The 132,784-nt window shown below is 41.1% G+C and overlaps 9 protein-coding genes across 19 annotated transcripts; 5 read left to right on the forward strand and 4 right to left on the reverse strand.

Moving 5' to 3' along the window:
- Positions 1-23,396: 23,396 nt before the first annotated feature.
- tbx21 (T-box transcription factor 21) lies at positions 23,397-46,697 on the forward strand. The gene is made up of 6 exons (XM_034217546.1): positions 23,397-24,234; positions 34,507-34,661; positions 39,777-39,898; positions 40,151-40,309; positions 40,921-40,982; positions 41,266-46,697. The coding sequence occupies exons 1-6, from the start codon at positions 23,687-23,689 to the stop codon at positions 42,095-42,097; spliced, it is 1,878 nt and encodes a 625-aa protein (XP_034073437.1). The 5' UTR covers positions 23,397-23,686; the 3' UTR covers positions 42,098-46,697.
- Positions 46,698-46,703: 6 nt separating this feature from the next.
- Positions 46,704-64,637, reverse strand: osbpl7 (oxysterol binding protein-like 7). The gene is made up of 22 exons (XM_034217545.1): positions 63,723-64,637; positions 60,694-60,835; positions 58,738-58,881; positions 58,591-58,644; positions 58,405-58,518; positions 58,180-58,320; positions 57,993-58,089; positions 57,278-57,396; positions 57,108-57,194; positions 55,940-56,090; positions 54,458-54,564; positions 54,187-54,355; positions 52,221-52,367; positions 52,003-52,139; positions 51,374-51,511; positions 50,469-50,532; positions 50,304-50,382; positions 49,490-49,634; positions 49,224-49,374; positions 48,890-49,016; positions 48,662-48,784; positions 46,704-48,168 (listed from the first exon to the last, which is right to left on the reverse strand). The coding sequence occupies exons 2-22, from the start codon at positions 60,811-60,813 to the stop codon at positions 48,060-48,062; spliced, it is 2,523 nt and encodes an 840-aa protein (XP_034073436.1). The 5' UTR covers positions 60,814-60,835; positions 63,723-64,637; the 3' UTR covers positions 46,704-48,059.
- Positions 64,638-64,863: 226 nt separating this feature from the next.
- Positions 64,864-68,551, reverse strand: mrpl10 (mitochondrial ribosomal protein L10). The gene is made up of 5 exons (XM_034217550.1): positions 68,468-68,551; positions 68,097-68,266; positions 67,456-67,620; positions 67,099-67,243; positions 64,864-65,447 (listed from the first exon to the last, which is right to left on the reverse strand). The coding sequence occupies exons 1-5, from the start codon at positions 68,505-68,507 to the stop codon at positions 65,221-65,223; spliced, it is 747 nt and encodes a 248-aa protein (XP_034073441.1). The 5' UTR covers positions 68,508-68,551; the 3' UTR covers positions 64,864-65,220.
- A 376-nt stretch (positions 68,552-68,927) lies between these two features.
- On the forward strand, positions 68,928-73,994 carry pnpo (pyridoxamine 5'-phosphate oxidase). Its single transcript, XM_034217549.1, has 7 exons — positions 68,928-69,167; positions 71,517-71,641; positions 71,726-71,825; positions 72,052-72,105; positions 72,199-72,327; positions 72,408-72,478; positions 72,753-73,994. Exons 1-7 carry the CDS (start codon positions 68,943-68,945, stop codon positions 72,916-72,918), a joined length of 870 nt encoding a protein of 289 aa, XP_034073440.1. The 5' UTR covers positions 68,928-68,942; the 3' UTR covers positions 72,919-73,994.
- A 521-nt stretch (positions 73,995-74,515) lies between these two features.
- prr15lb (proline rich 15 like b) lies at positions 74,516-83,969 on the reverse strand. The gene is made up of 2 exons (XM_034217551.1): positions 83,819-83,969; positions 74,516-75,338 (listed from the first exon to the last, which is right to left on the reverse strand). The coding sequence occupies exon 2, from the start codon at positions 75,308-75,310 to the stop codon at positions 74,975-74,977; it is 336 nt and encodes a 111-aa protein (XP_034073442.1). The 5' UTR covers positions 75,311-75,338; positions 83,819-83,969; the 3' UTR covers positions 74,516-74,974.
- cdk5rap3 (CDK5 regulatory subunit associated protein 3) lies at positions 83,960-93,899 on the forward strand. 2 transcript variants are annotated; one of them, XM_034217548.1, is made up of 14 exons: positions 83,960-84,039; positions 85,645-85,690; positions 85,991-86,122; positions 86,411-86,511; positions 86,661-86,709; positions 87,308-87,486; positions 87,555-87,691; positions 87,878-88,022; positions 90,971-91,078; positions 92,115-92,190; positions 92,275-92,363; positions 93,125-93,330; positions 93,415-93,586; positions 93,759-93,899. In XM_034217548.1, the coding sequence occupies exons 3-14, from the start codon at positions 86,080-86,082 to the stop codon at positions 93,822-93,824; spliced, it is 1,371 nt and encodes a 456-aa protein (XP_034073439.1). In that variant the 5' UTR covers positions 83,960-84,039; positions 85,645-85,690; positions 85,991-86,079; the 3' UTR covers positions 93,825-93,899. The 2 variants fall into 2 exon arrangements, with proteins under 2 accessions (XP_034073439.1, XP_034073438.1); XM_034217547.1 differs by lacking the exon at positions 83,960-84,039 and adding an exon at positions 85,171-85,362.
- Positions 93,900-94,779: 880 nt separating this feature from the next.
- Positions 94,780-103,267, forward strand: nfe2l1b (nuclear factor, erythroid 2-like 1b). 4 transcript variants are annotated; one of them, XM_034217558.1, is made up of 5 exons: positions 94,780-94,970; positions 95,946-96,769; positions 98,029-98,253; positions 99,504-99,662; positions 99,894-103,267. In XM_034217558.1, exons 2-5 carry the CDS (start codon positions 96,209-96,211, stop codon positions 101,247-101,249), a joined length of 2,301 nt encoding a protein of 766 aa, XP_034073449.1. In that variant the 5' UTR covers positions 94,780-94,970; positions 95,946-96,208; the 3' UTR covers positions 101,250-103,267. The 4 variants fall into 4 exon arrangements, with proteins under 4 accessions (XP_034073449.1, XP_034073448.1, XP_034073451.1 ...); XM_034217557.1 differs by having other exon boundaries at positions 94,786-94,974; XM_034217560.1 differs by lacking the exon at positions 94,780-94,970 and adding an exon at positions 95,325-95,397.
- Positions 103,268-103,343: 76 nt separating this feature from the next.
- Positions 103,344-109,095, reverse strand: cbx1b (chromobox homolog 1b (HP1 beta homolog Drosophila)). 4 transcript variants are annotated; one of them, XM_034217563.1, is made up of 6 exons: positions 108,997-109,095; positions 106,803-106,884; positions 106,418-106,577; positions 105,924-106,077; positions 104,418-104,512; positions 103,344-104,080 (listed from the first exon to the last, which is right to left on the reverse strand). In XM_034217563.1, the coding sequence occupies exons 2-6, from the start codon at positions 106,855-106,857 to the stop codon at positions 103,939-103,941; spliced, it is 606 nt and encodes a 201-aa protein (XP_034073454.1). In that variant the 5' UTR covers positions 106,858-106,884; positions 108,997-109,095; the 3' UTR covers positions 103,344-103,938. The 4 variants fall into 4 exon arrangements, with proteins under 4 accessions (XP_034073454.1, XP_034073455.1, XP_034073453.1 ...); XM_034217564.1 differs by lacking the exon at positions 108,997-109,095 and adding an exon at positions 108,748-108,935; XM_034217562.1 differs by lacking the exon at positions 108,997-109,095 and adding an exon at positions 108,756-108,905.
- A 945-nt stretch (positions 109,096-110,040) lies between these two features.
- snx11 (sorting nexin 11) lies at positions 110,041-121,668 on the forward strand. Of its 4 annotated transcripts, none has more exons than XM_034217568.1 (8): positions 110,041-110,222; positions 111,334-111,373; positions 111,658-111,744; positions 113,513-113,613; positions 115,513-115,608; positions 115,717-115,941; positions 117,049-118,276; positions 118,307-121,668. In XM_034217568.1, the coding sequence occupies exons 2-8, from the start codon at positions 111,350-111,352 to the stop codon at positions 119,195-119,197; spliced, it is 2,652 nt and encodes an 883-aa protein (XP_034073459.1). In that variant the 5' UTR covers positions 110,041-110,222; positions 111,334-111,349; the 3' UTR covers positions 119,198-121,668. The 4 variants fall into 4 exon arrangements, with proteins under 4 accessions (XP_034073459.1, XP_034073458.1, XP_034073456.1 ...); XM_034217567.1 differs by having other exon boundaries at positions 117,049-117,490; positions 117,521-121,668; XM_034217565.1 differs by having other exon boundaries at positions 117,049-121,668.
- Positions 121,669-132,784: the final 11,116 nt, after the last annotated feature.

The following is a 132,784-nucleotide window of genomic DNA, read 5'->3' on the forward strand; positions in this document are numbered from 1 at the left end:
ATTACAAAAGTGATCTTCCTTACACTGATAGTAAATACAGTGTTTTCTGATACACACTTAGTCTTTTGCATCAAGCAGTTAAATTCATCCATCAAAATATGCTCTGGCTTCTGTGAACAAACTTTAAAAAATGCTGGCGAGAAAACGAGGGGGGGGGGGGGTTGGTAGCGGAGGGCACGGTTGTCACTTTTGCTGGCGTCCACTTGTGTGATTCATGTTGACTGAAGCCCTGCGTTTGTCAGGGGAGGTGTCTGCAGTAAAAGTGCCACAGCCCTCCAGATTGACACTCATTAGTGAGGGGCTCCGAGGCAGAGGGGGCCCCGATGGGGCAAGAGGGCAGCAAGGAGGGCGAGAGGCCACATCCCACTAAAAATAAATGATTTATAATGATTGATACAGATAGCAGTAGACTGATAGGGCCAGATAAATTGGAGGGCTTAGGTGGTGGCTGTGGTGGCAGGCAAGACCTCTGGTTGGCAAGCTGTTATCAGATGAAACGCCGCTTAAAGCCAACGTGTCCAGCTAAACGTGTCTGATCTGAATCCCAACACGCACATATATACAGCACCTCAGAACCAGTACACCTCCCCCTCCTGCACTTGTTTGACCCCCTAGCAGTTTCCCTCTGCATCCTGTCAATCAAAGCCATGTACACAAATACACATATTCACATTGCACACAAATGCCAGCGCTCACCCAGGAGCAAGTGAACGAAACAGGGGCTCCAGCATCTTCTACACACACATACACACTTTGGTCTTAAACCTTGCTGCACTTTCCACGCCTTCACGTCCCCTACAGCGCAGCGTCCATCATCGCTGTGTTTGTGCATCGAGTCGGCGGCTCAGGTCATTCGTCGCACATGTTTCAAGCTGCCAATCATTCAATCAATCCCGGCTTCATTACAGTGATTGTAATATCAAGGCCCCCAGCATCAAGCTTGCAGGATGCTAAGGAGCAAAGGGGGCAGGATTATTTTAATACAGCGTTCACATCAGATCCCCTTCAAAAGTAATTTTCTGCTGCACCTTCTCGGGCGGTGTTTTTCTTCTGAGTAAGGATGCAAAAGTTTTTGGAGTGGATCTTTATTTGGGAGGCAGTAAAGTTGAATTAATATCTTAAAATAAACTTAGAATCTGACCAAAATGTTGAATTACCCACTAGCATCTCAACAACAACATCTCAATGTCCTTTATTACCTCTTGCAACTTTTGGTTTTTGGGTTTTATTTAGTATTCACACTCAATATTGATATTTTAAGGCACAATAGCCGCTTTCACACCAAGTACTTTGCCATACTTGGTGCCCAGCACTTAGTGCCCAGCACTTAGTGCCCCCATGGAACTAAGTACAGATCGCGTTCACACCGGAATAAGTTCCCTGAGGGAAGATTACGCAAATGAAGCATGAAATGAAGCCGCTGACGTCACTTCTTCTTCTTCTGCTTTGGGTTTACTGGCAGGCCGCAAACAACTTCACGGCGTATACTGCCACCCGAAGTCCCCGGCCGGAAGTCCCCGTTGTTGGGGGAGTCTTCTACTTCTACTGAAGCCTTACGAGTAAATCGCCAGAACGCCGACACCTCCTCATCACTCCACCGCTCGCATGTTATTTATTTTTTTGCCATAAAGTTAGTCTCTGCGCTGGGCTAATGCTAATAATGCTGATGCAAGGAAATAAAATGGCGGCTTCACAAAAACTTTTCAGAGTTTTACGGGGCGTGGTTTGCAATTCGCCCAGCCAATCAGAAATTGGAACTTTTTTCTCCCTAGGATAGTACCACCTCTCTAGCAGGCACTAAAAATGGGGATACAAGTAGGGATGGGTATCATTTGAAATGTATCGATTCCGATTCCGCTTCCGATTCCGATTCCGGTTCTGCTTATCGATTCCGGTTATTATCGATTCCCCGTTTCGATTCCAAAATTGTAAAAGAAAGAGGTCAAACGTTTAGATAACAAAATTATCTTTATTCTTTTAAGCTTTAACTGACATTTTTACAAATAAAAAATATACATGCAATACAAATGTATTGCACAATAGCTGTGCTTTATTTTAACTGAGCTATGCCTGTGGCAAGCTATTAACAGGCATTACACTGTGCCTTGTCTTTTTCTTTTTTAGTGTAGTGGAGCCTCACTTTAGAGCGTTTACCGCGATCCATCTTTGGTGTTATGAGGTGACTGAGCTCGTGAACTGTCTACGGGAGGAGCCTCGCGCAACTTACATGATGCCGTTTAAAACCGTCAACGGCCCGCTGACGACCGGCCGTTCTGTGATTCTCCAGAACACACAGATGGCCAGTCCGCCCTTACCCTGTATTCCACCAGGTCACCGCGGCGCAGACGGACCCGGTGGAATACAGGGTCTAACGCGTTTAGTAACCGTTAAGCAGAACCGAAATTGTGTATTTTGTATGGGTACACGGCATTTTCTTATCGGTTATCATCTGGAACCGAGTTTCGGTTCCCAACCCTATGTCATGTCTAGGAAACTAATAGTGAAAGTTTATTCTTTATGTTAGTTTTGTCATGTCCCTTTGCCCTGTGCTTTATGTTTATTCCCTTAATTAATCATCCCTCTCATTTCAGGCCTCCACGCTCCCCGCCCCCTTCTGTCTCCTGCGTCCTTGATTGTTTTCCCCGCCCTGATTGTTTCCACCTGTGTCCCCTTTACCTGTGTATATATTGTGGTAGCTTCCTCCTGTTCATTGTCAGTTCGTTGTCTTACTTTGACCCACGTTCCTGATTACCTCACGGACTTCCCACGGATCTACCTCATTGATCACTTGCTAGTTTTCCTCGAAAGAGTATATTTGTTTTCCTTGTTTTGATTACTGTGCTAAATTCCAGTAAAGTCTTTATTTTTTGAGAACACTATCTGAGTCGTGCAATTGAGTTCATGCCTCAGAGTCTCTCCTTGACAGTACGAACTGACCATTAAAATGAACTCAGCCGACTCAGACCAGCTAAAGAACGCCATCCGCTCTCAGGGCCAACGTCTTGGGCAACAAGAAGAGCAGATGGCCGCCATACAGCACGGAGTGCAGCACCTATCCAACAGCCACGGGGAACTACAATCATCGGTGACAACCCAGGTGAATCTGCTGGCAGCTGAGGTCCAGCGTGTGCTCACTCACCTGCAGGCTGCTTCTCCTCCCACGACTCCCCCGGTTCCGGCGGCGACCGGTTCCGATCCCAACCGGTCTACTGAGCCGCACAGTACTTCCATGCGTCTGGCTCCACCCGAAAAATACTCCGGAGACTCGGAGGGCTGCCGGACGTTCATTGTGCAGTGTGAGTTACACTATCACCACCAACCGGCTGCTTTTCCCACGGACAATTCCAAAGTGGCTTTCATGATCTCCCATCTCTCCGGCCGAGCAGCAGCGTGGGCTACGGCAGAGTGGTCCCGAGGCTCCCCCATCTGCGGGTCTCTGGAAAATTTCATAGACACTATGAGAAAGATCTTCAATCAAACCACGCCGGGCAGGGAAGCAGCTCGGGCTCTGATTAAGCTGAAACAACATCAGCTGAGTGTGGCTGACTACGCCATCGAGTTCCGGACTATGGCAGCCGATAGCGGCTGGAACTCCGCTGCATTGTTTGACGCTTTCGTCAGCGGTCTCTCGGATTCCCTACAAGACCAGCTGGCGCCTCTCGATCTGCCCGCTGACTTGGACTCTGTCATATCCATGGCAATACGGATAGACAATCGTTTGACGGAGAGGAGAAGGAATAAATCCAAGGATGCGGTTGATCCGCCTCCCCAGAGGAGACGCTCACCGCTGGATACTACTTCTTCTTGGAGGCCCCGTCACCCCTCACCTGCGTTCCGGACAACAGCGCCCCATGGCTCCGTGGAGGAGCCAATGCAGTTGGGCCGCGCCAAGCTTTCGATGGCAGAACGTCAGCGTCGATTAAAGGAGGGTCTGTGCTTCTACTGCGGGCAGCGCGGACATCCACAAGCGGCTTGTCCGGTAAAAGAGGAGGCTCACCAATAAAGAGGAGTACGTTGGTGAGCCGGATCTCTTCCTCTGACTTTCCTCCTCGCACCCTGACCCGCATCCAGGTAAAAATCAGAGACAATGTGGTTACTCATGGTGCACTCATTGACTCAGGGGCAGACGAAAGTCTGATGGATTGGGGTTTAGTTAAAAAATTGGACATAAAAACTAAACCTCTACCCCAGCCTCTTGAAGCGAGTGCTCTCGATGGGCGGCTGTTGTTTAAAGTGACTCACCAACAGAGCCTTTAGAAATAAGATGTGGTGATAACCATCACGAGACAATGTCATTTCACTTGTTTAATTCAGTCCAACATCCACTCATTTTGGGGTTTCCCTGGTTGAAACTTCATAACCCTCACATTGATTGGCAATCTGGGAGGGTGGAGGGGTGGGGAAAGAATTGCAGAGATCACTGTGTTAAGCAGGTAGCGGAGATTGACAGAAGAGGTAACACTGGGAGGGTTAGGCAGGGAACTATCCCAGAAATATATTTTCCTGATGTTCTTTCAGTCCCTTCCTGCTACCACGATTTAAGTGAAGTATTCAGTAAATCCAAGGCTCTGACTCTTCCGCCTCACCGCCCCTATGACTGTGCTATCGACCTGATTGCGGGGTCTACAATTCCTAAGGGTCGACTATATGCTATTTCAGGACCTGAGAAAGAGGCCATGAAGGACTATATGGATGCCTCCCTCAAAACAGGCCTTATTCGCCCTTCCTCATCACCAGCAGGAGCGGGGTTTTTTTTTGTTGGGAAAAGGATGGGTCTCTTAGGCCCTGTATTGACTACTCGCATCTCAATGACATTACGGTTAAAAACCGGTACCCCCTTCCTCTCATCTCGTCAGCCTTCGAGCAGCTTCAGGGAGCCAAGGTTTTCACCAAGTTAGACCTGCGTAACGCTTATCATTTAGTCAGGATCAGGGAGGGTGATGAATGGAAGACGGGTTTCAACACCCCTTCAGGCCACTATGAATACCGTGTAATGCCATTTGGATTATCAAACGCTCCTGCTGTGTTCCAGGCTATGATCAACGACGTGTTGAGGGAGTTTCTGAACCGTTTCGTTTTTGTATATCTGGTCGACATTCTGATCTACTCCCCTGACCTTGACACCCATAAACAACATGTCCGCCAGGTTCTACAAGAGCTGCTCAAGAATAGGTTGTTTGTTAAAGCAGAAAAATGCGAATTCCATGCAGAGACAGTCACTTTCTTGGGCTTCATCATTTCGCCAGGTCAGGTTAGGATGGACCCAAAGAAGGTTAGCGCAGTAGCTTGTTGGCCTACCCCTGACTCTCGTAAGAAAGTGCAGCAGTTTTTAGGCTTTGCACATTTTTACGGACGTTTTGTGCGGAGGTTCAGTGCTATTGCAGCCCCTCTTCATGTCCTCACGTCCCCTCAAGTGCCTTTTTTGTGGTCTCCTCAGGCTGAGGAGGCTTTTTCTCGGCTTAAAGGAATGTTCACCTCTGCTCCCATACTCACCTTGCCGGACACCACTCGTCAGTTTGTGGTAGAAGTGGATGCCTCCAACGAAGGGGTGGGAGCGGTCCTCTCCCAGCGACTACAGAAGGACAACAAACTTCACCCCCAGCGCTTTCCTGTCCAGGAAGCTCTCCCCAGCAGAGAGAAATTACGACGTGGGAAACCGTGAGTTGCTGGCCGTGAAGCTGGCACTGGAAGAGTGGAGGCATTGGTTGGAGGGAGCCGAGCATCCTTTCGTGGTTTGGACCGATCACAAAAACTTGGAATATATAAGAAAGGCCAAAAGACTGAACTCCCGCCAGGTTAGGTGGACCTTGTTTTTCAACCGTTTTGACTTTGTTCTTTCCTTCAGGCCGGGGTCTCAGAATGTCAAGCCTGACGCTCTGTCCCGTCTGTTTGACCCTGTGCCTGCAGTCAAGGAGCCGGAACCCATCATCCCATTAAACCGGGTGGTAGGAGCGCTGACTTGGTCAGTAGAGAAGGAGGTAATACGAGCCAATGCTGGAGCTCCTGCACCAAGGGGTTGCCCGCCTAACTGGCTTTTCGTTCAGGAGGCCGAGCGACCACAGGTGATCCACTGGGCTCACACTTCACTGCTCACCTGTCACCCTGGAGTCAAGAGAACTATGTTCATCATAAAACAACGTTTCTGGTGGACATCCATGGAGAAGGAGGTGAAGGAGTATGTGGAGGCGTGCCCTGTCTGCGCTCGAAACAAGACCTCTTCCAGGGCGCGAATAGGACTATTACAACCACTCCCTATTCCCAACAGACCCTGGTCAGAGATCTCCATGGACTTCGTCACTGGCCTGCCCCTCTCTAGAGGTAAAACCACAGTTCTTACGGTAGTGGACCGTTTTTCTAAAATGACACATTTCATTGCTTTGCCCAAGATGCCCTCAGCGAAGGAAACGGCTGAGGTCATGATGCATAATGTGTTTCGGCTTCATGGTTCCCCAAAGGATATTGTCCCCGGTTTGTGGGTCCTTTTCCCGTCACCAAGGTCATCAACCCGGTTTCAGTGAGACTACGGCTTCCCAGGTCCATGAAGGTACATCCCACCTTCCATGTAGGAAAACTAAAACCCTTGAAGGAGAGCGCTATGGTTCCCACCGCCAAACCCCCCCCGCCCCCCCGGATGATTGATGGAGGTCCGGTTTACACCGTCAAGAAGATATTGGCTAGTCGGAAAAGGGGTAGAGGGCGACAGCTACTGGTTGACTGGAAGGGTTATGGTCCTGAGGAGCGGATATGGATTCCTTCCCGCTTCGTCATAGACAAAAGCCTCATTGAGGATTTTGACCGCCTCAACTCAGAGGAGCCTGGGCCGTCAGGAGCCGTCCCTAGAAGGGGGGGTACTGTCATGTCTAGGAAACTAATAGTGAAAGTTTATTCTTTATGTTAGTTTTGTCATGTCCCTTTGCCCTGTGCTTTATGTTTATTCCCTTAATTAATCATCCCTCTCATTTCAGGCCTCCACGCTCCCCGCCCCCTTCTGTCTCCTGCGTCCTTGATTGTTTTCCCCGCCCTGATTGTTTCCACCTGTGTCCCCTTTACCTGTGTATATATTGTGGTAGCTTCCTCCTGTTCATTGTCAGTTCGTTGTCTTACTTTGACCCACGTTCCTGATTACCTCACGGACTTCCCACGGATCTACCTCATTGATCACTTGCTAGTTTTCCTCGAAAGAGTATATTTGTTTTCCTTGTTTTGATTACTGTGCTAAATTCCAGTAAAGTCTTTATTTTTTGAGAACACTATCTGAGTCGTGCAATTGAGTTCATGCCTCAGAGTCTCTCCTTGACACCCTAGGTACAAGTCAAGCCCCCAGGAAGTGCGCCGGACTCTGAGGAAAATATTCGTTGTGGCCAAACGGCGGTACTACACTTCCGTATGGGTTGCTGGGCCCGGAAACACTTTTTCCCAGACTTACATTTGGAAAGAGTGGTCTGTAAATCGTTGGATAACTTTTTTTAACTAAATAAACTACCCAGTATGAACATTTGTATAGCCCTTATTAAAAACATTCAGTCCTCAAGTTGTAAAATGTGCTAATAACGTTATTCTGAGAGTTATTTTCCTCGGCATTATGAACGCGCATCTGAGAGTGGGAGCTCGGGGCGGGGCTTAAGGGGCAACTTAACTGCGCATGCTCTATGAGCGCACATACGGGTACTTCTGCTCTGACAGCCTGGCATGACGGGTAATCTGTGACATTTCGCTCTCTCAAAAGTTGGGCCATTTTCTCCTCATGCGCCAATGAGCAGCTCTCATAGGAAAGAACGAGACCCCGCCTCCCACGCTGTATCCAGTTCTTATTATACATCCATGGCACAAGTTTTCTGAACTAAGTACTCTTTTTGGTGTGAACGCAAAATTCCAGGAACTATCGGAACTAAACGGTAAAAGTACAGGTAAAAGTACTCCGGTGTGAAAGTGCCTAATGAGTTTGATTTGTTGGTTGTGGTTTATAATGACTCCATCCTCTACCTGGCTCAATGAGGGTTATGGTGCTTGTCACTCTCGTTTATAAATTAGCTTTGTCCGCATGGCATATCGCCCTTTATTTGTTGTTTTGGTCAGCATTTTTGTAACTTCTTTTTGGAAGTGTGTTCACAATGTGGCACCTCGTCGTTACTTATTTATAGAGGTTGATGCCCAGCAATGTCCCGAAAAGGGCAAAGTGTAAAGAAGTAGAGAAAATCCGAGCAGATGGCACTTCAGATACAGACACCACCATGCACCTCTAGTGTGTCATAACTGTGGATTGAGAAGGATTCTTTTTAATGAGTCTATACAATGTTTTTTTGTTAGGAAAATCCTATGCATTGGCTGAGGACAACTGACGTTTGATTGAGCTTGAAATCAAGTTAAGTCAGCAGAAACAGCAATAAAGCTTTTCTTTCACTCAAGGGAATATGATGAAATTCAGCAAATATTTCCCTGCCAGTTCAACATCTCACATTTCTGCTGGTTTCATGTGAACACCCTCTGAATTCCATCAGTTAAGATACGGTAACTTTAGGGATAATAAAGCAATTTTTCAAATGTCAGAATGGGATTAAGAGGTCAGCAGACACTGCCATACAACAGAAACCTTGTTAGGTGCCTACATGTGCTGAACCTGAATGAGGGTCAATCAATTATTAAATGAACAGACCTTTCCTTCTGGATAGGTGATGCAGATCTGTGGAAATCATTGGCTGAACTGTGAGCACCTGACGCTTTGTCCTGCAGGAATTATGGCCTGATAAATAGGCATTAGAACAAGCGCCGATCCCGAATGGCAGCTGATGTACAGCTGACACTCTGGATAGACAAAGACAACAGAGCTTGTTCATAAAAGAAAACATCCTGTATTTCTCCATGCCCTACATAACTTTGTGAAGTTATCCAAGCATCATAAAATAGGCATACGGTCATACAAATAAAGTTGAATGTTAAGCAGTTCAATGACAGATGCTACAGGACACAGAGAGAATGAGGATATGATTAGATTGTAATGTAGGTGGATGTCCTTATTTCAAGATTTTTTGAGAGACTTATGTTCCTTTTTTAACTTGACAAAGTTAAATGACAAGATTGAGGGCACTCTCTTCAGTATGGTAAATATAAAACTATTGAAGGTTAGCTTAGCATAAACAGGAGGAAACAGCTCCTGGCTCTGTCCAAAGGTAACAATATTTACATAAATGAATACATAATTTATCAGCAAAGCACAGTTTATTTAATCTCTAAACAATGTGTAAAAATTATGAATTGCAGGTTTATGGATGCCAGATCATTTGTTAGCAAGCCAGGTTAGCCATGTTCTATTTCGTCCCTACTGACCGCCAGAGGCGGTGCTTTTAGCACTGGATATGTCCATCGCACGCATGCGCAGTTCGAGTACCTAATAACAACAAAGTCATCTGTGACCCACGTAACTACGACTACATAGGCCGGCGTCACTAGTGGATCGGTTCCTTTTCATCTTCTCGCTTCGCGAGAGTACCGCGGCTACATTCTTGTAGCCTACAGCGTTCAGGTTTGAACGTTTGATCTGAGGGATTTCTCTGCAAGCAGCTGGCCGCGTGCAGCTTCGCGACTGTCAGTCGGAGCTACGGGTCGTTAACGCGTCCTCCAGGAGCTGTGGCCGGCTGTGCGCTGTGCAGAGCCTCGACGGACAGGTTTGTGTCAACTTGTTGCTGGTGATGGCTGTGTCCCCGCACCCTCTCCCAGCCAAGTTGTCCTGATTGCCGTCTTATTTTTTGTTTGGCTTAGACTTTCTGGTGATGACAGTGTTCCCGCTTCCTCTCCCATAAAGTTGCCCTTATTATGCTTTTTTGAAAGTTCTGCTTGTGGCGTTATGCCCGAGCTATCATTAGCATTTGAGTCCCAGCTTTAGCTGCGTCTCTCGTTCAATTTAGTATGGAAAGCCCAGTGTGCCATATTTTGCCCGTTTTTTGTTTAGATGCAGAGAGCAAGGTAAGTACTGGCCATAGTTACTACTGTAACCACGGTCCTAGGCCATGTAAGCACTGGCCATGGTTACTACTGTGACCATGGCCTACGGTTTTATGCGGGCTGTTCTATTCCATAGTAGCTAATTATCTGGTCTTAACATTGTGTTTTGACTTGGTTGCTTGATTGTTAGCAGCAGCCGCTTGGCTAACACCTTGCATGTACTGTTAAGCTTCATTATTTAACTCAGCCGGTGAGGGCAGTGCTCTCGCTCCCGCTCCCGGTAACGTAGGGTTTTGATTGCAGTAGCGCTATATCGTGGTATTTACTGCTCCTAGTACTAGACTCTAGTCTACTACTACTGTACTAGGATGATATGCAGAGAACAATCTTCACTGTGTGTGCTGTGTGCTCTGCATGTGTGGCCATTAAAGAGGATTTCATCCTCCCAATATTATATTATCTAGGGTGCAGCCGTTGGCTGACACTTTTAGGCACCGGCCACAGTTACTACTGTAACTACAACACACTCTCACTCCATAATCGTCCAGGAGCGACGTTTGGTCAGGGTCCCGTGGCGTGCAGTTGTGACGCTCCTAGGCTCCTTCAGCTTCATAAAGGGACGCAAATAGCTTTCAACTGATTGCAATGTATTCCCATCTGCGGCGGGATTTGACGCTCATGGAAGCACGGCATTCGTTTGTGTCGGCTGCCCTTAAAGGCAATGTGAGCGCCCATTCCCATTGGATAACGGAGAATTGTACACCCGGAAGTAAGTATTCCCCTTACTGTCGATTGATTTTACAGTGATATCTGCACTACTCATCGCTCCCGCTCCCGGTAAATGTATTGTTTTGATTGTTAGCAGCAGCCGCTTGGCTAACATCTTGCATGTTTTGTTACAGCTTCTTTATTTAAACTCAGCTGGTGAAGGCAGTGCTCTCGCTCCCGCTCCCTGTAACGTATTGCTCTGATTGTTAGCAGCGGCCGCTTGGCTAACATCTGGCGTGTTCTGTTGAGCTTCGTTGTTTAACTCATCCAGTGAAGGCAGTGTTTTTCGCCCCCGCTCCTGGTAAACGTGCTGCTTGATTCTTAGCAGCAGCCGCCCGGCTAAACTGTCCTGTTAAACGTCTTTATTTAATCCAGCTAGGTGAAGGCAGTGCTCTCGCTCCCGCTCCCTCTGCCGGTAACGTGGGTGTAGTTACATCCCTCTTTGTTTTCGGCGAGTAGGAGCATTGCTCTACTCTTTCCGTTCAGCAGGTAGCTGGGGAAGGCTGTGTTCTCGCGCCCACTCCCGGCTACGCTGCATCCGGCTACCTATAGACTGGCTCATTCATGTAGCGCCTGTATGGCTTCTCTTGAGCCCGAGGAAGGCCATGACCGCTGCCCCCCTCTGCCTTTGCCTCGAGCATTTGAGGGAGGGTCTCACGCAAAGCGCCTGCATGAGCTGTAGATTCATGCCTCGGGCGCTCAGAGTGGCTAGAGTCGCAGAGGTGGCACCTCTCCTCGTCACAACTTCCTCCAGCTCAGTCTGACCGTTCCCGGCGACTTGATGGAGGGATGGCTATGGGTTCACCCCCCAGGTAGAGGGCTAGAAACAGGCTGTCCTCTAAGGTGGGTCGGTTAGCTGCCGTCATGGAGCAGACGAAGTCGCTCCTGTTGGCCCTTCAGCCAGGGGCCGGTGCGGGGGCTACTAGCTTGCCGCCTGGCCCTCCTTCGGTTGCCGCACCTCTACTTGAGGATGCCATGTCGCTAGCGGCTCCGGACAAACCTCTTCTATGAAGGGGGGGGCGGGGCCCCGCTCACCCCAGAGGAGGCTTCCCACTCCTCTGCTCAGAGCTCTCTGCAGGGCACGGAGGACGCCTTCATGGCAGCCATTATTCGTGCAGCCCTGGTACGCTTGCAGCTTCAGGTTTCGCAGGCCGACTCGGCTCAAGCTAGCGCCTTTTTCAGGCATAACCCTGCCCCTTTTCACTCCCACTGTTCCTCCTTCAGAGGAGTACCTGAGGGAGCTCCATGCAGGCTGGAGAGACACTAGGGCCCTCTCCCACTCTGCTGCCAGGCAGGATCCGGCGAGGGTGGGGCTGGTTGCCAGGTGCACTCGGCCTCAGTGCAGGGTCACAAACGAGCTGCTCTGTAGGGCCTACGACACAGCGGCACGCATCTGATACTGGCTTTCTCTACCTCTCTGCAGCAGGCGCCGGCTGAGCCTTCTTTGCTGGGCCTCAGTGATGCATCACTGTAAGCCTTTGCCCTAAGGTCTAGGGAATGGGGACGAGTTATGTCCTTATTGGTGCAGACTCGTCGCCAGGTCTGGCCTACGACGTCCCGAGACTCTCGGGGACGGTCGTCGGCTGCTTTCCCAGCAGCAGCTCAGTTACTGGACTGTCTGTACTTCCGACCCTTGGGTGGTTTTCACCTTAACCCAGGGGTACGAACCGCAGTTCCGGCCCCTAGCCTTCGGCCGGGCCAAAATGACAGTCGTCAGCGATCCGGCAGAGGCCCTAGCTCTGGCCCAAGAGTTGTCCGTCCTTCTGTCCAAGGACGCAATCGAGCCAGTAGACCCTCTGCTTAGCCCAGGGGGTTCTACTCGGCGTACTTTCTCGTGAGCAAGAAAGTCGGCGGATTTGGCCTGATCTTGGACCTCAGAGGAATCAACAGATTCCTGAAGGTGCTGCCACTCTATATGCTGACCACAGCACATGCACAGCCGTGGAATTGAGGGATGCCTACTTCCACGTGGGCCGGGCAACATGGTGCCTTAAATTCAGTTCCTTCGGCCCTTGGGCAGGCTGCCTCGGCCATTGGGCCCGCTGGCGTTGCGCCCCATGCAGATGTGGCTGAACAGCCTTCACTTGGACGCCAAGTGGCGCAGGGAAGTCAGGGTGTCACAGCGTTGCCTCCACTCTCGGTCACACTGGAGGGGCAGGGCCTATCTCCTGATGGGCGTGCCCATGGGCGCCATCCCATCCTGTGGGATGGGGTGGGGTGGGGTGCAGTACGGCAGGGCAGGACCGTTCAGGGTCAGTAGTCTGCCCAGGAGGGTGCACGCCATGCCAACGTGCTAGAGCTTCGGGCTGTGCAGCTTGCACTCACGCACTTTCTACCCCTACTGGGGGGCAAGAATGTGCGTGTTCCTTGGGACAGCAGGTACGCTGTTGCCCAGACAGCAGTCCCTTCTAGACAGTGGGCGTTCTCACTCCACTCTGAATTTATGTGGCTGCTATTCCTGCCCGACATATTCGGGTCGACGGTGCCACGGCGGGGTGCCACAGGTCGGTGTCCCTCTTCCTGAGAGAGGCTTTACGGCAGCATCCCCCTAGCACCCCGAGCACCCTGCCCCTGCTGCCGGATGCCCTATCAAGCATTTCTGCTTTCCATGACCTCAGGGAAACGAGTTGGAGAGCTACATGCCCTCTCCGTGAGCGATACATGCCTGAGGTGGAACTCCGATGGCTCGGGTGTTGCCCTCTGGCCGAACGTGGCGTTCCTGCCCAAGGTGCTTCCACTATCCCACTCCAATCGGCCTATCCAGCTGGCGCGCTTTAACGTCCCACAGGAGAACGGCACGCCTGAGTTGCTGTGCCCTGTGCGTGCCCTAGAGGCGTATATTGGTGCTACGGCCCATATACGACAGTCAGAGCAGCTCTTCATTTGCCATGGCGGCACGAGAAGGGGCTGTGCTCTCTCCAAGCAGCGGCTGTCCCACTGGGTTGTGGATACAATCTCACATGCCTGTGGGGCCAGTGGCCGCCCCCCACCATCAGGGGTGAGATGTCACTCTCCAAGGAGCATCTCAACGTCTTGGGCTGCCCTGAGAGGGGTGTCCCTGGAGACCATCTGCGCTGCGGCGTCGTGGGCATCGTCTGGCACATTCTCCAGGTTCTACCGGGTCAATGTCACCACTCCCCATCCTTTGGGCGTGGTCCTGTTGCCGAGCTCCGCTGCTTCCAGCTAGGTAAGCAAGTGTTTGGATTCGTCATGACATGGTTGGTATAGTCATCCAGTGCTAAAAGCATCGCCTCTGGCGGTCAGTAGGGACGAAATAGAACGATAGTTACGGCTGTAACTACGGTTCTATGAGTCCCGGATGACCGCCAGAGTTTCCGGTCACTCAGACTTCGTGTGTGCTCGCGAGAAGATTCTGGGAACCGATCCACTAGATCCACCGATCCGGCCTATATAGCCGTAGTCACGTGGGTCACAGGTGACTTTGTTGTTATTAGGTACTCGAACTGCGCATGCGTGCGATGGACATATCCAGTGCTAAAAGCACCACCTCTGGCGGTCATCCGGGACTCATAGAACCGTAGTTACAGCCGTAACTATCGTTTTCCTGTTTAAATTGCTAATTTCTACCTTGTATTTAACAAACTATATATAGTGTTAATATGTGACCTTTACAGTGCACGTAGGTCAGATTTTGTTACTTTTCTACAGGGCCAGGCTAGCTTTGTCCACGTCCTGTCATTATGCTAAGCTAAGCTAGCGACCTCCTTGCTGTAGCCTCCTTTTACTCTACAAACATAAAAGTTGCATCAATTGTCTCATCTTACACACTGCAAGAAAGCTTACACGTCCAATGTATGTCTCTTATTTATTCAATTTTTCATAAATTATTCCACATTCAAACTTCTTCAAAACGCATATTTGGTTGTGCAGAAAATCATGGAAACACTCAATCTCACCCTCATTCTCTCTCTTACTCACATGAAAACATAAGTCATAGCGTGGCAACATGCCAAGTACCTACTCTGGGCCATTGGCCAATAGAAACACAACCACACAACTACAACCACTCATTCACAATTTCAGTCATACAGAGAAAATGTCGAGGTGGGGAAACTCAAACGTTTAATAGTCAGTCTGCATGGGCTCACAGCAGAGTCCTGCATCGGGTCGGGTACCCGCGTGACCCGCAAAAGAAGTTATTCGCAGGTGGTATTTTTTCAAACATTTTTTTCCGGGTTCGGTTCTGGGTAAAACAAAGAAGATGCGGGTCGGGTCGTGGGTGTTGCATAATAAATATATTACAAATAATAATAATGTAATGGTTAAATCCTCAGACCTCTCCCCCGCGGGACCGCGCATAATCATAACCTCTGCACCGCATCAATCTGCTGCTGAGCGCGCCACATTCTAAATGGCTGAGGTGAAGGCGAAGCTCGGAGAATACAGCATTGAACATAACTCTTCCTCAAGAGCGAAATCCAACGTCTGGGAGGCTTTTGGTGTCATCCTAGATGGAGAAAATAACGAACATCCCACGCTTTTTGAGCCAAATACGCAACTGCGTGTGTTAATAATTGCATGTTTTCACTGCTAATAGGATGTTCGGGTCGATTTGCGGGTCTTGTGCCGACGGGTCGGGTCGGTTTGCGGAACTAATTGGCAATATGTGCGGGTAGCGGGGCGGGTTCGGTATTGCACGTCGCGGGAGTGGGTCTTGAAAATCAGACCCGTGCAAGACTCTGGCTCACATTGACTCCATAAGGCTCTCTATGCCCAACCTTCCATGAGCTTCTCATTTGGTGGTGATTAAATCCCCAACTAGCTGCAGCCGTGCAGCTGACCCTGACAGTAGCACTTAGTATAGCAGGGTCAGCTTGAACCTGACAAGGGTGATGATTTCTTAATGTAGTCGGAGGGCAAGTGGACGGCGGCTGAGGTGGGGTGTCTGTCTGCATATGAGGTGGGTGGGGTACAGGGTGTGTGTTGAGATGTATGGTGCCTGTAAGGCAATGTTTTGGGGGGAGATTGATGGGAGGTTGGTGATCTGCGTTCATGGAGCAGGCCAGAGGAATGTGGGGAAGTGCACAGCTGCCCTGTTTTGTCATAGTTGGGCACTGCTGTCTGTCCGAGAAACATAAAGCTGCCAGTGTTGTGTGGACCTCCCAAGGATCTGCAGGCCCCATATGCCCAACCCAGCATGAATGAACCTACATGAGCACCAGCAAGGTTGGGCTTGTAAGCAAAACCAACCATCAGTCAGATCCTAGTTTAAATTATTGTGGCTCGTGAATCTGTCAGTTCTACTAGCTGCTTGCAGTGCATTAAATGTAAACCATATGATCTATACTTTTCCTATGCACTTTCATTTGTTTGATTATGTGTAATAAAAATGTACAATATGTATTAGTTCCGCATAATGAGAGAAACAAGCTAAGATAACATTAGCACTATAGCTGAATAGTGCCACAATTCTAAGACAAAATTCCTTTATCCAGTGTTTTTACCAGTTTTCCCAACAGCCTCTCTTAATAATCTCAACAATTAGAAGCTGACAGTTAAGTAAACTCCAAACTCAGTGGGAATTTTTTTGTAATTTTGATTGAGATACCCCTATTGAAAACTTATTCTGTGCTTTTAGAGAACATTTTGTTTTTTTTATGATGAAGAGTACTTAGCCTTTGAATTCACAGATAATCTTATATGCTCATTGTTTACTTGGTTTAGGCTTGCAGACCAAAAAGGTTTTACAGAAAGTCTGTGGTATGAACTGTGGGTGTGAAGTTTATAAGACATGAATATTCACCAGACAGGGTGGGCTTTTTCAAACACTTTGATTATGATAAGTGTAGGATCCAGTGTTTGAAGCTTAATCTATTTAGGGCACGTTCCTCTTTGCTGCTCTACATTGTTGTCCCCAACATTATAAAAATGCGACACTAAATTACCCTCCAATAGCTAGGTCATCACTATACCTCATATCACTGTAGACTATATGTTGCATAATATATTTTGATTGAAGATACATTTGTAATTTAGGCTCAACAGATTACATTAGCACTAGTGCGGTAGAGGCCTCTTCTGAGCAGAGTTCAAAATGAGTAAGATTTCATGCAGGTGGTTTAAATTTAGCTAGATGGGTTTTCTTGAAAACCTAGAGATTAAATTAAATACCTGAAAGTCATTGTGAAAGTTTTGACACAGACAGCATTCAAACCCCAGTCTGTGATCACTCAAATTCTGAGTCAGACCTTATGCAGACCCAAGACATCATGAAAAAGGCTAAGAGATTTAGGAGGATGTTGACCGAAAAACACAAAAAGAGTTAAAAAGAGAGAAAATCTCTGCCTGGATTTTAGTGGTGGGCAAGTGCTAAATGAAATAAAAGAATCTTACACATTTCTTCAAACCAGGATTTCAATTTTACAAATGATAGGAGCTCAAAGTGAAGAGGACTATGTGTTGATGCTGAAAACTAATCTAATTAACGGAATTAAGCTGAGTCCGGTTTTGGGTGCGTAATATTTTCATGCTGAAAGGTCACATCTGACTGTGGAGTGTCGGAGCCAGAGAGCTGCTGCTTGTTGCCTTAAGCTTACACGCACTCTCTGCATGTTTATAGGGGTTAGCAAGGGTTCATAGGCCAACAAGAGAGTGCACACTGTCCCATTACTCTCCCACCACAACACTCCCCTCTCTTAAACAAGCTCTTGGAGAAAGTGGCAAATGTCTGGGGGAGTCACACCGCAACATGTGCCAATGGAGCTGTCTACGAACTCCCCTGGGAATCAGGGAGGTGGTGGGTTTTTCAGCTTTTTGTCACAAATATTCTCAAAAGTTCACATAAGAGGAAAAAGGCAACATAGCCTTACTTGAAGTTGTATTCAAATCTTACACAAGTGAATCCTGTTAGCCTGTTTTTCAGGAAGCTCGTTTAAGCAAAGAACACTTTCCGAAAACATGGCTTAATGTTCTTTATGTTGGATTGTCATCTGAGACCTGAGAGTACAGCTGCAGGTCTAGTGTTGCCCCACGATGGCTATGGGATGCCTGACAGGACAGAAACCCACCCAGCATTGATTACCAGCTAATTATAGGCTAAGGAAGTGGCAGCTTGTTTGTTTCTGGGTTGCTGAGAAATACATTTGCACTTGACCAAGAGTTCATGAGCAAATTGTGCGAATTCCGCTGAGCACTAAATGCTATCTTTTCTATCTCAATCTATCTGGATCTCACAAGATTTCTCCATTCTGTCTTTCCTCACTTAATTCCACCACCCTCTGTTTTCACAGTCTCTGTGGGTGGTGCCTCCTGAAGCCCTCTTTCACACCCGTGCAGAGATTTGAATAAACATATGCTGCGTTAATTATGAACCAGTGCCACAGACAGGAAGACGTTCATCAGGATCTTTGGAGAAGGCTGAGCTCCAGCTAAGTCAGCCTAATGAGAAACGTTTACATGGTGATTATTAGGGACAACCTCACTTCTGATACTCACAGCATCTAAACACCTGCTCCCGGCAATGCCGCGCAAACACACCCAAACTCAAGCCAGGCTTCATCAAATGTTTACCCTGATTTTAAAATAAACTTGTCAACACCTCAGCTTGGTGAAGCATAAGAACCTCATCTGGTTATGTAGCGTTTCAGGTTACAATGTCTTCTGAATCAGGTACCAATAAAGCTCTAACTGGTTACTGGTGCTCCTAAAATGGAGATACAGTGGAACAAAACAAGATTTCGAGAACAAAGGAGTCACAATTGGGCATTTTAGACAAAAAATAAGTATTTAAAAATGACTTCCTCTTATTAAATCTAAAACGGCAAACTATTACTCTTACTGTGTTTGAGTTGGTTTTTAGATTCAAAAGCCTCCAAAGAACAATAGGATTTGAAATACGAAAATATGGATTTAACACCATCAATATTTTCCTGCTCATCATAGATTACACTCTTTTTGATGATTTCAACTGCCTAATTACGTCGGATAAATAAATCAGTGTCCGGTAGTTCATCAAACTCAGAGATTCTTATGATTTAATGACTAGATAGTTATTTTCACTTGGAAGCAAGAGATAAATCTCCCATGCTACGTGAGGAAACGTCATATTTTGTAATTAGACTGCTTTCTCTGTGCACCAAACTGGAGTCCCAGTGAAACTAATTCCCTGGCTCAGCCTGTGCACCGGGTTTGATTTGTGAAGTCTGTCAGACATGCCATGCCCACCCACATCGGCATTATGTCCAGACGCGGATATTTGTGGCTGAGGTGGTCTTACACCTGAAAGGAATAGTTGACTTGAAACTTGAAGCAATGAGGATAACAGTAAAATAAAAAAACACATTATTAAGAAGTTAGGCTGAGTATTCAATCAAGCTGTTTTGGCTGGAATACAGTATACAGGAAATGTGTTTTACCAACAAGCATAAATATGCGTTTGACATAGTGAACATTGTGGTCATGAGTTAGAGAAACATGCAGCCTACTCAGGTTTCAAATGGGGGCCGGTGGTCTTTCCAGTGCAGATTCAGCTGGAACAAGCTGTAAACTAAGCGCTGTCAGCATCAAAACTATACCCACCTAAAGGGTTCAGTCGGAAGAACTCATCCAAAGACATCTGTGGGAGACGTGTACAAGACTCCCAAGAGAAACGTTGAAAATGTCAACAAAAATAAGCTACTAGCATGTCATTAAATGCAGCGTTCCCTTTCATCACATGCAGTTTTAAAAAAGTGAAAATTACAAAAACAGATTGGTTGTGTTTCGAAAAAAGATCATAGTTTGGGTTGGGTTTTAAATGATGTTTGTTACATAAATGAAGTTATGTAAGTTAAGTTGTCAATGTATATAACTCAACTGTTTGTGTTAGACTCTCTCTCGAGAGAAACTGCTTTTTCTGGGTGAAAGGAAGTAATATGACTTAATGAGCATTCAATATAAATGAAGCAGAAAATGACACATTAAAAGCAAAAACTGTGTAGTGGTTGTATGCAAAAACAAATTGGTGTGTTATTTAATGCCATTTGTTGATACCAGGCAGGATTGTCAGGAACAAAGAAGGAAGCTGGGAGATGTTATAGGACTTTATTAATGCCGTAAGAGGCCGGGATGACTGTCCTGCAACAGAACATGAACTTTGACTTGATAGAATGCTCTTAACTTCGGTTTTGATATACCTGAGCAACAGCTCCCTGAATCAAGTGTTATTGTTCGATCCCTGGCTTCTGAAAGTTACAAAAATGGTCTGAAACTCCAACATTGGAAAAGTGCTTGGGAAGAAGGTTCAGACGCTGTTTGACTGCCTTACAAGTTCTCCATCTCACGCAAACTGATGCCTTTAATGTGAGTGAGAAATCCAAACTGTCATTTATTACAGATATAAAAAACCTGTTATATATTTCTAACAACCAGATGATTTCAGGGTGTATTTCTCACAACCTGGTTATCATCGCCATGTCTTCCTTTTCACAAGATATCATCTGTTTTAATTGAGCGGTCAGGTGAAACCGTTAATGAAGACACGTTAAGACATCTGCGGATGCGCCCATCTATCATGTCTAAATCTGTCAGCTCAAGTCCACCACACTCACTTTTTACAAGATTATTTTACAGCCGTCAAGATTTTACTAGTGTCCAGTTGCCTATCATGTCTGCAAGTATGAGGGCGATTATAATTCACTTTTCAGAACTTCCTCTCACACAGAATGAGACACAGGCAGCGCCTATAAGGGGGTAAAAAGGGGAAAGCTTTCTGAGGCACATCTCCGACGGGGGATCATGGAGGCCAAACTTTTTTTACATTCACTATTTCGTATTTTTCTTTCATAATGATAACCGCCTCTATCTGAAAATTGTAGACCTATTTTTTGCAAGGAAAGATGCAGGCAGACGACCACATGATCTGAAAAATGTACTTATCTAAACTAGCATAGCCTATAGGCTAGCTAATGTTGGAATGAATGCCTTTGATATTCCAGAACTTGCACATGAATCGGGAAAACAAGACAGAAAGTAGAAAAAAAGAGAGCTTGAAAGGGTTTAAACCAGTTTACATGTATACAGGGTTAGTAGGAGATATAGCTGCGTGTATTGATATTTAAGGAGAACAGGGGAAGGCCATTCCACCTGACCTTTTCTGGAGCTCAGACATTTCTGCAGGCACATGTGCAAACTACAGTAGCAGATTCTGGATAAATCCAAATGTAATCTGTTAGTTGAAAAGGGTGGATTTACATCCACATTAAAAATGATTTATCCTGTTCTTCTGCTTTCACTCTGCGATTTTCCCATGCATGAGAACACGAGAGCCACCTGACGTGCTATTAACACTTCCAGAAGTAAATGAAAGCTGATTGTGCTTCACAAGGTGATAGCCCGGGGCTGTTTCCGGAAGCAGGAAGAGCTGAGCGGAGGAAATGGTGACTCCAGCTGGAGGTGGAGGGGGGAGGTGGTGATGGGGGGTGGGGTGGGGTGAACACGCCTGGCTGGCTGTGGCGGCGCTTGTGTCGCTCACACTGTTGCCCTCTCGCTACCAGTGTCAACACTGATGACTTCAGCGTGTGCCCTTATGAGCTCACCTTGCTACAGAGACACGGAGCGGTGACAGTGTGAGGGGGATAACTGTGTCATACCTGCACTGGAGGGGGGTTTCAACTATTAATGTGTGTGTCGCTGTTTATACCCCAGGGTTATCTCACCTGAGATTATGATTCTCTGTTCACACTGAGCCGATCAGCAACATAAAAAAAACGCTAAAAGCTCTTAAACATAGGCCTACAACATTTTCTGCCACTAGGGGTCTCTCAATCAAAATAATGTTGGAGACATCGTAAAGTAGCTCGGGACTTGGAAGTTCCTCTGCATTGAGAGCCGAATTACCTGCATTTGTATCCTCCACTCAAAAACAAACAGATGCAGTCATTTCAAGAATAAACATGTGAATAAAGCAGTTTCTCGTCAAAATCTGAATAGCTACTGCTAACCTTGGCTTAGCTTGTTTCTGAGAACTTAAGATCAGGCACCCGGAGAACAACATCTTCCATCATCTTAAAATGACCTAAAACGTTTTACAAAGGAATGTTACTTATTAAAACTGGATAAAAAAGGTAAATCTAGGGAAGCATATAGCGAACAACCAGAACCGTGACACATGCTCAAAGGGGATTCCACGCCATTAGCCTACAGACGAAGAAATGAAACAAAGGGTTACCTCAATTACAATTATGGATTTCTCTGGGTTTAAAGTATTTGGAGTAACCCAACCAAATACATGACATGTCTACTTGTTTTCATACAGATATGTAAATGATTATACCTTTAAAGAGCAGAGAATGCTGCTGTGTTACAAACCTTTCTGTTTCAAGATCAAATGATGTGTGATTGGTTACGTGCTTCAACAACCACGTTTGTGAACGTTAATAATGAACATTTGCCTGGGACTGAAACCTTCCCTGATGCTGCCACAACTGGCAACTTGTGACCAACAACACCAAGCATGTGAACATCATAAAGGCCAACACCAAGATCCATGTAAACATGTAAATACTGAGGGCCTGTGCTGCAGGGAGTGAGATCATTTTGAGTCATAGTATATTTCTGCCTGGAGATTCTTCTCATGTCTTTTATCTTAGAGGCTGAACTACTCACTAACTTCCCCTTCGGACATCATTATCATTCTAAGTTTTCTAGTGAGTTATCAACAACAAATAAAAGAAAGTGAGAAAAGTATAAAAACATATTTTTTATTAATTTCATGTTTTCATGACCTGAATTTGAGTTGTACTTTTTCTATGTATTAATTGGTGTGTATATAATTCATACAAATAAAAAAATGCTTCTCATAATATAACACTACGTGACGACTGTTATAGCCTAATAGGGTAAATTAAATCCATTTAATATTCACACAGCTTCATTACTCGTCATTATTAACAAAAATCACAGATTTTCATTATTCAAATAAAAAATGAGAATAACCGGTTGTGGATTAACCCGTCACCGGGGAGGAACGTGTGAAAAAAATGCGTTAAAAAAAAGAAAAAGCTCATATTATATCACGCGACAAAAAAAGGCAAAGATGTTTTGTTTCATTTTGTATTAAATGACCATATATCGCTTATGTGTTAACCGATAAGCTTACAGTGTCAAACCATGTTTTGTAGGAAGACCCATTAGGAAAAAACAAGTTATTTTTAAAAATATATTATTAATCATTCGTCTTATAATTACATTTAGCCTACAACACATAGAATCATCTGACGTGAAACGTATGAACCCAAAGCAAAATATGCATTTCATATTAAGTTAAGTTAAGTTAATGTTATGTCTTATACGAAATAATTTAATTAATTGGCCTAATGAATAATGTTTGGTTTTAATTCAATTCCTTGCAGGACACTTATCATGATAACGTTAATTATTAATGTAAAGAATGAAAATAGACAAAATTGTCCCCAAAATTGAGTTTGTTGGCACTCAATTGTTATATTACATCAGTTATTTTTTAGTATGTTATTTCCTGTTGTGTTTTTATTTTAAATAATATTATTCTTCAATGTTTAGAGCAACTTACACTTCGTTTTTACTAAGGGCAGTGTTTGTGATGTGTGTTGTGTGTGATCGGGGGAAGGCTCTTTCATATCTGGAGCCTATCACGTCCTCCCTCCACATCAGACACACCTCCACAATATGACCAATTACAAAATGTATATATCATAGGTTAGAAAACCTGAGCGTGTGTTTGAGTCACTAGTAGCGACTCCCCGCGTTAAAATAGACAATCAGCTGCACGGGTAATAAAAAAGTGTATAGATAAATATCTTAATGAGGCGGTGTGAGCTGATCACTTAAATGATATGCTTTGACCGAGTGAGACACTGCATTTAAAAAGTTGTGGCATGTCTGTGCGCTGCTGAGAATAACAGTCGTTTTGTGCTTTGTATTTATTGTGCATGCTCTTATTGAACTGGACGCAACAGCGGAGCCTTATGACATTACGCACAGACCGGGAGCGGGGCTGCTAATGGGCGGCATAGGTGGCAACCTTTACCTCAGCATGTTGAATGGGACTGAAACGCAAACTTTCGGAAAGAGCACGGACATCAGCAGTCACCTCCACCGCGGCGGCAAGGATCTAGCAGAGTTTAAAATGGGGATCCAGGACGCCAGGTTTTACTACCCAGACTCTGTTCAGAGCGGGCAGGACGCCCTGGCTCTGCCGTACCACTCGGAGCAGGCGGTGGGAGGGTACGGAGCGCAGCCGGGCAGGTTTTACGCACAGACCCTCGGTAGTTGCCCGTACGGCGGGGTGCGCTCGCCGCCAAGAAGCGGAGCCGTGCAGGGGTACATCTCCGTGGCGGGAGACGGGTTTTCTACAGCCGATAAAGACTTGTACTCTCCTTCCCCGGAGAACTACACGGCCAGCTTTCAGCACGGCTACCAGCGGCCGCCTCTTTACCCTTTACCTGGGCTACAGGTGTGCGGGAAGACCCAGGCTCTGCTCAATAACTACCCGTTATGGGCCAAGTTCCACAAGTTCCAAACCGAGATGATAATCACCAAACAGGGGAGGTAAGTGACAGACAACAATAATCACCTTTTTCCCCAAAATAACAAAATACTGCCCTCTCTTATCAGATTTGATGAAGGACATTTTAAAAACTACTTGGCTTTACACTTTCAAATTCAAATTCACTACACCACTACTCTTATCTTGTGGAAGAACACATACCACAACACTGCAACTTCCTATACAACTGAACTTGAAAACAGTTTGTTTCTGATAAATACATTACCCCTGCCATGCTGTCTGTGCTGAGTGGAGGTCAGGGTTCACTCATCATTTAGCTCCCGTTTACTTTGCAGGCATCCCCATCAGCCGTCAGGTGACGGATGTGTTGGCAGCTTTACGTTATTTATTTGATGGCAATCACCTCTGAACATGTTTAGCATAATAGATTTACGCTTTCCTTTTGCGCAAAATCTAAGTTAACATAAGAGCCGTAATGGAAAACGCTTACAGTAAATTATTATAAATGGATAGTCCTGTCAAAATAAAAATGCTTAGGCCTACTTAACATTTTATTTCAGTAAAATCCAATATACAATTAGCTATTATTCTTCTTTTCTTTCTTTTTTTGTTTGTTAATCGTCAAAAAAAAAGAGGCTGTGGTCAAAAGTTATTGAGCACATAGCAATTGCAAGCTGAGTTGCTGGAAAACCTTTTGACACATTTACTTGACCCCGAAAAAACCTGGGGAAATTAATCCAGAGGCAAATCAATAAATAGCCTATTACATGTGTTGCGTAAGTGGTGTATTTTAATTCCTCATTACTCCCGGGATGCAGTAGGCCTACTTTGCAATAATACCCGGTGATTTTTATATTAGGATCGACTTTATCGAAATCAGTGAGAATAAACTATGTCTGTTATGGCTTCTCGATGCTCATTTAAAAAGGAGATGTGATCAAGTGAGAAACCAACTTTCTGATTGTTAAACTTCAACGCGATATCTCGAGTAGGCGGATGTAGAGACGATGATACTGAAATTGAGATTTTAAAAAAACAAGCACCCGGGTCTGCGAGTATTCGGAGCCCTGAGCGGGCCTGTTCCGGGTCACTGAGCATTGAGATGCGGCCTGTCGATGAGCATTAATTCACTAATATGCGACACTTGTGTTTGACAGAAGGTTTCAGGCCATGGGTTTCTCATGATCAGAAAACAAGTGCGCTGTCACATCATAGGACACTGATATTTCCATTGGAACACACACGTATCGGCCTTTAATTAAATAATTGCTCCAAATAAATTGTGTATTTTAATTGTTGTTTTAACAGCTTTTTGTAATTGTTCTAGTTTAAAAATGATATGCAGGTTTTTTCTAAAAGCTATTATGTTACAGTGTTGCAAAATGTTCCCCTTTGAACTGCATGAGAGCTATTCTGAGTGCAGTTACATGGCGTTTTAGTTTTTAGGATGTAGTTTCTTAAAATATGATGAAGATACTTCATCCATCTTTTCTTTCAAAGGCTTGAATACATGCTGATAATGCCTTGTGTCTTTATTGCAACATGGAGTATACAAGAAATGACCATTAGCCTATTGTATTGTTGTGTGTGTGTGTGTGTGTGTGTGTGTGTGTGTGTGTGTGTGTGTGTGTGTGTGTGTGTGTGTGTGTGTGTGTGTGTGTGTGTGTGTGTGTGTGTGTGTGTGTGTTGTGTGTGTGTGTATGTGTGTTGGGTGTGTGTGTGTGTGTGGGTGTGTGTGTGAGATCATGCCAGTGTGCTCTCAAATACAATAATTAGAAAAAAATGACTATTTCTATCTTAAAAAGCTGCCCTTAAAGACACACATACGCATTATTACGCATACACAGTCACACACACACCTAAGCAAAAGTGTACCAACTCTCCGGCAAAAACAAAAGGATCGGGGAAATGGGTGCGGAGGTGTCATCCTTCCACCTTTGATAAAATGCTAATTGTCATATTGCGTAAAAACCACAAACCTCATGTTACGAAAATGTCTAAAATGTTCTCGCCCTTTTCTCTTCAATCCTTCGCTCAAATGCAGAACTGCAGGCATCCAAGCCCAAACATTTGTGGAGGCCTTTTGTTTCTTTTAACAAACAAAAAACTTCTGCACGATTTTGAAGTTCAGCAGTGCAAAAAACAAGAAGTTTTCAATATCAGAAGCGATATCCTCCTTACATTTTTATCCTGGGGTTCAGGCTCCTACAATAATTTTGCTGTGGTTTATAGAGAGGAGTCTGAAGGTCTGCAATGTTAATCAAAACACATGTATCTGTGGGAGAAAAGGTGAAAGAAGCTCCAGAGAGAAGTATAGAGATGGGTCAAACACCACTGAGCCTTTAGATGGCCACACTGAGAGAGTGAGGCCCCTTTGAAGTTCAGGAAGTCAAAGACTAGATTCTCTTTTTTTCAGCCTGCACTAGACGCTGGGTACATCGCCTGACAGATCTCTCAGAAGTTTTGCTCATGTACCACACATGGGCTTTGAAATCTAGAGACATTTTCATGGCCTGTAGCGAAGGGGGCCGAATTCATCTACATTTCTCATGAGCTAAATTCATATCACCACACTAGATGATGCCATTTCAGGCACTGCTGTTATAGACTCATGCACCAAGGCAGAGTTCATCGAGGCTGCATACGTCTAGAAGGGCATTTAGTTTGATGTAAACATGCACTTTTCTGTTGTCCACAGGACGAAGAAATAGACAGAAAAAAGCAGAAAGAGGTTTTTCAAATGCAAAATCATGGGATTTTCTGAAATAGTGAGAAAGTTAATCAAATGACTAAAACTGAAAAGAGAAAGTGAAGCTTTTTTCCTCGTTCATCTGTTTCACCCAAACTACACCTGGGGTATGCTTATAGTTTGGATGTGAGTCAAGAAGACCAACTTCTCCCAAACATGATTTACAAGAAGCACATTAATTTAAAGGGGTCCTATTGTGCTTTTTTGGGTTTTCCCACTCCTTTGTGTTCTTCCGTAACCTGGTGACATCACTCCCATGCTTCAATTGGGACATCTCTAATGGCGCTTTTCCACTGCAGCACGTAGCACGGTTTAAGCGGTGGCCCGTTTTTTTGTGTTGCTTTTCCACTAGGGGTAGTTCCGGCTCAGGGCTACCTTTTCACCTTTTTTCTGGCCCTCCAAAATCAAGGTTCTTACCGGACCAACAATCGGGCTGAATATGCTAAACTAGTGACGCAAACACTCTCAACTGCTGAATGCTCAGAGAGAATCGCTGGCAAGGGGGCTACAACTACAACAAAATGAACATATTTTACCGTGATTTAATTGTAATACACGTTTCATACTGATACCGGTCTGCAGACAAGACGGCAGGCGAAAAACCTTTTAAAAGTCGTGTTTTCTGAATGGAGATCGGATCGATCAGGCTAAGCTAACGTTGTATATGCTCCGTCCACACTCACAACAACGGCCTACAGACATAAATAAACCAGCGACTGTATTCGCCATGACACAGACAGTCTGTGGTTTGTACTTGTTGTCTAGTTTCTGAACAGATATGAAGAGCTGTGAGCTCTGAGTGCTAACAGCTAGCGGCGGATGTTTTGGTTTTGTGGTTCGCATTGAAGATGACGTCACGGCAGTTTTACGCAGCGTCGCTCCGCCCGCCGAACAGCTGATCGCCCCGCCTACACTGCGTTACTATAGTAACTACCCCAGTTACTAAACTGTAATGGAAACACAGCTTAAAGTGAGCCTGGCCTACCAAGGCCAAACTAAGCTGTGCTAAGCCGTGCTAGGTCCTGCAATGGAAAAGCGCCATAAGCTGTCACAACCGAGCCTGCCAGCTAACCAATCAGAGCAGACTGAAATCTCGCTAGTATACAAAAAATAAAGAGCTTTTTGAACATTGAAGCATGTAAACATGTCATAGTAAAGGCACAAACTACAAATATGAAACCTGTAAATAAGCATCATAGGGCCCCTTTAAAGGGGAATTTTAAGGATATAACAGTTGAGTGGTGATTAATTTCACAAGCGTAAAGCCACTAAGAATTATTGGCATATCATCAACGTCAAAAACTTCTGCAAAATGATTAAAAAGACAATAAGTCACGAGTCATGCTGGCAAAGTTCTGCATGATCATCTGTGTTGAAGGAAGGAGATAAGACCTACTAAGTTCTCTCTTTTGCAAAATCTTTCAGGGAAATAATGCAGAGGTAAACTTCAGACTAAGAGGATTCATGCTCATCTGCTCTCTCCGCTCCACTGAGTCCAAACTGTGACACAAATCAGTCTGATGTTTGGTAGTTTTTCAGAGAGGAAATAATCCTTTGATTTATTGTGCTCCCAAGAACAGTAGGGACTTTTTACAAGTATTGCTATGAGCACATTTTTCGCGAAAAAGCTGAATTGTAATTCTTTAAGTTTCTGCTTTTGGCCTATAACCACTTATTATTTATATTGTGGCAAGACACTTCACCCACAATTGCTCCTGTGGGGATGGCCCACAGTATTGAATGTTTGTAAGTTGCTTTGGATAAAAGCGTCTCATAAGTGACAAGTAATGTAATGTAATATACATGATTTAAATAAGAATGTTTTTTTTAAATAAATGGACTGATACTGTTTAGTTAGGTCCTACAAAGTAAAACTATAATTTAATAATCATTAAATAATCAAATATGCTGTATGTCAAATTTTGGAAATGATCACTTCAAATCACCAAGGAGGAGTGGGTCTCTTCTCTCTTTTATGTTCAATATGTAATGCAGTAATGTTTAACAAGAACAATCAGAAATCCTTATATTTCTTATCAAAAGTACTGCAAGGTACTATTAAAAGGAATATTTGGAAGTATTGTGGACTAACTCTTTCTGTATAAAAGCAGAAGTGGAACGATTTCAAGGTTTTAGCAGCATGACTTGTCACTTCCTGTTCAGCTGTTTATGTGTGCATAAGGAGCTTTTCGCAGAAACATCTAGTAGCAATCTATTCTAATAGCTAAATGACTTCTTCCTCTTATTGTGTAAATAACTCTTCTAATTATCAAGTGGTGAAACCCACCGCTGCTTGAGCCACAGGCCCTCAACTTGTTATTTTTCAGCGGGATCCTCAATATTTGTTTTCCAAAGAAGGTTATTTAAAACATGGGAGGCTGAGAGGACTGAAAATAAACTGCTAATTGTGAGTTAGAATTGTTTACTTTTGGTCAACAAAACAATATATTGATCTGACTAACAAGTATTGCGTGTGAATCAAAGACTAAAATCTTCTTCCTCTGTCTCACAGAGTTCTGTTTCTGTACCGAAACTATCATCACATCACAACACATAAATGAGCCACTGTTGCACTGGGTGACATATTTCTTCATTACCATGAACACGCACACCGTTTATTTTTGACTCAATCCCACTTACACCAACCTGCTTCCACAAATACTTACTGGATCAACAAATGTGGATTCATCCGCTGCTGAAAATAGTCCAAAAATAAATGTACTATTGTTTTAACATCTTATGCTAAGCTACAGTGCCAGCTGTTGGAGAGCCTTAAGACAAATTAACAAACATTTGTATTGTATTCCTATTTTATTATTATTTACAAATGATGTTGAGGCACCAGGGGGAAGTATTGAGAAAGAGACAAACACGTTGTTGGTTTGGGTCTTTCAATCAGATTTCTAGATAAGAGAAAGACAAAACACCAGCATCATCCTTAATGAAGCATGAACCATGAAATCAGCAGTATCAAATGACATCCTGAACAACAACATTTACATTTTACCAATGTTAGGCACTGAGTTCCTCTGCAATAGGTCAATAGAGAAGCAGGAGTGTCTGTCAGAGAGTGCTTGTGTCCGGCAGCAGCTGTAGACTGGCATGTTTTCGTCACAGATGATCAAGCGTACGCACGGTGACAAAAACTGGACCTGAACTCCTGTCTGGATGAATCAGGGTGCACTCATGTAGAAAAGTCCTCTCCCTGGTGAATATCTAGTTCCTCTTCTGCCGTGCATCCCCAGGACAAACCCTCCACCTCCCTCCCTTCGCTCCACCCTCTGCTCTTTCCTTTTCCCTAACCTCTGTTTCCCCCTCCCACACTCTTTCTCTACCCAAACCATCCCCCCCTTTCCTCTCTCTCTCCAACATCCACTCAGTTTATTTTGATTTGGTCTTAAACGCCACCACCAGCAGTAGTGTCTCTCTCTGTATTACTGGCTGGTTCACCACACTCGTCTGTTTCTTTGGGTATTTGCTCTGATGAAAAGATTACAGTTATGAGTATTCATGTGCGTATGCAAACACCTGGATCACAGTGCCAGCCAGTTTTCATTACTGTCAAGGTTTCCAGTGAATCAGAGCAGCACCCTGGCAGGTTGGTCTGTCTGGTTGCTGTGGAGCTGCAGGTTTGATTCCTGTGCTCAAGCTAGTTAAGTGGATTTGTGCATCAATCAAAATGGTTTCTCTGAGGTGGAAACTGTGTCAAACTAGTCAGAAGGCAATGAAGCGACTGTATGCTTCTTTACCACACCACCACCACTAACTGTGTTTTTCAGCTTCCCTGTCTAAATTTGGTGCATCAAGTGCCGCCCCCGCATGCAAATACCTCTCTGTGTTGTGTTTTCTATGGTTTCCCCCTGCCAAGTTCTGATTTCCTATAAAAGGCTTTAGTGTTAGTGAATCGACAATATCAACGAAGCAAAAATGATAACTACTCATCTTCCTTCTAGATGACTTTCGCACAGTGTAGGCGGGTGGATACATTCATACGCTGAACAGCAGAGTTTCTGTTTTCACTTGTATTAAACTGTGCAGTGGAAGAGGAGACCTTTCACCTGTTATTTGCGAGCCAGTGAAGAGCTGCTGCCACGATTCGGTTTCACCCAGAACTATGATTGATTGTTAAACTGGACTCGCCATGTAGCCAGAAAGACCCAACTGGGACTGCTCAGGGCAGGGTTTGTCTTACCAGTGTGTGTGTGTGTGTGTGTGTGTGTGTGTGTGTGTGTGTGTGTGTGTGTGTGTGTGTGTGTGTGTGTGTGTGTGTGTGTGTGTGTGTGTGTGTGTGTATGTGTGTGTGTGTGTGTGTGTGTGTGTGTGTGTGTGTGTGTGTGTGTGTGTGTGTGTGTGTTCTTTCCACATGTTGTCATTCAAAGGCACTGTTCAGAATAAAGTCTAAAAAAAAGTCACAAATTAGAATGAACAAGGCAAATTCAAAGAAACAAATAAAGTATGCATTCAAAGATTGTGATATTTGCATTCCATTTTCTTTAAGACAATCAAAAATAAATAATGTTTCGACTTTTTGGATAGCAGTGTTAATGTTTTAGCAAGTATGTGAGAATTGTTTGGGCTGAGTAGTGTTTCAATGCTTCTGCCAATGATTTATCTAGAGTTTATCTGTAGTTTGTTATGAAACGTTATCAAACAGGAGGGATAAGTGTCTCTTCACACCTCCCTTGTATTTACACCACTAAACCAAACTGCTTCAGGGAAGACAGTGCGAGATCACAGTGTTTGTAGTTTGCCTAAACTGCCAACATTGGCTTCTTAACATTGGCGTTGCCTGCATTTTCAAACTGAACTATTTTTAGAAATCTACACTCTGTTTTACAAACCATCAAGAGATCAAATACTGGAAACATAAGATCTTATCTATCTGTTCCACCCAAAGCAACACGTTTTAAAAGAAAGAAAAGGGCGTTTCTGAAAAGTAAGTTTGTTTTCTCTTTTGTGTACAGTGCTTGCACTCATTGACTAATTTAGCCATGCACTGTAGCAACTCAGTGGTGGTGTTGGTTGCCTATCACACAAATGCTCCATAGCCTCAGGTGCTATTAGCCTGTGTCAAACAGCTGGGCCAAATGTCAAACATGTTGACCTGATTTATTACACACAGGGGACATCATATTAGACCCAGAGTGCAGCGCAAGTTCAAATGCAAACACATACTGTAGAGGATGAAGTGAATGAATCAGCCCACTTCTGGACACTGAGCCAAGTTTATCTTGGGAAGTACCCTTATTTGTTATCTTTCAGAGTTAAATGAGAAGATCAATATTGTGTAGTTTAATCAAACCTATTACTATGCATTTAATTATATGTTTATTATGAGACTTAATGTTCAGGAAATAACACTTAGCCTCCATTTTAATTGATGGGGGAGGATGGCGGGTGTTAGGGACCTGGATAATGATTAATAAATGGGGGCTGCACCAGACCAAAACATTTTGAGCCCCACCCACAGGTTGAATCTTTTTGATTTGTTTGTACACAAATGATGGATTGCATTAAATATTGGCACAGATATCAATCCAAGATACATTCTAACGTAGGTTATCCTTTTTTCCTCTCTCTACCCATCAGGCCAATTTGTTTTATGTATCCAATATTAGTTCATGGGAAAATGCCAGAGACATACATATATCCAAACATAATTAAGCTAATGTATTCCCATGAGCATCAACTCTACTGTTGGCTTAAGGCGGATTAGCTAATGTTAGCATACTAACACACTAAACAAAGACTGTTCACATGGCAAATATAACGCCTGCTTAACATCAGAATGTTAGTATTGTCATTGTGAGCATGTTGGCATACTGATGTTAGCATTAGCTCAATGCACTGCTAACTAAGCTGAAGAAGAACCTAGTAGTAGGCTACTGTATGGCTGCAGACTATTTGCATTGTTTCCCTTTCGACAAAGCCACCTGAAACATATCCATGTTCCGAGGGACCTATGTCCATCAAGCTGATATCTTCGTAATATGACACAATAAAAAAGTGTTTTATGATCTCAAGAATGTATTTGGAAATGTTCTCAACATTCCGCTTATAGCCGACTGATGTTACACCACCGTGAGGAATGGATTTTTACCATTCAAACTGCACTCTAAACATCCATCTTCATTTGTTTTTTTGCAATTCGATCCAAGATTCACCTTCACTAACCAATTTCTTACAATGTTAGTTCAAATCAAGACCATGGCACATAGAGATAACCCCAGTCAGGGCATTAGTTTTCAGTCTTTATGCTAAGCTAATAGGTTGGTAGCTTTAGCTTCTCATTTACCACAAGAGCTCTTTATCCTCTCAGCAACAATGCAAATGAGCAAATATACAAAAAGCCGATCTACTGCAAGATGATACAACTCATTGGTAAAACTGATGCGTAGTGATGCGTTTACTTTCTCTTTATACATTTTTTTAAAATAAGAGCTTCTATGCATGTTTGCTTATCCTGAAGCACTAAGAGCTTTTCTATCTACACTACATTTAGACTCACAAATGTCCATCACGGCGTGTGGTTTTGTGTATTCAGTGTCCATGTCTTATACATTTATGTGTGTCCCCTTGCTCTTGGTTTAACCCAGCACTTCACTGTGCCGCAGTGCACGGGGACGCCCTGACCTCCCGGTTACCTCGTCTCACTGAAGGCTTCAGTGTTCAAACTAAGTTCAACATGTAAAGAGCTCCAGAAATCAGGAGCAGCTTGTGGTGGCATCTTTTATTAACAGCAGTATTAAATATTCACCTTCACACATCACTGTCAGCCATCCCCTCCACCTCTCGTCCATTTCTACTAAACTCTTGATCCTTTTGTTGCTAGAGGAAATCACTTCCCTGCCTTCCTTTATACTATTCTTTCAAGATTGTAGAATATCCATTCACAGGATTGTTTTTGCATTTGATATTAAGTGCAACTTCATTTTCACTTTCTACATTTTTAACGGATTTACTTATTAAATATTCGGTACTGTGGGTTGGGGGAATGTAGAGTGATTTAAAGTATCAGGTGCTAAAATAAGGACAAACTGCACAAATAAAGCTTATTAATCTAAAAGGACATCATTGCGATAAACATGTCAGCTATAGGACAGTTCTCCTGAAACAGCTTGCACTATTGCATTTATAGTTTCAGATTTGACACCGTGAATTACTTTGACTTTGCAATTTGTAAGCACGCCTTCTTTAATTCTTTCATCGTTCTTGGTCTTTCAAGACAGAGAAAAAGTCCCCTTTAAATGAAAAAAAAATACTGCACAATCTCAGTAGGTCAAATCCTCCTAGTAGTAGTCGTACATTTATTTTACATTCCCATAAATGTACTTTGAGCATTCAATTCCCAGTGGGAAATATTGCCCTGAGCTGTTCCTCGTGTTGAGTACATGAATGTTCTTCTCTTCTTTGAAGCAGTTGAGGAGACAAACGTCATGCAAAGGAATGCAAACAGATATTGGTTAATTGGTCAAGTAACTTTTTCCTTTGCAATACCAAAACAAACAAATAATGATACATGCTAAAAATGATTAATCCTTTTTCTCCCCGTGTGTTTATCCAGGAGGATGTTCCCCTTCCTGAGCTTCAACATCAGTGTTCTGGACCCATCTGCTCATTATAACGTCTCCGTGGACGTGGTTCTGGCGGATCAGCACCACTGGAGGTACCAGGGCGGCAAGTGGGTCCAGTGTGGGAAAGCGGAGGGCAACATGCCAGGTACTTTAAATCAAAACACAGGATAATAAATGAAAGTCAATGGATTGCTGCTTTTTTTTATGAGTTTTCTCCCTTAATGTGGTTTTGCTTTAATTAAAGTGGACCTATCATGCTATATTTGAAACATATATTGTAGGGCCATACCTATATAAAACATGTCTGTGAAGTTTCTTTTTCAAAATACCAAACAGATCATGCATTTTAGTCATGCCTCATTTCGCTCTATTTGCTCTATTCCAGCCCTGTTTTTGCAAGGGCTGATTCTGCTTTTGTGGCAGACTACAGTGCCACCTACAGGCCTGGCATATCTACTACAGCGTCTCCAGTGCTTTCGAGCGGTCTCTCATTCCCCTGATAGGTGGAGAGTTGCCCATATAATAATCGGCTCCGTTGCAGCCCCGTTTTTAGAGATTTGGGTATGGAGGAAAAGAGAGAGGGTTGTGTTTTCTGACACTTGGTGAGTTCCCTGACACACCGGGGACACATATTCATGTATAAAAGACGTACAAGAGTGCATTTTGCATGATAGGTCCCCTTTAAGTTAAAGATTTGAGTACTTTAACTCACCGAGAAAATGTCTTCTCTGTTTGTTTTTTTATCGATTTGACATCCCTTGAATTAAAGTGACAATAATTGATCATGAAGTTATCCATCATTTAAGTTGATGTATTTTAGGCCAAAAAAGATTTAAAGCTGCAAAGATGGTTTATGTTTTACGTTATACTTATGCCAATTGCTCCATAGCCATAAATGGACAAACAAAATATGTGCTCACATTTGTTTTTGCATTTCCTGACAAAAGTATATGATCTACAACCAGCTGAGGAGCAGAGACCCTTAACAATCAATAATCGGAAGCATGCAACTTATTGCGTGCAAAATTGAAGAATCTTTTGAGGAAGTGGTTTAGTTAGCAATATTGTAACCAACCTACATCACCATGCACAAGTAGTTTGAGAGGTTTCTGTGGACATGTGTGAGATTCTATTTGCTGTTGTTGAGGTCAATAGCTTCTTCTGACATCCTGCAGAGATTGTGTGAGCAATTCAGAAAGTATGCATTGCTGGGTAAATATTCCTTTAAAGCTAAATGGGCTACAATTATGTCTAAATGATGGCCCTTATGAAGTAATCAATGTCCAATGAAAACATTTGTAGTAATTATGAGTTCATTTTTGTCACTTTATAGTAGATTATACCGGCTTAAATTCACTGGACATTTGTTTTGTAGGCCATTAAGACCTAGGTCACCTTCCTTCATATTTTACAGCTATAAATAATAAAAAATGTAAAGAAATTAATTAATTTACTGCATGAATGTAGGTTATACGATAATGAATATCAGCAGCAATGGGTGGAGATCTCAAAATCAGGCAGGCAGATAGGATAAAGGGAAACTTACTCAAGAAAATGGTCAGGAACAGGCTTAAGCCCCTGTCACACTGTCCCGAAATTGACACCCGATGGACACACGATAAAGGAAATGTTCAAATTCGGCTGTGATCGTAGCAACATCGGGCCATTCGTGAGGGCATCTAAGCCATCGTATGACCGCCGGTGGAGTTTCTCAGGCTCCGGCAGCAACTTCGTGAGCGGCAACTTCGTAAGGCACTCGTGAGGGCATCTTGTCAAATCGTGTCATCTTCGTGTTATCATCGGTGCATTCGCCCTCACTCTGATCGGGGCGAATGCCCGATGGCACCGATGATAACAAGATGCCCTCACGATGGCCTTACGAAGGGCAAAATTGACACACGAATTCAACACGAAAATGAACTTTCGCAAGGTCCTTCGGCAATTTTTTGCCATGCCAAAGATTTTGCCACCGCTCACGAAGTTGCTGCCGGAGCCTGAGAAACTCCACCGGCGGTCATACGAAGGCTTAAAGGCCCTGACACACCAAGCAGTCACCAGAGGACTCGCCGACGCCGACGTCAGCTGTTGCGTCACGGTGTTCTCCTGCGTCTTGGCCATGTGTCGCACGGTAACACACCGCAAAGACTTCAGTGCGTGAGTGGCAATAACTCTCCTTACCAGCAGGCGGCGGTAGTGTGTATTCGTCATTAAAAATAGGCAACAACCGGAAGACAGAGAAGAAGAACAGACTGCGTGATATAAACAACAACAAATAGCGTGTGCAAACTGCAGCCTGGTTATGATCCACTGCTGTCTGCCCGCCTTTGGTGCTCCACAACTACCCGAAGGGGCAAGTCTCCTGTACCGGGTGTACTGGGTTCGCAGAGAATCCCACTTCTTCCTCAGCTCTTTCTCTGAAGCACACAAATAAACGATGTAACCATTGTGGCTAGTTAGCATGTCCAATTCATATCTATATGCAGTGCCAAACTGCACAGCTAGCAACAAGATAACAACAAAACACAAGGTTGAAATAACAAATTACATTTCACGTTAACGTCACTGTACGCTGGCAAACAATAAAAAGCCAACAATATCTGCTAAAGAGCTCAATTGATGAAAAAGATAATCTTACCCGAGAAACCAAGTTGCGTTTCAATCTCTCGCCAGAGTCCGGTTTTCACTATTCGGTTCGAGTACCTTTTCTCTGTGATGTCGTACAGAGCTGGCCTCTCCTGGATCAATGTGATGAGCAGGTCTTCGTTTCCGTCATTCCAGATCGCCATGATGAGATGAAAATGAATATCAGTCTGTGTGTGCCTTCTTAAATCGTTTGTTTACGTCCCTCACTTCCGTTTCGCTTCTCATGCACTGATTCGCTAGCTGAACAGCCAATCAGAGTGATTGTTTGGTCCGACTGCCAGACCCGATGCATGGCCGATTCAACATGTTGAATCGGCCATGCATCGGGACAGGCAGTCCAAATAAGGCGTGTCACGGTCGACGGTGCGGGACACACCAAATTGAGTTTGGGCGACAGGACACGCTTCGTCTCCCGACTTACGAAAACAGCCGAAATCGGCCTGGTGTGTCAGGGCCTTAAGATGCCCTCAGTCACGAATGGCCCGATGTTGCTACGATCAGAGCCGAATTTGAACATGTCCTTTATCGTGTGTCCATCGGGTTGTTTTATTGCACAACAAAATCATGTAAACATATTATGTAAATAACCCAATTTGTGTTCTGTGAAACTAAAAAGGATATCATATATTATTTTGAAGGAGAGTTGACAGGAAGTTGTTGTTGCTACGGAAACAACATTACGGAGAAAACGTAATATTTTCTACATATAAAGACAGATAAAGTAAAGAACAAAGTCTGAAGATATCAGTACAGTATCATAGTACTGTAACATAATTGTTTTTGGTACTTTCATTGCAGTTGTATGTCTTAAATGTAATGTAAATGTTGCCTTCGTGTGTGGTTCGGGGCCATCTTCGTGCGAAATTCACAATTCCATATTCGTGTGTCCATCGGGTGTCAATTTCGGGACAGTGTGACAGGGGCTTTACAGGCTGACAACAGGTTGGCAGTGAAGAGAACCCGATCTCTGAGCACAGGAAACAAAAAGCAAGAACAAGAGGAAATGGGCCGGTTAATACTGCAGGGCTGTTGAGGGAAAACAGGTGAGCAGGTGAAGCAGAGAGTCAGGTGACTGGAACAGGTCGGAAAAGTCTGAGGGCATCTGGTGGATGGATGGAGAATGGCGTCCAGGGGGGTGTAGGGAGGGACAGAGACTGTGAAAGTTGGTGTTGGATAAGAAGGTGGAGAAAGAAGCATCAATTACTTAAAATAATTGGAAATAAATCAAGTTTAAGAATGCATTTAGCTTAAAAAAAACGTTAGCATTAAAGAGTTCCACCTCTTTAAATAAAAAAAAAGCTTTATGGGCCTTAGTGCAGATGTTATCAACTCCATAAAACATGGCCTATTCGATGTACCAAGTTTCAAAAAGAGCCAGACATATATATTATATATTGGCCAATATTAAGTTATTGCATATGTATTTTATCAGTACATATGTCAGCTAATAACTATTGTTGCATGACAGACATGCAAAACTAGGTTTGAGAAAGTTTGTCAATCAGAATTAAATTGTGTTTGATCGCAAATTGTCTATGAAATAAATCTACAGGATTTTGTATCAACATTGCTTCTTAATGTTCAAATTTAGAAGATGCCCAATGAAATTCTTCTATCTCCCATGTTTTTGTTTTTGCTTACCTGTTATTGTTTCTTTACAGTTTTATAAATTAAGTATTTGGGATATTCTTAGCCCATGAAAAGATGGCATACTGGAGATAGATGATATTTTATAGCAGTTTTCTACTTCAATCCATGTTACGTTCTGTGACTATTTCTTCGTTTAACAACTATTTCTTCCTGTTCACACCTCGTAGAAAAAAACACAATAGTCAGCCAAGGTTAAATGTTGTGTGTGATTGAGGATTAGCCACATTTATAGAAATAAAAGAGAAAGTACAGGGTGTTGTCACACGTATGCCATGTGTTGGGGAAAGGTGACTGCTGATGTGCTACAGTTGTGGAAACTGTGGTAAAACAACTTTTGTCAATTATATTTAATAGTTCATTTATGTGGTCTGATTGTAAAAGGTTAGCAAGGCCATTGTGGTAAGGCTGTGAGACATCATGTCGCTGTGATAATATCCTGCAATAAGAATATGTATTAAATATAAAAGGGATGGAAACTATGGAATTTCAACCAATGAGATGAATTTGATTGTCGGTCACATAATGGACTGTTTTTAACAGCTCCTCACATTCCACCCTTTAAACTTAATCAACCAAGAAGAGCGATGTATTGTGTTGGACAAATATTAGCATCAAATAACTTGTTCATTATTTACAGCTGTTAAAATTGACATATATATTTCCAATTTGTTTTAATTATCAGAATTATTATTATTATTGATTTACTGTTATTTTATTTATTTCAATGAATTCTTTTTTAATGATTTTTTTATCCGGTTCTTGTGTCTTTGAAAATTGCTGTTTTTTAAATGAGAACAAATCATTGCAATACCATGTTTTGTTATCTTTGAAAATTATGCAAGTTTCCAAAAGCATCAATAATTATGTTTTTATAACTACACTGTTTATAACAGTGTTATGGGCAAAAAAATAAAAATACTCTCAAAATGTAATACATATGGCTCATGGTGTTTTTTTGCACTTACAGGAAACCGGATGTACACGCACCCTGACTCTCCCAACACAGGAGCTCACTGGATGAGACAGGAAGTGTCCTTCAGCAAACTCAAGCTCACCAACAACAAGGGCAGCACCAATAATGTTGGACAGGTACAATTTCCTGTTCTTTGCCTTTTGTCTTTTCATTCATAATTCTGTGTCAATGCATGATATTAACAGACCACTGATTTGTGTTAAACTTTTGAAATATACACAAATAAGATTAGTAGTATTAGGTTCCTTGGACACTTGGTTTGATCCAGCCAAATGCCTTATTTTCTCTCTGTTTTCCTTACATTTCCTGTTTGATTATAATTTATTTTCTGTCAAAAGGTGTAAAAAATACCTGTCTTTCCTCTTCAGATGATCGTGCTCCAGTCGCTCCATAAGTACCAGCCTCGCCTTCACATCGTGGAGGTGAAGGAGGACGGCTCTGAAGACCCCTTCCTTTCATCCAAAGCTAAGACCTTAATCTTCCCCGAGAATCAGTTCATCGCTGTCACCGCTTATCAAAATGCAGATGTAAGTCTTATTCGTAGTTTTTTGTAATTGTGAATTTATGTTAAATCCACTCTGACACGGATTTACCTATGATTAGGGAAACTTCATTTATTTAATTTCCACACTTGTTTATTGCAAGATCTACTGAATTCACAACAGCATCTCTTCTCCACCATCTTATTTATATAGAGTTCAATGATTCATGTTACAGTCATGCTTAAATAGAAGCTTTGGTTGATGCATGTGCGCATCGAAAATGCACACACTCTTATTAACAATCCTACAATCTACTGTAAGTGTTCACAGCAGTTACTATATAGTGGCTGAGTTCAACTAAAAGTCACTTCACCTTGTTTGACCTGATGTAGCTCCACAATATGTGCTGTATATATCGATAACAGCTGTTCAAATACATTGTGTAAGAGTTACTCTAATCCAAAGCATACACTCACCCTGTTTGTATGATGGTGTGTTCTAAAGATAAACTTTCCAATTGCCTTTTATCCTCATTAATTATTACTCAATGACGTCCTCTGTCTCTGTTCACTTGTTTCTCTTGTGTGGTTGCTCTCTGCTTCTCTTTTTTCCTAAGCCTACATTCTCTCATTGCCCTCCTCCTATTCCTTACACAGATCACTCAGCTGAAAATAGACCATAACCCCTTCGCTAAAGGTTTCCGCGACAATTACGACACGTAAGTCAACTATTTAAAAAAGCTAGATTTGAGGAAACAACATACATACTCTTGTACTTGCCTTGTTTATTGAACCTTGCATTTTCTTTGCTAAATTATTGCTGGTGCATTTTAAGTGTTTCCCTTTAAATATTAGAATAGGTGCAATTCTGCTCGAGCGTGCTGCAGTGTGAGGGTGTGAGGGGCTGTGAGATGTTTGATAGATGGTTTGAGGTTTGGGCAGGAAATAACACCTTATTTTTTCTTCTCTTCTCACACTCTCGTCTCTTCCCCTCCTGCCTAGGCTGTATGCTCCTCCTGACTCTGATCGCCTCACCCCCTCCCCTACTGAGACCCAGCAGCTGCTGCCAGGGAGCTGCTACCCCCAAGGCTACCTCTCTGAGCAGTACATGAGCCCTCTTCCTCAGAGCCGCTTCTACGGCCGCGAGCCCCTCGGTATGGGCCAGCAGCACAAAGACCCGTCCTCCAGCCCGGGTCCTCACAGCCGCTGGTACCTGCCGCCTCAGCAGGGTGTGGCCACCAATCGTCTTGACTTCACTTCCTCCTACGAGGGGGACTTCTCTGGAAACGGGTTCTACAAACCCTTCCCCTTGCAGACTTCCGCTCACCATGCCCTCAGCTACTACCCAGACCTCCCTTTTGCATCTACGAGCGTGTCTGTATCAGGAGCCACTCCGGCGGGCTGGACCACCAGCCGGCCCACCAGCCGGCCCACCCCTCAGTACCTCAGCCACCAGAGTAAACCCGGCCCCAGCCTGGGCTGGTTCAGACCCATATCGTCCTCATCATCGTCCTCATCTTCTTCTACGTCGCCTGGCAACCCCAGACTGCACCCGCCCTCGCTCCTGGAGTCTCTGCAGCCAGCCCTGCTGCAGGACAAGCCCAAAGACACTGTGGAGGTGGTGTCCGAGGACCCCTGGCTGGAGCCACCCTCTGTGAAATCAGCGGCCTCGGCCGACTCGGGCCTTTATGAGGGCGGCGTGGGCGACAACAAGAAGAGAAGGGTGTCGCCATACACTTCCAGCACTGAAAACTCCCCACCTCCGCGCAGTGGGGAGGTCTGCGAGAAGGACAGCAACACTGATGCAGACTACTATGGCTACTACACTCACTGAAGACCTCCCAGGGCTGCCCACACCGCCCTCATGAACATGCACTGGTCTGATGAAGGGCTGGGACAGACAAACACCAGAGTCCCCCCTCAAAAGTGTCAGATGATAACAGGAAAAACTTTCAAGGTTGCTGTCAAATTGAACAGAAGTGGATGTGACTGGGAAACTAGCCTAGAGTCACATAAACACCATACAGACAAACAGACCTGTGACTTAAGCCTTTGAAACATCTATAGATTTTGGGGGGGGAAATGATCTGCATATCTACTTGTTGACAGTCGCCTGCAGGTATTGTCTGTTCTTTCTGCATCAAACTCTCTCGGTCTCTTCTGCTCCGTCTTGTCTCTTCCTTTTTCTCACCCTCAACCTTTCACACATACTCTCACAATATGCTCACGGTCATTTCCCCTTATGATTCTGAGCAGAAAATACATTTCACTCACAGTCTTCTCTGCAAATCAATTTGTTTAGTGCAGCGCCCACCAGCGTCCACAGAGAAGAACTGCAGGATGACAGTGCAGAGGTAAAGAGAACACTGTCAATAGGTTAAGAAGGTTTAGCTAGCACATGTCCTGAAGCCTAATCTACCCGAATCTGTGTGTGTGTGTGTGTGTGTGTGTGTGTGTGTGTGTGTGTGTGTGTGTGTGTGTGTGTGTGTGTGTGTGTGTGTGTGTGTGTGTTAAAGCTAAGTAAATCAGCGACCACAGCGGAAATAGCAAGTCCTTTCTGTCCATTCTGATTCTGATTCTTTTAACTGAACACAATGCAATACATCTCACACAGAGACAGATAATATCAAAATGTTGGTTTAAACTGTATGATAAAATCTCACCTAACAACGTACAAACAGATGTATAAAAAGGGAGTCTATAGAATAAATAAATAATTATATAGCTTTGTTTGAGCTGTCGATTAATCAGTTAAAATTAATTACCAAAAACAATTTTGATATTGAATTATTTAAGAGAATAGACATTCTTTAATATGTCACCTGCTTCAAAAGTTAACAGCCGGTTAAATGGGTGGTAACATTGGTATAACTTTGAACTGAATTTCTTCAGATTTTTGCCAAAAAGATACATTTAAAGACGACACCCTGGGCAGGAGGAAACTTAATAGAATTTCACAAGTTTTAAGATTTGTTAATCAAGCATGGAAAAGTTACTTGTTGTTTCTGAAGCATTCAAGCATGTATCATAGCTAATGCTTCGATCAAGGGAAAAAAGGCCTCAAATAACAAAGGCCTAGCCTCTTAGTGTTGTGAATGAATCTGCTAATGCTCTTGTCACCACACATACACACACACACACACACACACACACACACACACACACACACACACAAATAAAGACCAAAATCAATACTAGCATTGATGACGACATAATTGGAAAACAGTATTGGCAGACAGAAGTGTGACAGCTTAAAACACACATAAACTGCACACACTGTAGATGAACATAACCACAGTGTTATCTCAGCCAGGCCTGAGCCTAGTAATAATGTGTTCAGTTATGTGCGTTCATATATCTGTCTAAGGCTGATCCCTCACACATGTCTGTATGCTCAAAGACATCCCATCGTTCCTTTGATAAATATACTGTATTTTGAAATACCTAGTATGTTACGTAAATGACTTGCGGACCCCTCATGCAAGTGAAAAACATCCTCTCCAGTTTTGAAAGGCATTTCCGGCTAGCGGGTAGGCTAAAAACAATTCTTACCTAGTTGGTTCAGGTTCAGGCCACATTTGTTCCATTGCTGTAGTTGAAAAACTGAAAGGTTAGTTTCATTTTTTAACCAAAGCATCTGTTGATCGATTCCATAACCAAAATGTTATATGAGTAATTAAAGTTAGACAGAATCCTTTATTAGTTCATCCAGTTTTTATTATCGTAGACGCCATCTTGACTATAAAGGAGCTGGAACGGACAATTGAGTGAGATTGAACTCGGGATTAGGAGACAAACAGAGATCTTTAGTCACTTTTTTACGTCTGGTTAAATTTATTTACAACATCTTAATCTTCTTTGCTGTAGAGCTGCAAGTCTTCCCAAACCCTTTCTGTACAGTAGTAGCAGAGCAACAGAGCTGCTGTCAAGTGAAAAGTGGGTCATTCAGAATGACTACCTGTAGGTAAAAGACGAGGCACTGTCACCCTGAGACCCACGATAAACAGGAAGCACAAAGTGACCAGACAGGCACTCTGCATTTCCCCCCTAGTCTTCGGGCTCATCATGTTGTGACACTGGTTGACAAGAGTCCCGGCTCCCAACCTGGTGACAGAAATGAAGAGTGAGGCCTCAGTCGGCGCTGATCAGAGATCTGCTCCTCATTCCTCACCAGGTGTGCTTGGCCTCAGACAACACTGGAGGCGACAGGCAGACACTCGCTCGGTGCAGTTCAGGGTTACTTTAGTCTTTTTTGAGGGAGAAATTAAATAAAAAATAAAATCTGCAAGCTTAAAATACCTAAAAAACGAAAACTCCCGTAATCTGTTAATGGTGTAGTATTGCAGTGTGTCTATTACTGAGTTGAATATGGTTTTTAAATTACACATTCACAGTTCTAGGTTATCAACAATGGTTTATGCCAGGTCAAATGTTTAATATATGTTTCCCCGAGCCACTATGTTGAAATCACTCACCTATAGCCTATGGCCTACTGATGCTAAACTCCTCAATGCGTCATCAAGTTTTCCTAAATTTCGACATTAATATCCCCTCAGAGGTTTAAATTATTTGTTTACCATTCATCTGCATGTGAAATACATCAATTGTTTGAAATATGAAGTGTGGAGATAGCCAATGTAGCTTCATCTACAATATTGAAATTAACCAGACAACAAAACATAATACTACCTAAAGAGTTGCTTAAGATGTTAGCATGATGCTACTCACATATGCTAACAAAAAGAGCTTGAGCTAGGATCGTTGTTTATCTTGTCATACACAGAGGGAAACAGCTAGCACAACTCATCAACTCCTGAAAACAAGCTTTAAGCACACAGTGTAGTTTTTGAGACTCTTAAACAAACAGTACCAAACATTTATTTGTGAGCCTAAGAGCAGTCGGTTGGTAAAGTTTTTTTCAGCAGGGCTAGCTTCTTTCACCTGTCTTTTTGCTTTATGCTAAGCTAACTGCCTCCTGGTTTACTACAGACTTAAGAATGTTTATAATCTTCTAATTTCTCAGTCATACAAATAGTAAGGTTATTTGACTTAATATGGAGCTATTCCTTGAAAGCCTTCATGTTTGACGAATAAAAAATGTCTTCAGTCAATTTAGAGGCCTTGCGGACTAAGGGGAGTTCAATGTGTACATTTGGAACTTGCATACAATATTATTAAACATAATATATTGACACTTCACGGGACAAAAGTTAAACTAATCAATGAGTTCTTCTGACAGGGAAATTATATGTCAAATTAAATGTAGACCTTAATGTAGGTAAATCTGCCGAAACATTAATGATTTTAAATTGTCTTATTATTTTTTGGATAATCTGAATAATTACACCATTTGACCAACATTGTGTTTAGTGTCTGGTCACTATTTGAAGGCAGCCCTTTTGGATTGGACTCCTACTGACTTCAGTATTTCTATATATTTTTTAAATCCTGTGCCCCTGTTTTAAGGTTTCACATTCAAGCTCTTTTCTTAGCTTTGCTGGTTTTACATTAACATTATATAAATACTGGGACTGCAGCACTTGGCAAAATGATCTGAGCACAATTTTGATGCAAAAAGGACAAACTGTCTGGCAGTTTAGCCCTTAACCTGAACATTTAAATAACAAAGTTAAATGGCAATGATTTTGCCATTGCTGATTTTATGCTGAAAACAGAATATATTGTATGTTGCTTGTGTATCGTTTCCAATAGATTTACTATTTAATGTTTATGTTGACGTCAAACAGAGGAAAAGGTGATGATTCTTGATGTACCTTACAGTATGAAGGTAAACCTATCGACAATTCTTGTTTCAAGTGCAATTAATAGAAAGTAAATTAGTTTAGACTTAATGATGGCATTGCAGAAACATTCAAGTGATCTCTGGCCTGTGGACGATGTCAGTTATTTATTTTTACGTGCTGTGGTTGGTTGTGTGGTTTTAACTCCTGCACCTACATGAGTGCAAGATCTCCCATCAAACAGCAGAAAAATGCTTTCAGAAGCCTCAGGAACGACCCCTGCTGGATATATCAGCTTTTACAATCAGCTATCCCTGGTGTTTAACCCTAAATACCACCATTTTCCCATGAGTCTTTGTTTCCCTCAAACACATTTCCTTCAGTAAGAGAAAAACGGTGTGGGAACTGTATTTCCAGAGATTTTACTGTACAAAATAGAAATAGGAGTGAAGAAGGGAGAACAGACAAGGTCAAGCAACAAGCATGTTATTTTATTTGTGTGTGATCCATGTGCACTGTTCATGTTGAGGGAGCAATAATCCTCCGACTCTTTCATTGAGCGCTTATACATTGCAAAAATAAGAGAGGAAGATTCCTGAAGAAGGGAAAATTGTTATTTATTAAAAGGTGGCATAATTGTTTATTGTATTGTTTTTTATTCATGAAATTAAAGCTTAGACATGACAAATCTCAGCTGTTTTGATGATCTTTTTATTTCATGTAAGCAGAACGTTTGATCAAATTAACAAAAAAAAACACCTTGTAAATTATATGAGAATTAACTTGTGCCATAATATCAACTTCAAACAAAAGTCTGACTTACCATGAGTATACATGTATCTGCAGTGATGTGCAGTTATAATAGATTGATACCACAGACAAATTAAAACACAGATAAGATGTTACTTTATAAATATCTACATGTTTCCAACCAGTTGGATATTATTCGCTAATAATGACATAAAAATAGAGTAAAATATCTTATCTCCTCTTTTAAATGAGTACACACTGAAGTTTTATTTTTGCTTTTCAAAAATAAATAAATTAGATGTTAGACTTTGACATTCATATGATCTAAGGAAAAGCCCAGAGGTTTTGCAATTACCCCTTCTAAGTAGGCTGTTTTGATCATTATTGTAAAAGTCACAAGTACCAATTTCGAATACTTCAAATGCATTACGTCAGCACACCGATTGGTAGTAAATATACTGTAGCTGTGGCTGGATTAGCCTACAAGATGGGTAATTACTATCGGTCAAGAATTCATTTTTTGGGACACTTGCCTGCATCTTGAACATTGACACATGATCAAATCTAAGGTAAATATGGTGTACTGTATGTATATAGGAAATGTGCCATGTTTTTTATTAGACAGGTTACAAGTTGACTTTTTCAAATGTGTTTTTCTGGTTACACTGAAAACGTGACACCATGAGAGCAGTGATAGTGAAACAGAACAGTTAAGTTGTCAGACGCACTATAGAGCTCCGTAAAGCCAAGGGGGGGTGCAGATTATAACTATCTGCAGGTATAATGTTCTCATCTTGATTGTTCTAGAGGTGCAAATTCCCTGCAAAAAATCCAATATACCAAATAAAACAGACCAATTGTACCCTTTACATGAACATTTACAAAGTCAAACAATTGTACTCATCATTAGAAGAGGACATCATTTGATTCAATGTTTGATTCTGTCAACCTGATAGAGAAATGTATTTCAAGTCATTTGTTTCAAGTAATGCAGAGTGTTCTTCACACATTCAGCCTAAAACTGTAAAATTCTCAAAAATAGATGTATGCTTGAGTAGTCTAAAAAGAATATTGAAATGCATTAAAAAATGTTCATTCACCTATACTTGATGCTGGGCGACCTGGGGGGTCTGACGGAGGGTTCCCATGAGCCGGTCATGGGAACACACCAAGGAGTGAGGAGAGGCCAGCAGCACTATCTCCACCCTGCACGTTTGTCAGAGCGGTTCATATATGCTGTCCAAATGTCCAACATCTCTCACACCTGTCTTTTATCTGGCATTTTAGATTGTCTCTGTTGTCTGATCACCAGACAGTTAAGTTGTCAACATTAGTAAAACCTGGATTCTCTCTGACCTTCCAGTACGTCCCGTTTGTCAGCCAGACATCCCGTCCACAGGAGTCTTTGGTTTTCCTGATGAAGAAGAAGAAAATATTCAATGAAAAACTTGGAGTTTATTGCCATTCATCTATTTTCACAGGAACATTGTAAGAAATGTGTGTGTCGCTTTGTAATAGATTCAAGATTCTCAATTGAGTATTTTCTTTATTTTATTGGTTATCACAATATTATTATTGGGATTGGACTATTGGTTAGACAAAACAATACATTGCATGAAATCCCCTCGAGTTCTTGGACATTGAAATGCACAGTTTTCATTGCTTTCGGATCTTTTAAAGGCCCTAAAAGTTATAGTACATTGCAGGCCTCGTTATATAGTTTGTGCTCGATACCATGTACCCATGAAACACATTTTCAGACCAATTGTTATGCCAAAGCCCAGACTCGGATAAAAGTACTTCAAATGTATAGAAATTCATGAACCAAACATTAGATTTGAACATTTAGCATTAATAATAACAGTAAGAAATTATGGTATGGTAGTTAATCATTAAAATGTACTTACTTGAAAAAACGTGGAATATGTTCTTCCCCCCTTTTGGCGAGCTCTTTTCTTCGCTCCCTCTGATATTCCTCTATAACATCTTTCTTTGCTTCTGCTTCATCCAAATGTCCTTCCTCCAGCATCCTTTTAAAAAGAGAAAGAATTTAAAGAATAACTTTACCATGAATCCACTTTAGGAAAATAACATATTGTGCATTTCTTTGCTCTAAGGTCTCTAGCTCTGCTCACCTTTGGTCTGGGCGCAGGCGGCTGTCTGTGAGAGGCAGGAGGGGCGTCAGGTCTGGGGGGAGTTCATTCAGATCCATGGCGAAGTCCGAGAAGCCGTAGTAGATCAGGTGATCCTTCGGCTGGGGATCTGTGAGGGGACAGAAGCCTGTTAGGTGAACTGTTCCAGGAATGTGACACCTGGATTTACACTGATTAGCAGTTAAGGCAACAGGACGCTTGATTATTTCAGGTCACTTCCACTTAAACCCTCAACGTCTAAAGCAGAATCTAAGCAACATAAGAAAAACCTCAAGGACGAACATGTTGTAATCATGTGATCAGAACAAAGACTCACTTGGCTTCCAGACGCATTTGGGAGTAGGTAGGGTGTCGCAGAAGATGCCTTCATGCCAAAGACCTCCAAACCGGTGAATGATGCTCCCACTTTGGTCCAGCACCGTGCCCTGCACCTCATTCTTGTTCGTGTCTGAACCCCAATAACGAGACTACAACAGAATACAAATATGTCAAAAGCCTGAGATATGCTGTGAAACGAAACACAGAAAAGTCGCTTGCAATAACTAAAAATGACTGAGTAATCCAGGAAGTCTTTGATTTCACCTTAACGAAGGTAATCTTGCAGGTGCACACGTTGCTTTTGAGGTTGCTGATGGTGACTTCTCCGTAATGCTCCAGATAGCGCTGCTGACTGAGGACGTTGTGGATGCAGGTCACTACTTTGTTCCACTCATAGTGATCTCCATACCTGGACACAACACCAAAATCGAGTATTTTACCAAAGAAAAGGGGCAAAATATGTGAATTGTTTGTGTCTTTTGTTTTGTATCATTATCGTTGTTCTACATCATTTTATACCATTATATCAATTGATTAACTCACTGTTTTGGCTTTTGATTGGACAGAATGACCAATCGGAAGAGGACATGTTGCGTTTTTGAAAATTACAATGGACATGTATGCTATTTAAATTTCTGGGACAAAATCATTTATTATATTGTCCCTTGTTCAATCCAAGCCAGGGATATTTGTTGTGTGTTCCAACATTCTCCTTCCCCCGTAAGTTGTCTATCTCAACACTATTAACTGTCAAATAAAGTTGAAAATAACAAATAATAATCCCAAAGATTATGAAATCATAATATTAAACGCTTTGGCTCTGGAAGCCATGAGAAAAATATGGATGGATGTTTTTAGGGATATCCTGACTGTATTTTAAAACAGTGATACTCATTGAAGGTATTTCATGTCTCATTGATCTCAACTTATTTCCAATGGTAGATAACCTTGATCGCTTCACATAAAGTATGGTGCATCTCACATTTAATCCATGACATGTAATAGGTCTAGTCAGTGTCATGCCTCATCTAACAGAGGCCACGTAGTAAATACAGATAGCCAGGTTTAATCTGTTTACCTTGACAGAGTCACATTCACCATCCCTGTTGGCAGAATCTCCAGTGACTTCCCCCAGAATTTATTTTTCCATCGCTGGTCTGTTTAGGAATTCAAATAAACAAGTGTTGTAAGCCTGGCATTAGATTGACTAACTGAAACTAATTAGGAATCTGAAGACTCTCACCTTGCCAAAAGGAGTAGTTCTCTGAGTGAGCATGGCAGGCAGAGATGGGGGGATGGTGGCAGACCTGGTGAAGAAAGAAATAATACAAATGATACTTCATGAGTATTATAGAGGGAACGCATTGTATTGACACTAGCTATCATTTGAGTTGATCTTGTAAACTTGTGAGATACACATTATATTGTGTTTGTTTTTAAGCATCGCTCCTTAATTGGTGCTGCAGCAAATGCAAAAGCTGAATCAGAGATATCGTCTTTTTTATGTCATGCCTTCTGTGTTAAAACCTGAGGACTACATTACCCACAATTATTTAACCAGTGGCTTTGGTAACACCTGCATTACAACATAAAGAGCCTTTATTGTTATGGTAGATAATACAAAATTGAAGCGTTAATTCTGACCACATACCAGGAATTATAATCAATGATATTACCAGAAGCCATTGTATCATGATACTTAACTGCTTAACTGATAAATGTGTATCACAGTCAAAAGTGTTTAGTCTATAAGAAATACACAATTATGACTGTATAATAAGTCACCTAAATGTCAATGTGCCTCCCTGAAATTCTATTTTTCTAAGAGCTACATCACTAAAATACTGTTGTAGAGATGAATTGCTTCATTGAGGACAGTCATTTAATTAATTTTCACTCCACGATAAATGATGTGTTTTTAATTTTTAATAACATGATTAGTTACCGTTATTTTATTACAGCCATAAATCACTCTGCTGATTTGTGCAGCTCTGTGTGTCTGAGCTGCTCCATTACACCAAGGGTGATCCATCTTAATTAAGGGGGATTATGGGGGATAAATGGTGATTGGCCACTCAGAGCTCTTAAAGATCTTCCTGAATCAGATATCCTGTAATAAATGTGTTGGTGAAGTTCTTCCTGAGATACCTGCTCACTGATGTAGCTGAAGCCCCGGTCCTCTCTGACGCACTCGTAAGTCTCCCCCAGCACCGGGTTAAAGGGCTTGTAGCGGTTCCTGAACGTCGCAGTGGAGTAACCAGAGATAGCAAAGGCAGCAATGTAAACCTGTTAGAAATAAAATAACATGAACAGTTTCATCTGTAATTGGTGCAAACTATGAAGTAAACAAATATTGTACACATTTCCATTCCCTTGTCTCTCATTCTCAGGTACTCTGACTTATTTTTAATAATGTATTTTAAGTCTCTGAGCTTGTTTTAAATGTTTCTAGAAAAAGGAGGATGAGGATGTGAAATAGACATTGTTGTTAGTTGTGACATAACCCTCCTTGTTGTTTATTTAAGAAAAATATATATGACATTTTCACTGCTCATTCTGTGTGCAGCGACAAGACAGGAAGCATATCTTAAACATTCATTTTGGTCAATTTAAAAATAGTAAAGACAGCTGCACGGCATTTGGATTCAATCATGCAATCCTAGACTGGAGTCTTTATATATATGAAACGTTCTTCTTAGCAGGTGCATATGCATCAAATCTGCTTGGGTTATAGTGGTGACATGTTCCCCAATGTGCCTTGATGATAGTATTCCTACCATCCTCTGGTAGGGGTCTGGGGTGTTGTTGGCAGTGTCCAGCAGCTCACTGTACTCCAGCTCTTCACACAGCCTCTGCAGCAGGGTAACAGGCTCATTGAGAGGAACAGGCATGGAGACCCGAGCCAGGTCTTTACCTGAGGACACAGAGCACATTAGAAAACTGCTATGTGTCTATACACAAAATGTCTAAGTTATTACAGAGTGGTGAGACTTGCCTATGTTATTGTAGAGGATGGCCATGAGGCCCACGTGGCTGTTGTCCGGACATGGAGCGGGCAGCGTCGTTCGCCAGCCGGTGCTCCTGGGAACGACACCGTTTGGACTCCCGTGAATGCTAGCACGGTACTTCCTGGTGGCCGATGCTGTAATGACAGTGAAATGAAATAATAATAATCACAGAAAAAGCTCTGTTCAGTTTAATTTAGCAAAGCTTTGAGCTAAATGCTAATACACTGACGTTTAGCAGGTATAATGTTTACCATGTTTACCATTTTGAGTTTGTGAGTTAGCCTGCAAACATTTGTTAAAATGCTGGGGGGGGGGAGATCTGGTTTTCACTTTAAACACCTAAAAATAATAATTGGGAAAGGTCTTTATGCACACAAAAAGATTAAAGTTCAGAGTTTCCAGGAAAAAAAACACAAATTAGTTTAAATTATTATTCTTATTATTTATTTAAAAAAATTTACAAGTCTTTTTATTTTCATTATAGTGTACAATAAGCCATTTCATTTACATTGTAATATCACAGTACACTCACTACTTTTAGAAAAAATTGCATAAAGTTCACCAATTTGACCTTTGATCGTGCTCGATGACATCAATATCTCCTCCTCTTCTAACAATCCCGATCTCAGTTTAATGCCTTTGATAATTGATTGGATCACGTTCCTAATTTGCAGGTATCTGAGGAAATCCTTATTTGAAATGCCATATTCTGCTCTTAAATCATTAAATGATTTCAATGTTATATCTTTATGAAACAAATGTTTCAATTGCTTTATACCTGATTTGGTCCATTTGTTTATATTGATTGACAACAAGTATTTGCTAAGATCAGGATTGTTCAAAATAGGAGAAAAGATGGAAATACCAGAGTTATGAACTTTTTTTTGTACAGTCCCTCCAGGCTAAAAGTGTATTGAGCACTGTAAAACATTTGGCCATATTTTTCACCTTATTGAAATCTTTAACAAATATAAGAGTTTCCACTGGCAACGGGTCAAAGATATTGGCTTCTAACTGAACCCATAGGGAATCCTGTCTTCCCAGAGACCAAGATAATACATTTCTTAATTGAGCTGACCAGAAGTAGTGTTGGAAATTGGGAAGACCAAGACCCCCCCCAAGGTTTCTGGTTTCATAAGAGTAATTAACTTGATTCTTGGTTTTTTATTACATCAGATACATTTTGAAATATGTCTATTGAGAGATTTAAAATAATCAGCGGATAAATAACATGGTAACATTTGAAAAAGAAAATGACATCTCGGTAGAATATTCATTTTTATAACATTGATTCCTCCTAGCAGTGATATTGGTAATGTGGACCATTTAGATAAATCCTGTTTGATTTTGTCAATGAGTCAATTAAACAGATTATCCAGGTGTGGTGTTATATTTATTCCTAAGTATTTAAAGCCACATTTTTGCTATGCTCACAATAGCAAAAACCAAAGGTGACAGTGGACATCCCTGTCTTGTCCCCCTTGTTAATGAAACAAAATCTGAGGAACTGCAGTTAGTGATGACCGCTGCTTTAGGATTTTTATAAATTGATTTGACCCACTCTATGAACCGAGAGCCCATATTTAATCTGTTCAAAATAGCAAAAAGAAAATTCCACTCAACCCTGTCTAAAAATTATTTAACGTTATTTTTGACCTAACAGAAGTTTATTTTAGGTTTGCTTAGCATTCTAAATGAACTCAGCGCCCTGGTTTTGTAAGTATTTTATTTGAAAATGTTTTTATTAAATATGTTTCTTAGATAACTTTTTTCTCTCATCGAATAGTGAAGCACTTTGAGAGGATGTTGTTTTTAAAGTGTGCTATACAAATCAAATGTATTATTATTATTATTATTAAAAAAGATGAAACTGATTACAATACAACACTGATATCCTGCTCCCTTCTATCTTATGTACATTGCAAAGACAGTCATTCGTGTACATGTACTCGCCATGTCCTTCCTCTGGCTCAGAGTTGGTGGTGCTTCCATCACTGAGTCCTGATTCATCAGACACCTCAGAGGAACCATCACAAATCACGTCAGCGCTGGCGTCAAAATACTCTGCAGCCGAGTCTGCCACTGAGGGAGGCCTGTGGGATAAGTGTGACGCCGCTGCAGGCTATCCATGGAGAAATAGAAAGAGGAAGAAAAAACCTGCCATCAAACCCACAGGGGAATATGTTCTAGAAGATCCAGGTGACAGGTGCAGCATGAATCTCACCTCTGCTAACGTGTTAGACTGGTGGATGTTGTTTGGCTCCCAGATCTCCTGCAGCTTCTGCCTCTCCTGGGACAGAGTTTCATGCACTGACTTCAGAGAGGCAAGCACTGAGGAGGAAAGAGAAGAGAAGTCTCAGAGGAAAGGTTGATGCAGATTCATTTCAGATTCTGAACATCTTTAACATTGTCCGCCTTGCATAATCATATTTCTGGAACAGTGTTAGTTTTTTCTATTGAAACTATAGCTAAATATGTTAGTCAACTATATTTTTTATATGAATAAACTGACACAATGTTAAGATGGCATCAATGTGAAGATTAACATGCAATACTATTGAAGGAAATTGACTCAAATGTTGTTAAGAAATTAAATTTAGGATAATAAGTTATTGTTTCTATCCATATCAGGAATACAGTGGCCAAACACAATGTGCAAAGACAGGAAAAGTCAGAATAACGTACTTACTTAAATTAAAGATCTCCTATCATACTATTTTTAGGCATTTATTATGGGTCTCTAAAAATAAAAATATAAAAAATCATGTCTATGATGTGTTTTACTCAAAATACCAAACATACCTCATATCCCTCTGTTTCAGCCCTGATTCTGGGTCTAAAGCTTTAAAAAATAGATAAAATTTAAAAAAGAAGCGGGTGGAGGATGAAACCGTGATGAAACGCCATATCATGTTCATAACCACATCAAGGATCATTTCTGAAACAGTATGAAACTCAAATGCTTTTTTTCTTGCGGGTTTACCACAAGGTGAGTACCTTTTTATTTCCTGCTTTTTTACACATACTCTCCAGTACAGCGTTAGCTCTGAGTGTTAGCGATGCTTGCTCATGTAAACAAAGACCATATTACTTCCAAAACACGTCGGGCATTGCTTCTGATAGCAACGTTTCTGAAAGGGCCGTGGGTCCACATTTCCAATATTACGTCATATTAGACGCAAATCTGGATCAGCTCCGTTTGTACCCACACTTTTAGAAATGTTGAGAGGGTTGTATTTTCTGACACTTTGTGAAATCCCTGACACACTGGCAACACATATTTATGTATAAAAGACATCGAAAAGTGCATTTTGCATGATAGGAGACCTTTAAAATGACCAATTAAGAAATAGGGCTTAGGAGAAAAAACAAGGTGATATCGTGGTTAAAATCTTCAATATAATCTGTGACTAAAACAGTTTTTACTGGCTTAAACTAGGCTAAAATAGTTTAGCTTTTATTTGACTAAGATTTTACTAAAATGCCCTAACTTGAAGTAACCAATACTTGCCAAAAAAACAGATGAGGTTTACTAAATATGATTAAAACAAACAAGGACACTGACTCAACATTTAAAATAATAGCAGTCAAGATGGACACTACTGTAGATTCTCTAATCTTTATTGGATTTTGCTCTTTTAAAATGGAACATTGTAAGGATCCCTGTGTACCTGAGTGTATAAATGCATGTTTGTGTTTTTCTGACCTCTTAGCGATATGGTGCAGATGTCCTGGTGGACCTTCTTTCCCTCAGGGGATGTGACAGTGGGAGGGGACAGCTGGGAGTAGACGTAGTCTGGGATAGAAGGGACGGACGCACCGAGCTGAGGCGAGCTGCCCAGGTGACTGGAGGACAGCTAGGAAGGTGAACAGAACATTTGTAAAGATTATATTACTTTGGCAAAGCAACAAAAATTGCTCAACGCATCAACTTTTTAAGAACCTCATAATAGCAATATCTTTCTAAGATTTTCCCCATACAGTTGAGACTATATCGTTGTAAAGATCAAGGTTATTGACAAAGCATTATACTTCCTAAGAGAGCCCCTAAAGTGACCAACTATAAGAAGCAGGGAGGAGGACTTTTAAGAGGCTTAAGAGTTTCTTAAGCAGAAGGGAAAATGGCGGAAAGACAAAGAGATAGGAGAAATAATATCTAAACTCTAGATGACAGTAAGGAAATACAAAGATAAAACAAAAAAGATTAATACAACAATGTTTGTGATAGATCTGGTACAATCTAATATATTGTAGGACTTATTAACATTTAGAACATCCGGTTGATTACTTTATTTATGGCTCAAACCTGGACCTTTAGTACCACAGCCCTGCTGATTTTCTGTCCCACCAGCTATTTGACATTGTTCACTTTAAGGCACTTTAAGTTTAAATTAGGTCATTTATGTTTAATAATAAATTAGCCTGCAGTACTACGGCTATCCATTGTTTAGGATAGACAACCAACAAAAAATCTAGCATCTAAAGAATATGTAGGTTTACTTGATTGATCTATTTATTTACTGAAATGTTCAAATTCACGTCATTTCTGAACCCTGTTCTGTGGGAAAACATGGTTTTTGAAGTTGAATACAAATGCTTTAGAGGTAAGGGGTCTACCACACTGAAACACACATAATAAAACATATTATTCATTTTCAGAACATTTAATAATTCTTATGAATCAAGTTGTCTAAACCCATTCCCACTCACCGATTTAGTCATCCCACGAATAGGCTTTGGGTAAGAAATACAACGCAATTTCAGAGGAGGATCGGGATATCAAATTCTTCAATTCTATGTGTTCTAAGTCAATTATCAGTAAAATAATAAATGTAGCATTTCAATACAGTTAGTAAGTTACAGAGCATTCTTACCTTTCCTAGGGCCTCCACTCTGGATAATGTGCGAGAGTGCCAAATCTTCCCTGACCTCGGCTTCTTTGGCTTCTCAAGCAACAGATTCTAGAAAATAAAAAACAAAAAAATATTGTATTGCCATAAATGTTTTTTATTTCATGTCATGCTACTCAGAAACAGCAGTATACCTGTGTGCTGATGATGCGCCTCAGGTCTCCGTTATTGACAGCCTGGCCCGCCTCCAACAACTGCAGCTTCTGGATTAACCGGTTTATCTCCGAAATATCCACATGGCAACGATTCAGCTCTGGGAGAAAACAGAGGGGAATATTAAAGGATTCATCGATTCATGGATATATGCTTTACTATAACACTGTCAGACTAAGGATGGACAGTTAAGGAAATAAAATCAAAACCGATGCACCTAAACTATAGATATCGTCCTATTTATTCCAAATTGTCTATGTATCGCTTACATTTCCCACCACGCAATACACTTGACATACCTTTGAGAAAATGTATATGATTTACGCACAAATGTTCCCCTTAATATCATATATCACACCCATAACAATTGTTTGTATGTCATTTAATAACCCATTGTTATCTTGATTTCTTGAGGAAAACTTAAAAATAAGAAAAAGTCATATCAAAACATTCTGTTTATAAACAGTGTCAGTATATTCCAAATTGTATCTAAGACCACATCTTTAAAAAGACTATTGCATGAACAGTCCCACTATATATGGTACTGTGGCCCCCTTTACTTTAATTCATCAACACTTTTGGATTCTTTGTTCACCATGGAAACATGCAAAAAAAACTGTTTTCTTTACGATTTAAAGGGTAAGTAACTGATATATAAATTATAATATATTTAATATATATTATGCATGAAACTACCTTGCACACAGGTGTCTGGGTTGTGACTGTGCTGCAGCCAGGCCGACACTTTGCTGTTCACAGCGGTGTTGGCGGAGGGCAGCATCCCTGTGGAGCTCTGATGACCAAAATACAGACACGTGGTTAATATGAGTCAGCTTTAAACATTGTTCTGTTAGGTCTAAAACAACTCTTATTTTATATTCACCAGATCTCCATTTCTCTGAGCTTGTCCAGCTGCACCTCCGTGTGTGAGCAGGATGCCGCTGTGACCATGAGCCGCCTTCTTGTACAGGCGGTGGGCTTGCAGCTTGGTAAACCAAATGTAGAAGAGCTCATGGCTCTTTGCCTTGGAGGAACAAGAAATGCATGTGTTAAGCTTTTTAATGCTGACGCCAAACCGATTGTTGGTTTGAAAAGTATGTTCATTTACCTTTAAGTGGTAAAGAATGTCTCCTGTGTCCAAGTCAATCCGATTGGACTTCTTGTTTACCGTCATGACTGCCAGGCTCACATCTAAAGAGCCCTGGACTCTTCCAATGGTGACCTTAAGAGGACATTCAAATCAGTCATTCTTTATAGTAGGGGGAACAAAATGTCATTAACTATGTTCACTTACATCATGTTGGTTTTTGGAGTAACGCAAGTACCCGGCTTCCAAGACAAAGTATCGCTGAAAGAAAAGGTCAAACATCATCTGCTTGAAATTGATTCCTTCATTACTAAAAATGAACATACAAAATGAGAGAGTGGATGCTTTTCTCACCTTGTGCCAACCTTTCAGTGGCCACTTCCTCCTTTTCAGGAGATATCCCTCACAGATCCCTGGGATGGTCGTGTCAGGAGGGTTCTCACCTCCAGGCTGAGTTTCTACATGAAGGTCGTCAATCACCTCCCAGTCTTTGATAACCTAAACAGAATGGGTAGGATCAAATAAAAACACAAAGAAATGGATTGGATGACCAGTGTGAGTCCCATTTTCTTTGTATTATTTGACATACTATTTCATGTTTTTGTCAGGTTTTTCATGTAATAGCGTGACAAAACCTTATATTCTGCTGAAATGTGCATGAATTAACTTTGTCAGGAAAAGGATAAAGGGACTATTTAATGTATTTCCTTTATTTAATTTTATTTAACTAATATATATGAGTAATCTTTGTATTTTGTTGAATTTTGAATATCCGAGAATAATATTTTTGAGATTTGTGAACAGGTATAACTTTTATTGTTAGACCATTTTAAGTGTTGTTTGAAAATGTGCATTCTGGATGTATCTTGTAAGGCTTGGAAAATGTGACACAATGATGACACATTTTGACAGCATTGATTTGACTGATTTCCCCTGCCTCTCGCTCTCACCCAATCAGCCAAAGCACCTGCTCACTAATATCAGCGGTTTCATGCAAAAATAACAACTGTTATCCAAAATAAAGATAGGATATTTTAAACTACAACAAAAGTCACATATTATCCTGGTTGAATAGTAACTGATATAACACTGAGTTAGATGCTGCGTATCACAGCGCACTGAGATTTGTGACAAACTGTAAAGCATTAACCCATCACTGTACCCTGTATGCAAGGGCTGGTTTGCTTTCACTAACTGTACGGAGGCTCAGTCACTGGTACATTTTTATATACAAAGCCATGTTAGGGAAACTTCCATCTTATATCTGCTCCCTGATCTCATGGTGAATTGTAAGTGGCTACTGCCTGAGATCACATGCTGTAGTTTTATTAAATGTGCCAACTGCTAGGACTGTCTTAGGGAAGATAGCTTTTAGATGCGCAGCTCCTCTGTTACATTACATTGCATTTAGCTGACGCTTTTATCCAAAGCAACTTCCAATAAGTACATTCGACCAGGAAGACACAACCTTGAAGAAAACAGAATCATATAAGTACATCAGGTTTCATAGAGCCAAACATTTCAAGTGCTACTCAACTGCTTTAGATAAGCCAGTCCTTTATTAGTATATAAGTGCTTTGTTAATAAATCTATCGCTCAAAGTGGAGTCGAAAGAGATGAGTTTTCAGTCTGCGCTGGAAGATGTGCAAGCTTTCTGCTGTCCTGATGTCAATGGGGAGCTCATTCCACCATTTTGGAGCCAGGATAGCAAACCCACGTGTTTTTGCTGATGGGAACTTGGGTCCCCCTCGCAGTCAGGGTGCAGCGAGCTGTTTGGCTGATGCAGAGCAGTGCCCGTGCTGGGGTGTACGGTTTAACCATGTCCTGGATGTAGGAAGGGCCAGATCCATTCGCAGCATGGTACGCTAGTACCAGTGTCTTGAAGTGGATTCTAGCAGTCACCGAAAGCCAGTGGAGGGAGCGGAGGAGTGGTGTGGTGTGGGAAAATGTTGGAATAGTCTGCAATTGAAATGGAAACTGAGCAATCTGGTGCCACTAAATGTTTTTAAAGCTCGGTTGGATGCTACTCAATCGGAAGCTGTTGGTACCTGCTCATGTGGATAGTTATGTAAATTGTAATCCCTGTAATGATGCTGTAAAATGTCCTTTTTGTTGTTCTGTTTATGTTTTTATGTTTCATGTGGAACCTACTTGAGCAGGTCTCCCTTGAAAAAGAGATCAATGATCTCAATGGGATACACCTGGATAAATAAAGGTTTTAAATGAAATGAACATTCAACTCCCCTTAAACAAGGAACAATTAAATGCATATACCCATAACCCCCTCTGTTGAGGTGAACTGTGACTCACCTGTCTGGACGACACGGTGCTGCTGCTCCGAGAGTGGGAGGGCTTCCATTTCGGGGAAGACTTCTCCAGGCCGCTCGCGAGGGACTGGCTGCGGTTCAGTGAAGATCCGTAAGATTCCATTTCAGACTTTAGACTCCCCTCCCTGATAGCGGAGAGATCATATTTTTAATGATATCATTAAAAACAAATAGAAAGACACATCAAAGAAGCTTTGGAGGATGCTTTTCTTAAATGGCAGGAGAAATGCAAAGACATCTGAGGTAGAGCAGCAAATAACGTTCTTTTTCATATTTCTGATTTGTTTTTTTTCTGATTGAGCAAAAATGGTCGTCGCAAGTTTGGCCTTGTGGTGACATTCAATTTATTACCAATGTTATACAACAGAGGAAAGCTGAAAATCATCACAATTGAGAAGTTGGATTGTTTTCCTAATAAAAAAACGTTTGATAATTATTCCTCTTTGGTTGTTGAAAAGCAAATGATTGCCAACGAGATGGCTCTACAAGCAGGGAACCGAAGTGAAAGTGTTAAACAGCTCAACAGAACAGCAGGTGAGATGGAACTCTGGGTAATCCAGTTACCACTACCTGGATACACTTTGTACATCCTCATCCAGATCACTCTGGATCTAAAGTCCCCACACTGAGCTCTACCCCGAAAACTATATTCATGCCGAAACCAGACAATTGATACAGTACATTTTCTATATAAATATGGCTGAAATGAAGTTTGTTGGCAGATAATCATGCAAGTTAACATGATGGAACTAGCTTCAGCCGCCACCATTTTCCTTTTTTATTGCGTTAGAAGTAAAAATAGGAACAATTTAATATGATAATGTCGAGTCATTCATATGGTAACTGTCATGGAATAGTCTCTTAATTTTGAGTTTTTCAACATGCTTGGGGGGTTAAAAAAAGACAAACACCCTAGAATGCTCTTATAAATCCTTGCATTGAAGCTTATAATGATCATTTTTGAGTAACGCTGTAATGCAAAATATTGTTATACCAGTTATTTTAGGATTAGGGTTAGTAGGCAAAAGAGAATGTATCCAACATTGTTTAAAGAATAAAAAGAAGAAGAATATTTTATGTTTGTGTCACAGTATTGATTGGTTTGGTCATTTGGGCTCTTGTTTATGTAACAAGACTGAATGAACGTTATTGGACAGGATACTGTACAACAACACCACCGCCTACACCGTCTGCAAGGACAGGATTACTAACGTTTGCTTAATTGGTTTTTCAGGGTTTGTTTTTAGCTTCTCAGACATGAAGGGTCAGGGAGCACTGATACAAGAACTGGCATACGTGCTGAACAATAATAACGTTATGCACTTTTTAAAAGCAAACCTTGAGGCTTGAGGTGATCACAATTGGTTTGCAATGAGGAAAATTGGGACATTTTATTTTAGATTATACGGGCCAGTGTATGCAATATTGTGGTTATTATTTATTATGCAAACCTTATTTTATTCACTCAAGTTTGGAATTTTGTATTCTGTCATTTGTATTTTATATACATTTAAACACAGATATTTTCAGTTTTTGTAACATCACTACTGAAGACACAATATAGGCCATCTTAATTGATCAAAATGAATGAAGCCTTACAACAGAGCTGATTTCCCTATGAGTCTGGGCAGGAGCAGACCGGCTTGCTGTTATGTAAGGCAGGAGAGGATGGGAGTAGCTGACCTCAGAGATAACAGCATGTGGTGGAAACAGGATGAAAGGATTTACACGATTCTGAGCTCGCTTAGTCAGGAAGGAACACAAAGAATATTGTACGTAAAATTTGGTTTGGATATCACTGGATGGCGATGAAGTTACTTTACAGTTGCCACAAGACATTTACTTAGCGTACAAAGTATTATTATTTAACTTTTCTTAAACGGAACTCACCTTTGCAAACTTAACAATTTTCAAACTTCAGTTTGAAATCTAGAAGTATATTGTTTAAAGTACACGTTTCACAGTTGCATCATGCACAGGTCATGCACTTTAATAAAATGTTAAATCATTTGAAGTAACTTTTAAAATGCAATAAAGTATTTCAAGGGCTGCTCAAAGACTCTTATTGTCAGAATGCCACAATTCCTCTTATTTGAACCAGAATAGAGCAGACCAAGAGCTCCCAAACGGGAGGCAACAAAAGGAAAGTCAGCTGAGGTGAAGGGTGCATTTGGGCAACAGCCACCAAACTGCATGGTGCCAGAGAATGGGGTAGGTGCAGAGATTATGACAGTGATATAATCTTGCTTCTTTGAAAAAAATGCAGCCAATTAAAGATTAGGGACGTATAATTATGAATGGGTGTAGACATTACCTCCTCAAATTGCAAAGGATTCCGTTTATAATCTAGAATATGAGACATTTACATCACCTGGAGGGAGGAATATTGTGTGCCGTCAGCTGTAAATGTGTGTGATTGTTAGAGACGTTGCCTGTTACACACACTCTGCAATGTTTTGACAGACAATGAATTTATAAAGCTCAATAAGAAAGCCGGTACACTCGTATACTTTAGTGAAAATGGTTCCTTATTAGCAGCCAGTTCCATTTACTCAGTGGCCCGAATGTAACAAATTGGCTCCCACACTCACTTGAATTGCAAAAGTCACAAATAATTATTTCTTGAAATTAGGCCTCATGCTGGAGCTTTTGTCCAGCTTTTGTTTTACCTTTGGTTATCATACGCACCTGTCTCATGAGACATGACCTATATGCGGGAATGTTTCCCACATCCTTAATGCCACTCAAGTCCTTCAGGGCCCATGTGAACTAGTCAGGGTCTTATCTAAAGCCCATTAAGATGTCCCTGAGCCAGCAGAGAAAAGGAAGACTATAGTAACCAAACAAATGTTGTATATTAACAATAGTAACAGGAGCCAGGGTGCATACACGACAGAGATAACTGCATATCAACATTTAAGATATATGAACAATTCTGATGGTTTGGTTGGGTTATTCCCCTCAGAATTCAAACTTAACTTTGTGTTTTTAAAGCCATGAAATGAGTCTTACCTGAAATTAACCCCCTTCTCTCATCATCTGTTGCAGTCCTCTGCGCCTGATAAATCCAAACAGTGTCTCATTAGGCGTTAAAGAAGCTGCGAGGAATCACAATTTCGAATAAGAAGAAGACAGAGTTGTTTTCCTTCGAAAATCATTCAAAAAGTCAAACTACATGTTACTTCCACAGATTAGCACCAACTCTGATCACATAATCTCCCCGGAAGTGCCTCTCAGCTGGTGGGTGACTCCCCCCAATCCAGAGATGTGCCTCTACAACAAAGGAGGAGCGTGCCGTGCGCAATGTGTCCTGGGAATTATCCGCATTAGCTGGATTACACCGCGTCTAGCAGGGCTGTAGTGGAGGGTAAATCCAGCCACTCTACTCACCTAGTGTATTCTGTTCTAAAGCAAAGGGGGGATCTTAAATAAGATCTTAACATACGACAAATGTGGTATTTAAGGGGGAACAGGCTTACATCCATTTTTGGTGTAAATTATTTATGTGTCGATCATTCTATGCAGATTAAATATATGTTGTATTATTCATCACCTTAATAGTTTGCAGGTGACTGCAGCTTGTATCTTTTGTGATAATCAAATTAAAGAACATCTGCAAATCGATGATTTCAAAAATTTAGACAGCATGTACTAAATAGAAAAATTCAAACAAAATTCAATGCTTTAAAAAACCTTTGAGCTCCTGTAATTATAATTGATTTGATTTGATTCCCACTCTAATAGATAGTGAATCTGGCCAAAACTTTTTTTACTTTATTTGTTGTTATGTGTGTTGTGTATAAATCATGTACATTTATGTACAAACATTTTGTTTATAAAAGTATACGGTTTGATGTTCCCTCTGATATGATATGGAGTGATTGGCCTGAATAGTGTTCGTCTGCCTTGTAAAGGCGGCCATTATAGACTAACTGACCCAGATTAACATGCCCTAATCTGCAGATTAACTTTAGTCAGGATCTGTGACCACTTGTGTTTATTTTGGCTGGAGTGGCATTTGTGGTTCCACTTTACAAAACTTCTGTCACTGAATCTAATTTTGAGATGAATAAAAACTCTTGTTTTTATGCATTTTTTATTAATCCTGCAATTCTTAAATCCAAATTAAAAAAAAAAGAGACTAAGCAATACATTATGTTTACATCGTTTATTTATGTGTGACAATATCCTTGAACTAAGGAATTGCATTTTTCAGCTCTGTCCGTCCAAGACTTCCTCTGATAGGTTGAGAAGCACGGAAAGCAGCTTTTTCACAGCAGCCACAGTGCTCCTATTGGTGGATGCACATTGTTTGAATTAGTTGAATTTAACACCATGCTCTGAGATTGAGTAAACCAACAACTTGTTCTTTGTGGAGTAATCTTAAAAATCTGCCTTGTTCTTTGGTGCTTAATTACAATAAATTGCAAAATATGCATCCAAGCCGACGTTCCCTTGTAATTTCAAGCAGTTGGAAATCTGCAACATTCCCATTGTTTCCTCTCCAGCTCTACGTGGCCTCCTGGGCTTTAGGGGCTCCCTCGGAGCTCTGCTGTTTGACGTGCTGCTGCAGGAGAGCAGAGAGCTGGGCCGGGTGGTGCTGCAGCATGGCGGCTGTCTGGGAGGTCAGCAGGGTCAGCCCACTGACCAGCTCCCCGTGGACCACAGCCACCGAGGGCAGCTTGGAGTAGCTCACGACCCCCTGTGCACTCAGCAGCGTGTTGTCTATACAGGCTCCTGTTGACAGATGAGCAAGGCAGAGGTGGATAAGAAGCAGTTAAATGATCACTATCTGTTTAATATGGTTTTCAGGGGAGGAAACGAAGAGTAAAACATGCTGCTCTGCTTTGAGATCAAAATGTATTTAACGCACAATATGTTATTTCCTGACACTCAATCAGAACAAAAATAACCGAGTAAATTGGGTATGTAGAGTAGCGTGTGATCATGGGAATTGTCGTCTTTATTACATTCTTGCCGTAATCTTTTCTAGTTAGGATTCTTTAACATTCAACGTTGTGATTGAAATTCCTGGAGCAAATAATCAGAACACAGAGCTCTAAACAGATGTCTGACACTGAAGATATTTTCCATCAGAGTTATAACCAGTTATGTTTCATATAGAGAAGCAGGCTCTAGAAGGCACCTGTCAGATAAGATATTATATTCTGTCTATTTATTTTCCGTTTCATTATCTGTATTCATGAGACAGAAGGAAGTCACCTCTTAACACAGCTGATGCAGAGAGCCTGAGAAAACAGGCGCCATCTTATCTCCATACACTAGGGCGCATAAACACCAAGGCCAAAAGCCTGCTGCCTGTGCCGAGAGCCCAACCTGAACTGAAGTGAGGACAGCAGTGGAGAATTAATAGAAAAAGACTAGTTAAATACGTCCATTAAAAGTAATGAAGGTTGAATTATTCAGAAAAGGTCTCCATAGTACTTTTCCCACAAAGGTTAATCAGAACTTAGTTCATGAGAACTCTTTAGTTCTCATGAACTAAGTACAGATCGCGTTCACACCGAAATAAGTCCCTGGGGGAGGATTAGGCAAATGAAGCCGCTGACGTCACTTCTTCTTCTTATGCTTTGGGTTTACTGGCAGGCCGCAAACAACTTCACAGCATATACTGCCGCCCAAAGTCCCCGGCCGGAAGTCCCCGGAGTTGGGGACTGGCTTCAGAGTAAATCGCCAGAACGCAGACACCTCCTCATCTCCACCGCTCCCATGTTTTTTGTTGTGTTGCCATAAGTTAGTCTCTCTCCGTTGGTGCGCTGGGCTAATGCTAATAATGCTAATGCCAGCAAATAAAATGGCAACTTCACAAAACTTTTCAGAGTTTTACAGGGCGTGGTTTGAAATTCGCCCAGCCAATCAGATATTTGAACTTTTTTGTCCCCAGGAAAGTACCACCTCTCTAGCAGGGACTGAAAAGGGGTGAAAAGTTCTCTGAACTAAGTACTCTTTTTGGTGTGAACGCAAAATCCCAGGAACTATCGGAACTAAAAAGGGAAAAGTACGGGGAAAAGTACTCCGGTGTGAAAGCGCCTAATAAAAAAAGTGTTCCTCAGCCACGTTCACGGGAAACGGAACTCCCGTACGGGCTGTGAACCGAGTTGTTTTACATTTTAAGCCGAATAAAGACACTGAATAAAGTGTTAAAAAGCACCGTTTCTGTTCTGCTTAGCTGTTTTGCTAACATAGGGTGTTAAATTAAGTTCCTTTTTGTGTATCATTATTTTGTTATTAAATTGTTAGGCCTTTGTGTTGTGTGGATTTTGGGCCCATCGTTTGATTAAATGAATATGTAATTCCTGGCTTGTGATCTTTGTCACTCTGCATATCAACGTTTTTCTCTGCATGCAGACACAGAAGATGAACGTACCCAGGAGTAGCATATGTCGGCTGGTCCTCAGAGACGACAGCATCTCCTTCACCTTCGGCTCTTTACTAATGAACAGAACCGTGTGACCAATGAAGAGAGGAGCCATGTTGGAGTAAGTGCTGTCTTTCAGGAACGAACGCACCACCTTAAAAAAGCAAGATTAAGGATTAGACTAAACTAGGATATTTTTAACATCTTAAATAAGGTCATCATAAACCATAAGTTCCCTGTACATTTAGGATCAATACTTTGTTTAAAATTCAACATTATGGGAGGTTTTTTTTCTGACATGATACATTTTCTTTACTTCATTTAAAAAGGGAAAAATAGTCAACGACACAACAATTTTAGCATTACCTGGTTGGGGAAAAATTTCACTGTGATGCCATGTTTATGAAGTTTGTACTTGAGAAGTATCATTTCGTCAGCAGTACTGCCGCTGTTCTGGACCACAGCGATCATCTTTGATTCCTGGAACACGCTCTTCATTTTCTTCTTAACGAGTATCGTGAAAGGGTCATCCTGGTGGAATAAAAGAGAAGAGTTTGGAAAAGTGAATTTATTTTAATAAATAAATACACACTTATTTTTCGACTATTCCCTTTATTCAATTCAACAAAAGAAATTGGATACAGACAAAGTGAAAAACAGTATGTAATAATAGAAATAAATTGTTAAGATTATTTAAATGAATTGACTATTTGAACATGGTATTAAACTATAATTGGCACATCAACACAAACACTCCAAACATTGTTTTTACCCACACTCTTTAAAAAGGTAAGATTTGTATTTGGAAATGGTGCAGAATTCCCAGAATCCCAGAGCTTAACTTCTAGGACATGTACCGACCCTTAATTGCACCCCTATGTAAGTGCAATGTTTTGGACTCAATACACTTTGCAAACTAAATTGTAAACATGACATCCAGCTCTGGAAATGCATGCACTTAATACCTCATATCTGTCAGATAGAGGATGAAAAGGGGGGACTGTTACCTCCTGGTCTCTGATGGTTTGTCGTGGATAAGCTCCAGGAGGAGCGGGTCGTGGGGGTGGAATGTACCGTGTAACTGACATCAGCTTCTGTTTGAGAAAGTGCAACGGCCTCTTGTGTCGAGTCACAGCTTTGGAGCCGTGCCGAACACACTGTGTGAAGGGAAGCCATCCTGAAAGACATGCAGTGTGTTAAACTTCTGCTAACATGAAATAAAAGCTGAGGCTGCTCTGCTAACACCAGCTAGCCTGTCTAAAACACGCTGTTTAACTGAAACGTAGCTGAACATGCTTATTATAGATAGAAAAGACAGTAGTAGCTCGTAACTGACACAAAGAAAAATGCTAGAAAGGCAGAATAAACGTTAAATTACCCTGTTTCGGTAGTAATATTCGACACAAGGTCGCCGCCATCTCTAACAGTATACGTTATTCAGGAAGTGACGTTGGCACAAATGCTGCATTCACCAATATCGGAATATAGAGAATCACAACAGTGTACAGATTATTTTGTAACTGTCATTATTGGGACATTTGTTATACATTACTGCAACACACATACATAATCCTCAATTTCACTGGATTTTGTGGTAAATCTGAACCAAAAAAACTAACTTTTACATAGAGATTGAATAACATGTTTTCCCACTGGCTTCCTCGTAATTACAGATATAACTTGAACGCAGCACCATTTAATAGTTTTTCAGATTTTGTATTTAAATCATACAACGCTTTATTTATAACCAAAGTTTACGTGTGAAAATATATTTGAAAATTATTTGGACATGCATATTACAAACAGTTGGTCCAGTTACAAAACAAGTAATCGGCTACTTTACGTAAAGGAGGATGTGTTGTTACGTCAGCGTCAGTTTGACAATCATGAGGCGCATACTCATTGCGAATTTACTATTGAGGCAGAGCAGTTTATTTCTCAGAAATCCTCGTTATCATGCCTCTCTGACAGCGGGTCATCGACGTGTCTGTGCACGGAATTTCTGCCGGAAATCATCGAGCGAGGACACAAACATGGACCTGAGTAACATGAGGAAGAAATACAAAGGAGATGAGGACGTGAGTTACCTGTCAGGGAAATACACAGTCATATAACATCATATAGTGTGTAACTGCAACTGCAAGGTTATTATAATTTAAGTTCAATGAAGGTGGAAAAACACTGCTATAAATTTGTTTTTATATCTACCCGGTTGTCTTGAGAAAAAAACTGAGACTTGTACAACCTATAAGCAAATCTAGGTATTCCAAAGATAGTGACACTGGTTGGCTCATTCATAAGGGCCTGTGCAGGGTCGGCGTCATGGGGGGTCATTCGCGGGTCATGCCCCCCCAAATGAGTCACTGTGCCCCCCAACGCAGGGTGGGCAAGCCTTGCCACTTTGCCGTTGTTTTCTTTTTTTAATCATATAAGTGAAAACGTTTCCACTAAAGGTTTTTTGTGTGAAATACATCAGAAATAAATAATACAAATATAAAACACAGCCTGAGGTGTGCTCACTGCTGCTCTCTGATTGGTGTGTTGCTTGACCAATGACCCCTGACCTTTTTGTGTTATCATTACGTGGCTGTGTGTTTAGATGAGAGCCCAGTGGCGATCTGTTCATCTGTTATACTGATTATACAGTAAAGCCATCAAAAATAATATGATATACAGTACAGTACAAGTACATGGGTCTCTGTGTTTCATTCAAGCTCTGTATGTGTGTGGCACGAGCGCATTTTGTGAGTGCGTGAGCGGTAACGTGGAATGTTGTTGTTAGCATCTGGTTAGCTAGCTATGCTAACGGTTATAAAGGGCTGTTTCTACACCAAGGTGGAGGAGAGTCCTCTCCTGTGAGACTGAGAGGATCTTATAACGTCAGCTCAGTGAGGTAAGGACTCTCTCAGTGTTTAGATAGTTCACTTTAGTGTAAGTTATCTCAGTGGGTCTCAAACGGTTTGGTCACCATTTATGTAAGTATTTTCGAGGAATACCTTTATATGATTATAGTTATTAAAGAGAGAATAAATGAAAAACGGGTATGAAATACTATAGGACAGTAACACAAGAATACAGTTTAAAAGGGGAATGATTAGTAAAATATCCATAAAGAAAAAGTAAATGTGTGTACAGTTCTGTTTCATATGGATGCTGAGAGATGTAGGCTATCCATAGATCTCTTCACTTTGCTCTCAAAGTGCACCAGATTGATGCTTTTAACTTCAATATTTTAAAAATAATCTTCCCGGGGGAGCATGCCCCCAGACCCTCCTAGAGGAGGTTAGGTCCACCCCCACCTAAGACATGTTCACATGGATAGGATACTAAATACATTTGCACACTTTTTATATGGTGGCCTATGTCCATATCAAATCAAATCAAGTTTTATTTATATAGCACATTTTTCAACGATTTTTGGTCGAGCCAAAGTGCTGTACATATAATAAAAAATAACCTACAGTAAAGACACTTTACAGCAAATACAACGGCACAGTTTATGCAGAATATCAGTATGAGAAAACGACACCCTCTGTCCTTATATGTTTCTGTTTTGGTGGTCGTGCCACAACGGTGCATGTATGCACAAGTCATAGGTGCGCTATACAATAGCACTACACCCCTGCAATGTGTGTGAAAGAAAATAGACTTTACAGCATGTTTTTTTAAATTGAAGTTGCGTTGGTGTTTGTGTGTTGGTTGTTGACGGCAGTGTGTCCCCCCTTGGTAAATGATTGCCCCCCCATTCGATTTGTTCTAGAGCCGACCCTGGGCCTGCGTGAGGTTTATGTAAGGTCAGTAGTGTCTGTTTTCAGTCATTTATCAAAGTTAAAGAGCTACTGCCAGACTACACAAATACTAATACAAGTAAAAGCTTCCAAAACCTTACTTAATAAAAGTAGGCTATCTATCTAGCAACATTCTCAGTCAGTTATGTTATTGGAATAATATGACTGCTGCATTCATGTGCATGGTGCATTTTAGTGCTGTAGATGTTGCAGGATGTATCATATTCTTTAAGATTCCCATATGTTTGTAGCTGTATTGCTGCCCTATTAGAACCACATCTTTAAATAGGACAACTTCTATAGCCCTGTTTTGACTTTTGCATATTCCAGTTGATCCAAGAGGCTTTTAAAAAAGTGTAATCTTAAGAAGCAGGAACATTATCTTCAGTCATTGAGGAACACTAAATCCTTCATTTTATCCAAAACACTCAAACCCAAAAGGATCAAGTTAATAGCAACTAAAGCTGTCGAACACATATAATGAGTAAAAATGTAGCATTTTTCCCTCTAAAATGTGGTAGAGTAGAGGTATAAAGTTGCACAAAATGGAAATCCTCTAGTTAACACTAGTTGAGTAAATATATCCACCATTGTCTGTTTCTCAGAACATTCACGTATGATTGATTATTTGTTTCCCAGTGCTTTGAGGAGAGCCAGCTTGTGTCTCTGGACCCGATCACTCAGTTTGGGAACTGGTTCGATCAAGCCACAAAGTGCCCTGAAGTCGGAGAGGCAAATGCTATGTGCATCGCCACAGCCACCAAGTGGGTAACAGAAACTCCCAAAATCAAATGTATTTTCATTTTTGTAACGTCTAATGTCAACTCTCTCCCTGCCTGTCTGTACAGAGATGGACGCCCCTCGGCTCGTATGGTCCTCCTGAAAGGTTACAGCAACGAGGGTTTCCGTTTCTTCTCCAACTACGAGAGCAGGAAGGGTTCTGAGCTGGTGAGTTACTCCACCTTGGAACCCACTGAAAAGTTTGTAGAGCTTACAATGTTCATTTCGATTCCCTTTCTCTGGGAATCAATTGTTTTTCATTTAAGAAGAAATAGACGACAATGTGTATGTGATTCAGCTCCTTTACTGGTTAGTTGTTGCAGCAGCTTGACTATTAATTATTATATTTGTAGGATGTATTGTTATTTATTGCCTTCTATGTTTTTGTCCTCAGGAAAGCAATCCCCATGCATGTCTTGTCTTTTACTGGGAACCCCTTAACCGACAGGTCAGCATCCATCAAGTGCTCATCATTTCCTGCCTTATATTACATATTTTTTATAGATTTTCCACAGTAATACATTTGAATTCTGATATGCAGATTCGCATTGAGGGCAATGTGGAGAGAATCCCCTTCCAGAGCTCCTGTGACTACTTCCACTCCCGGCCAAAGAGCAGCCAGATCGGGGCAGTTGTGAGCCGACAGAGCACTCCGGTTCCTAACAGAGATGTAAGACCCCAAACAATACCTTCATATGTACGTAAATACTTTAAAGGCTCACTTTTTACTGTCTTGTCTTGTCTTTTTAGTATTTAAGGCAGAAGAATGCAGAGCTGGAGGAGAAGTACAAAGACACAGATGTGCCTATGCCTGATTACTGGTGAGCATCAGACCACTTGTTCTTTCTATTATAACATCTTCAAATCATGAAAAGGTGAAGGAACTTTGTTACATTTTACTTGCAAGAATCCATTAGTCATAGTTAATGCCATAGTACTTTATTATTGCCGAGTGGGCCAGTTCTCTTGTCCAGTACACTTCATTTGACCATTTACCCTTTGGTAACCCATAGGACTATCGCTCAGTCTTGTGAACACATCAAAACAATGTTATCTCATCATTTCCTGATTGAAATAACTGTCCTTTGTGAACAGGGGCGGCTACATCGTCAAGCCCTCCCTGATAGAGTTCTGGCAGGGTCAGACCAACCGGTTGCACGACCGCATCGTCTTCACCCGGCCCAAAGATGGAGAGACGGAGCTGGGGGAGTTTCAGCACGCTGCCGAGGGGGGCTGGGTGTACCAGCGTCAGTCCCCGTGAGAACTACCTCAACTCATCGTTCATAATCAAATGTGTTGAACTCTATGGAAGTAAGCGCTCGTCTCTAGGTACTTCAATGTTGATTTCATAGGTGCTACTGTGTGAAGGATTCATCTACAAGCAAACTGTGTTGTGTCATCTCCTCGTTCTTTATGTCAGTTCATTTATTTGGAGGTGTGACGCTCTTGTGGTACAACTTGAATTGTCTTTATGTCATGAAAACATGCTGTATGGTTTACAGAAAAAGAGCAAAGTCAACCTGGTTGCGCTAAATAATGATTGACAGGGACATTGTCTATTCAGCCTTGTTGTCCTAACGTTGCGGATACTGTGTCCTGCATCTTAAAAAGCACAACCTGTACCATAAATGCACCCCTCAATGTTGGAATAATCTGTAATGCTTTGGTTTTTAGAGGTCTGTTCCTAATAAGTTCCAGAAGAATTATCTGTCAATCTAACAAATAAATACATTCAGTGGCCACTTTATCACTTACACTTGATCATGTAATGCTATCCAAAACCATAAAGTCTACTTTTATGATGTTTATTAAGTAAAAAAGTAATAGAGCCACCACCTATTTCTCCTATAAACAGTACAATAACTAACATGTAACGGAAAATGTACACATTTCCAATTAAAAGCATTTCAGCTCAGCTCAGATAGAAAATGTATGGCAGAGCTGCAACATGGAATTGTAACACATTGTACAAGTGTTCCTAATAAGGGGGCCTCTGATGGTATTCATTGTTTTGTTTTTTCTTTCTAAAATGTTGTAAAATGTTATGTTTGATTGTTGCTACAATTCTGAGCATGTACTGAAGCTTCTCTAGTCAAACCAAGCAACCGCCTCAAATCTTCATTATAATTAGTATTATTTACACCTTATAGAATAACAAGCATCTATATGTGTCTTTCTAGCTGACGACTTAAATTGTGCCAACTATTGTGTGTATCATGTACATGTTGCACTATTACGAGATGTATATTGGTGTTTATTGTTTACTGATGGAAGATGAGAATGTTATTTTGACTTGAATTGACTGAAAAGCCAGATTAAAGTTTAATTTGTAACTGAGGACTGAGTGCATGTGTGGCCAGCAGATGGCAGCACCAACACACAACAAAACACAATCATGTGTAGTCTCACAGTCAAACATACAATCCTGAGGCAACCTTTCAAATGGTCTTTTTATGGAAAGGTTCAATATAAATTAAGTATAACACAAATCAACCTGCAAGTTGGCCTTTAAGCAAAACCAGCTGATCAGGGGATTGTTTTCTTGAATGATCAGCGTTAGTCATCACTGACTTAATAAAAGCCATATAATCAAATGTAAGAAGAGCACACCACTGCGTATCAAATGTCAGTGTCACCATGACAACAAAACCATCCAGCACAAACAAGCTCAGGTGGATAAAAATACTGTAACCCGAAACCAAGATTAAGTTGCTTGAATCATTCATTGACAATACTCAATCAAATGATTGTCTGCACAAATACAACACACTCTTTCTATATTAACTCATCTTGTCATTTTATTAAAAACAAAACTCTTTTTTTGCTTTAGAATTTTAGAAAAACATTACATAAACAGCTTTCATTTAAAATGATTATTTATCACAATATATCAACATCAAAATCAAGTCTCCTATTTACTTTGGTCATGAAAACGTAATAAAAATGTTCTTTTGATTTTGTAAGACGTAAAAAAGGAGGTTTTAATTCCAGCAATCCTTAATAATAATAAAAATAAATGTACAATAAAGTAATTCAAAGGGATGTTTGCATGAGGTGAGGCAGACTGTAGATAAATAACAGAAAGGGAGAATATGAGGCGTAATAAAAACGTCTCCTGTGTGCTGATACCAGCTGTTTGTATTGGTGGGAGTCCATTGGTTACAGTATCTATGGGTGTGGGGCCTTGTGTTGATCCAGTTTAGCACATGTACAGTACAGTAGCACCACATGGTTGTGCTTGTGTACGTTTTATCCTTCATTTCAGCATTTATCAGTGCAACACTCATGTATCACACATTTGCAATCAGGTGTGCTTTTCATTTGTCAGTCTTCTTTTTGTGGTTCTCGTCACTGAGGCTGTGCTCGGAGAACAGGCTGGGGTTCTCTGCCAGCGTGGCTCGGACCTTCTTCTTCTCCTTGAAGCGTCCGGAGTGGGACACCTTGACGTGGCGGCCCTTGGTGGCAGACTTGTCCACGATCTTCTCCAGCCTGGCATTGAACTGGCTGTCCATGTGGTCTGTGGGGGGGGTACCGCTCGGGTGCTCTTTGTTCCCCGTGTTGCTGCCATACTCTGCTGGGATCTCGTACAGGACCTTGGATTCAGACTTCTTCTTGCGGGAGAAGGTCAGCTTCCACCAGCTTTGATCCGCCATGGCACCCGTAGAGAGGGGGAGGACTGACCTGAAGGACACAGAGCTGAGACTGAGCACATGTACTGGAGATGATTATATTTAGACCTGGCATTGAACAGTTTAGTGAGCATACTATAAGAAACACAAGGAAAGAAGCAGTTAGAGCGGGTTTCTCTACCTTATTATGTTACCTTCAATAAAAAAGATATTGCAGCAATATTATTTATTAAAGGTATCAAGTTACCACTCAGAAAAAGCCTTTAGGTGATATCCTCTGCAAAATATTTATAAGAAAGGGATTTTGTAATGCTCATTTAACACTTTACAGAGTTTAAAACTATTTAACTTTGTCCATTTTACAAAAGTGCACATCTTGGAACCATCACTAAGAAAAGCCCCATACCATGAAGGGCAAAATATCCCAAAACAAACTAAACTGACCTCAGCAAATTCTTTTTTTCAAACAACTATTTCTGGTGGTTGGTCAAACATTTCTTACAGTTTGGGATGTTGCTCGAGGAATTTGGACTTTCTCTAAGTATTTATAAAATGCAAGCTATGGTACTAATCCAAAACCATTTTTCAATCAGCCCTGTCTTCAGAGATTAGACAGCAACTATGCAAAGCTTCTTTTTAACATTAGTAGATGTAACCTGAGGGGGGAGGAAACCTGACACTCTGCTCTCGGCTGATACATTAATGATCATCTGAAGAGTATCCTCTTTCCATCTCTCTGAGATCTGATATGAAGTCAGTGTAAACAAAAAGATCACAGACTGATGAGAAGGCAAGCTGTTGTTTTAATGCTGTTGAAACTCAGCCATGTTATAAACAGCAACAGGAAGGTCGCTATTGTCAGCATCACAATAACACCTGGATTTTTCTATTTATATTACTTGATTTACAACAATTCAAAAGTATGTAGCTACACAGATCAGCTATCAGTCTCCTGGCAACCAGTGAGCTAAAATAACTTCCTCATCAAATGAATGTGGACTCTTTGGTGTTTATGATGTGCTGTATAACTTATAATAAAAACTGGCCTTCTTAGTGTCCTGACAGTGACCTTTGGTTTGGGCAGATAGATTTGTTTTCAAGTTTGGTGTTTTCAGTTTCAACGTTTATTATTTTGACATTCACTTAATCATTTATGGTTTTTTTTCAAGCAAGCATGTAAGAGGTTACTGCTTTGTATTAATCTTATGTTAGAACAAATGTAATTTATTTGGGAGTTTTGGCTTGTTGTTCAGACATTTCTTTAAGTCACCTTAGGTATTCTTCAAAATCCCAAAGTAATAAATTATTACAAACAAGACAAAATTGCAAGATCGATAACAAAATATGTACATTCCTGCCCTGGCACAAGATTCAATATAACGTAGTTAGTTTTTTGATCATCACTGCAGACCTTTTTTGTCTACATTTCATCTCTGTATATACTCCCATGTTTTTAACGGGTTTCTTTGTCCATTTTCTAACACAGGCAGAGAAAAGACCAAAACTAATTTTCTGGTTTCATATTTTTGTATTTTGTGTCTCCACTGTGACATGTTAACATGCTAGTTCCAAACCCTTTCCACCCTCTGTCTGAAAGCAGAGCCCAGTCTGCTCTGATTGGTTGGCTGGCCGGCTCTGTTATGATTGGTCAACTTTAGAGATGTCCCACTAGCCCATCACGTACATTATTTTTGGAGTGCTAGCCAAAAGAAGCTCAAGTGTACGTGATGTTACTGTCTTGTTCAAGTTAACAAAGGAGCCCAATTTTCAGTCGGTGTGTTGGAGAGAAACTCTATCTGGAGGGAACTTTGGGATTTTAGCCTTTGCAGACCATTTACATGCACAAAAACCTTTATAAACACACCACAGGAAAATAATAACTCAAAAGAGCATAATAGGCAACCTTTAATTCCAACAAGGTCTTTAAATTCGTGTTGCTCATAATTGTTGAATTCTATTTTAATGCATTTCAAACTGGGATTAACTTCAAACTTTGAACTGCAAATAAAACATAAAAAGTAACTGAATAAACACATGGCTTATAAACCAGATTTTATGAGTTGTTCTAACGCTACGATTTCTACTTTACGAGGGCGGACAGGAAGCAAAGAGGCTCACTAATCCTCCTTTGGTGTGGTCATTTGATCATGTAGCCTATGCAAATACCCAGCATGCCCTTTGCAGAAATACTCCTGTGACTCTTATCAGAGCCATGTGATGTTTGTGGCACCTGCAAGCAGTGCCAAGGTTCAAGAAAGCCAAACAATGGGTTTAATGTTGTGATAGGATTTGAATGGTAATTTAACAATTGTAATGTATGCACTATAATGGAACATTTGATTACTTTAGAGCTAATGTGCTATTATATTCACAACCTAATCGTACTTGTTGCTTATTTACACTTAGTTATAGCATATAAAAATGTCCCTTTTGTAAGTGGTTGCCTTTTTTTCTATCTAACTTTACAAAAAAGACAGGTTTCTCCATACCAAATGTTGAAAGAGCATTTGTATAGTGTTGTTGACTTTTCATTTGGCAGTTTCTACTGAACAAAGTTCCTTGGAGGACGCAGCAGTTGCACACCTTGTTAAGTAACAGATCATAGCGGCATTTGGACACATATTTCTTTTCTGCCATGTTTGACTTCGATGTGACCTTTGAGACGAAAAGCCCTGTTGACATAAAGGAGTCCTGCCATAGTTCTCTTTAATAAGTTACCATGTATTCTGTTATGTGTGGCTGAGCTTCAGAGAGCACGGCAGGAAGGGAACACTGACCACGTTCAGAAATTACTAACCAGCTGCAAAGCTTTTCAGAAGCACAGTGTTTGAACTGGAGGGAGAGAAAAGGGGAGACAATGACAAAGGGAGACAAAGAGAGGAGGAGGCTCCAAGGGCACGAGGACTGCGCTGCCCTCATAATTGAGTACGGTTTATTAGAATCTCAGGTATCCTCCCTTGTGCCAGCTACTGGTGACCCGTAACAGCAGAAGTTGAATGAGTTGATAAGGGGAATATTGTTTTTTGTCTGATGTATAACAATGCTATTTTAGGATTTGTATTATTTGTTATGTGGACATAGAAGGCACGGAAACATAAATGCTGTTTTTTCTTTGAAACATCATGTATGCTAAATATAATGTGAGATTATGTAAGGCTGCAAGGACCAAAACATTTTTAAATGTATAACTTTCTTACTTTTCTGACTTAACTTCTAGCAATCTTGAATTAAAGGTCTCATGTCATGGCCATTTCTACTGATCAGAATTCCATTGTTGAGGTCTACTAGAATAGATTCACATTGTTCAATGTTCCAAACTCACATTGGTTTCTCATACAGCGTCTCTGTATAGTATGTGTATTCACTCTGTCCTAAACGGCTTGTTGGAGCTCCTGCCCCCCTCCCCCTATGAGCCCAGTGTGCTCTGATTGGTCAGCTCGCCCACTCTGTTCTGATGAGTCCACCACCTTACAGCGGAACATCAGTGATTATGTGTTACAATGGCATTTGTTAGCAACCAGGAAATGACACCAGTAATGACAAACAGATGAGAATGCTGCGTGGGCTCTGGGTGCCGTGTTGGCGGGACGTTGCGTGGCTCGCTGCTCCGCCCTTTGAGGCTCGAGGAGCAGACAGTGTGAGCTGTATTACTGGTGTTGTTTCCTGGTTGCTGCGTGGGGTCTGCGAGACACCGCGGACCTCAGCCTGAGCACACACACACACACACACACACACACACACACACACACACACACACACACACACACACACACACACACACACACACACACACACACACACACACACACACACACACACACACACACACACACACACACACACACACACACACACACACACACACACACACACACACACACACACACACACACACACACACACACACACACACACACACACACACACACACACACACACACACACCACACACACACACACACACACACACACACACACACACACACACACACACACACACACACACACACACACACACACACACACACACACACACACACACAGGTGTGAGGAAATTCGCGGAGCTGCGGCTGAGAAAAGATAAGGCTGAGTGAGTGGGTGTTTCTCAATGTCGAGGACGCTTCCTTGGTAGGACAAGTCCCTCCGAGTCAGGTCCTTCAGAAGCGATGCAAGAATCCTTCCAAGGTTGCGGTCGGATAATCCAAAAATCAGCTCCTAACGTCTAACCCTATCGTCTATTCCTTGACCTCTGAGTGAAACGTCACGGGGTTAAGGGATAGTGGATAGGAGAATTCAAAAGGATTTAGGAGAAGAGACTGCGGTACTTTAGGATAATCCGAATGCACTTTCACTATCCGACGTGTTTATGATGTGCCAGCGGACGTCATGAATGTGCGTCTGCTGCTGTGGGGAAACTATGGAAACTACAGTTTTCTATACAGCGGACTACAACATGGATGTTTAATAAGAAGGAGGGACTACTGTAAACTCATCTAGAGACTCTGCACCGTGCTCTGATGCTGTTGCTTTATGCTTTATGAACGTGGACAACAGAGAAACATATTCTTCATGACCAAAGTTGGAATTGAAATAAAAAAGGAAAGTGAAACTTATGCTCATCACCAGAGTTGGGTCTAACGCGTTACTGTAATAACATTACTTTTGTCGGTAACGGAGTAGTGTAACGCGCTACTTTTATAATTCAGTAAGCACACTACAGTTAGGCTACTAACATTGTCCCGACACGCGTTACTTCGTTACTTACTAAAATCAGCCATAATCACACTGACAGACAAGAGGGGTTTCCGCCGCAGGATTATATGTAGGCCTACGTAATCTGCGCGTCCACATCTCCACGTGCAGTGCTGCATAAACATGGCAGAGTCAGCGATAACTTTCGAGGGGTGGAGGTAGTGATGGCAGTTTGACACTGAAGCTTCGAACGGAGCTTCAACCCTGGACTTCCTATTCCATAGAAGCAGTGCTTCGAAGCTTGCTTCAAATCACGTGACATGTGACGTCCGAAGCAGCAACTGCTTCATTTCCTGAATTAATCACTTGACTGGTTCGCGGTCCATTGCGCGATTCAATGCACTGCCTCGTCTCGATTCTGACAGGTGACAGGTTGAAACAGTTTCAAATTTGAGTGCTTCAACACTTTATGACCACTCTAAACAATGCACAATGTGTGGGTTGTTGTCGTAGTTTGCGTTGTTGCTGTTGAGTTGTTGTTGGTATTGCATTTTATATCATTATAGAGCAAGCCAGGAAGAATGATAGGTCGTTCTGGCTCGGGAAACACTTCGAAATGTGGAGAAGTTGTGAACAAAAAGACAATTATCAGTAATATAAAAACAGTTAAATATTTCAAGGAATAGATAGCCAGCCCAGTGGGTACAGCCGGCGGCCCGAATGCGGCGATGTCCTCCGCGCAGCTGGTTCAAAGCCCGGAATGGATGTATTTTAATCATTGCTTTTCAACTTTAATAACTGATAAAAGGCCCTCTCCTCCCTGTCCAAGTGGTTCGATGCTTCATTCAAAGCTTCATTTTGCCATCACTAGGTGGAGGTATGCCCATTATTTTGAGTTTGTCCAAAGAATAGACAGGAATGTGACGGTGAGGTGCAAACTGTGTCCAGGCCAGAAGCTGTTATCCACTGCTGTAAACACCACGTCAAACCTCAACAAACACCTGCAAAGAACACATGCTAAGGTGAAGCTAATGCACACGCTATTTGTTGTTTGTTTATATCACGTAGTCTGTTCTTCTTCTCTGTCTTCCGGTTGTTGCCTGTTTTTGAATGACGAATACACACTACCGCCGCCTGCTGGTAAGGAGAGTTATTGCCACTCACGCATGCGCAGTTCGAACGTGCTCGGCGAGTAAAGTAACGAGTTACTTTATGTAGAGAGTAACGAAGTAGTGTAATATATTACTTTTTTTTTTTTAAAGTAATAGGCCTATGTATTAATTTGTTTTAGTAACGACCCCATCTCTGCTCGTCACCCTCTCCCTCCGGTCCACATTAAAACAAATGATCCCAATACTACGGTGGCCCTGAAGTGCAAGACACCACAGCATTTCAGAAAACACAACAGCATTTCACAAAACACTACAGCATTTCAGAAAACACTACAGCATTTCACAAAACGCCGTAGCATTTCACAAAACACAACAGCATTTCACAAAACGCCGCAGCATTTCACAAAATGCCGCAGCATTTCACAAAACGCCACAGCATTTCACAAAACACCACAGCATTTCACATTGGACGGAAAGGGTATTCCTTAGGGAGAACACTTCTTGTTTGTGATTGGACAGAGCCAGCCATAGAAGCACTGCTGTGATTGGTTGTTTTTGCTGCCAGTCAAGAAATGACGCTGCGTGATTGGCCCAACACATCAGCCGTTAGCTGTTAGCACACACTCAGAGCTCACAGCTCCTCATATCTGTTCAGAAACTGGTTGAATACAGTTGCTGCTTTATTTATGTCTGTATGACGTTGTTGTGAGTGTGGACGGAGCAGCTACAGGTTAGTTTAGCCTGATGGGTCCGATTCCATTCAGAAAACATGCAGAAGATGGACTTCATCTTCAAGTCAAGGTAAGACCACAATTGTAATGAAAATGGGATCTTACGAAGAAAGAACAATCCAATATTTAGATTTCGGGTATACTTTTGTTGAACGGTCTGTTTAAAATGAATCGAAGCATCAGACTAAAAAAGCTTTTGAAAATAACAGAATATTTCGATTAAGGTCAAAATATAATATTTGTAAATCTGACTGAAAGAGTCAGTGCCTCACCAGCCATGAACCTCACCGCACGTCCTGATCACTGTGTATATCACCATTCAAACATCTTTTAAAAGTTGAACAAACCCCACACAGCTCAGTGAAATGTTGACTTTATTTGATAATTTCAGTAAAAACTAACGTTCATATTTCTCTTTTTGATTATAATACTGATGAACGTTCAAAACAAAGCACTTTGGCAACTTACCACATACGTTTTAAAAAGCTTAATAAGCACCGTAACTTTCATCATAATTTCACCGTCATAATTGTTTGTTTCTGTGAACGGCCGACTGTTGTGTGACGCAAATGCTGCGGCTGCAAGGCAGCTTTTTCTCCTCTCCTTTCGGTTAGGGAGGTCCAGTGGTTCCTAAGCTAAAGGAGGTTATAAAGGAAGTTTGAAACCTCCTTTCCTATCATTCTAGAGAATTCGAACGGCACTTATCATGGCTGCCACTGAGGGACTTCCGGGTCATTCACTCCGCTAGGAAGGTTCCTAAGCTAAATGGACTATTCGACTTCAGCCCTAGCCTCGGAAAACAAAGAATTGTGGAACAGGCTAACAGGTGTGCAGGCCCATATGCCCATCATATTTGAGGCCCCGCCATAAATGGAGCGCGATTTCCGTCAAACATTTGGAAATTGCTCCGTGCGCAAAGCATTGTGGGGATTTTTTAAGACCGGAATCTACACATGTGCAGCCTCGAAATTTCCCGCAACGAAGTACGCCGGGCTCTGTAGAATTCCAAGTATGCTGGACATTGGAACAGTCCTTCGGCGGCACTCGATGAGGTAGTATCCTTGAAATAGTGGCTCTGGAGCAGAGCACACTCCAGAGCAGCTTTCCTCGACATTGAGAAACACCCAGTGTGTGTGTGAGGAGCCGTTACGTCACTATGACCAGGAAGAAAAAAATGGAAAAAGAGAAATCTCCAACGAGGCGTTCTGGGGCAGCACAGACAGGTCTTTTCTGTGTTAGAGTTTTACTCGCTACAGGGTGTACTTTGAGGGTTTATGACTCTGCAGACCGTTTACATGCAGAAAAAATTTCATAAAACACAAGGGGACGGGTAATAACCGGAAAAGCATGACATGGGATCTTTAAGGATGGCTTCTCACATCGTCACCAGCCGAAGCCTCAAAATAGCAATGACATCCGTTCGAATAACTTGCAGCAAAGCCTTTGTTTATGTTATATTTATTTCTAATATTTTAAACATTGAACATGTTTTTCCATATTGTAAGATTCCATATTATACATAAGTCAACAGTATCTAAAATGCCTGCTCCAGCCTCCTATTAGCTTAAGATGACATCATAAAACGTGTTATAGTCTGACAAACAGTCTAACCCAAACATTAAATTCATTGTAACTGTAAGATGAGGATAGTCAGCTAATTTGTTTGGCCACCTGGTGTCAAATATTTTTGAATTGTTTGCTTTAATACAGTTCAGTGGTTGTCAAAACTGTTGCATATCATACATCTAATTGTCGCAGTTGCATTGTTGGTCTGTGAAAATACTAGGAACAACGATGGAAATAAGTCTTTGAGACTTTATCGCCCTATGGGTATACAAAGATAATTAATATATATTTAAAAGTTGCAAAAAAAACAAGCCAATACTAAAACTTTTCCTCAAACTATTCAGACTTAAAGGGCATTCTGTTGTCGATCACAATACCAGTTTCTGCAGCATGTTAGAGACATACAAAAGCTATAAAATGTGTGTTCTTACCTTGTTGTTGACTAAGGAAGATCAGATGTCAAACTGTCCCGCCATGCTTACAACCTCTAAACCTCCTCTCTATTTTATTCTCCTTCTCCTCAGGTAATCATGCACAGGTGCAGCATCTCTCTCTCTCTCTCTGTGTGTGTGTCACCTCTGTACTTCCCACTCCAGCACACACCCTCCTCAAACACACACACACCTAAAACCTGCCCCAGCTAAGTGCATGAGTGAGTAAATGTTGCAACCATGTGATTTAGAGGAGCCTTTCGTCTGGCCAACCCAGTCCATATCAAGATCACTGACATCAGGGGTAATGTGAACTTGAGAGGGGAGCAGCTTTCCAAACTGCAGATAAATTCCCTTTATCAGTCTCGCTCTAAAACCCAGTCTTGTGTTAATGTGGAATTTGGACGCAGAATAGAGTTTATATTTGAGTCTCTTATCCCTATTACATAACTGAAGTAAATGGAGAGTTGCATACTCTGGAAGTTAATGTGAATGAGGTGAGGGGGGGGGCCCTTTATGTTTTGCATGGATTGCATAGAATCTCAGTGAATACACATTTACTTTGCAAGTTTGGTCCACATTCAAATGATCTGAAAGTAGGTCACATGGCACGCTGCACAGCATTTTCCTTCTTGAAATGACCAAAAATGTAATGTTATTCCTCTGGTGTTTCCTAACAGAAAATGTGTGAGTTTAACTAAAATATTTTTCGGATTATGATACTTTTAGAGTAGAATAATGTGAACTACTATAAACTTAATAAAGCCTATTAAAACTTGATATGACCTCCATTCTTGTTGAACATGTTGGGTTCAGGGAAAAATCATGATGGTACAGTTGACCAACAGAGAGGGTGGGACACAGTCATATTAAAAATACCTATTTCCTCTGTCTTAAGTTTTCGTTTGTTTTGGCCTTGCTCACTCTTCACTGAAATGTCCAATGTTGATCGAGAAAGCATTTTGAAGGATATTTGAAACAAATCCATAAAATAATCAAGATACACACATCCATCCATTAACATCCACAATCAATAACATACATAATCAGTGTTCTATTTTGTATTTAATTTAGAAAACATAATTTACAATGTGTGACACAAGGACAAAACAGAGATCATGGTAAAATAAACATTCCATAATATACATAACTTCATGCTTACTAGGCTGATATACGTAACTGCTTGCTTGTTCGTTTGTTTATATTTTTATCAGCAAAATACAGTATCTTGCTTTGCCTTAAATTATAATCTCAGTTATAGGTCGACACCGCCCTCTAGTGGTGAATTGTAGATTTGCCACTAAGGATCTGAACCGTCCACCAATCAGCTGCAGGTATCAGCACAGTGTCGTATCATTGGCCAGTCCTTATAGCAGATTTAACATCACCTCCTTCTATTGGTTCTCCTTCCTCGTAACGTGTCATAAACAGTGAAGTCCGGATGATGACAATAATTGTGAATTAAAACCTGATAAATAAACATATAATGAAGCCGTAACATATTGTAAGTACTTTGATTTTGAGGACGTAAAGAAAACATGGAGGTAAGATGAAGTGTTCTTGATTTGGATTGTTTATTAAATCTTACTAGCTAACGTTAGCTTACTAGCTGTCAACCAGTCAAAGTCCAGCAAGTAAAACATAAATATTTCCAGAAGATATGCAATATAGAAAGTTTGCCATTCGGTTCTGTGTAGGGTATTTAACATCGAATATTGCACCCTAATGCGATGTATTTCTCCAGAACTAAGGTACAGCAAAAGCAAAAAAAAAGGGACTAATACAATGTATTATTAATGTTTCCTCTGTCTTTCTGACTTCAACAGAATATTCAAAGCCTTCCAATTGACATACAGACCAGCAAGCTTTTGGGTAAGGCGCGAAAAATAAAACGAGTTGCTGTTTATCCATATGTTACTTTACTTATGTGCAGTGGTGGAAGACGTGTTCAGAACATTGAGTAAAAGTACTAATAATGTGAAAACACTCCACGACTAGTGACTTCCTGCATTCAATACTTCTTAAGCCAAACTGTGTAGCAACAAAATATTTCCCTAAATGCTTATGTGTAAACTAAACTCTTTTCATACCTTTCACCAACTGATGCCTGCAATCTGAATCAGATGATGCCAGATGCACGGTTATTACTGATGTTGAATCATGTGTCCACAGACTGGCTGCTGGACCGTCGTCACTGCAATCTGAAATGGCAGACTGCAGTGAAAGAAATCAGAGAGAAGATCAATGCTGCCATTCAGGACATGCCAGAGAACGAGGAGATCAAGCAGCTCCTCTCCGGCTCCTGTAGGTCCATTATAACCCCAGATTGTGCCTGTTGTCTATTAACATATTTTACATTGAAGTTACAGAGATGAGCATCCATTTTTAGAGTTGGAACATCAACATATTTTTTTAAATACTTTTTGTCATGCAACAGATGAAGTATATGTTGCAGCTTTAGTCCTCGGCTGTTTTGATAAATGTTTTGTTGTGCAGTAAAGGGAACTTGTGTTCAGTCCTCCTTCCTGTTCCTACTCTGTATGAAGGCTTCTAAATGTGCACTCTGTTTCTTTTGTTTGTTTTTATTGACAGACATTCACTACTTTCACTGCTTGAGGATAGTGGAGCTGCTGAAGGGAACTGAGGTCTCCTCTAAGAACATCTTTGGCAGATATTCATCTCAGAGGATGAAGGTGAGCAGATTCGAACGAGCTGCTATTGTCCGTTGGAGTTTCCAATTAGTACCGCATACAAAGAGGGGCTTTCTTCGTGTTGTGTTCCTCTGCTCTAAAACCACTAAAGAATCCTAACATTCACATTTGAATTGTGTTTGTTTTGACAGGACTGGCAAGAGATTGTGTCCCTTTATGAGGCAGATAATATCTATTTGGGTAAGTGTATTATCTTTATGTATTTTTCATTGTATAATATCTGTATGCACTTTTAGACTCCTCTGTATATTATAAGGTAGGCAGGCTATTTTAGCAATCAAAAAATATTTAAATAATTTAAGTTCTTTGTTGCTGCCGATCAAATTATGCTACACTATTATAGGATACATTGCCAAAATTACATAAGGCTATTAAAAAAATATTGTTGCATGTATAACGTTTTTTATTTATTTTATTTCAAAGATGGACATAACAAGAAAAAGTAACTAAAAAAAACAATAGGCGTAAGGTAGAAAATGAATTGCAGTGTTAATTTATTTTATGCATGAACACATGCATGCACATGGTCTTGCATCAGTACATGATTTACTCTAAAAATAAATCTACTTTTACAAAAAAGAAATGTTCCCTTACTCCTGATGGATTCTCTATTTTAAACCCACACAACTGGGTGAACATTTGAAAGGCCCGGAGAGATTATTATGGATCTAATAAAGTCTTTTAAGGGATGATGCTGGGATTATTTGAGTCCAGGAATAACCTTATCGTACCCTCTGATCCCATTAAAAGTTGTTTAAATTAACCAATGTGATCCCAGCGGAGGTGGCCAGCTTGCTGAGTCGCAACGTGAGCTATGAAGGGCCGGCTCTGAGGAAGCAGCTGGCCAAAGCTCAGCAGCTGCAGCAGGAGCTGAGCCGGCGGGAGGTGGACTGCCAGAGCTCGGCCGCAGACCTGAGGGAGCGCTACTACACCGCCTGCAAACAGTACGGCATCACGGTAAGTAGAAGAACATTAGAACTCACTGTAGACATGCTTCATCCTGATGACTGTTTCTCCTCTGGCAGGGAGAACATGTGGCCCGGGAGCTGCAGGCGCTGGTCAAAGACCTGCCAGCGGCTCTGGATCAGGTTGGGAGGGATGCAGCGAAGTTTGAGGAGCACATCAAACTTTATACAGCCTTCACAAACTTTGTATGCGAGTGGTGAGTATAGAACAAAACACAGTCCTACATACCTTACATTTTTTCCAGAATAACTGTTTTTATTCACATACACACATCCCTAGTAGCAGCAGATAAAACATTTGCAGCTCCTAAAATAAAATAAATGTTTTGTCTGTTGTTTATAATTAAAGAAAACAGGAACAGCTTTTTGTTTGTCATCTGTAGGTCTGAACCAGTCCTGCCCATGCTGACATTCGCCCAGCAGAAAGGGAACACAACGTTTTATGAGTGGAGAACGGGGAACGTCCCCACGGTTATTGAGAGGCCAGTTGTGGAGGAAGCACCTTCTGAAACAGTCACAGACGATATGGTGGGTCCTAATGTCTCTATACTGAGTATTAATAAGGGGATACATGCAGTTGAGGCCACAATGATTAGCCCCCCAGGAGTTATGGAACATTTTCCTAAAATTCTTCCCAATGTTTCCAGCATTGATAAAACTTGATATAATCAAACCAGTGCTATATAGTAGCTTTTGGTACATAAATACATTTTCAGGCTTGCTTTATATCAAATATAGTGAAAAATGGGTTGGTCAACAATATTGGCCCCCCATGTGAATTTTTGCTTTTCAAAAAACACACCAAATCAACCAATCAGCTTTCAAACCACACCTAATCAACCAATCAGCTTTCAAACCACACCTAATCAACCAATCAGCTTTCAAGCCACACCTGAGCATTCAATCAGCATAAAAAGGACTCCAAGAAACAGGCACTTGAATACCTTATTGAGAGGGACTATACTACTACTACTACTCACCATGCCAATGACAAAGGAAATCAGTCTTGAGCTCAGAAAGAAGATAGTGGAGGCTCATGATAAGGGGGAAGGCTATACTGCTATTTCCAAGCGCTTCACAGTGTCTAGAACTGCTGTACGTTGCATCATTGCGAAGTACAAGGAGACTAATTCTGTAAGAAACAAACCTAGGCGTGGTCGAAAGCGCAAGATTTCAAGAACTCTGGAGAGGAAAATAGTCAGAGGTGTCAGCAAGAATCCCCGGACATCTGCCAAGATGATTGTTGCTTACCTGGCCTCTTCTGGAGTTGATGTTTCAAGGAACACAGTGGTGAGGGCTCTTCATCGTGGTGGGCTTCAGGGCCATCGTCCCAGAAGAACCCCTTTACTCAAAGAGCAGCACATCAGAGCCAGACTGAGGTTTGCCCGTGAACATTTGAAAGGTAAAGATGAGTTTTGGAAGTCTGCTTTGGTCTGATGAGACTAAACTGGAACTGTTGGGCACATGGATGTTGCTCATGTTTGGCGAAGAAAGGGAGAGGCCTTCAACCCTAAGAACACATCATGCTGTGGGGCTGTTTTGCAGCCTCAGGCACAGGGAGCTTTGTTCGGGTGCAAGGCATCATGAAAAATTAATATGAAAAAATCTGCTCTTAGTCTTCGCTTAGGTCGTCGCTGGGTCTTCCAACAAGACAATAGAGGCTTCTCAATACTCAAATTTTCCCTCCTCGACTCCTCGGTCCTCCGGTAGTGACCCGGAAATGAATTTCAGCGCGCCATTTTGAAGGACATCTCATTTCTCTAAATGCACACCAAGGACCGAGCATCGAGGAGGCTCTCTGGAGGAGCTCTAACCGAGGAGACACTGATGGTTCCTCCGCGGATGCATTTCCGGGAACGGTGGAGGCGTGACGCACGGCCGGACTTATCTCAGCCAATGACAGCTCTGCATGCATCCCCTGGATATTATTTTAGAAACTGCTTTCATCGCGTCGCGATGTTTCCAGAGAGAACCGCTGTGAGGTCCGTGCAGAAAGCAAAGCAGTGTGTATAATATATATCACTCAGTATAACAGGCCTACTCTCTTTATTTGCTTTAGTTTAGTAGATATCTACAAACAAAGAGTCGATATTTTTCTAAGACCATTTAGTGCTTCACATAATAAAATACACAACGCCTGATATGCTTTAGGAGCTGTAGGTGTGTGTGGTACAGTGTGTAGGTGTGTGTGTGTGGTACAGTGTGTAGGTGTGTGTGTGGTACAGTGCGTAGATGCGGCGGACAGACAGGTCTCAGTTGGTTTGGTGGCCTCTGCTTACTTTTAATACTTGTAAATACAACTTTTGGCCCGTAATTTCAATTCCCCATTTCAGCGACCAGAGAGGGGGGGGGGGGGGGATATATCCAGTCTCTGATTGTGTTACGTTATTATGAGAGTGCTCTCATACTTTAAAAATTGTATATATTTATATAAATATATGTGTGTGTATATGTCCGCATCTGTAGCCTGTTATTGTCTCATTATACCGCACTGTGAATGAATCAAAGTAAATATATAAGTCGTCATGAACACATCTGTCCATCAGACAGAGGGCTGTGCCTCCTGTCATCATTAATGGACGTTTCTTTAAAATGACCGCTCAGAGGAGAGGAGTTCTCATTTCTCTGACCGCCTGCTGCTTCCCCTCCTCTCTCCTCGGTTCCCCTCCTCAGTCCTCCGCTCGCCTCTCCTGTGGGCGGGACTAAGTCTCGAGGATAGGAGTCGAGGAGGGGAAATTTAAGAATTGAGAAGCCTCTAATGATCCAAAGCACACATCAAAATTGGTCAAACAGTTCCTAAAGGACACCAAAACCAAGGTGTTGGAGTGGCCCGTACAGAGCCCAGATCTTAATCCTATTGAGAATCTGGCGGGTGCTCAAAGTGAATGTCCATGCTCGGAAACCACCAATTTGGACCAGCTGGAACAATTTGCAATGGAAGAATGGGCCAAAATCCCTCAAGAGACCTGTGCCAACCTAGTAAAGAACTACTCTAAGAGGTTCTTGGCAGTTGTGGCTCAGAAAGGGTACACTATTGACTATTAATGGCCTGGGGGCTAATATTTTTTGACCAACCCATTTTTCACTATATTTGATATAAAGCAAGCCTAAAAACTTATTTTATGTTCCAAAATGTACCAAAAGCTACTAAACAGCACTAGTGAATGTTTGATTATATCAAGTTTTATCAATGCTGGAAACATTGGGAAGAATTTTAGGAACATTTTCCATAACTCCTGGGGGGCTAATAATTGTGGCCTCAACTGTACATAATAGAAACTTCTATTACCACCTAATGAGGGTTGTCAAACTTAATCTCAGAGTCCTTTCTCTTGGGGCAGCTCTCTCCTACTGCAAGATATTCAACAAATAACATCATTTATTAAATAAGTGTACGTTTCTTTTAATTCACCATTCATTTGCCTCACTGCTGACTTAAATGTTTGTGTATGGTGGTCTTTGAAAATCCGCTTCAGATTGACTGGGGTAACTTTGGCAGTGGTGCAGACACTCTGGGTGTTACCACCGCCATCACAGTGGAGGATGGAGCCGACTATGGCATCAGTCTGGAGACCAGCGCTGAGGTAACATATCTGCATTTTAAATATACAGTACTCATTTTATCATACGCATTATGTTACTCAAATGTTAACATGTACATATTAATTTGAATGTAGAACATTTTCTACAGATAGAAAATATTAATGTGGTTTACATTCTGTAATGGTTAGTATTAATCTAGCTAAAACTATGTAATTGATACTATTGGGAAACACATTACATTTACTCTCATTCTAGATAAATAACTAAAAATAAATAAGTATAAAAAAACATGTATATTATACTACAATACATACCAGATTAAATAATAATACTTCATATATAGGATCTGCTATTAAGTGTGTTAAAATGCAGAATTATAGAAGAATACAAGTAAAAAAAGAAAATACCGTATAAATGAAGTTCATTTATCTTAAGTATGGATAGTTTGGTTGAAGGATTGAAGATGTGCATATACAGAAGTCCAGATCCATCTTTAATTGTCTCTTTCTTATCGTTTGTTGATTGATCTGACAGAAAAGGGGGTTACAAATCACATTGAGATTACACATCATAATAATAATAATTCAAAATATATTTCAGCAAAGGCAGTCATCTGAGCATAATTAGGCATAAGAATGTAGAACTAACTTAAACAAGTGCAATTTAAACAGTTCAGCAAACACGGATATCAACTACGTAAGCTGTTAAATTAATAGCATTTACAGCAAAGGAAACTCACAGATCATTTACGCAGGGAAACAGTTGGTGTGAGGCTTCCACATGAGGCTTCTTTGTTCTGGAAAGGATTTGCCACAGGTGAGCTGGCTGCCTTTAGATTACTTAGCTCCGCCCCTCCAGGATGGCAGGTAGAGGAAGATTGGACGGGGATATTCCATACAGTAGTAGTATTAAATGGAAAGACATTTGTTCTAAACTGATCCCAACTCTGACAATTCAACAAATATACACTTAAAAGCCTAATGGTGTTAAAAGCAATTAAAAAGAACACATTTGTAACATTTTGCTTTTGGAACTTCTGCTCTAATATAACAACTTGTACCTGCCTCCCTTTAACAGGACACTGGTGGCATTGACTGGGGTGACAGTGAAGCAGCTCCCATTGAAATTGAAATTGTTGATGCAGGCACAGACTGTAACTACTTTTCCCTTATAAATCAACATTATTGCTCAGCTGTTAACATTTCTGTTTGCTAAAATAATGTTTGTTAACTTGCAGGTCCTGAGGGTGTGGCACGAGGTGAGGATGCTCTGACTATCCTGGAGAACTCTCAGTCACGCAGCGTGTTCATTGATGAGCTCACGGAGGTAAAGACTGCTGCCATCTAGTGTTAAATAACTCTTCAACAACCGTGAATCCCCTGATTTACTTTTAACATCTGCAAATATAAAAAAATCACTTATTTGGAATAATGAGTCTAGCTTTTAGAATCACGATTTTAAAGAAATTGACCCTTCAATAGCGTTTTATTTGTCAGATTTTTATAGATTTTTTATTTCACGGTCAACTTGTATATTTTCTACTTTTTAATGCTGTTCTATTTCTATTTTGAGATGTTTACATTTTTTTATTTTTCATTTCTACTCTTTTAATTTGTACTTCTGTGCAATGCTTTGTTTTTTATGCTGCTGCAACGCAAACATTTACCAATTTGGGATCAATAAAGTACATCTTATCTTATAAATGGCTTAAGACGTAAAACCCATCTATAGAGAACTGGAATGATATAATTTATGACATTTTGGAAAGAATCACCATCTCTAAGAGCCTTGGGGAAATACAATTTGCCCTTTTTTTTTTTTTTTAAATGGTGTATTTCTTAATCGCAAAATCAAAAACACCCCATGTACTACTTTTGAGTTCAATCATTATATTGTATAAAGCTTAAAAGAGGAATCATGCTGTAAAAGTAACAAACTAAAAATAATGATTAAAAAAACATGGCCTTGGGTGATCAAAAATAAAGGAAACAAATTCAAATAATAAACTGAAAGGAAAATAAATTTGGATTAGGTCATCTGACAGATTTAGCCCCAACATGTGATACTGGTTTCATGTGTTTGTACAGCTGGAAGTGTTTTTAACCCAGCGCATAAGTGAGATGGGAGAGGAGGGAGATGTGGTGGCCATGAGCCAGTTCCAGATGGCCCCTTCTGTCATCCAAGCTCAATCCCGTGAACACGTGCGGGGGATGCTGTCAGAGGTGCGGGACCTCCTGGGTCGCCTCACCTCGCTCCGGATGCAGCACCTGTTCATGATCCAGGCCTCGCCACGGTACGCTGAGCCCCATAGCATCTGCTTCAGTCAGCATAAATCAACACCTTCTCATTTTTCTTACATCTGAAATGTGTTGTTTAGGTATGTTGAGCGTGTGTCAGAGGTGCTGAGGCAGAAGCTGAAGCAGGCAGACATCCTGGTCCTGAAAGCTGCCTCAATGGTTGAGAGGAGACAGGAAGCTCTGGAGGAGCAGTCCAGGCTGGAGCCTCGTGTCGACCTGCTGGCAGGACGCACCCGGGAACTCCAGAAAATGGTATTGGATTACACTTTCAGTTTATTTTTATGTTCACACTTCAGTTCACTAGAAAGAGAAAGTGCTGTAGGGTTTTTCTCCCCACCCATATCACTGGATCATTAGATCTATCTTGACATATACTGTAATAATGAGTATTGTCGTCATTAATTCTGATTTGTTTCTTTTACAGATTGAAGCAGACATTTCAAAGCGATACAACAACCGGCCTGTCAACCTAATGGGGGTTAATATATAGTGGACGTTGTGACATTTACTAAAAATCTTTTGTCATGAATTCTCAGAAATAAAAGTGGTATTTAATTGTAATTTATTACGTCTTGTGTGGATTCTTTACAAAGTCTGGATTAACACTGAAAATATTAATGAAGTAATGGATCATTCATTATTTATGAAAAAACATGAAGAAAACTTGTGGATGGAAATCTTTCAAACAAAACAAGTAAATTGACAATTACTTTTCAACATTTCAAATAACTAAGTTTATTATCTGACTTCTGACTACTGTTAAAGGATTATACAAAATGTATCGTATATTACATATACAATATACATATTTATAACGTGTTATTTTGTGCTAAATATCTTAGTGAGACTTTTTCAGTGGTGGAAAATAATTAATCACATTAATTATAGTACAATTTTGTGGTGTTTACATGTATTTACATTTATTGTTATGCTATTTTATACTTTACCACATCTCAGAGCCATATTGTGTACCTTACTCCACTGATTCTTTAAAGCTTAGTTCCTTTGAAGGTTAACATTAATAATATAAAACATAAGTTCGACTATTTTAATAACAAACTATTGGCATCAAAATATACTTACAGTACTGGATTACTTTATGCATAATAGCCAATTTCTGGATAATACATCATACTAATGGACTATACATATTGATGCATTCATTTGAACATCACTTAAAGTTAAAGCTGGTAAGGGTGGAGCTATTGTTGAAAATATCTAATATCTAAATACTTCTCCGTTCTTACAGAATCATAACAAATATCTATCGTGTGATATATTTTTCTAAATATACTTTGGAAGAAAAACACATTTTTAATAAGCTCGTCTTTGCCACGTAATATATTTTAAAATGTGATAATGGTGATGCAAATGTGTGTAATATTAGTGGGCTGATGAAAGCTTTCTACTAGAATGTTCTGCGCATGCTCTGTTTGAAAGCGTGTTTTGGTGTCAAGCGGCGCTCAATGCTAGGCTAGCCGGGCCAGCTAGCATTTCTGCAAGTCATGGTGGGCCATTCAATGAGCAAAGGCTGGAGATCGGGCAACACTGTGGAGCTTTTAATAAAACAGCGATCAAATTCTGCTCTTAGGTGGTAGTGGACTTTTGGGCATGAAGACACAGTTACCCAATCTTCGTGCGTGAGTATTAAATCAATCAACTAATAATGCTTAAACCGAGACATTGATTGCACTGATTCATGAGCATGATGTGACGTTAGCAGACACATGGATGAATAGGTAGTATTTATGTGAATAACTTGATACTGTGGCGTGTGTTGTTTAATACATAAGTTACTTTTGAAAGTACTCAAATGGTAGTTAGCAGCCAACTAGCTTTCAAGGCTAGCACAGTGTAGTTCCAATAGTAGTTCAGCTGTTTCTTTAAGCCCCACCCGTGTGCCATTCCTATTGGCCGGGATGTTCTGGACTCATGTGTCGTCACCGCACTTTTGGCCCGAGAAAGGCTGTGCAATCTGTCAATCATCTTTTCACCACTTGTTGCTAGGGAGATTGTTTGATGCTAGCAAAGAGACCAGTAGAGGTACCTGTCACTTTTTCAAGGTAAACAAAGATGCGAGCTTACTAGATGTGGCGAAACGAAATATTATTTCCACTTCATGATATGTAATAAGATGGTTATACATGTGTAATAGCAGTAGTCGGGTGTCAAAACACAGGATAGCTAACAGCTAACGTCATAAGGACGAAGATAGGAGAAGAGGGAGGGACCCTGCCTGCTACCGAACGCTGTCGTTGGTGCTAGCCAGCCTAGAAAGCCTCCTCGACTCTCCCATTCACCTTCAGCAGCACCACGAGAAGTGTGCAAGGGTGGGGTGATGCTGCCTTAAACTCTGTGTTCACCATCTCTGATCCTCTGAATTTAAAGAAAAAGGAAAGGCCATTGCGCGGTGCGAGTCTTGGGAGGATGGAGTGGTTGCTGTGGGCTAGCAAGCCCTGATTTGTTGTAATGTATTTGTCATTAACATGTGCTTAATACAAATGTAGGAAGGTAAGATTTGTCTGTCATACAGCTGAAAGCAGTGTGTTTATAATGTTGTACTATGTAGTTTCTATTGAGAGAATAAAATGTTATTTCTCACTTTTGTCAGGAATGGGAACCCTATGAAGAACAAAGCTTTGAGCACCAACTGGACTCTGACAGTGGAAACTCCTCCTGGATCTTACATGCCTTTTTAAACATACTGAATCCTGTTGAAGACACCCCTTTCCCCCCCCTAACTATATTTAACCACTTTTTTTTTACGTTCATGTATCTCTCTCTGTCTTCTAGCACAAGTACAGAAGTAGTAATCCACGCTCCCCGTTTTTGTTTTTGTTTTTTACTTTCACCTTTTTGTTCCTTTGTAAAGAAATGCTTTACCTGAAAAAATACTTCACAGAGGGCCTGATTCAGTTCACCATCCTCCTGAGTCTCCTTGGGGTGCGGGTGGACGTTGACAGCTATCTAAGCAATCAGCTGCCCCCTCTGAGAGAGATCATCCTGGGCCCTAGCTCAGCCTACACTCAGACACAGTTCCACAACCTGCGCAACACGCTGGACGGCTATGGCATCCATCCAAAGAGTGTGGACCTCGACCAATTCTTTACCACTCGGCGGCTGCTGAACCAGGTGCGCCAGCTGGACCGCCTCTCCGTCCCCAGTACCGAGCTCAACACCTGGCTTGTGCATCGTGACTCTGAGACTGTGGTGTCCACCAGCAGCCAGCCCAGCCCCAGCATCACCCTGGACAATGGGGGCGGCCTAGAGGACGTTAACAACCCTGACGCTACCCCGGCCATGAGGGGAGGAAGTGTAGGAACTGAATCCACGTACAACCTGAACGCAGAGGACAGCAGCCTGGGAGCCGTGGCCCCTGAGAGCAACCAGGAGCAACCGGGCAGCAGGGATGGCAATGATGACCTCAGCAAAGAGGTACTGCAGTTTGTCAATTTCTCCACTCTGAAAACACCTGTCAAAAGGTGGAGGTGGGGTCAAACTGTTTGACAGTTGCTTGTTGTCATCACATTTACCTGCTGTGTCGCTACTTAATACTATAATAGACTTTTTGTTAAAATACTCACCTTATCAAGATTACAATGTGCTTTACAAAATACAAGAGAATGTAAAAAAAGATAATTGACCATACGAAATACATAGTGAAAATGATGAGAACTAAAGAAATAGTGAATTGGAAAGCTCAACAATAAAAAGAAGAAAAAGTGTTTTAAAAAGGATAAATAAGGTGCTGGAATCACCTTACATCTGTAATTCATTGGACAAGCAGATTGTATGTTAAATAACTAACCCTAACCCTAATGAAATGTAGCTTGGAGGTTCATATTTTCACTGGCCTTCCTAACCTAATATTCCAAGTAGCATCAGAATCCACAGATGTTAGCAGGAATAGATAGAAAATAATGTATTCCTATCAATTCTGGTCACTTCAAATATAACTACTATACAGGTAGTATCAGATTCATAAATATTACGGGGTATGGCAGCATTAAACACATAAGTATACTGTATTCCAACATAATAAAACATACACTCACTTAAAATGTCTTTACTGACATTAAACACTGTCCACAGCCTTGGTCTTTAATCAGTGTCAGATATTTGTAGGCCAACCAGTTGAGTCATATTCATTACAGCTGGGATTCTTGTCATAGTTACTGTTGAGTACAAACTGAAGCAAACCGTTGTAACTTAAATAACTTAATTGTTGTTTCTTAAACTTAATTGTCCTAAAGGAGCACATAAGAGAAAAAAAAGAAATGTTTTTTCAAGACAACACGTTACATTTTTGTTTAAGAACTTAGAGAAAACTTGTACATGAAGGCAATATTAATGGAGCGGCGTTAGAGTCACACAAAGTCATTGTTTGACTGTAAGAAAACTAAAAGACTTCTTTCTGATCACATGAACACCACCATGTCAAAGTGATTCTGTCATGGTTGCATCATCTGACTTCATTTCTGTTGCATGATCCGCCAAAATTACCCACTGTTATGAAATAATGAGCCCAAAAATAGACGGTATAAGTTTATTATCATAAATGGCCCAGCTATGTTGATTTTTAACCTGGCTACAGTATAAGTTAAATACATTGAATGCCTACACATTACCTGGTTATTAAAGTGACTCTTCTCTGCACAGGGCCATTTCTCAATGGTTGCTATCTGTTTTTCCAGGACATTGACTTGATTGACATTCTATGGAGACAGGACATCGACCTCGGTGCGGGAAGAGAAGTGTTCAACTACAGCAACCGTCAGAAGGAGAGCGAGGAGGAGGAGAAGCCCAGCCCACGAGAGAACAAAGACGGGAATGAGGAACAAGAGCGCTGGAGAAATGGAGTTAACTTACAAGGTGCCCAGCCGGTGGACGGGGAGACCGGAGAGAGTATCCCAGAGCAGGTCAGTAGACTAAATGGATCTCTGATATCCTTGTCTTTCATCCAGGGGGAGGTGGTACATTTAACTGGCTCTTAGTACATACAAAAGAAAATAGAAACTAGGGAGCTGCTTCATATGAGTTTGTCTTCATGTGGAGACAGTTCCAGTCTCTCCACCACCGCCTTGTGGTTTGAGAAATTGCTGTTTGAATACTAGAGTATTATCTCATTGTTTTGTCACTCAAGTTAATGAGTCAAGACTCATTCAGTGGAAAGAGAGCTCAAAGCAATCAAGCTGTTGCTTTTATGAAGTTAGAATTCTATAGAATCGCATTTATATCAGGGCTTAACTCCCATGGGAATTTTCCATGGGTAATTCCGAATGGTTAGCCCCCGTGACGTTAAATGTAATCCTTGTTAATATATTGATGTACACGTGTGGCTTATCCAGACCTGGAATTGGAGGCATCCATGACGTTTCCATGAACCCAAAACGATATTTGGTGTTATTTTGTTTATATTGTACTAGACAGAATGGTCTAATTTGACCGAAGAAACTACGTAAATGCACCGAATATTTATCAACAGTGCAAGAAACTGATGTGAGATTGTCAGCCCAATAACCAGCAATTGCAAATGACACAGGGGTGTGTCTGTGCTGTTAAAAGATCCTCAGGATATAAAATGAAGAAAAAAAAGCGAAATGAAATGCCAACAATCGCCCCTAGAAAAAGGAATAAGCAGCCGATAGCAGATATACTTGTGATTCACCATCTATTGCTATATGCTATTATGAAAATGTGTCTTAGCCTTGACTCAAGACACATACCAGCAGAAACATCAGCTGGCTTAAGTCAGAATGATGGATGCTTTTCCAAATGAACTCCGTATTCGCACATTTCTACAGTTGGTTTTGTTTGCTGGTCCAAGACACACAGACGCCACGGCACCAACGGCACCAACCATGGAACTCTCTGTAAGTGAAGGATCAGAAACAGAAAGAGTTGCAACAGTGGCGTTGGTATCCCAACAAATATTTTTGACAGTACTGGTATCTCTCTTGTCGTTGTTGTTACCCAGTTCTTGGCTCACAGACTTCACTGTCTCTACAAGAATGCTTGAGGCTGTTGGAGGCCACTTTCCCTTTTGGAGAAGAATCTGAGGTCAAACCAAACAACAGTGTTGTTTCACATGCATTGCAAGTATTGTGTTTTTCATTAGGGTGTAAAAAACTAAAGTTGTTGCATTTTTTTTGTGCAATTTTTCAAATAGTTTCCAGCACCGGTTGTTGTCACGGCAGAAATAGATTCCAATGAGGAAGTTCCTTCTACGTCTCAGGGTCTTCCTCTGGCTCCACTCCGGCCTGCAGGAGAGACACAGCTAGACCTGGAGCAGCAGTGGCAAGACATCATGGCCATCATGGAGCTGCAAGTATGTCCACTTTTTAAAACCACTTCTTAACCCATCACATATATTTGATTGTTCTGACACCATTAACATTTAACTGTCGTATTGTGAAAATTCTGACTTTTGAGTACAGCCATATAAGGAAGTATGAAAAATTCTCCTAACTCTAAAAATGTAAACTCATTTAAAAATAGGGGAAAAAAAGGTTTTCTCTCAACTATTTAGCGTTTAATGCTTAAATCTTTCTGTTCCAAGGCGATGGAAGTGAACAGCTCTTCACCCAACAGCAGCTCCAGCAGTGACAGCGGCACGACTGACTCCAACACTGTGGTAAACTTTGGGCTTTCCACTCGCTCAACTCCGGTAAACCAGGACGTCAGCCTCCATCAGGCCTCCCTCCCCAGCTGCAGCCAAGACTTCCCCCCCATCTTTTATCCCCAGGTGGACTCCACTACCACCCCCCCAAGAACCACCATGCTCAGACTTTCTTCCAGCAACTCCAGCAGCATCAACTCCACGTTTGGAGCCACCAACCTGACCGGGATCTTCATCCCTCCACACGTTAACAGTTCCAGTACCAACATTACATCCACGCCGATCCTTCCCGATCCATTCAGCAACCTTCTGGAAGAGTCCATGCTGGATGAGATCAGCTTGCTGGACCTTGCTATGGAGGAGGGCTTTAGCCAGGCCCAGGCCTCGCAGTTGGAGGAAGAGCTTGACTCAGATTCTGGTCTCTCCTTGGACTCCAGCCACAGCCCGGCCTCCCCGAGCAGTTCCGAGACATCCTGCTCCTCGGCAGCGTCTTCTTCTTCAACATCCGCCACCTTCTCCGAGGAGGGGGCCGTGGGGTACAGCACCGACTCAGAGGTCGCCACCGCGGAGGAAGGTGCTGTCGGCGGTTATCAGCCCGGGTACAGCAAGCTCTGCCGTATGAGCTATCAGAACCCCTCCCAGTTCCACGGCCTCCCTCAGCTGGAAAACATCAGCCACAATCACACGTACAACCTGCCGCTTTCCTCCGTGTTCGCCGAGGATCCGGAGCTCCCCATCTCATCCGGGAAGAAGGCCATGAAACACTCGAAGCTTCAGCCCCCTCAGGACTTGTACGACAAGCACTCAAGTCGGGACGAACGCCGAGCCCGGTCCATGAAAATTCCCTTCTCCAACGAGAAGATCATCAACCTGCCCGTGGAAGAGTTCAACGAGCTTCTAGCGAAGCACCACCTGAGCGAAGGCCAGCTGGCGCTCATCCGTGACATCCGAAGGCGCGGCAAGAACAAGATGGCGGCTCAGAACTGCCGCAAGCGCAAGCTGGATACCATCATCAACCTGGAGCAGGGCGTCCACGACCTGCGGCGCAACAAGGGCCGCCTGCTGAAGGAGAAGATGGAGTTCATCCGTTCCATCCGGCAGATGAAGCAGAAGATGCAAAGTCTGTACCAGGAGGTGTTCACTCAGCTGCGGGACGAGGAGGGCCGGCCCTACCCCCCCAGCGAGTACTCGCTCCAGTACAGTGCCGACGGCAGCGTGCTGATCATGCCCCGCGGCGTGACAACTGCTGAGCAACACCGTAAGCCCGAGAAAAAACAAAAAGACAAAAAGAAGTGAGGGGGGCGCTAACTGCTGTTTTATTCTATCACTTTGCTAAATCAACAAGAACGATTTCTGCAGATGCAAGAGAGATGCCCTTTTTTCCTTTAAGAAGATTCTGGTGAGTAGAAAAATGGCATTGTTGACTACTCTTCCTGAATTAGTTTCTCCCTTTTCAATTTGTGGCTACATTTTTTTCCTGGAAACAACTTTGAAGCAGAAGTAGCTCTCTCCGTTTGAGTACTGATATTTCATTCTTTAATTGGGGGAAAACAATAAGCGTGGAGAAGAGGGATGTAAAAGGACATAAAATGAGCTATTAGAAAATGTTTAAATGCTCTCGACCCTTTTGCAGCAAACCGCTAAGGAGGGAGACGATTTGTGAGGTAAATATAAGGGACTGTTATTCGAGAGAAGTGGGAGTAAAAGAACACTGTCGACGAGGACGGTTGGAGTACCTATGCACCGGAGGTTTTAAAGGACAGATCATCCCATCCTGGAGACTTTTTGTGATTTCGACAGTGAGGTTTTTAAGTTGCAAATCTTCAGGCGAAGAACAACATTTGAGGTTCTGTGAGTTTACCAAAGGCTAAAGGAAGTCCATCAGTTTTAGAATGCCATTAACACCTATACTAACCAAAGGTTGTATGGTGCACATCACTGGATCTGACTACATTTTAAACACTGCACTCCAATTGTCTGTTTATGTACGGCAAATTCCAGTTTTTGAGTATGTTTGTCGGAGTCCAGATGCCCCCCGAAGTGATTGGGTTTCCTGTGCGGATTGGAAGGAGGATGTTGGGATGAGAAAGAGTGTTCCTGGGCTGGCCACTGCTAAAAAAAAAAAAAGGGCGTGAAAGTGAAGTCCGGCAAGAGGAGCAGATGGATGTTTTAGGGAGGAGGCACACTGCATTGCAAAATGTATCAACTTCCTTATAAATTATACATAGCACTGTAATTTGTCTTTAAAAAGGCTTGGCTTTATGCATTTTGCCGTGTCTATCGCTGTTCCTTAGCTGCAGGTTTAAATACAGGAGCTGCGTTTAGCAGGGCTCTTATTAACTGTTCATAATCTGTAGTATAAGCAAGGTTATAGGTCTCGCCACATCAGCTTTATATAAAAGTCTACACTCGAGGAATTGAAGATACTGTGATGGGCCAGGAGCTCCAGAGAGGGATTTCCACCTCGAGGTTTGCCCTTTTTTTTTTGTCCTCTTTGACGCCTCGTTTTACGCACTAACTGAAAACAGGCTCAGTTGACGCCTGGTGGAGCGGAATCCCTTTTTCATTTAATTTATTTGCCAACCCCACTGAAAGCCACTTTAGGCCATTTTTTAACTGCTGTAAAGCCAAGGTGTTGGCTTAAATATTATGAGTCCTATGTGTTAATAAAACAAAGTGAGCCAAGTTGTTACATGAGAAAAAAATAATATTTGAATGCGTGATATGACTGTTTGTTGTGGCCACTTTGCTTTGAATGCCTTTATTTCACAATCTCATTATCTGTCACTTTAAATGTTTTGAGAACCGGAGGAGAACGTTCTCAAAGTAGAAGTGCTATTACTCGTCTATTTGAATGAAGTTTTGTCAGTACATGTAACATCGCCCTCTTTTTAAAAAGAAAAAATAGGTTATTAGTGCCAGCTCAGATAGCAGTTAGGCTAAAATATTTATAAGAGGCAGAACAGAACTCGCAACTTTAAGATGATGTCCAAAAAATGTTTTTTGAAAGGAGAAATGTCCTCATTAAATGTGATATTCAGGCATGCAACTGGTTAACATTTACTTCAGTGTAACCCAGTGCGACACCGACTATTTAGTTCTGCTACTACTTAGTGCACTTTTTTTGTCTGTCTTGTTGTGTAAATATTTTCATGTTTGTTTTTGTCATGATTTTATGTAGTTTGTCAAGCGTCTCCATAACGGTCTCACACTCTGCTTTCAGTTTGGATGTAGTTCCCTCTGTTTTGAGATATTTGCCGGCAATCAAGAATTGTTTTTATCGATTAATAAAGTGTTTTTATTTTCACCTGTGACTCTTGTGTTCTAGTTGTCATGAATAATATGTTGTATGCTGTAGAACAGAGGATAAAAGAGATTTTAAGACATTAGCGTTGGCTCTCTGCATTTAATATAAGACACGGTAATAATCCTGTTTTTAGCGACACCACCAAAGTAACAAAAAGTGGTTTATTTTCCAAAACCGACAAGCAAGACTTAACATGATAAACACTTTAAAGATTACAAATGAATCACTGAAAAGAGTTTGTAACCGTACACCAAACAAGTCCTTATAAAACAGCCAGGATTGACTCAAAATGAACCAGTTAAAATATTTAAAAAGGCACACGAATGAAATCAAAACATCACCTCACTGACACAATGGCATAGCAAGATGACCGAGCACTGGACCCTATGTTTTTTTTTCAAGAAAACAAAAGTGAATATTCTCTGCCAATACTGAAAAATAACATTGCGTTTTACATTTCACTTTGGATTTGTCAAGCAAACCTAAAGCTTATATTTACAGATCGTTCATATCTGAATAAAAGTAGAATCCAATGAGTGATACTACATCAAGACGCATTCAATGGAGTCTTGCTTGTTTTTGCCCCCCTCCATTTGAACCCCCACAAATCCCTTCTCAAAAGTACAATAACATTCCAAACTACAATTTCTCTTTTTCCCCCTCACCCCTGGCCCTGTGTTAGATTTTCTCCTCTTTTTTCTCGTCTTCGGTGGGATACGAGTGCCATGTAAGTCTCTCCTCATAGAAAGCGATGACCACCTGCGGACACTTCATGTTGGCCTCCTTCGCCGGCACCAGGTCAGCTTCATCTGAGTTTTTCCTGCAAAGATTAACACAAAAACAAGTTTAACTGACTGCTTTTTCCATATAACTTTGCATTTGAATGCTTTCACAGTGATAGAAGAATCCGAAAGCTGAGAACATTCTGGACAATTTCAAATTACAAACTGTTACACAAATCATCTTGAATTTTCTGGATTTTTGGGTATGTTCACAATGGAGACATGCGAGAAAACAAAGTTATTTTCAAGGTCACAGGGTGAATTATTGATACATAAATGATCATTTTGGGTGTTAAGTATTCTTTTAATGACACATTTAGTTGACCAAACAAACCAGGCAGTAACTAATGTTCAACAGTTAAGGTGCACACAAACCATTTCATGAGGAACATGAGTTCTCCTGTGGAGTCTGTGGCACCAATAATCCTCTCTGGATCCAACCCTCGAGCAAAGCCCCTGAGCTTCTCTGTCTGAGGATCACACAACAACACACAATTTCAATCAAGCACAAAACTACATCTGAGCTTAAATTCTAACTACCTACAGTATGTTTAAATTCCAATCTGAATTCAAAACAAACTAGGATATAAAAGAAGTCTTGTAAAGGCTGAATCCCCAAGCAGACTCTTTAAAAAAATTCTCCAGAAATACCACATTCAACTTGGATGGTGGATCTTGAGTAAGGCACTCACAGCAGTGAGGTCCACAGCCTGTACAGCAGGTGAGTGACCACTATATCCCTCCCTCTGGAACTCACTCCCACAACCCATCAGAGACTGCACTGACCTCACCACCTTCAAAAGAACGTACAACAACTCACCTCTTCAATCTGGCTTTTAATGTGTGATTGTTGTTGTATTGCTTGATTTTAATTTGACTTTAACTATATTTATTTGTTGTTCTTTTCTTTTCACTATCTCTGTAAAGCGACTTTGAGCAATTGTAAAAGCGCTTACAAAATAAATCTATTATTATTATATGAGGAAGTGGGGGAGGGGGACGTGCTGTTGAGCTGTACACCTGGAGTTCCATATGGCTGGGAAACTATTAGTATGTGATGTGTTTTTCCATGACAAAAAAATCCTCACCTTGATGTGGTTTAACGTCTTCCTAAACAATAATAAACACCTGTCGCCTGCTACTCTTCCTCGAAAAACAAAAATAATGCATATAATGTGGAATGTAAGAGTTTATTTTGTTCTTCCACAAGCAGCAGACTCTGTTCAATCGCATCTTGGGAAAAGAAGATATGGCATAAAGAATAAGGCCTTGTCCACGCGCATACAGGTATTTATTAAACCTAGCTCTTTCTGTGTGTTTTGGCTTTTATTCTAAACGGCAGTCTCGGAAACTGAAAACAGAGCTTTTCTATAACTCCTAGGCTGAACATTTTTACAGAAATTCCGTTTCCAGAGTTGATGTGTAGTAAGGGAGTTTTGGCTTCTAACGTTGGACTGTGCGCCATTATCTCGAATGTGAGGCGTCAAACGACATTTCGTGCAGTATTATTGCACCTTTTAACAGGACCGTTCACATGTTGTCGCTTTATAGAGGAACAGAGGCACCAGAATGCACTTCGGAAGTCCCTTGCCACTAATGTGGCTGAATGCCAGTGAGTGTCTGTGGGTAAATGGCATTGACAATTGTGTTTAGCATTTGAATTTGAACGTAATTTATTTATAAACCTTGTTAACGTGGATGGCATTTTTGCAGAACGGAGGTGGAAAACCGCAATTTACAGAAATACCTGTGTCACTAGGTCTGTCTTTGCTACTTTGAAGTTGGCTTAGTGTGTCAGGGCACCTAATACAAAAGGAACTCTTGCAAATATGCATATAAAGAACAACATTCTAAGAACAAAAACAAAGAATTGGGACTTACATCGTCTTTTTTCTTCTTCGTCTTACTGTCGTCTCCTTCTGCGTCTCCGGCCGCCTTTCTCTTCACGTCCTGTGCTGTTTTCTGGGACTGTAGGAATTCTGCAATCAAATCTGGACAATCCAGATTGTCCGATGGCTCCCAGGTGTTGTCTTCCCTGCAGACATAAATACATAAAAACAAAAAAGAATAACTTACTCCCATGGTATGTAGTAAATGATTTTGAGGACAGTAGGACTGCAACAAGAGTTGTGTCAGTCCAAAACCCAATAATATTCACTATAAAACAATATAAATCCAGACTTTTCCATATTTGAGAGGCTGATGAGAGTATTTTGGACATTTTTTAATTAAAAGAAATTGACTTAAAAGATAAGTAAAATATCAAAATACCATGTGATCTTTTTTATGGCAAACAACTAATTAATAATTCATCTGGTTCTTGCAATTCTAGTAAATGATGTGATAGGTTGTTGACAATAACTCAATCCACTCACTCAGAGAAGCCTTTCCACTTGAGAAGATAATCTACTCTCCCTTTCACCACCCGCCGATTCAGGACCTTTTCCACCACATATTCTTCCTCCTCCTCCTCTTCCTCTGCCACATCCTCTGGCTTCTTGTCCTTCTTTTCAGGGACCGCGGTCATTTTGCTTTCTGACGGATTAGAAACAAAAGCAATAAACAGAGAGTTACAGTCACCCTTTGAAACTGAAAGCTTCTACGTTAATATTCAGAGTTTAAGATGTTCATGTGTAGATGGTAAATAATTCTGGTCTACAAACATTTAAAGTGCCACTTATACAACTCTTGACACACACCTTACCGCACAAGGACAAAGTGATACAAAGACATATATTTTGTAGTAATGATGTATTAAACCTTCTTTAACAGCGGGAACATCATTAGGGGGTTCTGTAGTCAGGCTCATACTCATCAGGTTGACCTGGGGACCAGCAGGTTCCTGGGCAACGTCAAACAGGATCCATGTTAGAGAGAGGAGAGAACAATATTAGAGGTTGGGATTTATTGAAAAGACACAAGGATAACAATGTGAGGCAATGTAGGTTACAGGCAATATGTGGGATTCACTTTGTGGAACCAAAATGCATAGAGTTGTTGACTTGAAAAAGCCTGCCTAATCTTTGCTGTCTAAAGTTAGCGATTATGTTAAGACATGGTGTAAACTCAGTGGATCTCTTAGCAGTGGAGTATTCACATATGCTTAGGCAAGGCAAGGCAAGGCAAGTTTATTTATATAGCACTTTTCAACACAAGGCAATTCAAAGTGCTTTACAAAAAATGAAAGAGATTAAGAAAATGGCATTTAAAATCAGTCATTAAAAAGAAAAGCTAATAAAAGAAACATTAAAAGAAAAAATACATGGTTTTAGTGCTTAGGCACTAAAACCATTCGATTATTAATACTAATGCATCCATGTAAAAGCAGTCTCTTACTTTGCAGTTGGTTGAGGTGGAGCATATTGTAATCTATAACGTATTGATTATTTTCTTTATGGATTAATCTTCTGATATGTTTCACCATTAATTGTTTGATTGTTTAGTAAAAATGTGGCAGATACTGAGGAATGCGGTCACATTTACCTTTTATATGATTTGTATGCACAATTCTTAATTTATAAATAACTTAAATACAGTACTTGATTAGATGGATTTAATTACTTACTTTCTTATTACATGTCACTTGTTAGACGCGTTTATCCAAAGCGACTTACATTCATTCAGTACTGTGGACAATCCCCACAGGAGCAATTTGGGGTGAAGTGTCTTGCCCAGGGACACAACGACATGCTGACTGCAGTGCGACTGGAACTTGCTATCCCCCTGATTCAAAGTTCAGCGCACTACCCCACTGAGCCACAGCCTCCCCTTATCTATGAATAATAAAACGTAACCTTTTGATGAAAATATGTATGAGAAACATTTACAAAATAATGACTTAGTATCTCAAAATTACAACTTAGTGTCGCGAAATAATGAGAATCCTTCTGAAAAGAATTACTTGTCATAGAGAAATAATAACTTAATGGTGCAAAATACCAAAAAACCTTCTCAAAAAATGTACTTGTCTTGAAATAAGTTTATTGTTACACAACTCAATATTTTGACAAAGCTTCTCATTATTTTGAGATTAGTATGACACAAGTCATATATACCTAAGTCATGGCGAAACTAAGTCATTAATTTTGAGTAATATTCTCATTATGACATATTTGTTAACACATTGTTAGGAATGGGCTTCCATTCTGATCACTATTAGCAGGATATTTACTGAGTCGCTCCCTCAATATTCATCCCTTCACTGATGTCTGACCGTTTGCTTCAAGTGCAGCATCAACAACTGTGCACAGGTTTCCACACCTGGCGACGACTGCACAATGTGGAAATGCAGAAATAAAGAAAAAAAACAACAACGTTTTCCCCTCTCTTCATTAGCATTGTCGTTGTGAAAAATACATACAATATAAGGGGGCGTTGTGTGGCTAACGTTAGTTAGCACGCAAACAGAAGAAAACACTGCACGACAAAGCCTCGGAGAGACCCACAGTTTCAGATAGATGGTGTCTCCTCCTCCATATTGCTTTTGTGTTAGCAATTAATGTAACATACGTCTAGTCTGTTGTGTCTGTCGGTTATGTGTATTTTTTTATAAATGCCTAATGTATAAACTAAAAATAGTACGCTATGTTCATCCCCATTGTAAACATGCTCATTAAGGGCTGGCGAACGTTAGTCTCGTGCACAATCAAACGTTACCGAGACAACCCATTTAGAGGGAGGAGGGAAGGTAAAAAAATAAACTCACCGACTCACAATTTAATATTTGTTTAACCTCCAACCGAACCGATATACAAAAAACACGATATTCTTTTCCTCGTATTTTTTTGTGATAATGTCTCTGTTTGCCTTGACTTGATGTTACACGCAGAGCCGCTAGCTTGACTAAAGTGAAATGTATCGTTTCCGCCCCTTCGTCTCTGGTATCAGGGAAGAAACAAAAGTGGATGGAGGACCGAGCAGATTCACAGATTCTAAAGCATATGGATTTACTCACCAACGTAACCAGGGCAGGTGGTGCTGCGTGCAGGTGATATATAGATCTGTGGAGTGTGAGCAAACAGTGGACTGTATGGATGGAACGCCCCTCTCTGCATAGGCTACACACAGTGGAGGAAAAAAAGAGTTGATACATTCAAATAAACAAAGTAGACTTTATATGTTTACCTTTGGAAAGTAGTTAATGATACAACAACCCCTTAAAAATACAATTAATGAATCCTTTGAAACTACGACCATTTTCAAACTTCTTACATTCATTCATAAAGCCAAAGACAATCCAAGAATATTAATAAACATGAACAGCTCTCTCCCAAATCTACATAATGTTGTGATGTCATCAAACACATTTTGGGGATTTGCTTCATACAACATATAGGGGAATGTATATGTACATATTCTGTATCAGAATCATACTCAGAATATATTCATAAAATGACACTTTGACTGAATATCTTATATTATTCTTAATATAATTTTTGATTTACCATAAATGGCCTTTTTTAAATACACTTCGACCTAAAGTCTGAACAGCACATCATTTTAGCAGAGCAAGTGATAATTCTATTCTGCACGTTATTGTTGATGGTTAGATGCTAAAACTGCATTTTGTTCTTTCAGTAGCCTACGTCAAATATGTGCATTGACAATACAGTTTAATTTAATCTCAAATCATATTTAAATTAAATACCCTATAATTGTACCTTATAATGCAAAATAACGACCTAATATCCTAGTGTTCACCTATGACCTGAGCAAAAAAACGCTGAAATCAGTAAGTGTAATTTACTTGCCAGGAAAAGGGTCCTTTAAATAACCTTACGGTGAATTTCAGAAGCTTTCAGCCACATGTGTCACGTTTATCACGTGAGCAAACAGTAAGCAAGTGTAATTAAACATGTAATATTAAACTTATTGATATTTGTTGTCAACATGTATTTGTATTTAATGTTGTCAGTTGAACTATTATTTAAATATTATTGGTGAATACAAAAAATAAAAAATACCTCCGCGCGCACGCCTACCGGAAGCATATACGTCATTGTGACGTCGCAGCAATTGAAGCTTGTGACTTGCGAAATGAAGATAGGAGCTGTTTGGACAAAACAAGCCTCATTATTTGAGGACCTTGTGCTTAAATAAAACAGAAACCTCGACAGGCGGGACTTCATCGACCAAAGCCGGCTGGATACTTCCGCTGCAGCCGACATATAACTCGTGAAAGTAAGTAGGCTAGTTGGGGTTAGCATGTAACGTTAGCTGATGTTTGTTTAGAAGTGTGTGTATTCAGGCCACAACACTTACGTTGTTTTTCAGAAAAGTGTTGGCTGTTATGGAGACAACGTTATACATGCGAATTCATTCTGAGATATCTTATTTTGCATTACTTACTGAATTAATTTTAAACAGATTAGGGCACAATTATCAGAGAACTTTATCTGTTTTCATCTTTATATATACAGTCTATGGTTTTCATAGAGAAATGGCTGATAAAAGTGAGTTGATAGTACTTTGCTTAAGAAACGTGGTGGTGCAAGTTTCTCAGAAATAAACATTACCTGAAATGCATTTAGTTATTGTCAACATCAATTGATACAGCTACTTCATTTGTTTTATTTAGCATTTTTGTTTTCAAATTGAAGATATTACTTTGGATACATTTTTATATTTTCTTACGTTTTGTAATAGCTAATTTTTAGTACAAATACTTGATAATGAGCGTAATTATATTTCAGCCCTTATTGGCATGTCTTATCATTGGTAATGTATTAATTAATGTAGTATTTTTAGAGTATTTTGTAAAACTTTTGTTACCATCTGTTTGCTTTCTGAAGCTAGTAACTACAGAATATCATACAAATTATACTGTATGATTGTGCATGTGAAAAATACACATGATTTAATTTGAAACAACCAATCGATTAAAAGAAATATAAAGGATATACTCTGTAAGGAAGATAGTTGTTTGTTGCCGCCCTAATCGGAATGTGCCAGACCTTACTGGTGATGGGTTAGCCTGAGTTATATTAAAGGAATGTTGCTGTACCAGCTCTACAGTTCTGATAGATAAACTAATAGAGAGCGGAAATACAAAAGTCAGACTTAACAAACTGCTGTATTTCCAGGAAAGGTTTATCTTCATTAAACGCCCTGAAAAAGAGTCAAACCCCAAATGCTAAATGGACATGCCTGCCACAGTGACTCAGTAGATTGTGCTGACCAGCCTCTCTTTTGCAGGATGAGTCATCAGCTCATGACAAGAACACTATAGAAGACGTAACAGTTTGATCTTTATATTTAATTCCCTCATCATTGATTTCCCCTCTCGCTGCAGTGCTGCACTCGGTAGGATGATCAACAATCAAGAAGAAGATGTAAGTAACCTCCCTTCCCTCTTTTTCTGCATGTAATCTTAGAAACTGTCTAATGTTGGTGAAATCTAAAACTCTCCCTTTCCTTAAAAATCCCAATTAACAAATGTCAAAGAACAATTTGTCCATTGATGTGTTTAAAGACTTGACTTCTTTTGAAGAGGTTTTATGGGCCAGGCACACACAGTTTGTTCTGTAGATTTGAATCTTTTGGTTTAACCACGATGCAGAAAAACACACAGACACTACCGTTTATATTTAAACTTGACTCATTTTGTCCTTTTTAGGAGTTTGTTGCAGTGCGGGTCCAAGATCCCCGCGTGCAGAATGAAGGCTCCTGGAATTCATTTGTGGATTACAAAATATTCCTACATGTAAGTATTAGCCCTTAAATTACAATATATCTCGTCAGTCTCTGTGTGAAGACGTCCTGCCTTTCTTTTTATTTAAATACAAATGGAATATTTTAAGCTTTTTGGTTAGATAAAAATGTAGAGGCAATACATATTTTAGGATAACAACCATCAGAATAATCAAAAACAAATGTTATTTTTCGCTTCTAAATGTTTTGCCGGGAATAACCTAGATTTATTTTTATTTGAAAAGTTGAATGACATTTAGTGGACTTTGTTGAAAAGTGCCTCAGTAATAAACTGGCCTCATCTTAAATTAAGACACAATATATTACTTAGAAAGTTTCACACAATAATTACTTGTAGTCTTTTACCATTGTAGAAGTATTTCCAACTAACCTACAAACGTAGTTTCTATTCGGCTATGTCATACTAAACCATGCTAATGAATGCAATTTGCTCTCCCTGAGGTTTCTCCCATGTTCCCCTTAAACTGTGGGTTTTCTCTGGAAGTTTTTCCTTGTACGATGTGAGGGTCTAAGGACAGAGGGTGTCGTTTTTCTCATACTGATATTCTGAACAATCTGTGCTGTTGTATTTGCTGTAAAGTGTCTCTACTGTAGGCTATTTTTATCATATGTACAGCACTTTGGCTCCACCAAAAATCGTTTATAAATAAAACTTGATTTGATAGGAATCAATAGCCTGAAGTACCAAAAAAGTGTGGGACCATATTGAATTTGGGTTTAACCAAACTCCAATCTCTGGAAGCACTGAGTCTGCAGCAGCATGGATTCCTTACATGTTTTTGGACCGGAGTTGATGATGTTGTCAGGGCAGCCGCCTGTGTTGAGTAATGCTGTGTCAGCAGCAAGGCTTCATGCACAGAGGGATGTGCTGTGTGGGTGTTGACTCATGAAATTGGCTAAGATCATGTGACCTCCTTTTGGGTGTCACTATAAACTATTGTTTTGTCAGCAAGGACACAAAACAAGTTTGCACAAAGTTAAAATGAACATCTATACATTTCAAAGCTTTTACTCAACAAGGCCTTGTCTTTTCTTTCCCGCACATTTACTAATTGAGCAGCCATAGCTGCAACCAACAATACGATTCTTTATTGATTATCCTGCATATTATCTTTTGAAAAACAGATAAATTGTTTTGTCAAGAGAAAAATACCTGTTTGAGTTTCCCTAAGACACAGTCGCAACTTCCTGTTTTGCCGTAACCACAGTCTGAAACCCAAAGATATTTTAGTTTACGATCATGTGCGCCAAAGACAAGCATCAAATACTCAGACATTTGAAATACCGGAACAAGTTTGTCGGAACATGTTTGTCATTTCTTTCAAAAATGTCTAAAATAGTTGCAGTTACAGAATACATGAATTGATCAAAAAAGGGAAGGAGGGATGTTTTTGAGGGCCTTTACCCTTTTAATGGAATTTGTTTTAATGACATGAGAACTTAACCAATGCTGCCTGTAATTGATTATGGTCTGTCAGACGGAGCTTGTTATGCAAACATCAGTTGACTGTGTCACACCTACTGGAACAAAACTGACCTATGATAACGTTTTAGTCCTGCTATACCTCAGCAGGCGTTAGGTCTCGAGTTACAACATTAGGTTGAAAAGATTGAATATGAATACATTGAAAGATGAGGCTAGTTCTATGGTATATTTTTCTTATTGTCAATCAATTGCTTGGACCAAAACCCTCCTGGCTCCAACTTTGGCTCTGAATAATAGAGTTTTGTTGACAGTAATATATCTTTTAAATTTGCAGACCAACAGCAAGGCCTTCACAGCCAAGACGTCGTGCGTGCGTCGGCGCTACAGTGAGTTTTCCTGGCTCAAGAAGAAGCTTCAGAAGAACACGGGCTTGGTGTAAGTTGTTGTGAAGAGGGAGAGTCCTTTGGATGTGCTGCAGGATGTGTTCTATAACCAGGAAATGAGTTTGCATTTGTACACTTCTGGTTCTCCTATCCCTTAGTCCAGTGGTTCCAAAACGGTGTGCCGTGGGATTTTGTGACAACCATACGTTATTATTGCAATATACAACTACACAAAAATAATTATTTTTTAATTTACTATATCAGTACTTTGTAGGTTTATATGTACGTAATCTGCGCGATTTGCGCGTCCACATCTCCACGTGCAGTGCTGCATAAACATGGCTGCGATAACCTTCGAGAGGTGGAGGTATGCCCATTACTTTGAGTTCGTCCGAAGAATAGACAGGAATGTGACGGTGAGGTGCAAACTGTGTCCAGGCCAGAAGCTGTTATCCACTGCTGGAAACACCACGTGGTCAAACCTCAACAAACACCTGCAAAGAACACATGCTAAGGTGAAGCTACCGCACAGCTATTTGTTGTTTGTTTATATCATTGTTTATGTCTGTTCTTCTTCTCTGTCTTCCGGTTGTTGCCTGTTTTGAATGACAAATACACACTACCGCCGCCTGCTGGTAAGGAAAGTTATTGCCACTCACGCATGCGCAGTTCGTACGTGCTCGGCGAGTAAAGTAACGAGTTACTTTATGTAGATAGTAACGAAGTAGTGTAATATATTACTTTTTTAAAAGTAATATGTAATATATTACATTTTTTTAGTAACGACCCCATCTCTGGAGTTGGCGTTCTCTACTCTGATTTACATGAAGAACAACAGGAGGTCACGGCTCTCTGTTGAACAGGACTTGCGAGTGGCCCTCTCCTCAGTGCCACCAAGGATTACAAAATTCTGCGCGCCCCGACAGGCACATGTATCTCACTAATTTGTAAGTCGGCAAAATATTTACAATAGCACATGTTTCAATGCTGATTGCTGAAATGTTACATTTATAATGTGTAGTTCAGGACCATGGACAATGCAGCTTCCTTGCATTGACAGTTCTCTGTGCTGAATTTCTGCTGCGTTTCCTTTGCCTCATTTTTAATGTTGTGACCTGTCTGGTTTAAATGAGTGTGTTGCTGCTTTGATGAAGCCTAATTTGATAAAGTTTCAAATTAATTTCTGAAATATTTCGTTAATAAATATTTCATGAGTAATATAGTTTTCTTTGTCACATTTTATTTGGCATTAGTAAATAATTATGCACATTTACAGATATTTTACATGATATGAGTGATAACACGTGTTATAAGGGCTATTTTGCACAATAGGTGTGCCTTGAGATTTTTACTTGTCCTTTGGTGTGCCTTGGGCACAACAAGTTTGGGAACCACTGCCTTAGTCAATGAGCTTTTTGGATGGGTCTTTGGTTAAATGTGTATAAACAATGTCTGTGGTTAACACGATTTGACATTTTGTCTTCTTCTCTTTAGCCAGCATTCACTGCCAGTGTTTTACTCATGCTCTTTCACAGGAAAGTCTTTTGTAGTAGAGATAAGAGCGTAAAATCAAATAACAAGCGGCAAGTTAAGGGGTAGTGACGTTGAAGTCAGGCGACCATGGTGTAAATCGTTTATTTGTTTCGCTTCAAAATTATTATAGAAGAGGTTCATTTGTGAATATTATCTTGCAATGAATAAATCCAATTGGCTTTTTGTCGAGGGAACTGGGTCCATGCTAACTTCCAAGTTGGCCCTTAAATGTCATCCCTGCTGCAGTCTTAAATTCAATTATTTTAATGTCTTTTATTGTGAAATTGTGTTAAAAGAGAAACCAAAGAAGCATGTCACCCATTTTTGTAAAGTTCATCAACATTGCACTTCTGTTCCAGACTTACTGAAGTGAAGAAGCTATAATCTACAAACAGGGGTGTTTTTTTCTTCCTTGTAGGCCAGTCCCAGACCTTCCAGCTAAGTCCTTCTTCTCCTTCATTAATGAGGACTTCCTGGAGAGGAGGAGGAAAGGTCTTCAGGCCTTCTTAGACAGGTCAGTTCTTTAAGTGTTCTTTGAAAAAATATATTTCATCTGCTGTAATATAAATTACATTCTTGTTATGCAAACTACGATTATAACACATACCTTTTGTCCTGGCAGTGTGGTGAACATGACGGTGTGTCTGTCAGACAGCCAGCTCCACCTCTTCCTGCAGACTCAGCTGCCAGTGGGTCACATCCTGGACTGCGTGCAGGGCCACACTCCCTACTCTGTGACGGACGCCATCCTCACCTACGTCTCGTCCAATCGGGGCTACGCTCAGGCACAGGAGGATGATCCCATCAAGGAGTCAAGTTTGACCATTTCATATGAGTCCATGGAGAGGTAGGATTTAGCCTTAATGGTGTTGAATTTATTTTTGCCTTTGCATTGTCCCTTCTGTTTAATTAAGATTATTGATGTGTACGTGCCATTGCAAGGCAGACAGTTTTATTTTTTAAAGCATGTTTAATACACAGGATGGTTCAAGGTGCTAGAAAACATGTAACAATAACACACTATGCAAAGTTAAAAAACATCAATCCCTCATCATAGTTTTTTAGACCTCCTGGATGTTGTTTTTTGTATTCATTAAATTAAAGATAGTTTGAGACTTTTTCACTTCTTATTCACTCTTGCTGAATGTTTGATGGAATATTGATCTCACTCGTTTATCAATATGGTTAATATGTAGCTAGTTAGCTTAGTTTTGTACAAGGGGCAACAGCCACTATAAAAGATTATAAAATCTGCCCCCTGCTTGGCCTATAAAGAGTCCAGCTCATTATCCACCGTAAAACCAACTTCCTGATTTACAGTTCCGCATTTGAACAACTTCAAAGGTGCAGCAAAGCAGATTTGGTTACTGAAGGAAAGAGCCAGGCTAGCTGTCTAAGTGCTAAGCTAAGCTTTCTGGCTACTGACGGTAGTTCTATGTTTAACATACAGAGTTCTTGACCACTCTCGTCAAGAACATAAATAAGTGTATATCCCAAGCTTTTTTTGTGTTCGACTTACTTTTATAGAAATCATTTGTGTTATTTTCCTAAAGGAGACCAAATTGTGTTGATAAGCTGTCAACTTACCAAATGATTCAAGATTCATTTAGTGTAGTTATGGTGTAGTTATGCAATGAATGAAGCACTTGGGTCATAGGTTAATTTTTTATAAAATTGTCCAAAACATTTAAATAGTGTAAGCTCAGGTGTTAAATAGTCTTATGGCCTGTGGAAGGAAACTGTCTCTGAGTCTGGTGGTTTTAGTCCTGTTGCTGCGGTAAATGCTTACCATATATCCAGTAAAGATTGTTTCGAATCTGGCTTGAGTGGGATTTGTGGCAGAGTTAAAAAAAAAAAAACTGTGGGTTATAGTGGGGGAACTACTATTCTAAACAAGTTCCTGTTCTGTTTAAATTGTAAGTTAATAAATGTTCTTCTCTGTCCCGCTTTACAGCCCAGTTCCTCATCAACCTTGCCTACAACTTAAAGAGACCTGCAGTCCAGAGCTTTTGTCCTGTGTTGACTCTGAACCTCAAGATTGTGAACTGGAGCGCGATGATAAGGACACAGTTGAGTTCCTGTACAAGGAAAACTCCTCAGTAATGGTCCTCCAGGGGGACAACCATCTTGAGGCCATTGTTGAGGACTGTGTCCCATCAGAGGCGACCTTTTATCTGGGTGAAAGCCAGAATGTTCCTGAGAGTCTCAGCCTTGAAGAACAGACTCAGCAGAAAAGCTGTCAGATACAGACACCTGTAGAGGTGCACTCGCCCATGAATACTGACTTCCAGGAGAAATGTGTGGTGGATAGCTTGTTTGAGGAGTGTTCCGTAAGAGAGGAGAGCGATAAGACAGTGGATACAGAAGATATGAATGTTCCTCATCCGGACACAGAGGAGAAGGTAGTTCCTCATCCGGACACAGAGGAGAAGGTAGTTCCTCATCCGGACACAGAGGAGAAGGTAGTTCCTCATCCGGACACAGAGGAGAAGGTAGTTCCTCATCCGGACACAGAGGAGAAGGTTGTTCCTCATCCGGACACAGAGGAGAAGGTTGTTCCTCATCCGGACACAGAGGAGAAGGTTGTTCCTCATCCGGACACAGAGGAGAAGGTTGTTCCTCATCCGGACACAGAGGAGAAGGTTGTTCCTCATCCGGACACAGAGGAGAAGGTTGTTCCTCATCCGGACACAGAGGAGAAGGTTGTTCCTCATCCGGACACAGAGGAGAAGGTAGTTCCTCATCCGGACACAGAGGAGAAGGTAGTTCCTCATCCGGACACAGAGGAGAAGGTCGTTCCTCATCCGGACACAGAGGAGAAGGTAGTTCCTCATCCGGACACAGAGGAGAAGGTAGTTCCTCATCCGGACACAGAGGAGAAGGTTGTTCCTCATCCGGACACAGAGGAGAAGGTAGTTCCTCATCCGGACACAGAGGAGAAGGTAGTTCCTCATCCGGACACAGAGGAGAAGGTAGTTCCTCATCCGGACACAGAGGAGAAGGTAGTTCCTCATCCGGACACAGAGGAGAAGGTAGTTCCTCATCCGGACACAGAGGAGAAGGTAGTTCCTCATCCGGACACAGAGGAGAAGGTAGTTCCTCATCCGGACACAGAGGAGAAGGTAGTTCCTCATCCGGACACAGAGGAGAAGGTAGTTCCTCATCCGGACACAGAGGAGAAGGTAGTTCCTCATCCGGACACAGAGGAGAAGGTTGAACACTGTGAAAGTTCTGTGGAGGCAAATACGGAAAAGGTCCACTTCGATTTTAAGGACAGTGACTTAAAGGACCCTCTTTTAGTAAGTGCCACCATATCTCAAGAGGAGGTTCTTGAAGTCTGCTTTGAGAAAAGTGTTTTAGAGAATCATGTTATCTCTGAAGTTAATGGACTGGAACACGTTGATACTACTGAGGCTCCTGTTGAAGATGCCAGCTGTCTGGAGGAGTTTAAGAGCGCAGACAAGGAAATGAGCGATGAACCTGAGAGGAAAGATGAGACGGCATATATGTCAGAAATCCATGAAGAGACTGACAATGTGCACCCAGAGGTGGAAGGCAGCGACGATGGCCTTTTTCAACATATGGACCAAGTTGAACTGGAAGACGATCTGGTTGAACAGGAAGTGGATCTGGTAAGGACCAAAGATGACAGCGACGAGGACAGCCAGTCATCTTCCAATGAAAGCATTGTCAAGGTCAGCGATGAAGAGAGCATCTGTGACGAGGCAGAGGAACTGATCCACTCTGCAGACGGACACATGGAGACTCCTCACGAGGAGGTCGCTCACTGGGCAGAAGAAGTGCAGACCCCCAGGACAAACATTTTGGACCTACACGTCAATGGATGCATTGTGGAAAAAGACGACATTCTTGCCCATGAGGAGGACGACTTGCAATACATTACCGAAATCAGTGACTTGCATAGATCTCTGGATTTGATCTCAAGTGTAACAGGTGGAGTTTTGACAGAAAATAGTGACTTCAGTATCTTAGAGAGAAGCTGCACGCCTGAGTTAGCTGATAGTGGAAGTGCGGAAAAGGAAAACGTGTCCTTGCTGTCTTTGGATGCCTCAAATGAGGCTCATGAGGTAGAGGTGCTTTAGTCAAACGTCTGAATGGTCTCACATGCCTGGCCTTCACCCTTACAGAGGCAGAAAACAAAATATTGTGAAATCTGTCTTCTGCCATAGACACATTTGATCTCACACACACAAAAACAAGGCACATTAAAATTCTGCTCTTTATAAACCATCTTCATATGATGCCGTATTTGGGCCATTTTATGTTAAAATATTAAATAATTAAGAGCCGGAGCAGGTGGGTAGTATCAGTGAAAAACAATCAGAATTTCTCAAGTGTACCAAAAATAAACTTTAACATTCTGACATTAAAATAGTCGTAAATGTATAAGAAAAACGCTTTTTTTAGTCAAGGAACTAGATTGCGCAAAGTTGAATCAACCCCACAGCTGCCAGTCAGACCATAGACAGGCGGTGCAACATTATGGAACATGGTGACATCCTTCATCTGTCCATTGTGTTGGGGGTCCGGCACAAAAGGCTTTAACCTCACCGAATCTGTATGTTGATTTTTTTCTGAATATGCCCAATTCTTGGCAATATCTCTTTAAAGTCTGAATGCTTATTATAATAATATGGTGATTCCAGGCTAAAATAACAAGTATTTCCGTATTGCTATTGTTGGTCATCTACTGCAGGCGTCATACACGTGAGGTTAATCCAACCTTGCAAAGTGAATCGATTTGACAAAAAAAGAGCATTTTTCTCATAAATGTTTGACTTTATTCTGTGTATTTATAATTGTATTGTAATCTACAATGGCCCTTGTGCGCTATAGTATCTTCACAACGTAAATGGTCTGGTCTGTCACAAATGGTAAGTCTAACAAACGATTTTTTTCCCTTGTTAAATAATGTATATTTAATTTTAAAGTGCGCCTTAATGTAAACTCGGGTAAACAAAATATTGGCGCTGTTTTTCTCTGGTTGGGTGTTAATTTGCTTTTTGGGAACACCAGAGGGGGCTCAAGTTCACCAAAAGCATATGAGGGGGATTTTCTTTTTTAAATCCATAAATGAAGTGCTAAGGCTATAGTGTAAACATCAAATGTGAATTAAAAAGCTTAATTAGCTTTCTCTAAAATGACGTCATTCTCTGGATGAAATTGTGGTAGAAATGTACACTTGTATCAAAGGATAGATTCACCTTTTATTGAAGTCTATAATACCACTTTTGGGGTCGTAATTGATTCTGCTGTCCATGCTGACGGTCAAGAGATACCATCCTGTCCACGAAAATCTAAATTGACAGTAAAAAAATGCTTCCTGTAGTGAAGTCTATTTACTATATTTCTGTCTGTTTCCTTACGTAGCTGTAGTGGAGAGACAGGAAGAAAAAGAGGAAATTCAAAACAAAAACAACGTTATCAACCTAATCTGTAAGTCAGGCTGCTGAAGCATCAATATAACAATTGTTAAAATGTTATACCTTCACGGCCAGTTTGGACAGGAGAAAAAGTGCTTAAAATCTGATTAAATCTACCGTCACAGTCACTGGAGAATTATACACAGTTCTCATTTGCAACCTAATTTAATGTGAAACATTTAAAAAACACTTTAAGTCAACAACTGTCTCCTGTTGAATCCTGATAAAGATACGTTTTAAAATCCAGGCCTGCTGCTGGACAACAATACTGTTAGAATCAGCATGTCCTGTTTATAATCCCATATGTCACTAACTGGCTTTGTGAACCAATGAAAGACTCACTGTGTTGGAGTCAACATTAAACCAGTTCAGTAACATGTTAGAACTAGTAATAGTTTACCCTTATGACGCACGCTGCTCTTACAAATGATGTTTTATAGATATTTATTAGGAGAGCTCAAATGAAAACATTTGAACCCATCAATATTAGGTTTTGTTATTGAACTTTTTATAAATAAATGATAATAATTTGAACCCCTGTGCAATAGTCACAGACACCTTGACAGTTTTAGATTTCCAGAATGTTTATTCTTGTCATTTCTGTACGATTTCTGCTCTTTCACTGAATTTGTTCGAAACTCACAACAGATACACTCACTAAGCTCTTTCTATTGTTAGTCTGACAGGCTGTTTTTCAAGTGTATTTATGGGCTACACTGCTCTTTGGGTTATAGTTTAATCACAGCATACATTCTTAGAGTATGGATGTATGTTTTCCACGTTGTTGTCAGGCACTTCTGCTGCTGGTGATTTTATTCCGTTGCATTTGTTTAAAAGGGACCCAGAGTTTTTTGTTTGGTTGCACAGAGAATTAAGCCTTGTCACACATCCTTTGTTGTCTAGTAGGTGGATAATAGATTACTGGTTTTCATTGTTTGTTCTACACTGTCAATGAGTGCAGGTTTTTTTTCTTTCAAAAGCTGCTTTTACGAATTTGTATTTTTAAAAGAATGTTTGCCCTATGCAGGAGACTTATTTTATAACATGGATCTACAAGGGCCACTATGAAACCCTGAGTGACTGTGTCCATGTATATCATTTTATTTCAAATAAATAGTTTTTCTTCTTAACTGTGTTGAATGTGACATGATTTTACATGTTTTACAAAACATCTCTTATGGTTTTAAGACAAGATATTGGAGCAATCCTGCCGCCTAGTGGCTGACAATGAAACCGTTTAATAACCCACACAGACTTCACTGAAGAGATCACACAAGAAGGAAAGGCTTCACATATTTGTGGTTATTTTTTAGTTAAAGTCTGGGTACAATGTATTTAAAATATTATTCATATTGTACATCACATGCGCTGATATTTTGTAACCTCTATCCGAAAAATGAGAAACCACAATCTACACATTTAGCAATTTAAACGGTTAATTGATACATTAGTATTCAGGACTGCATCCAACAATTATTTTCATTTTAATTTGTATTTACCACTGTGGTAAATAACTGTTTAGTATATGAAAAACATCGCCATTAAAAGATCCCAATGATTGCTTCAAATTACTTTTGTGCCAAACCGGCAGTCAAAATCACAAATATATAAAAGTTATACTGATATAAATCAAAGAAAACTGACATTTTAGAAGCTTTTCTTGATAAATGACAAACAAAAAAACAATTATCACTAGAGCTAACACTTCTTTTCATTTAGTTATTTTTCAGATCATTTTATTGTTAAGTTTATGAAAAATCCCAATTTAACAGAGCCCAATGTAAACTCAAAACTTATTTTCTTTATCCCATCTGTAGTACAACACAAATATATTACATTTATAATTATATGAAACAAATTAGCTTTCCCTTATAAATTACTTCAAAATCAAAATGTGTGCCGCTTAATTTTCGGTTAATTGACAAACTGGTCAACTTGTTTTAGCTTGAGTTTGAACATTAATGTTGTAGTAAAAAGTGTACAGGAATAAGTACTACGGCAGCACATCCTCATGATATAACTTAGTCTTATGAGAGACAATACTTTTCAAATAACAATAGATAATGTGAAGGGGCCGACTCTGAAATGTATGGCCAGCGTCAGTAACAGTGCTGTAAAATAAAAACAAATAAACACACCATCAGAGAAACATGCATTAATAATTCAGTATTCATTTTTAGCTGTGCCTATCTAACAGTATTAGGGAATCATTTTCTTAAATAGGACAACCGGCGCTGTAATCATGCTTTTGTTGCACATATTTATTCACACCCATTGCCCCGTTAAGATTACGCAGTACTTCTTCCAGCCAGCAGATGCCATAAATGGCAGGTCAACGACTGAATATACCTCAATGGCAATCTCGATGAGTACCAGGGGGACCGTTTTTGTGTATTAGGCCACAGTAATGGTCCATAATGCTGATGATAAGAGAGTGCCTCGGTACCTGTTGGAGCTCAGAGGATGTAGGCAGGGTGCATGAAGTCCTTGGGGACGATCCCCACAGCGCCGTTCAGCTCGCCAACCCACCAGCCGTGAATATTGTACTCCTGGACCCAAAAAAACAATAAAAGCAAACCATAAGTCTCCTCAGGGGCTCAAGGACAAGTAAACAAAGCAGGATTAAGCACCAATCTCACATTTCTATTTGATGTGAGTGAAGCGTTTGTCTCATGTTATTAACATTAGAACAACCATTCGAAAGATTTGGACTCCACCTAAATGTGGCTCGGCTACCGTACAGTTGATGCAAAAATAATAATGTTAAAATTGTATTAACTCGACTTCGGCAAAGGAACTCCAAAAGAGTCTCAATATCACCCGAAGAAGAACAATGCACAATATATATCTAATAAGCACTGCCGGTGTATTAGCCTGGAAGATTTCATAAAAATAAAAAATAAATGGGAGAAAAAGGTAAACAAGACTATTGAGACAGCGTGTATCTAAAATAAACTGCTATTTATTTGAACTGCTTAACGATAACAGCCGGCCCGTTTTCCCAGACTAATTATACAATACTTTAATTCTGCTCTGTAGTTAAAAAAGAAACAGGAAACTGGAGTCTTCCATTTACAAAGAGAAAAACAAGATGTAATGGTTTGTAACATTAAAGAGATGACTTAAAAAATAATACCTCAATCTAAGTTTAGTTATTACATTATTTTCATTTCAACAAAAGTTGAATACCTTTAGGCCATAAAATGAAACAAGCAGCTTTGCAAATTATTTATTTCTAACTCCTGGTGGGCATTTGCAATAAACTTGGACATTTGATAGTATAAATGACAAAACAACAAAGCATTTATTTTATGACTAAATTCAAAAATTAAAACAAAATAATTTCTTGTCAATCAAAATATAATGCCACCTCCCTTTGTTTGCGTAGTGAAGAACAACGACAAAAGCTCCTATGTATCCTACAAGATATTAAGAGACAGTGAGCTGCTCTCAAATTAGACCTTAAAAATAAAAGACCCTCTTTTAAATAGAGGCTTTATATACTTTCTATTTTCTATTTACTGTTGGCTCACTAAGGTGTTTTTTACAATTTACACTATTTTGAAAGTTTCTAAATCCATGTAATTGTATTGGGGTTGGATTGTATCATTTATCCATGTTTGATAAAATGTCTACTCACCTAATAATAGAAAAGTAATTGCTTATTAGGTTAGAAAAATCAATACATTATTGGTAAATATTGTACATATTGGTGTAAATATTCTTTCTAAGGCCCATTAGGAATTTAAAAAAAGGCTCTGCATCCAAAATATTTATTTCCTTCCAGCTCTTACCTATTGTAAAACTGGAATAACAAAATCTTTCATTCATTATTACATTTTAGGAATTTGAGTGTCATTAATAACCTCATGATCATCTGATTGCAGCAGTTGGGCTCTAACTAGATGTACTGGATCAATATTTGACCAGAGAGCAGAGGGGCGTAGGAGCCCAGCAGTCGCAGCGGAAGAGGCACCAGCCGGCCCTAATTTTCCTGCCCTGATGGAACGAGGAGCCGCTCATCTCTCCTCTGTTCTCCAGCAGATTGAAAATGGCTGCGTGAACAGTTTGTCTCGGCACTGAGGAGCAGATGAAACGCTCAGCTACACACACACACAATGTGCGTGCGAGCAGACACATGTAACGTATAAAGTTGTACACGTCTGAGATTAGAATCAGACTTTTCTTCCTGCTCTAACAGGCTCTAGCTGTGAAAACACACACATACTTTGACGTGATGAACGACATTTTGTGAAAGGTTCAGCCCATCATCCAGACCTGCCACCTCCCTCCGTCCAGAGGAATGAGGCCTGCCGCTAATGAGAGGTGTTTGGACAGTGACGATGAATGGATTGCTTAGAAAGTAATAAACCACAAGACTCAAGTGTTCTTACGGCACAAACAGGTACCCGCAATAAGCAGATTGTCCATCCAGGCCTCATCGTTTTCCCCTACGAGCCTCGCTGACAGCTCACACTGGGATGCTCCAGTGTGCTTGGCACTCTGACAAACTCTGAGTGACTGTGTTGGGCTCATAAAGCAGGGGAAAGTTAAGTCCGAAATGGTCTTTTTATGCTCCCCAAAAGACTAGAGGGAAAAGCCCAGTTGCGGAAAGCTGGCTTTGGTTCCAATTCTGGATAACGTGAACAGAGGAGGAAGGGGGGGGGACGGAGGGGAGGCATAGGAGAGAGGGAGCGAAACAGTTTTTCTCTCCCTTGGGGGCGTCGCAGCACTATTCCACCAACCATAGTGACAGAGAGTTTTATTTATCTCCGTAGCCCATCTGTGCAGTCGGTCTCAAATTCTCCCTGAGAAAGGTCTTTTGGATTATCAGCGCCGCCATTTTAATACAACTGCTACATCACAGAGTGGGTGCCAATGGCGGTGGAAGTCTGTCAGGCGTGCAGAGTCCATCTTCCCCATACTTGAAATGGGTTCATCCAGAGTACACCTGCTGTAATAGGGACATTCCAAGAGGCGGGGAGAGTAAATTATCCAAATGACAAAAACTATGCAAACTCCTCAATGTCCTCTTCCTTCTGTTTGTTTTCCCCTCAATGTTCTTAGGGTTGATTTGTTTTTGTGTGATTTTGCATCTTAATGCTAAGGTCTGGGCAAAGAACAGGCACATATTGGCATATTGTGGCGAGTTGTATTAGTTTTTCGTCTGAGAGGGAAGATGTTCCCTCCTAAATTCTCTGGGGTGATGTAAATCAAGAGTCCCCTGGGTTCAGGGAAATGCCTCAGTTTTTTTTCTCATTAGCAATATGTTGCAAGATGCAGGGTTAGGTTGATGGGTGACAAATATCAGAGCCGCTGTTTGCTGCAACCTGGATGCAGATCAGACCCACTCTAGGAGGGAGGGAGGGAGGAAGGGGAGGGGGGGCAAACAGCGCCGTGTCGTGGCGGCTGTGGCGCGTTGACTCGTTGACCTCCCGGTGACTCCTCCGCCGAGAGAGCGGGGGAATGAGGCGTGGGCGGGGCTGGCACTGAGAGCGGGTTGCCATGACAACACCTGCAGTGTACCGGCGCGATCGTTTATTTACCACTCAGGGGGCTGGCTAATGGTGGCATTCTGATAGGCCCATCGCTCATGTACCCGACCGGAGGACAGATTGACAGCTACCCGAGCCTGAAGCGAGGAGAAGGTGAGTCGAGGTTGGGTGGATGCGGTAAAAAGACAACGGGTGAGACGGGTGATGCTAACATGTACCAAAAAAAACATGTCAAAAATAAATGCACCTTTAGTTTTTTCGGGGGGGGAATACAAAATCTGTAGAGATTCAGGGTCCATGTCCTTTTCTTCCTTTCTCATCTTGTTCTCACACACACACACATGCTTGCAGATGAACCACACACACAAAGACACACACAGAATCCCAAATGCATACAAACTAGGGGGAGTGCTAATAAGCCTGACACATGAGGCATCTTTCCTCGGCCACCAGCTGACTGAGGCAGGCCTTGGGCGTGATGGAGCGCAGGAAGTCTCTCATTGCCCTGCCGCTGAACCCGCCGCCTGGGTGTTACAATCTCTCCCTCCCTCCCTGCCTCCTTCCCCATCTCCAACCCCCTCCCTCCCTTCCTCCCCTTGCTTTCTTTCCATCTCTAGTGTAGCAGCCTTTCCACTTGTATCCTCTCTGTTGTTTTTTTATTTTGTTGCATTTCCTACTCCTCTACCTAGACTCATCAGATGAACTGCAGCTCTCTGCAGTTCTTCCATCACTAGTTACTCTAACAAAGAAACATGGACGCAAAGCTGCTTTATTTGTAACCCGCTATTAGGTTAGCAAGATCTCCTCCCTGCTCACACAGTTTACACCTCACAAACAACATGAGAATACCTGACACTGTTGAGGGAAACCCTTAGTTTGGTGCAGTTATAAGGACTTTGTGGCAAAAGAAATATTGTCGAATTCCATCCAGAAATATGGACGATAATTCTGCACAACCAAAGATCGAAATGGCTACTTAGTGTCCATTTTTTTCCAAGTCGGCTTTTAATTAAATCAGTGAATTGGCTTCAAATTGGAAACATGACAGAGCATGAGAACGTTAGAAAATATCTCAGGGACGATGAGATTTAATAAAAAGAAAACCTACTTGCTCCTTTCTAATGCACGCCTGGGATTACAGATAGCTCCTTAACTTAATAGCAATTTAAAGTGGATTTGTGTATGCCACTGAGTGTCTGTAATGATGGCTGTTTACGCCGCCCCTCATTTATAATAATTAAGCAGAATGGATTGGGGGTGGGTTGCTCGGACGCGGTTCTGGGCTATTGGCTTGGGCTGAATAATGACCTACTGTAGTTGACCGGGGGATGACCGCTGCCTCCTGCATGACCCCAAACCCCAGACTCACCCCCTGCTTCTTTGGGTGGTAAATAGGATGTCTTGCCTGTCTATAGCGTCTTGGTGTCTATGGCCACAATAGCAGCCAGGGGTCTTTAAATGGGTGTGTGACAGAGAAAAGGAGAAAGGAGAGGGGGGACAGGGTTCACACTAAAGAATAAAGGGATCCACCCTCTTTGTCTCTCTTGCTTGACTTTCCCATCTGATTGTTTGCCCACTTTTCCTTTTCTTCGGCTGTATTCAGTCAGAGTGACCTGGGAGCCGTGGCCCAAACCAGCGTGTTAAACAGAGAAGAAGCCTGTTATGACCCTAAATATCGCAGGTAGCCTGGACAGAATATTAGCACAAAATGAGTTTTAGAATCTCTTATTGCTATTTGTTGAATGATAACTTGTATTTATACAAAGCTATAAATCACAGTGAGTAAATCTATAAGGCTGTAAATCAGTTTTTGTTGTTTTTACAAGTTGTCATGTAATAAAATCATGGCAAAGACATAGGATTGATAGGAACCACCACAAGGTGTCAGTGGTGTCCATGTTCTCATTGTCTCTTAAGAAGCAGCTGCAGCTGGACACTTAGGCAAAATGTGATGTGATGCTCTGCTTTGGGAGACGCAGCGGATTGGCTGTACTGTCTCCTTCTCTCTGCGTTTTGGTTGGACGCCAGGGTAGAGGGGGGAGAGTTGAGCAGGGCAATGGAGAGAAAGAGGAAGAGGTGGCAGCAGCGCCTGCCAGAGTTTTAAGGACCCTGGATGGGTTTGTGCCATAAATCTCTTCCCACTCCATCCCGCCGTTCTCCATGAGTGCCTTTGGGAATACAGGAATTTGACAGCTGACCTGTAGAGCCCATGTCTTTTGATTCTGGACACATAAATTAGAAGGCAAGAATGCGGGACAGCCTTATGGTTCAGTGTGGCCCACAAAGTACACAGGCATTACACGTGTCAGGGAGAAGTGAAACAACAGCCTTAAGCCACTGCAATAAATTAACCCGACACTCATATTGTAAATACTAAAACAAATATCTTGCTGCATGTTATGATGCAGTGAAAATATGTGTGCGCAACATCTCAACATTTTTAAATCAAGTTTAAAAAATGTGCCAGTGTGCGAGAGTGTGATATTGCAGAAAACCGAGCTCACCAATATTTGTCACCACACACTAAAATGCCGGCGTAAAGCTATAATGTGCATTAGAAAAATGCAAGCTCTCACAAATGAAATGCCAGAGCAAAACTGAGAAGATGGATCTAACGGTGTGTTTCTACCTCATGTATCAGCGCGCTGAGCATCGCCATCCAGCTCTCTGCGGAAAGCAAGTTAGGCATCACTGCAACCGGCGGCGGCTCGCACTACGAGATTAATTCTCTTGAACTAATGGATTTCATATGAGTTGTGTGTTTCCTAATTTATTTACTTTGTCAGTGATACACAGATATGCACACACACAGCAACACACAAGGGAGAAAAAAACACAAATACAGTAAAAATGCCCCCACTTTACAGTAAGTGAGAGATCAATAATGATGGATGAGGGCCTTTTATACAATCGGCATGTTCTCCTCAGTTCACAGCCATATGACACCACGCCTGTGGCTATCCCATTCTGCACTTCAGCAGTCAATCACATCGCAGCTTTAAAAATAACAGTTTGTTAGCACCATTGATTTAGCACTTAGAGCGTGTCCTTATTACCTTGTAATTATGGTCAGTGTTGACATAACAGCACAGACAACCAGGACTCCCACCCTCTAAGAGAATTTATGGGCCCTGGTTTTATTACGGCCATTTCATGTGTCTGGGTCCCCAGTTAAGCGACAGACTTGAGTTCTAGCCAAGGGCCCGTATTTCACTCATCGAGGTCAGGGTTCTCAGGAATCCCCCCGTAAAACTGAACGCAACTGGGGGCCTGCACGAAAGACGCAGGGAAGCCCTCCCCAAGGGCTCATTAAAATAAATAGCCGATTACAAGCTATAATCCAAATAATGCTATTCATGGAGGAAATGTGACGCTTTTAGGACACAAAATGGGACACGGATGGAGTCGTGTCTTCACACAAAACCATTCAGAAGCCGTCCGGAGATCACCTCTAAATAATTTACAACCAGCCCCTCGCTTTAAATCCATTAGAGGATAGTTAGAATACTCTCTCGTAGTCTGTCACTATGTTATGACTTCAGGGTACAGTTTGACAAAACAAGAGTAATCTGTGCCATTAAGTTTGTGAGGTCCTTCTACCGGGTCTTGCTTCCAACATGGACTTAGTTTGCTTTAAGGTCTTCCGTGAAGCAGTAATCTGATCCATACAGTGAAAAGTAATACGGCGGGCAGGGCTGAGGCAGTTTGAGGCGGATCTGTCGCTCAGAGCCAGGTTCCCTTTGTTTCCCAACCTCGGCTGCCTTTGTCATCCTTACGTGAAAAATGGACATGGCTGTTTTGACATTTTCCCCCATCAACCAGCGCGCTCAGACAGAGAAGGCTAGCATCTCATTCATCTGGCACTGCCAAGAGAACCTCAATTAAAAGTCCATCTTCTGTGAAGAGCATAGTTCACCTGTGCCATATCTGCCCTTACAAACAAAAGGCTCCATTTCCTTTAACACAAACTGACTCCGTTTGTTTTTCTATCTATACCCCAAACCTTTACTTCTTAAAAAAGTAAGGGCATTATTGTTTCTGCTCTAAAACAAGAACATATCACAAATAATTGTATTTCTCTCGCTGCAGCTGTTGATTAAAGATGCAAAAGATAATGGGCTTGAATACATCATTTCTCAATCCCTTTTCCACTGCATAATTACCAACAAAAAGCTGCATCTACTGTAGATCCTTCCTCCCTCCTCCCTTCAGATAATTCAGCCTAAACACAGAACATGATGATTCAATTTCAAGCCGACCAATAGAAACAAGTCCCTGCACGCAGCAGAGTAAAAAGTGCCCAAATTACAAGCCATTGATTTCCACTAGGGTGGCTTTTCACCGGTAGATACTCTGCATGTAACTACAAGATGGCCATAAAACACGAGGAAATAGATAGAGAGAAAAAGAGCTGAGATGCTGGATGGCTTCACCTGCAGTTTATGTCAAACAGGAAGGAAGGGCTTCGCATGGCTGCCTACTCAATTAACCCCTGTGATAGAGGCTCTATAATGAACAACAGCACCATTACGCAGCGCCCGAATGGCACTTCACCCTAGTGGCCCGGGAATAGACAATGCCACTGTTGGTGCTTCTCTGCTGCACCGACACACTAACAGAGGAATTTAGATGTTGGGGATATCAGCATGTTCAGAAAGTAAATGAGGCCAACGTGATTACTCGTATTGATGTTGTTTAACACTTTAATAATCACATATTCTACCCAGCTGCAACACATTTTACTCATTGCAAATTACTAATTGCTCATGTAATTATGTCTACGAGTCAGGAATGGTTCCCGTTAAAGATGAACGGCAGAACAGTGATCTCCCGTTTCCACTGACTGGGGGAAAGCGTGTCCAGAAACAACAGAATTCTGAGAGATGTTTGCTTAACCTCTCTTGAGTGTTTTTTGCTGACCTTGCTAATGATGTAGATGAGATCTCCTCTCTGGAAACTCAGCTCGTCCGGCTCGTCAGGCAGGCAATCCCATAAACCTTGATAGTAGTTAGCGTAATCTGATGACCAGGCCGAGGGGAAATGCACAGCGTGAATTTAAATAACAATTTCTACCCGCTTCAAACTATTAAGCTGGGAATGTGAAAGACTGTGATGAGGCTCTGACCTGATTTGCTGTTCTTCTCACTGCTTTCATCTGTCAGATCTGGAAAATCCTCATCTAAATAAACAAAAATACAAAATGATGTTTGTGAGACATTTATACTTGTTTGACTTATAAGCAGGAAGTGCGGCTACAATTAACTATCATTTTTATTATTGATTTATTGACCAATTATTTTCTAGATTAATCGATGCCTCCTTGATCTTTAAAATGCCAGAAAAAAAGAGAATAATGTATATCCCATTGTCTCTAAGACAAATATGTTATACTTAATAAGTCATATGTTATAATAAAGCAGAAAATCTCCATATTTGAGGGGCTGAAAACAGCATTTTGTGCCATGTTTGCATGATTAATTACTTTATTAAACAAAATTAATAATTTACGGAAATACTTGGAGGCTATTTTTTCTGTTGATCAATTAATAGTTGTAGTTTTAACAGGAAGCATTTATCAACCAGATAACAGGACCCAAACATTTCAATCTATGGTTGGAACAAGTAAAGTAATGATAAGAACCATAACATGTACATTTTTTACACAAAAAAGAAGTTCAATGTATCATCAGCCAATGACTGACACAGCGCCTCGAGGCACAAGATGACTATTTTTCTTTAACAAGATAGAACTCAATAGTCAATTTGTTCACATTTATCAGAGACTGAGCGAAGAAAAGTTAAAGAAAGAGGCTGTCTTTAAGGCACGCAGAGGCGGACGTGTCATCGACTGCAGGGCGTGGCCCCCGGTGGTCTGAGAGGTGACACACTGATATCCTGCCCTCTGTCTCCCACATCCATCCGTAACAGCAGCAGGCTGACAGCCACGCAGCCACAACCCAGCAACACTATCCACCTCCCAGCACAACCTGCGCCTCTGCTTCCAGGAAGACCAGGAAGACACACACACACACACACAGGCAAACAGACACGCATATCTTTTTCAAATCACTTTCAGGTAAAATACAAAATTATATCATTACAAATCTCAGGGTTGTGGTTTTACCTAATGAAATATGTGTAACACTTTATATTAAGGTACACAAATTAACCATCAACTAGTTGTTAATTAGCATGCATATTAGCATTGGCTCTTTATTAGTAATTATAAAACACTTATGAATGCCTTATTCTACATGACCATATTCTACAAGTAATAAGCCATTAGTTGAGAGTTTTTCCTCAATAACCCTCTAATTAGTGCTTATTTATTGCAAGTAAGGAAGTTGTTGTACATGAGTTTTGGTCTTAATATGCTCTGCTCAATATGGGCCTAATAAGGCAGTAGTACCACAAGAATAGTTATTCTCCCATAATAACACTTAACAAATATGATCTCTTCTTATGTAACAAGACATGAAACTATAAGTGTTAATTGTGTCTAAATAACTCAAAATTAGGTATTTATATCTAAGAATATATTCCCTATTTTAAAGTGAAGTCTTGTTCATAACCAATAAGCTATTAGTTTGACTCTAATTAGGTATTTCTATCAATGAATATATTCCCTATTTTAAAGTGAAGTCTTGTTCATAACCAATAAGCTATTAGTTTGACTCCAATTGACCTGAACATGTTCCCTATTCTAAAGTTGCCTCCTCTTCACACTTTGTAAATACATTATAGCACACAA

This window comes from Gymnodraco acuticeps, unplaced genomic scaffold (genome assembly GCF_902827175.1).
Source record: "Gymnodraco acuticeps unplaced genomic scaffold, fGymAcu1.1, whole genome shotgun sequence".
NCBI classification, from domain to species: domain Eukaryota; kingdom Metazoa; phylum Chordata; class Actinopteri; order Perciformes; family Bathydraconidae; genus Gymnodraco; species Gymnodraco acuticeps.

What these genes read in the sequence shown, in the direction of transcription:
- snx11 (XM_034217565.1), top strand. Translation starts at nt 111,350, where the DNA reads ATGATCAACAATCAAGAAGAAGAT. An exon ending in TCAACAATCAAGAAGAAGAT is followed by an intron (nt 111,374 to 111,657) that starts GTAAGTAACCTC and finishes TGTCCTTTTTAG; the next exon opens with GAGTTTGTTGCAGTGCGGGT. An exon ending in TCATATGAGTCCATGGAGAG is followed by an intron (nt 115,942 to 117,048) that starts GTAGGATTTAGC and finishes CCCGCTTTACAG; the next exon opens with CCCAGTTCCTCATCAACCTT.
- cdk5rap3 (XM_034217547.1), top strand. An exon ending in ACAGACCAGCAAGCTTTTGG is followed by an intron (nt 85,691 to 85,990) that starts GTAAGGCGCGAA and finishes ATGTGTCCACAG; the next exon opens with ACTGGCTGCTGGACCGTCGT. An exon ending in ATGATCCAGGCCTCGCCACG is followed by an intron (nt 93,331 to 93,414) that starts GTACGCTGAGCC and finishes TGTGTTGTTTAG; the next exon opens with GTATGTTGAGCGTGTGTCAG.
- cbx1b (XM_034217561.1), bottom strand. An exon ending in CGAAGAAGAAAAAAGACGAT is followed by an intron (nt 104,513 to 105,923) that starts GTAAGTCCCAAT and finishes TGTGATCCTCAG; the next exon opens with ACAGAGAAGCTCAGGGGCTT. An exon ending in CTCATGTTCCTCATGAAATG is followed by an intron (nt 104,081 to 104,417) that starts GTTTGTGTGCAC and finishes TAATCTTTGCAG; the next exon opens with GAAAAACTCAGATGAAGCTG.
- osbpl7 (XM_034217545.1), bottom strand. Translation starts at nt 60,813, where the DNA reads ATGGAATCTTACGGATCTTCACTGAACCGCAGCCAGTCCCTCGCGAGC. An exon ending in CATCCTCTACAATAACATAG is followed by an intron (nt 52,140 to 52,220) that starts GCAAGTCTCACC and finishes CTGTGTCCTCAG; the next exon opens with GTAAAGACCTGGCTCGGGTC. An exon ending in GAACTACTCCTTTTGGCAAG is followed by an intron (nt 50,383 to 50,468) that starts GTGAGAGTCTTC and finishes ATTCCTAAACAG; the next exon opens with ACCAGCGATGGAAAAATAAA.
- pnpo (XM_034217549.1), top strand. Translation starts at nt 68,943, where the DNA reads ATGTGTTGTTACGTCAGCGTCAGTTTGACAATCATGAGGCGCATACTC. An exon ending in TGCATCGCCACAGCCACCAA is followed by an intron (nt 71,642 to 71,725) that starts GTGGGTAACAGA and finishes CTGTCTGTACAG; the next exon opens with AGATGGACGCCCCTCGGCTC. An exon ending in CTCCGGTTCCTAACAGAGAT is followed by an intron (nt 72,328 to 72,407) that starts GTAAGACCCCAA and finishes TTGTCTTTTTAG; the next exon opens with TATTTAAGGCAGAAGAATGC.
- prr15lb (XM_034217551.1), bottom strand. Translation starts at nt 75,310, where the DNA reads ATGGCGGATCAAAGCTGGTGGAAGCTGACCTTCTCCCGCAAGAAGAAG.
- tbx21 (XM_034217546.1), top strand. Translation starts at nt 23,687, where the DNA reads ATGGGCGGCATAGGTGGCAACCTTTACCTCAGCATGTTGAATGGGACT. An exon ending in AGCGGAGGGCAACATGCCAG is followed by an intron (nt 34,662 to 39,776) that starts GTACTTTAAATC and finishes TTGCACTTACAG; the next exon opens with GAAACCGGATGTACACGCAC. An exon ending in TTCCGCGACAATTACGACAC is followed by an intron (nt 40,983 to 41,265) that starts GTAAGTCAACTA and finishes CCTCCTGCCTAG; the next exon opens with GCTGTATGCTCCTCCTGACT.
- nfe2l1b (XM_034217558.1), top strand. Translation starts at nt 96,209, where the DNA reads ATGCTTTACCTGAAAAAATACTTCACAGAGGGCCTGATTCAGTTCACC. An exon ending in ATGATGACCTCAGCAAAGAG is followed by an intron (nt 96,770 to 98,028) that starts GTACTGCAGTTT and finishes CTGTTTTTCCAG; the next exon opens with GACATTGACTTGATTGACAT. An exon ending in GAGAGAGTATCCCAGAGCAG is followed by an intron (nt 98,254 to 99,503) that starts GTCAGTAGACTA and finishes TTTTTCAAATAG; the next exon opens with TTTCCAGCACCGGTTGTTGT.
- mrpl10 (XM_034217550.1), bottom strand. Translation starts at nt 68,507, where the DNA reads ATGGCGGCGACCTTGTGTCGAATATTACTACCGAAACAGG. An exon ending in AAACCATCAGAGACCAGGAG is followed by an intron (nt 67,621 to 68,096) that starts GTAACAGTCCCC and finishes TTATTCCACCAG; the next exon opens with GATGACCCTTTCACGATACT. An exon ending in CCGACATATGCTACTCCTGG is followed by an intron (nt 65,448 to 67,098) that starts GTACGTTCATCT and finishes ATCTGTCAACAG; the next exon opens with GAGCCTGTATAGACAACACG.